This window comes from Phoca vitulina, unplaced genomic scaffold (genome assembly GCF_004348235.1).
Source record: "Phoca vitulina isolate PV1807 unplaced genomic scaffold, GSC_HSeal_1.0 scaffold6, whole genome shotgun sequence".
NCBI lineage: Eukaryota > Metazoa > Chordata > Mammalia > Carnivora > Phocidae > Phoca > Phoca vitulina.
In genome coordinates, this window is record NW_022589709.1 from 56,585,046 (window position 1) to 56,729,224 (window position 144,179).

General features: G+C 42.0%; 1 protein-coding gene across 5 annotated transcripts; it reads right to left on the reverse strand.

Moving 5' to 3' along the window:
* Nucleotides 1–31,891: 31,891 nt before the first annotated feature.
* On the reverse strand, nt 31,892–112,613 carry PIK3R1 (phosphoinositide-3-kinase regulatory subunit 1). Of its 5 annotated transcripts, XM_032404288.1 has the most exons (17): nt 112,403–112,613; nt 105,236–105,340; nt 101,685–102,407; nt 56,402–56,494; nt 55,906–55,980; nt 50,498–50,629; nt 49,486–49,687; nt 49,204–49,283; nt 38,004–38,106; nt 37,229–37,327; nt 36,947–37,127; nt 36,652–36,777; nt 35,786–35,928; nt 35,370–35,546; nt 35,209–35,277; nt 34,446–34,616; nt 31,892–33,382 (listed from the first exon to the last, which is right to left on the reverse strand). In XM_032404288.1, exons 3-17 carry the CDS (start codon nt 102,019–102,021, stop codon nt 33,193–33,195), a joined length of 2,178 nt encoding a protein of 725 aa, XP_032260179.1. In that variant the 5' UTR covers nt 102,022–102,407; nt 105,236–105,340; nt 112,403–112,613; the 3' UTR covers nt 31,892–33,192. The 5 variants fall into 5 exon arrangements, with proteins under 5 accessions (XP_032260179.1, XP_032260178.1, XP_032260180.1 ...); XM_032404287.1 differs by lacking the exon at nt 105,236–105,340; XM_032404289.1 differs by lacking the exons at nt 105,236–105,340; nt 112,403–112,613 and adding an exon at nt 102,517–102,617.
* Nucleotides 112,614–144,179: the final 31,566 nt, after the last annotated feature.

Genomic DNA, 144,179 nt, shown 5'->3' on the forward strand with positions numbered 1-144,179 from the left:
TGTGTCATGCTCAGACTCTGTAAGGGGTTGGCCATCATGGAAATGGTCAGCAAAAGTGGCCAGATCGAAAAATGTTAGGCTCAGCAAACTCCCTTCTCTTCTGTGCATTGCATTTTTCCCCCCATGGTGGTGAAATACAATCAAATCTTGACAGAATTTCTCAAAGGTTTTCTTTTACTTTTTGTGTCTCAGTCAAAATCTTAAAAAATAAAATGTCAAAAAAGAACATTTCTTATATGCAGAGGTATGTCTTTTATACTTAATAAATTCAATCTTACAGGTGTTTGTACAATACCAATGATGTGTCCCAGGACTTTGTGAGAGTGGGGAGGGCACAGTGAAGAGAGAATTAAAATCACTCTGTCTTCAAAAAACTTAACTGTCTGTATGGGGATAGAGGATTAAAGAAAAGAGCTGAGAGGGACTACAATGCCACAATGGCAGACACCATTGACTGGCTGATTCAGGAGCCATTCCAGTACTTTCTCCTTGCCCACCTTCCGCTATAGATGCAGAAGTAAGGTACTTGCTTTCCTGGCCTCACTGGAAGTTAGGGGTGGTCACATAACCTATTCCTGGCCAAGGAGATATAAAGTCTGCTAGAAGCATTTGGGAAAGTTTCCTTTTCCTTATAAAAGGAACAGTTGTAAGAAGAGGGCTCGTTCCTTCCTCTCCTTCTTGCCCTGATTGTGGATATGATGGCTGAAACAGGGCAGTTACCGTGTGATCCTGAAGCAAGAAAGATGAGGCCCAAAAATCTCTATGCAGAGCGAAGCATGAAAGGAACCTCGGTCATGGATGGCATTGTTGTGCTACCAATTGCCTGCCTCTAGATTTCCAGTAATATTTATTGAAGCCACTTTTAGATGGCTTTTCTCTTGCTTGAAGATTATTCCTAACTGACATGGAAGATTGGTCATTAAGACCAAATGAGAGTATTAGAATGTCCATATACTGAAAGATCAGTGAGAAATGAATTCCCTGGGAGTGGAGAGGCAAGGGAGGGCTGGTTAGAGGAGTCAGAGTCAATGGGGAGTGCTTGGATAGATGGAAATGTAGCACATGGGTGAAGAGTGGCATTCTAGAGTGGATGCACCGAGAATCTGTTTATTGTTGCCACCAAATCTGTACCTCTAAAGACAAGGTTGTGTGGGTCCCTGTTCCCTAAGATGTGACACATGGCTAAAGACATTTTATATAATTGGAGATCGTATAGGCTTCTGTGTCTGAACAAAGGTTCTGGCATTAGAGAGAACTGGGTTTGGGTACTAGGTCCATCACAAACTAGCTGCATGATTTTTGAACATTCCGTGTAACCTTATTAAATCTTCAGCTTCCTCATTTGTAAACTCAGGGCAAAAAAAATAATGAAATAAGATAACATATATAAGGCACACAGCTCAGTACAAAGCATTCAATAAAGTGGGTGCTAATTATTATCACCATGACTATGATCAGATATTAATTATGTTGTCCCTCTTTACATGCCAACATAGGGATGCTTTCTTAACCCTCTAGAACCCAAATGTTCCATCTATCAAATAGGAATGTCATCTCTCAAAGGTATATTAAATATTAATGGAAGTCCCTGTGAAATTGTTTTTCTTTGAAGCAAATTTGCCTATAAAGAACATACGCACTTTTGTTTTATTTTATTTTATTTTGAAGCCCTGTAAATAGACTTGTGAGCTAAAAATCACTATGTGATTTTTCTTCCCTAGCAGAAGATATAAGAATTAGGCAAGAAGACAAAGATCAGAACTTTAAACAGTGACCTTTAGTTTCAGTGTAGGTTTCAGGGTTGCTATAGTCTGGAGTAAACTGTCTTAGATTTTAACAGTTTCTAAAGAAGTGTGGACCTTGAGGCATGCTCTGGAAAATTCAGGGTCATGAAGCAGTCTCTTGTAGTAAGATTTTCTTGTACCATACATGGTCTTTACCGTTAACAAAAGATGAAGGATATATAAGCAGGTTGGGAGTAGGACAATGTTAAGAAGAAACTTGGAAGCTGCCGTCTGAATATGCTTTTGAATTCTTGAGAACTCTCCTGCGGTTATCCAGACGGTGTTTCCTCAGGTAAGTGATTGAGCCCTCTGGGTATTAACATGAGCAAACGCATGCACACATACTTTCTCTCACCTCCACACGTTTCTTCCTGCTTCAAACTGCATGCCTTTCAGAACTTTCCTCTCCTTGATTCACAGTATTTCTTACACGCCTTTATGACACTCCCAATCGAAATGTGCTACTTTTGCTCTCCCTTAGGTATTTGCTTTTTAACATTTCAAAATTCCACAGGTATTCCAAGCTCAATGAGGAAATATAGATTAAAAAGATAGAGACACAACACCAAAGACAAGCTCTGTTTTCCTTTAATTATTGGAACTTTCCTTACACAGGATTTGTTTTTATTTTTAATAACTTCTCCCTTTCCCTCTTCCTTCACTACTTGTTTTGTGTCTATTTTATGTTGGTCTTCTTTTAAATTTTGTTATACTTATGTTCAATAAAATGTTATACAATATTTTTTTCAGAATAATTACGTTTTAAAATTCCACAGGCATTCCAAGCTCGCTGAGGAAAAATAGATTAAAAAAGACAAGAGACCCAACACCAAAGACAATTTGATTTCATTAAAATTAAAATAAAAAGATAAGCCACAGACTGGGAGAAAATATTTACAAAAGACATATTTGACAAAAGATTATTATCCAAAATATACAAAGAACTCTTAAAACCCCATAGTAAGAAAACAACCCAACTAAGAATTAAGCCAGACATCTCACCTTATTGACATCTCACTGAAGGAGATATACAGATGGCAAATAAGCACGTGAAAAGATGTTCCACATTATATGTCATCTGGGAAATGCAAATTATGACAACAATGAGATGCTACTATGTATCTCTTAGAAAGGCTCTTTCCTACTGCCAGGGGTATGCTGGATCTGACTCAAAAATCAACTGGCTGTATTTTCAGTTATTTTGCAAGCTGGTTGTTATACACAGCTATTATTAAAAATTAAATGATACCAACTTAAAATCAAATAAATTTTAATCATAGGTATGATTAAAAATTAAATTATATGAACTTATAATCAAATAAATATCCCCAACTCATCACTTCCCCAATTGTTTTACTGTGTATTATTGTATGTGCTCTTGGGGGTATCTTTCATGTAGTGTATCTGGATGTGTGCTACTGTGCTGTCTTCCCTACTCCACATTCATTGACATGCGGGAGAGCTGATGGTTGAACTTTCCATCATACCCCTGCTGGCCCTCCCTTACCTCTAGACTCAGTTTCTCTGAAGTGGGGGGAGGAGGGGAATCTGTTGTGGAGTTCTGCTGAGGTTTGATAGTCACTTCCCAGAGACACCTTTCTTTCTAATGTCTTTAATAATAGGCTGGTCAGAACCTCCTTCCCTCCTATCCTGTCCTCACAAATTTTTGCAGAAATTTCTCAAAACTTCTGTGTATTGATGGCAATTCTTCCTCCCTCCCCCACTACCCACAGGAAAAGGCCAGAATCCTTGGCCTTCCAAAGATTCATGAGAGTTATTTAGCTAAAATGCATCACTGACATCTATCTTTGAGAGATGAAGTTAAAAAAAAAAGTGACATTAGAAATGAACTGGAACTAGGGGTGCCTGGGTGGCTCAGTCGTTAAGCATCTGCCTTCAGCTCAGGTCATGATCCCAGGGTCCTGGGATCGAGCCCCGTATCAGGCTCCCTGCTTGGTGAGCCTGCTTCTCCCTCTCCCTCTGCTGCTCCCCCTGCTTGTACTCTCTCTCTCTGTCAAATAAATAAATAAAATCTTTAAAAAAAAAAAAAGAAATGACCTGGAACTAGGAAATCCCACAGAAGAATGACGAACAATGTAGTGGCACGTGAAGGTGGGCTCCAAACCAGACCAAGCTGATGTCTAGATAAGACAATGCAGTGTCTGGTTCCCCATAGCTTTGAGATTTGGCCCTGCCAGCGAGGTCACAAGGACCTCTTGAAAAGTTGCATTAACTTTTATTACCCACATGCCAAAAGTAATGTTAAGTGGCAAAACAGATTTTCCACTAAGATTCTGGCCTGGAACAGTCTAGCATATGAGCTGCAATTTTGTTGGCTTTCCTCTTGAAGAACGTGCAGATCAGTTCTTTCAGGCATGTTGAAGTGATGCTGCACAAAGAGTGCTAGAAAATGGACAAGTACCATGAGCAGGGTTTTAGAGCCAAGCCACAGAATCTCCTTTCTAGATCAGTACTCGGCTTCTGCCACAGTATGAATGAGAAAGCACTATATGGAATATTCTGAGACATTTTAAAATCAAGAACATTGTGTAAGAGCTAGTATTGGTTACAAGGACTCCTTAGGCAGATTCCTCTCAAGTATCTGGACATGGGAAATGCTTAACTCACAATGAACTACAAGGTCCTCCTATTGCAGCATTAAGACTATGAAACCAATGTGTAGTGCTTTTTTATTTTTTATTTATTTATGTTTTTTGCCTCGCAGATAGGAAACTCTGTTTTCCTTTAATCACTGGAACTTTCCTTAGACAGGATTTGTTTTTATTTTTAGTAACTTCTCCCTTCCCCTCCTCCTTCACTACTTGTTTTCAATGTCTATGTTATGTTGGTCTTTTTTTAATTGTTATACTTATGTTTAATAAAATGTTATACAATATTTTTTCCAGAATAATTGCATAATAGAACAGTCAATTAATCCGTGATTTTGGTGTGTTGGACTGTGAGTAATCCAATGTTGTGTACATAAAATCCAATAAAAGTAAAACAAAAACATATTTTTGGAAGTCAGTAAAGGTGTAAATAAATACTTCAGAAGTTGAGTTAATACATTTTGAATGGTCTACCATATGTCCAGCCCTATGTGCTAAGAATGACAGTAAATCAAAAGTTGAAGATACAGTTTATTGAGAACCTAATCTTACTGGATGGGGAAGATTTACCAACAGCCATAATTAATAGCTTCCATTTATTAGACGCCAGCTATGTTCCAGGTGCATTTTAAACACTATTTTATTTAATCTCGCCCTCTCCCCCCAACACTCTAATTCAGTGGGTTGGGTTTCCTATTAAATCGCTACCCAGGTGATTCTTTTTTTTTTTTCTTTTTTTAAATTTTTTTATTGTTATGTTAATCCCCATACATTACATCATTAGTTTTAGATATAGTGTTCCATGATTCATTGTTTGTGCATAACACCCAGTGCTCCATGCAGAACGTGCCCTCCTCAATACCCATCACCAGGCTAACCCATCCTCCCAACCCCCCTCCCCTCTAGAACCCTCAGTTTGTTTTTCAGAGTCCATCGTCTCTCATGGTTCTTCTCCCCCTCCGATTTCCCCCCCTTCATTCTTCCCCTCCTGCTACATTCTTCTTCTTCTTTTTTTCTTTCTTAACATATATTGCATTATTTGTTTCAGAGGTACAGATCTGAGATTCAACAGTCTTGCACAATTCACAGCGCTTACCAGAACACATACCCTCCCCAGTGTCCATCACCCAGTCACCCCATCCCTCCCACCCCACCCCCCACTCCAGCAACCCTCAGTTTGTTTCCTGAGATTAAGAATTCCTCATATCAGTGAGGTCATATGATACATGTCTTTCTCTGTTTGACTTATTTCGCTCAGCATAATACCCTCCAGTTCCATCCACGTCGTTGCAAATGGCAAGATCTTATTCCTTTTGATGGCTGCATAATATTCCATTGTATATATATACCACATCTTCTTTATCCATTCATCTGTTGATGGACATCTTGGCTCTTTCCACAGTTTGGCTATTGTGGACATTGCTGCTATAAACATCGGGGTGCACGTACCCTTTCGGGTCCCTACTTTTGTATCTTTGGGGTAAATACCCAGGAGTGCAATTGCTGGATCATATGGTAGCTCTATTTTCAACTTTTTGAGGAACCTCCATACTGTTTTCCAGAGTGGCTGCACCAGCTTGCATTCCCACCAACAGTGTAGGACGGTTCCCCTTTCTCCGCAGCCCCGCCAACATCTGTCATTTCCTGACTTGTTAATTTTAGCCATTCTGACTGGTGTGAGGTGGTATCTCATTGAGGTTTTGATTTGGATTTCCCTGATGCCGAGCGATATTGAACACTTTTTCATGTGTCTGTTGGCCGTTTGGATGTCTTCTTTGGAAAAATGTCTGTTCATGTCTTCTGCCCATTTCTTGATTGGATTCTTTGTTCTTTTGGTGTTGAGTTTGATGAGTTCTTTATAGATTTTGGATACTAGCCCTTTATCTGATATGTCATTTGCAAATATCTTCTCCCATTCTGTCAGTTGTCTTTTGGTTTTGTTGACTGTTTCCTTTGCTTTGCAAAAGCTTTTTATCTTGATGAAGTCCCAATAGTTCATTTTTGCCCTTGCTTCCCTTGCCTTTGGCGATGTTTCTAGGAAGAAGTTGCTGCGGCTGAGGTCGAAGAGGTTGCTGCCTGTGTTCTCCTTTAGGATTTTGATGGACTCCTGTCTCACATTGAGGTCTTTCAACCATTTGGAGTCTATTTTTGTGTGTGGTGTAAGGAAATGGTCCAGTTTCATTCTTCTGCATGTGGCTGTCCAATTTTCCCAACACCATTTGTTGAAGAGACTGTCTTTTTTCCATTGGACATTCTTTCCTGCTTTGTCAAAGATTAGTTGACCATACTACCCAGGTGATTCTAACCTGAAGGCGGGGTTGAGAGTTTCTAATCCAGAATAAGAGAACAGGTGTAACTGCATGCAGCTCACATCCGATGCCAAGCAGAGGCACGTGACACGCTCACACTCTCTCCATGCATGGGGGACAGCAGCCTGCCTGGAGCGAGGGTATGAGGTCAGCCGATGGAACCACAGACGGGGACATTCAATTCTGGAGGAGAACGTGTAATGAAGATAATGCCTATGACAGTACTTAAAGAAAAAACAAAACCACTTCGCTTGAAAAGTGATTGTATTAAGAGACGCAATGGCTTTGCCACAAAAATACTGGCTCTCATGAAGGCGGGGGAGGAGTGTTAGGGCCTAAATGTTTGTTTTCCCTCCAATTCATATGCTGAAACCCCAGCCCCCAATGTGATGTTTGGAGATGGGACCTTTGGGAGGTAATTAGGGTCAGGTGAAGTAAGGACACACTCAGCTGTTCCTCATACAAAGAGACACCTGAGTGTTCCCTGCAAGCACGCAGACACGCATGCGCCCACCTAAGCACGTACCCAGACGCAAACAAGAGGTCATGTGAGCTCATACCAGCAGCTGCCTACAAGCCAAGAGAAGAGGCTTCGGAGGGAACCTGCTTTGCCAACACGTTGATCTTGATTTCCCGGCCTCTGGAACAGTAAGAAATACTTTTTTCTCTTATTTACAAGCTACCCTGTTAAGGATGTTTTGTGATGGCAGCCAGAACTAAGATGAGGAGCGACCAAGAGTAGAGCCCATTTTTCTAAACTAGGTAACATTTTAAGGTATTTCCTCTCTGAACCTTTGCCCATCTCCTCTCGCTGGCCTTTTCAAACTTACTCTTCATTCCTCTTGACTATATCTTCACCGCCGACTGAGAACTTTGAAGGCAGCCACCTGTCTTCTTTATGATTAGTCTTCCAGAGGGGAGCACAATGTCCTGCACATAATAGGTACTCCATACAGTTTGTCAAATGAATCAGTAAACTACTGTTAGACCTCTCAGCCTCACTGGTCCAAGGAAACAGACCATCACAACTGTCAGCAAACCTATTGAAAGCTCCAGGCCATGTGTTTTGGGGCCTCTCATAAGATGGCAGTAAATAGGAGGTAAAGTGACCGGCACATTTTCTCCATTGAAGTTATCCATATTTTTTTGGTTTGGAAAGGCATGGACTATAAATCATTGAACTCTGGAGAAAGCTCATAAATAAATTGATTCCAGTAGGTTAGTCATGGAATGTATGGTATATTTTCCAGTCAGAACCATAATTCTAATAAGCAGTCTTGGTGAAGAATGGAACTGTCTTGTAAGTTTGCTCGTAAGGTGATGAGTGAAGGTAGTTGGAGGTTGACTGTCCTGTTCTTGTACTATGGGCCAAACCTTTACATGTGTCAAGCCAGGTATAACTTTAGAATTTTTTATTTAACTAAACAAGCTAAGCCTGAGGTCATGCTTCAGACAGTTGTAATTGAGTGCTACAGAGAGCAGAGAATTTCTAAATTTCCTTTTGGAAAGCAAATGCAGATAAATATGCTGGTGATGACTCATTTCCCCAGCACCCCAGCCCCCAAAGCATCTGAGCAGTTTTCTGTTGAGCTGATTTAGGACATCAGTATCAAGCTGGAGATAACAGAGTGCTGTCACTTTTGATCTTAAGTTTAAAGGTTAACAATCAATTTTATCTGTTTACACTTAAGATACCACAACAGAATTCTTTTTTGGTTTTGTTTTATTGAGATATAATTGACATATGGCACTGCATAAGTTTAAGATACATAGCATAATGTTTTGACTTACATATATTGTGAAATGATGGCCACAGTCAGTTTAGTTAACAAGCAGTATCTCACAAAAATACAAAAAAAAAAATTATTTTTCCTTGTGATTTACTCTTAGGATTTATTCTTAGGATTTATTCTTTTAATGACTTTGAAATATACTGTACAGTGTTAACTCTAGCCATCATGTTGTACGTTACATTCCTAGTCCTCGTTTGTCTTTTAGAAGTTTGTGACTTTTGACCACCTCATCCAATTATCCCTCCCCTTCTGTAATGACCATTCCAACAGGTGTGAGGTGATTTTGTGGTTTTGATTTACATTTCCCTAATGACTAGAAATGTTGAACATATTTGCATGTACCTGTTAGCCATTCGTATATCTATTTTGGAAAAGTGTCTGTTTGGATCTTTTGCACGTTTTCAATTGGATTATTGTTATTGTTATTTTGCTGTTGAGTTGTGTGAGTTCTTTATATATTTGGATATTAACTGCTTATCACATACATAGTTTGTAAATATTTTTTCCATTTTGTACCTTATTTTTTCATTTGTTGACTTTCTTTTGCTCTGCAGAAGCTTTTTAGTTTGATACAGTTCACTTGTTTACTTTTGATTTTGTTGCTTATGCTTTGGGTGTCATATGCAAAAATTATGGCCAAGATCACATCAAGGAGTTTTTTTTCCCCCATTTTCTTCTAGGATTATGATGGTTTAAATGGATTAAATTGATTTAATAGTAATGGATTTAAATGGATTAAATCTTTAATCCATCTTGAGTTAATTTTTTTGAGTGCTGTAAGATAGGGGTCTAGTTTCATTCTTTTACGTGTGAATAGCCAATTTTCCCTACACCATTTATTGAAGAGACTGTCTCTTCACCATTGAGTGTCCTTGGCTCCCTTGGGGTTATATCTGGGCTTTCAGTTCTGTTCTATTGATCTACGTGTTTTTGTGCCAGTACCATACTATTTTGATTACTATAGCTTTATAGCATAGCTTGAAATTAGGAAGTGCAACACCTCCCACTTTGTTCTTCTTTTCCAGGAGTACTTTGGCTATTCAAGGTCTTTTGTGGTTTCATGTAAATTTTAGGATTGTTTTTGTTTTTCCTATTCCTATGAAAATACCTTTGGAATCTTGATGAGAATTGCATTGAATCTATATATGGCTTTTTGTAGCATTCTTTCAACCCATGAACACTGATACCTTTGCATTTATTTTTGTCTTCTTTGATTCTTTCTTCAGTGACTTGTAGTTTTCAGAGATTATTAACCTCCTTGGTTAAGTTTATTCCTAAGTAGTTTGTTGTTTTTTGATACTATTGTAAATAGAATTGCTTTCTTTAATTCTTTTAAAGACCATCTGTTGTCAGTATATAGAAAAACTACTGACTTTTGTATGTTAATTTTGTTTCCTACTATTTTGTTGAATTCATTGAATAGATACAACAGTTTTTTTTTGGTGAAGTCTTTAGGATTTTCTACATATAAAATCATGTCATCTGCAAATATAGACCATTGTACTTCTTTTCCAATTCGGATGCTTTTTATTTTTTACCTGATTTCTCTGGCAAGAACTTCTAGTACTATATAGACCGGAAGTGGCGAGACTGGGCATCCTTGTTTTGTTCCTGATCTTAAAGGAAAAGCTTTCAACATTTCATCATTGAATATGCTGTTAGCTGTGGGTTTATCATTTATGGTCTTTATGTTGAGGGCTATTCCTTCTATACCTGCTTTGTGAAGAGTTGTTGATCATGAATGGATGTTGAATTTGGTCCAGTGCTTTTTCTGTGTCTGTTGAGATGATAAGATTTTTTTTTCATTCTGTTAATATGTGCTTCACATTGATTGATGTGTACGTTGAACTATCCTTGCATCCTAGTTATAAATCCCACATGATCATGGTGAATGATCCTTTTAATTGCTGCTGAATTTGGTTTACTAGGTTTTTTTTTTTTTTTTTTGAGAATTTTTGTGTCTATATTTATCTGGGATATTGAGCTGTAGTTTTCTTTCTTGGTAGTGCACTTTCTAGCTTTGGTATAGGCTAATGGTGGCTTTATAAAATGACTTTGGGAGCTTCTGGTTTTTGGGAGAGTTTGAGGATTGGTGTTAATTCTTTAAATATTTGTAATATTCACCAGTGGAATCATCTGAACCTGGGCTTTTCTTTGTTGAGAGATACTGACTCAATTTCCTTATTAGTAATTTGGTTTATGCAGACTTCCTATTTCTTCCTGATTCAATCTAGGTAGTTTGTATGTTTCTAAGAATTTTTCCATTTCTTCTAAGTTGTCCAGTTTGTTGGCATGTAATTGCCATTTCTTCTAAGTTGTCCAGTTTGTTGGCATGTAATTGTTAATAGGAGCCTCTTAGGATCCTTTGTATTTTTATGATATCAGTTGTAATGTCTCCTTTTTTATTTATAATTTTGTTGATTTGGGTCCTCTTTTTTTTTTTACTTGGTTAGTGTAGCTAAAGGTTTGTCAGTTTGTTTTATCTTTTGAAAGAACCAATTATTAGTTTGGCTAATCTTTTCTATTGTTGTTCTGATCTCTATTTTATTTATTTCTCCTCTCATCTTTTTAATTTTTTTTCCTTTTTCTAACTTTGGGCTCATTTCTTTTTCTTGTTCCTTAGGGCATAGAGTTACTTTGTTTATTGGGCATCTTTCTTGCTTCTAAATATAGGGTTTTATTGCTAGGATGTCATTCTTAAACTGCTTTTGCTGGATCCTGTTAGTTTTAGCATGTTGTGTTTCTATTTTCTTTTTTTAATTTTTAAAAATTTTATCCAATATTTTTATTTAAAGTATGGTTGACATACAGTATTATATTAGTTTCAGGTGTACAACATAGTGATCAGACACCCAAAAACATAACAAAATGATCACCATAAGTGTAGTTGCTACCTATTATACGAAGTTATTATAATTCCTGTAACTTATTTGTTTTATGAATGGAAGTTTATACCTTTTAATCCCCTTTTTTCCCCCATTTCTCCAGCTCCCTTCCCTCTGGCAGCCACGAGTTTCTCCTCTGTATTTATGAGCCAGTATCTGTTTTGGTGGTTCATTTGTTTTTTTAGATTCCACATATAAGTGAAATCGTATGGTATTTGTGTTTATGACTTACCTCAGTTAGTATAAACCCTCTAGGATTATCCATGTTGTTGCTAATGGTAAGATTTCAGTCTTTTATGACTGAGCAATATTCCAGTGTGTGTTTGTGTGTGTATATATCACTTGTTTATCCATTCATCTATTGATGGACACTTAGGTTGCTTCCATATCCTAGCTATTGTAAGTAATGCTGCAGTGAACATAGGGATGCACATGTCTTTTTGAATTAATCTTTTTGTTTTCTTCAGATCAATACCCAGAAGTGGAATGGCTGGATCATATGGTTCTTCTATTTTTAATTTTTGGGGAATCTTCATACGGTTTTCCATAGTGGCTGCATCAATTTATATTCCTCCCAACAATGCGTGAGGGTTTACTTCCTCCACATCCTCATTAGCACTTGTTATTTCTTGTGTTTTTGATACTAGCCATTCTGACAAGTGTGAGGTAATATCTCATTGTGGTTTTAATTTGCATTCCCTGATGATGAATGATGTTGAGCATGTTTTCATGTGTCCTGGCCATCTGTATGTCTTCTTTGGAAAAATGTCTGTTGAGGTCCTCTGCACATTTTTTAATCCGTTGTTTGTGTTTTTTTGTGCTGGGTTGTATGAGTTCTTTAGATATTTTAGATACTAACTCCTTATCAGATAGATCATTTGCAAATATCTTCTCCCATTCAGGAGGTTGCCTTTCCATTTAGTAGATTATTTACTTTAATGTTCAGAAGCTTTTTAATTTGATGGAGTCCCAGTAGTTTATTTTCACTTTTGTTTCCCTTGCCTGAGCAGGCAGATGCAAAAAAAAAAAAAATATTGCTAAGACCAATGAGCAAGAGTTTGCTGCCTATGTTTTAGGAGTTTTAAGGTTTAAAAGTCTTAAATTTAAGGTCTTTAATTCATTTTAAACTTTTTTTTTTTTATATAGTGTAAGAAGGTGGTCTAGTTTCATTCTTTGCATTTAGTTGTCCATTTTCCCCAACACCATTGCTTAAAGAGCCTGTCTTTTCCCCCTTCTGTATTCTTACCTCCTTTGTTGTAGATTAATTGACCATATAAGGGTGGGTTTGTATCTTAGCTCTGGTTCCATTCATCTCTGTGTCTGTTTTGGTGCCAGTACCATCCTATTTTTATGGCTGTAGCTCTCTAGTATAGTTTGAAATCTGTAAATGTAATGCCTCCAGCTTTGTTCTTAAGATTGCTTTGGTATTTGGGGTCTTTTGTGGTTCCACACAAATAACAGTGTTGTTTGATTTTGCTGTGTGAAAATACTACTGATATTTGATAGGGATTGTGATGAATCTGTAGAAAGCATTGGGTAGTATGGAAAATTTAACAATATTAACTCTTCCAATTGATGAGCATGGTGTATCTTTCCATTTATTTGTGTTCTGTTCAGTTGCTTTCATCAATGTCTTACAGTGTTCCAAGTACAGGTCTTTTATCTCCTTGGTTAATTTTTTTTCTAAGTATTTTATTCTTTTTAATGTGATAATGAATGGGATTGTTTTCTTAAATTTCTTTTTCTGCTACTTTGTTATCACTCTATAGAAATGGAACAGATTTGGGTATTTTAGGTTTGTATCCTGCCACTTGGCCAAATTCTTCAAATAGTTGTAATTTTTTGGTGGAGTATTTAGGATTTTCTATTTATAGTATCATCTCATCTACATACAGTTATTTATTTGGGTCCTCTCTCTTTTCTTCTGAGTGAGTCTGGCAAAAAGTTTATCAATTTTGTTTATCTTTTCAATGAACCAGCTCTTGGTTTCATTGATTTTATTTTATTTTTTTAGTCTTTTTCATTTATTTCTGCTCTGATCTTTTTTCTCCCCTTGCTTCTATGAACTTTGGACTCTTTTTGTTCTTTTTATGGCTTTTAGAGGTGGTTTTTTGTTTGTTTCTGGTTACCATGACTTTCATATATAACATCCTAAGTACATAGCGGTGTGTATTAAGTTGATGATCATTTAAGAAGATGAAACACATTTTTAAAAAACTTCATTTTTACTCCCCCTTTCTCCATGTTTTATGTATATGTTGTCATATTTATTTTCTTTATTTTGTGAGTCCCCTTAACTAATTTTTAAGATACAGTTTATTTTACTACTTTGGTCTTTTAATTTTCATACTAGCTTTATAAGTGATTGCTATACTACCTTTCCTGTATGTTTGCTTTTACTCATGAAATTGTTTTCTTTCATAGTTTTCTTCTAATTATGACCTTTTCTTTTCCACTTTAAGTTTCTTTAGTATTTCTTGTAAGGCTCGCTTAGCAGTGATGAACTCCTTTAACATTTGTTTGTTTGGAAACTCCATCTCATCTTCAAATCTGAATGATAACCTTGCCAAGTAGAATATTACTGGTTGTCAGATATTTCCTTTCAGCACCTTGTCTATATCATGCCACTCCCTTCTGGCCTGCAAAGTTTCTGCTAAAAAATTAGCTGATAACTTTACATGGTTTATAACCTTATGTGGTTTCCCTTGTACATAACTAGTTGCTTCTCTCCTGCGGCTTTTAAAATTCTCTATCTTTAAATTTTGACATTTGAATTAATATATGTCATGGTGTGGACCTCCTTGGGTCATCGTGTTTGGAATGCTCTGTACTTTCTGAACCCGGATGTCTTTTTCCTTTCCCAACTTGGAGAAGTTTGTAGCTGTTATTTCTTCAAATAAGTTTTCTTTCCTTTTTAGTTCTCTTTTCCTTCTGGGATGCCTGTAATGCAAGTATTTGTTTGCTTGATATTATCCAAGAGATCCTATAACCCATTCTCATTAACTTTTTTTTCTTTCTATTCAGCTTGGGTGCTTTCCTTTACTATCTTCAAGGTTGTTGATCCATTTTTCTGCGTCTTCTAATCTATTGATTCCCTCTAGTGTAGTTTCCGTTTCAGTTATTGTGGTCTTCAACTCTGATTCTTTTAAATATTTTCTATGTCTTTCTTGAAGTTCTCACAGAGTTCATTCACTCTTCTCTCCATGCCAGTGAGCATCTTTATGACCATTGCTTTGAACTCTTTGTCAGGTAAATTGGTTATCTCCATTTCATTTAGTTCTTTTTCTGAGGGGTGTGTGTGTGTGTGTGTGTGTGTGTGTGTGTGTGTGTGTGTTTCATTTGGAGTGTATTCCTCTTTCTACTCATTTTGTTTGACTTTCTGTGTTAGTTTCAATGAATTAGGTGAAGTAGCTACTTCTTTTATACTTGAATAGTCTTGTGTATGATTATCCCTGTATAGACTGTGTGTACCTGGTGACTTTGATTGGATGGCTGGAGCTGTGGTTGGCAGGGACTGGGGGTCCCAGTGCACTTTGTGCTGGTGCTGCCCTAATGATATGGCTGGAGCATAAATTAGCATGGGCCAAGGCAGTCCCAGGGCTCTCTGCTTGGAGGACACCCTGGCAAGACAGCTGAAGCTTACGTGGGTACAAGCTAGGGGTCCCAGGGCTCTCTGTGCAGAGGGTGCCGTGGCAGGACAGCTGAAGCTTAAGTGGATGTAAGCTGGGGGATCCTGGGGTTGTCACTGCAGAGGACACCTGGCAGGACAGGTGAAGCTTAAGTGGGCACAGATGGGGGATTCTGGGGCACTCTACTTGGAGGCACCCTGGCAGAGCAGCTGGAGCCAAAGTGGGCACAGGCCAGAGGTTCCCAGGTGCTTTGTGAGGGTGATGCCCTGGTGGATCAGCTGCAGGTGAATCGGGCATGGGCTGTGGGGTCCTGGGGTGCTGTATGCTGGGAGTGCCTTGGCAAGTTGTCTGGAGCTGAAGTGGTAGAGGCCTGGAGTGTTCCCGTATGCTTTGAGCCTGTGTTACCTTGGCAAGATGGCTGGAGCTGTAGTGAGCGCTGACTGTGGGTGTCCTGATGTGCACCACCCTGGGGCCACCTGGTGGGGCAGCTGGGTCTGGTATGGGCTAGGAGCCCAGGACTCCTTGAGAAAGTAGGCTGGCTAGGGTGCCTGAACCTTGCATCTGTGTGTGCTGTTAAGGGGGAAAGGGAGCATAAACCAGCCCCACTGACCCAGAGAGAGTTTCAGCAGCTCCCCCGCTGTTTGGCAGAGTTTTAAGGCTGGATCTTTTATATTCTAATTGCTCTTTTAAACTACAGCTTTTTTGCTGTGCCCCCAGGCATCCAGGGCTGGTGTAGACTAGGGGTCCGGTGCTTGCTGGGGGGGGGGCAGACCATCTATGACACCCAGATCTTGCTCCCATGAGCACTATTAAGTTGGAGGGGGAATATAAACCATGGAACTCACTAGTCCCTCCAAGCCAGAGGAAGTGCGAGCAGTTACCTCTCCTTTTGGTGCAGTTCTAGGCCTGGTTCCTTTATACTTTTGTTGCCACTTTAAACAGCGGCTTTTATTCTGTACCCTGGGGTAGACATATCTGCTCACAGTCTCTTAGTACTATCCCTCACCATTGCAGTTCACAGTGTCATGGGTGAAGATCCCTTCATTACTGTGCCTCTGTCTCTCTTGCCATTCTTTTGGTGGTCTACCTTTCAGTGAGCAGAGACTGTTCAGTCATCCCTCAGTTCTTCTTCAGGAGGAATTGCTCTATATAAATCAGTGTAGATTTGGTGTGTCTGTGGAGGAGGTGAGTTCACGGTCTTCGTACCTCACCATCTTTGACTTGAACTCTCCCTTTACCATTTCTTGTCAGGCTGGTTTAGGGTGATGAACTCCTTTAACTTTTGTTTGTCTGGAAATCTCTATCTCCCCTTCAATTCTGTATGATAATCTTGCCAAGTAGAGTATTCATGGTTGTAGTTTGTTTTCCTTTTAGCACTTTGTGTATATCTTGCCACTTTCTCTGGCCTGCAGAATTTCTGATGAATCAGCTCATAGCTTGATGGGCATTTCCTTGTATGCAACTAATAGCTTTTTTCTTGCTGCTTTTAAGATTTCCTCTTTATCTCTAATTTTTGTTTTATTTTCATCTTGCTTGGGGCTCTCTGGGCTTCCTCGATCTGGATGTCTTTCTCCTTCCCCAGGTCAGAGATGTTTTCAGCTCTTTCTTCAAATAAGAATATGAGCTGAGAGTGAAGGGATAAAAATACCTATTTCAAGCGACCCTGGCTTTTTGTTGCTTACCATTTGCTTGAAATACCTATTTTTATTCTGTCATTGTCAGTTTATGTGTGTCTTAAGGCTAAAAATGTCTCTTGTAGGCAGCATATTACTGGATCTATTTTTTTTTTAATTTGTTCACCTATTCCATGTGTTTTTATTGGTCAATTTAATCCTCTTATGTTCAGTTGTTGATAAGTAGGGACTTATTATTGGCATTTTGTTAATTGTTTTATAGATCCAATTTTTCTTGTTTCTTATCCAGCTGTCCTTTTTTGTTTTGATGTCATGTGTTACTCAACATAGTCCTTTTTAAAAAAAATTGTTAATTTTAAAAAAATTTAGTCCCAGTATAGTTAATATACAATGTTATATTATTTCAGGTGTATGATATAGTGATTCAGCGGTCAGTTCTATACAGTGCTCATCATGATAAGTGTACTCTTAAACCCCTTCACCTATTTCACCCATCCTCCCTCCCACCTCCTTCCCTTTGGTAAACATCAATTTTTTCTGTGTAGTTGAGTCTGTTTTTTGGTTAGTCTTTTTTCCCCTTTGCTTGTTTTGTTTCTTAAATTCCACATATGAGTGAAACCATACAGTATTTATCTTTCTCTGACTGACTCATTCCACTTAGCATTGTGCTGTATGTATCTATCCATCTTGTCACAAATGGTTAAGATTTCATTCTTTTTTCTGGCTAATATTTCATTGTATCTATATATGTTATAAAACATTTTGTTTGTCCATCTCTCTAGCTATGGACACTTGGGCGACTCCCATAATTTGGCTATTGTAAATAATGCGGCAATAAACAGAGGGGTGCATATGTTTTTGAATTAGTGTTTTTGCCTTCTTTGAGTACATATCAATTACTGGAATTGCTGAACATATAGTAATTCTATTTTTAATTTTTTGAGGAACCTCCATACCGTGTTCCACAGTGGTTGCACCAATTTGTATTCCCACCAACAGTGTAAGAGGTGGTGCCTTTTTCTCCACATTCTTGCCAACACTTCTTGTTCTTGCATTTTTATTTTAACCATTCTGATAGGTGTGTGGTAATATCTCATTATAGTTTTGATTTGCACTTCCCTGATGCTGAGTGAGTTGAACATCTTTTCATGTATCTGTTGGCCATCTGTATGTCTTCTTTGGAGGCATGGTCTTCTAATTTTTAATTGGATTATTTGTTTTTTTGGTGTTGTGTTGAATAAGTTCTTTATATATTTCGGATGCTAATCCCTTATTTAAATATATCATTTGCAAATACCTTCCTTCCTTTCTGTAGGTTTTGTTGTTGTTTCCTTTGCTGTGCAGAAGGTTTTAATTTCATGTAGTCCCAATAGTTTATTTTTGCTTTTGTTTCCCTTGCCTCAGGAGACATACCTAGAAAAATGTTATGACCTATGCCAGAGAAATTACTGCCTGTGCTCTCTTCTAGGATTTTTATGGTTTCAGGTCTCATATTTAGGTCGCTAATCCGTTTTGAAATTGTATTTGTGTATGGTATAAGAAAGTAGTCCAGTTTCATTCTTTTGCATGTAGCTATCCACTTCTCCCAACTCCACTGTTGAAGAAGCTGTCTTGTTCCATCTTGACTTCTTTGTCAAAGATTAATTGATCTTATTATTGTGGGTTTACTTCTGGGCTCTCTATTCTGTTCGATTGATCACTGTGTCTCTTTTTGTGCCAGTACCAAACTGTTTTGATTACTACAGGTTTGTAGTATATCTTGAAATCGGATATCGTGATATCTCCAGTTTTGTTCTTGTTTTTCAAGGTCGCTTTTTTATGTGGGGTCTTTTATGGTTCTGTAACAATGTTAGGATTGTTTGTTCTAGTTCTGTGATAAACGCTGTTGGTATTTTGGTAGGGATTGCATTAAATCTGTAGAGTGCTTTGGGTAGTGTGGACATTTTAACAATATTCAGTTTGTGTGCATGTAACATCTTTCTGTTTATGTTATCTTCAATTCCTTTCATCAGTGTTTTACAGTTTTCATAGCAGTGATCTTTTACCTCCTTGGTTAAGTTAATTTATTAGTATTTTATTCTTTCTTGTGCAGTTGTAAATGGGATGTCTTCTTAATTTCTTTATCTGCTTTATTATTAGTTTATAGGAATGCAATGGATTTCTGTTACTGATTTTGTATCCTGTGATCTTACTGAATTCATTTATCAGTCCTAATAGTTTTCGGTGGAGTCTTTAGGGTTTTCTATGTATATAGTATCATGTTAGCTGCAAAGAGTGAAAGTTGTACTTCTTCCTTACCAATTTGGATGCCTTTTCTTTTTCTTGTCAGATTGCTGTAGCTAGGAGTTCCAGTACTATGTTGAATAAAAGTGATGAGAGTGGACATCCTTACCTTGTTCCTGACCTTAGGGGAAAAGCTTTCGGTTTTTCCACCATTGAGTATCTTGTTAGCTGTGGGTTTTTCATATATGGCCTTTATTATGTTGAGGTATGTTCCTTCTAAGCCTCTTTTGTTGAGGATTTTTATCATGAATGGGTGTTGTACCTTGTCAAATGCTTTCTCTGCATCTATTGAAATGAGTATATGGTTTTTATCCTTTCTCCTCTTGATGTGATGTATCACGATGATTGATTTGTGAATATCCAACCACCCTTGAATCCTGGGAATAAATCCCACTTGATCATGGTGAATGATTTTTTTAATGTATTGTTGGATTTGGTTTGCTAATATTTTGTTGAGGATTTTTGCATCTATGTTCATCAGAGATATTGGCCTCTAGTACTCTTTTTCTATGGTGTCTTTATCTCGTTTTGGTATCAGGGTAATAACTAGCCTCATAGAATGAATTTGGAAACTTTCCTTCCTCTTCTCTATTTTTTAGAATAGTTTGAGAAGAATAGGTATTTACTCTTCTCTAAGTATTTGGTAGAATTTACTTGTGAAGACTTCTGGTCCTGGACTTGTGTCTGTTGGGAGTTTTTGGATGACTAATTCAATTTTGTTGCTGGTAATCAGTCTGTTCAAATTTTCTCTTTCTTCCTGCTTCAGTTTTGGTAGGTTGTATGTCCCTAGGAATTTATCCATTTCTTCTAGGTTGTTGGCATATAATTTTTCATAATCTCTTAGAATCCTTTGTATTTCTGTGGTGTCAGTTGTATTTCTCTTTCATTCCTGACTTTGAGTACTCTTTTTTTTTTTTTTAATGAGTCTGGATAAAGGTTTATCAGTTTTGTTGATCTTTTCAAAGAACCAGTCCTGGTTTCATTCATCTATTCTATTGTTTTTTGTCTTTAGTTTCTATTTTGTTACCTCTTTTTTTTTCTTTTTTCCTTTTTTTTAAATGATTTTATTTATTTATTTATTTATTTATTTGACAGAGAGACAGCGAGAGAGGGAACACTAGCAGGGGGAGTGGGAGAGGGAGAAGCAGGCTTCCCGCGGAGCAGGGAGCCTGATGCAGGGCTCAATCACAGGACCCTGGGATCACAACCTGAGCCGGAGGCAGACGCTTAATGACTGAGCCACCCAGGCGCCCCACTATTTTATTTTTGCTCTAATTTTATTATTTCCTTCTACTGGTTTTGAGTTTTATTTGTTGTTCTCTTCTAGCTCTTTAGGTGTAAGGTTAGGTTGTTTGAGATTTTTCTTCTTGAGGTAGGCCTGTATTGCTATAAATTGCCATCTTAGAACAGCTTTTAGTGCATCCCCCAAATTGTGAACCATTGTGTTTTCAGTTTCATTTGTCTCCATGTATTTTTTGAGGTCTTCTATGATTTCTTGATTGACCGATTTAGGGTTTGGTAGCATGTTATTTAAACCTCTATGTATTTGTGTTCTTTCCAGATTTCTTCTTGTGGTTGATTTCTAACTTCATGGCTTTGTGGTCAGAACAGATGCATGGTCTGACTTTCTTCTTCTTCTTTTTTTTTTTTTAAGTTTCAGAGGTAGAATTTAGTGATTTATCAGTTTCATATAACACCTAGCACTCATTATATCAGGTACCCTCCTTAATGCCCATCACCCAGTTATCCTTTCATCTCACCCCTCCCCCCGCCCCTTCAGCAACCCTTAGTTTGTTTCCTATTTCAGAGTCTCTTATGGTTTGACTTCTTCTCAGTTTTCATCTTATTTTATTTTTCCTTCTCTTCCCCTTTGTTCATCTGTTTTGTTTCTTAAATTCCACCTAAGACTTTATCCTTTTTGATTTTGTTGAGGTTTGAAATTTGTAATCTATTCTGGAGAATGTTCTGTGTGTACTTGAAAAGATTGTGTATTCTGCTGTTTTAGGATGGAATGTTCTGAATATCTGTTAGGTCAATCTGGTCCAATGTGTCACTCAAAGTCACCATTTCCTTATTGATCTTCTGATTGGATAATCTATCCGTTGATGTAAGTGAAGTGTTAATATCTCCTACTATTACTGTGTCACCATCAATTACTTCCTTTATGATTATTATTAACTGCTTTATGTATTTGGATACTCCCGTGTTGGTTGCATAAATACTTACAATTGTTAAATTTTCTTGCTGACCTATTCCCTTTATGATATATAGTGTCCTCCTTTGTCTCTTCTGACCTGCAGAGTTTCTGCTGAAAAATCCACTGGCTAGCCTTATGGAATTTCCCTTCTATGTAACTATTTTCTTTTACCGTGCTCTTTAAAAATTCTCTTTTTGCCATTTTAATTACTGTGCATTTTGGTGTGCACTTCTCTGGGTTGATTTTGTTATGGGTTCTCTATGCTCCTAGATCCATATTTCTGTTTCCTTCTCCAAATTTGGAAAGTTTTCAGCTATTATTTCTTCAGATAATTTTTCTGCTCCCTTTTGTCTCTCTTCTTTTGGGATCCCTATAATGAGAATGTTATTACACTTGATGGTGTTGCTGAGTTCCCTTAGTCTATTTTCATTTTTTATTATTTTTTTTTCTGCCCTGTTCAGGTTGATGGCTCTCCATTACTGTGTCCTCCAGGTCACTGGTCCATTCTTCTGCTTTCTCTGGTCTACTACTTATTCCACCTGGTGTATTTTTAATTTTAGTTTCAGTTGTTGCATTCTTCATCTCTGATTGGTTCTTTATGTTTTCTGTGTCTTTGTTGAGGGTCTCACTGAGGTTCTCCATTCTATATTCTCAAGTCCAGTGAGTATCTTTATGACCACTGTTATAAATTCTCCATCAGGCATATTACTTATCTCTCTTTCATTTAGCTCGTGTGCTGTGATTTTGTCCTGTTCTTTCATGTGGGAGATACTCCTCTGTCTCCTCATTTTGTCTAAACTGCTTTTGAAAGTAGTGGTCTTATTAAGAAGAGTTCCTATAGTGCCTGGCATTACAGTGTCTCTGTTCACCAGAACCTGGTGCTTCAGGGATGTCTACTGTGTGTGTTGCATGTGCCCTATTGTTGTGGCCAAGCCACTTTTTCCTTCATCTGCAATGGCTCACTTTGTCTGTTGTGGGCAGGGTTTGGTTCCTGTGTTATTAGTGGGCTAGTCTGGGGCCACACTAGACTTGAGTTGTGTCAGATCGGGCATTTTGCCAGAGATGGAATAGCATGGAACTGCAGGGCATTTTCCCTGTGTTCGCCCTTGAGATGCTTTCATTGGTGGGCAGGCCCTGTGGTTAGATCAGATGCCTGCCGCCAGTCCACTCTTGGGGCTGCATTTGGACTGGTGTGTGTGTGGATATCTTCCCCTCTCCCCAGGGTAGGAGTCACTTTGTAGTGGTGCTCGCCCCTGTTGGGGCTGCTTGCACTGCCAGGCTTATGGCATTGGTTTGAATGGGCTCCTGCTAAGGGTGCATTGGAGGGGTCAAGTTTGCAGGAAAACTCAGGAGCAGGGTGGCAGTGTTACCAAGGTATTCACAGGTCTGCTGTGGGAGGGGACCTGGACCAAAGGCCTGGCTGCAGGGGTCATATCTGCAGGAGAATGCAGGGGCAGGGCACTGTTACAGCAAGCTAGGTGGAAAGTGTTGGTGCTGCACTCATTCATCTAGGTGTCCATGTATCTAGTCTAGGAAGTGTGGGAGAAAAAGCACTATTGTTCTTAGAAAAGTGTCCCAACAATTCCTGCCCCCCAACCCCAGCACATGCTCTGAGAGCTGTTGCTTCTATGTTGTATTTCAGCAGGGCTGTTTGTCGTGCTGTCTCTTGAAGGGCAGGGACTCAGTTTCCTCTCACCCTTTGGGTCTCCAAGAGCCAAGACTGCAGATTTTTAAAGTTCTAGGTGTTAAGCTTGCTGATTGTAAGAACTCCTGAATTTTGGCCCCTCTGGTTTTCAAAGCTTCAAATATCTCTGAGGTTTGTCTTCCCTGTGCACGTTCCCCATGCCTAGGGTGCCTGGTGTGAGGGTCTGTTTCATTCACCTTCCTGTGCCTGTCATGTCCTTCCCTCCTGTGGACAGTCCTGTGAATCTCTTTAGCTCCTGATGGTGTCTCTGCCCTTCCTACCCACTTCGATGTGGCCTCTTCTCTACGTTTAGCTGTGGAGAATCCGTTCTGCCAGTCTTTGCTGTTTTTTCTAGGTTATTTACAATGATGTGGATGTTATCTAGTTGAATCCTTGGGAAAAGGTGAGCATAGGATCTTCCTACTCCGCCATCTTCCCTGAGAGTTTCTTGTGAAATTACTTCAGGTTTTTCCCAAGTTACCATGAGTTTTACATAAAACATCTTAAAACTACAGTGCCTAATTTTAAACTAATAACTTCAGTAGCATTCCTAAGCTTTACACTAGTACTTCTTCTCCTCAGGTTTTAGATTACTGGTGTTACAGTTTATATATTTTTTTATTCTGTGTAACTAATAACATAGCTGTACTTGGATTATTTTATTGTATTTTTTAACTTTTAAACTAGAATTGTAAGTGAATTACAACCATTACCATATTATGGAATCCAACTTTGACTGTGGTTTTACCATTACTAGTGAGTTTTACAGTCCCTTCTTAGGTTTTTATGATGTTAAATAGTGTCCTTTTGTTTTCACTCAAAAAACTCCCTTCAACATTTCTTGTAAGGAAAATCTAGTGGTGATGAATTCCCCCAGACTTTGTTTGTTTAGGAAAGTCTTTATCCCTCCTCCGTTTCTGAAGGACAGCTTTGCTAGGTATAGTGTTCTTGGTTGACAGGTTTTTTTTCTCTCAATATTTTGGATATATCATCATGTTATCTCCTGGCCTGGAAACTTTCTGTTTAGAAAACTGCTGATAAACTTACAGGGGTTCACTTGTAGTTAATTTCTTTTCTCTTGCTGCTTTTAAAATTCTTTGTCTTTGACTTTTATAATTTAATTATAATGTATCTTAATGTAGCCCTATTTGGCTTCAGCCTGTTTGTGGTCCTTTTGCCTCTTGGATCTGAATGTTTATTTCTCTCTCCATTTTGAGGAAGTTTTCAGTCATTATTCCTTTAAATATCCCTTTTGTCCTTTCCCTTGTCTTGTCCCTTTGGGAGTCCCATAATAAGAGTAATGCTTCTTTGTGTTTTATAAATTTTGTAGGCTTTCTTCACTCTTTTTGGTTCTTCTTTCTCTTTGCTTCTCTGACTGAGCAATTTGAAATGTAAGACATTTGAAATTAATCCTTCTTTTTTCATGGTTGAGTCTGCTTTTGAAGCTCCTTATTGAATACTTCACTTAAGTTATTATATTTTTCTGCTGTAGGATTTCTCTTTGGGGTGGGGTTTTTTTTTTTTTTTGATGGTTTCTCTGTTGAATTTCTCATTTTGTTCATGCTTTATTTTCCTAATTTCATTTAGTTGTACATTCTTGTAATTCATTAAAATTCTTTAAGAGGATTATTTTGAATTTTTTGTCTGACACTACTTAGATCTCCATTTTTTTTTTTTTTTTTTTTTTAAGATTTTGTTTATTTATTTGATAGAAGGAGAGAGAGCACAAGCAGGGGAAGCAGCAGGCAGAGGGAGAAGCAGGCTCCCCGCTGAGCAGGGAGCCCGACGTGGGGCTCAAACCCAGGACCCTGAGATCATGACCTGAGCCAAAGGCAGACGCTTAACCGACTGAGCCACCCAAGTGCCTCAAGGTTAAGTGTCAAGATCTCCATTTCTTTAGGGTCAGTTATTAGAGTTTTATTAGTTCCCTTTGGTGGGGTCATATTTACCTGATTTTTCATGATCTTTGACTTCTTACACTGGTATCTGCACGTTTGAGTGATTGGTTTCCTCTTCCAGACTTCAATGGTTAGCTTTGGCAGAGACAGGTTTTCATTAGTCAGTTCAGCTCGGGTTTTGGGACATGTCTGCTGGTAATGTTCTTGGGCAGATGGGGCCTGGTATTAGCGTCTATTTTGGGGTGAGGCAACTGTTCAAGCTCCGAGGTCATCAGGAGGAGTGGGAGGGATGGTATGACACTGACTGAGAACAGCTGGATAGGACTGCTGTTGTGATTCCCTGGCCAAGTGAGGCTGTAGGATGGGCTCCGCAGTTGCCTGGATTTTCTGGTCAGGCTTACTAGACAGTCGGATTGGGTCCTATACTCAGCAGTACGTGGGGCTGTGAATTAGTTTCCCTGACCTGGCAGGGCAACTGGATGGGTCCCAGGGCCTGCTTGGCTCATTGTTTGGGGACCCAAATTAGGGAAGTGTGTACACTGACTATCCTGGTCAGGCGAGGCCACTGGTTTTATTCTGCAGACAGGGAAAGCCATGACCTGTGCCCTTCTATGCAAGTCCACCTGTAAGCAAGGCTATTGGATGGGCTCTGCCACTTCCTATGTGTTTTGATAAGGTTCCCTGGTCAGGCGGGCTGAAGATTGTATTCAGCAGTAAGATGATTGAAACTAATATGAATTAGTTTCTCTGCCTAATGCAGTGAGAGAAGTAGCTCCAAGGCCACTAGGCTTTTTGTGGTCTTGACTTAAGCAGACCTGTGCCCCGGGTTCTCTGGCCAGACAGAGCCACTGACTTTGCTCTGAGGGTGATCATCTTGGCCTGCCTGTCCTCTGGCTTGAATGATGCGGTTTACACAGCCGCTAGGTGTTCGCAGCCCTTCCTGTCAGATGGGCTTGCGGCCCATGCTCTGCAGTGAATGGGACTATGACTCGGCCTTTCTGCATGGGCAGGGGCAGACCAGACTTCAGGGCTGGCGAAGCCTTTTGTTTGAGGGCCCTAATAATCAGGTATCCCTTCACCCTGCCAAGTACCCTGGTCAGAGAACCCTCCTGACATGGTACTGCAGATGAGCAAAACTGCTGCTTGGGAGCTACTACTTGGGCTCTACAGGTAGGAGTTTGGTCTGCCAACATCCAAGTGTTGGTTAACGGAAACCCCAACTGCCTTCTGTGTTACAATTCCATTGCCAGTGGTTGAGTCCTATGGAATCCCTGGTGATCTCTGTGAGACAGAACCAGAAGAGAGGCTCTCAGGAACGGACCCCCCCCCCCCCATGCTGTGAGGGCTGGGTGTCACCCCTGGCCTCTCTTTTTCTGCTGGAGGAATTGCAGGCTCAGGGGAGATCTCCTGGCACGGTGTTGCCCTGGCCTGGAGGAGGGGCAACGCGATCAGTATGTAGCTGTTCCTCTCACCCCTGCAGGGCAGTCTGTCCTGTTCCCTGTGGTGCACTGGGTACTTCAGCCCCACTCCCTGTTCTAAGATTCTTCCAGTGGTGTTTTGTTCATGAATGGTTGTTAGGTAATTCTTTCCCCTCACAAGAACAACCATGTCCCAGTCTTGGTTATGTCACTTGCTATTAATAACCATTCTAACAGGTGTGAAGTGCTATCTCGTGGTTTTGACTTGTATTTCCCTAGTGATTATTGACATAGGCCACCTTTTCATGTACCTTCAGCCATTCATTTATTTTCCAAGGAAAATTTTCTGTTCAGGTCCTCTGCCTATTTTTAACCTGGATTCTTTGGGTTCTTTTTGCCATTGAGTGTAATGAGTTCTGTATGTATTTTGGACATTAACCCCTTATCTGATATATAGTCTGCAAATATTTTCTCCCATTCATAGATTGCCTTTTCATTTTGTTGATAGTTTCCTTTGCTGTGAAGAAGCTCTTCAGTTTGATGTAGTCCCACGTTTATTATTTACTTTGTTGCTTGTGCTTTAGGGGTCATAGCCAAAAAACGATCACCAAGACCCATGTCCGAGAGCTTTTTTCCTATGTTTTCTTCTAGTCTTACATTTAAGTCTTTACAAAATTCTTATTTTTAGTTAGACTTTTTAAGGGGGAAGTTGAGAAAAAAATTTTTAGTGGGTTGATATAGTACCTGTTCTTAACATATCATACTTGCTTGCCCCTGCCATGCCCCACAGGATTTTGTAGGCCATGTCCTCTGACTCAGGGCCTCATGCTTTAGATAGATAGACAAAATGTCATTTCCAAGTATACTCTTCTTCACATTATCAAGAACTTGACTTCCCATTTTGACTCACCTCAAGTGTAGCTTTAAGACATTAGCTAGCAAAATGGGCCTTAATTCTGCTAATGCATTCTTGGCCATGGTCGCTGACGACACAAGGGGCCAGTTCTTAATCAGTTGCAGTGATCTGCAGTCACCAGTTATGTTGTGGGTTACAACTGTGGCCACATTGTAAACGGAAAACCAGGGGATTGAGTAGTCTCATTCATTCCACTAAATCACATCACAGTGTCTGCAACTATTTAGACTCACAACTTTATTTTTACAGATAGGTGGTTAGAGGCCTAGATAGGTGAATTGAGTTGGCCAAGTTCCCACAGTGGGCTAAAAACAGAGCTAAGACCAGCCTAGGCCTCCTAACCTGAAAATCAGTCTATTTTCTATATAGACTCAATGCTGTGAATATAAATTGTATCATAAAGTAAAATATATTTCTATCACTCCTTAATGGTGGTGGCTTTTAATTAAAATACTGGCAGTACTATTTCAATAATCAGGTGATCTTAAGTGTAGTGATCCTCAAACTATAGTATGCATTAAAATCAGAGAGCTTGCTGAAAGAGATTGCTGGGTCCTACTCTCAGAGTGAGAGGACCTTGGATTTGTACTTGTGACAGGTTTCCAAATAGTGCTGGTGCTAATGCTATTAGTCAGGAACCCGCTGGTCTAAAGCCAACCTATGCCATTTCCTGCCATTCGTTATTGGCCACTTGTGTGCTGCCTGCCAGTGGAGAACCACTTAGATCCCCATCAGGAAGTGTAACCAGTGAACCTTCCTCTGAACCCCCCCTAGCATTTCCCACTGGAAGGCTGTTACAGTGGCGGGGTGAAGAGCTTTGGCTTGAGTCAGACCACTTAGGTGTTGGACTCTGTGCTCTAATTGTTGCATGATCTGAGGAAATCATTTAACGTCCAATGGGGATATTGTCTTTAAACTCAAAATTGTGTTAAGGATTAAATGAGATAATGCACGGGAAGTGTTGAATGGATACTTACATGGCTTATTGATCAGAGATCAGCCAGGAAAAAAAAGATTCTAGCTCGTACAGAAGGGAATGAATAAATCAAGAGAATTGGTTACTCATGTGATGGAAGGGCTCCGAAACCAAACAGGTGCTGGTGAGGGAATGCAGAGGATTAGTAGCAGCAGAAAGCTGCTACCAGCCCTTGGGCTAGACTAAATACAGGAGCAGGCACTGATGTATAGCTCAGAAACCAGAGGCTTCTACTGAGCGGCAGAGCATCGGGGGGCTGCTGAAACCTTGGAGAGAGGGTTTGTCGGGCAAGAGTTGGTGCCACGGCAAGACTCAGGACCTAGAAACCAGAGGGCAAAAGACCCTGGGGATAAGTATAGTTCTCTGGAGACAGAACTGAGCGGGGAGGGGCGGGGGGGAGCAGGAAGTGCATTTGTTATTGCCACACTCTGTTAGTCCTTGCCGCCATGACTGTATTTCTGCGCCCCTCTCATTTCCATGACTGGACCACGCCTTCCTGTCTGGGACCCTTGCTGTGCCTCCGTGGTAAATGAGTGCCGTGTCCATGCAAAATAGCATCACTGTAAATTTGCTCAGCAATAAAAACAAATGGCAAGTTATTTCACATTAAGAATGGTTTGTACATATTAACTAGATGCTACAATGAGAAACCTCGATGTGGAGTGTAGTTTAGCTCCCTCCCTGAGCCGCATGTCACACCCCGTGTCACACTTCGCCCTGTTGAACACCGCCTCATGCTGTCCCTGTACCGTGGGCGTTCAGTACGTGCTGACTAGAGACTAGAGACAAAAACCGCTCCCTTAACAAAACATAGTTTGTCGAGAACAATTCTGAAGGTTTGGGGATGGATGGTGGACAAGGGAAAGGACGGATGGACAGTGGCCATTATAGCAAGAACGTGATTTGAAATGATATCACCTAGAGGTATTTGTTTTCGTCATTAAGGAGGTAGTGGAATTTTGCCAACAACACTAACCTGTCATTCTTGTGACTACGTAGTGTCTTTCTCACTTCACAAAAATGAGCTAATGTGATGACAGGATGAAAACAGGTAGGTGGGAGACTGGGGGAACAGCAGCAGCATTTGTTAACTGGAAGAGGAAGAGAGCAGGTTCAGGTTCAGTGTTTCTTACGTGATAATGGAAATTTCGAACCGTAACTTAAGTTTCAAAACAACCTTTATTCTGTTTGAAGACCTAATACAATGCATCGAAGCAACTGAAATCAACAAGACATAGCTCCACTGAATCCATAGCTTGAACAAAGTGTCAAGGAGGCACACTCCCCCCACCCCCAACCCAGTTGCCTTGTAAAGGCAGAATTACAACTGACCATGACATCCTCCCTCTCGTCAAAAGACCAACTTTATTTTAACAATGTCATATAAACAGATTTGTAAAAACATTGAACAGACCGTAGCTTTAAAAAATACACACATATAAATGAGTTTGTTTGTTTTGCCTTTTTTTTTTTTTTTTTTAATAGCAGCATCCTGGGCAGCTAATGCTATCTCATGGTGACAAGTTTAATGTTAAGTTGGATAGTGTTTCCAATGAACCCAATTCTGTTCCCTTGCTACTCATAGTATTAGTATTTTATACAACTGGATTTTGTAAAAAAATAAGAATTTGGCATTTTCGAACTTTGTCCCATGTGAGGCATTGTGCTTTAAACTGCCCCTTTCTTAAAAGAGCCTGAACTCAGATTTCAGGGTCTGCTTTCCGACTACTTGGATACCATGCATAGCAAAAGCACAGGTGTTAAAACCAGCAGAATTTTTCTCCCATTAAGGAACATCAGTAGGACTCCCAAACACGTTACTAGTTCATAACCAGCTATATGACAAAGCACTTAGTTCCCCACAGTGACAGCTCACATAAACACATTTTGACTCGACACACTGAAAATGAGGATTTCCAAGTTAAGCGAGTCATCCAGACCAGCTCACCGAAAGGAGAAACTTTACAAAGCAGAGAAAAGCCAAAGAATTATGAACTTCTCACTTCACTTGCCAACAATTTTCACCTTTAGAAGACAAAACAAAGCCACTTCAAAGGAAAAAAAAAAAACCCATACACATACACAAGAGTTGTACTAGACATGTGCTTGTTATGTACTTGAACTCAACGACTGTGGATCTGTTTTGGCTGAAAGGTGTACTGGAAACAGTCCATGCACATATACATATATACATATATCAAGGGCCGTGAACTTGTCAGATGTTGCAAACACATGCTTTTTGCCTTCTCACAGGGTTAGGATTTTTCTCTTGTGGGTAGCATCGGGTCCCCGTGCTCCCACTGTCCAGCCCCCTCACAGCCTCGCTGCAGCTAGCTTAGCCTCTGGATGCTGCAGTGCATGGGGAAAAAATCACTGCGTGCATGAAAGCATGTTCTCAGGAGTGCCTCTGCTGTATCCATTCATACTCATGAGCCACTCAGTGTTATTAGGAGATGACCAATGGAACCCCAAGAGCTCTTCTGGTCAAGCATGTAGTTTAGCTTGACGAATGTGGTGGGCACGCTACACGCAATCCAGAAGGCACTTGGCAGAGGCGTGACCTCATGGCTGCAGTGTAACTCACTATAAACAGGGAATGATGAAGCCTGCCTTGGCTGCTCAGAGAGAGCCCTACTGCACTTACGTCTGTGAGATGCAAAACTAAGGCAGGTGCCTAGAGACCGAGCCATCTTGGGAGAGTGGTGAACCAAAAACGTTAACAAAACTATCTTTTAACGAAACATTCCATCTCAGATCTTGTATTTTAAATGTGAAATGAAAATTTTACTTAACAGCATCCATGGATGTGCTACCAAAAAAGACCCCACCAGGATGCTAGTTTATAAACCACTCTTAAAGCAGCGGCGGGCTTGCGTGGGAAGTGGAAGGACAGTTTTCAAGGCGACACTTACAAGCAGGGCAGTCCTCGGTCGTGTGGCGATGAGAGGGAGATGGTCTGGTCAGTGCAGTCAGGTCTCAGGGCTGACAGTCTGGCCGTAAGACCGACATTCTGCAGTTGAAGTCAGCTGCTGGACCAGTTACTTCAAAAGAGTTTTTAAAAGGAATTACCATTGCAAACCACAACAAAAAGCCCTCCCCGGAGTAGCTGAAATAAAGCCGTGGCTGAAGCGATCCTGGCAAAGGAAAACTGCACTTGTGAGACTCCACTGGTAACTACCAGGGTCGGGACTGTCACACCGATCCTTTGGCCCTCCCCACACACGGACGCTTGCTGCCACACAGAATGGACTGAGCATGTCTAAGTCCGGGACAGACTCTCCCTCTGGCCCCAAGTTGGAAAGGATGCTCTAAGACCCCTGCCTTTCCCCCACGCTGAAGTGGAAACCGTACGCTGACTTGGATGAACCAGAAGGACTGTCGGGAATCCCTGCAGTGGCCTTTACTGAGCTCTCCAGAGCCCAGCACAGGAGCGGCTCGGAGCATGGGTATTGGCCTTGTGGTCTCAGTTGAATGGGAAGGTAGGAAAATAACAAATGTGCAGATAAAAATCTTTTTTCAGGTCATGGCTTTTTCTGAAATGAATGTTTATTAGTTGTAATGGGTAATCTCATGTTAAAAAGAGACACATACTCTAAATGCAGCGATTATACCCTGCAGTCAGTGTTCCAAATAAAGGTGAACACCGCCCCAGGAGGCTGACTTTCTTCCTACGAACTACATTATCTGACCCGCCGCCACACCGTTAGAGTCCCAGTCGGTCTGTACTTGTCATTAATGTATAGTAACTAGCAAATGAGAGTGGGAAAAGACTGAAGTATAAGTTCCTCACTTCTCCGTAATCATGAGAAAGTGCATACCATCTTGCCACCCCCCCCCCCCCCCCCCCCTTTACCCCCTTTTCTACCCCCCCCCCCCCCCCGATTCAAGAAGTTCACAATTCTTTATGAAACAAACATTACCAGGTACCGTATTTTAAGAGTCTCGAAACATTGTTGAACTCAGCGATACTTTGTCATATTTATATATCTTTCTCTTTTTTTTTATTGAATAAAGCAGCTTTGAAGCTTATCAGGCACTGCCCAACAAAACATTTAGTCCAAAAAATCTGTTATGAACTTTTTAACCTTGGGCTAATAGCCAAGTACTCTGTACAAGAAAAACTAAAATATTTCATAGTTTTAATTCTGAAGCTTTTTTTTTCTTTTTTTTACTGGCATCCTGTACATTTCTTTTTTTAAAAAAAGGAAAAGAATCACAAACGAATATTAACAAAAAAATCAGGGACAATATTTTCAAGCAACAGAAATGGGCGGGGGAAGCTTATTCTGAAGGTACATTTAAAATTGAGATAACAATGACAATTAAGAATTGCATAGCACTTTGTATTTAGCCTTCAGCAAAACAAAACAGAAGCTATTTGGTATTGATACAAATCTATCTATCTGATAGTTAGTCATCCATTGTTATGTACATATTTTATATAATGAATGTCATTTAAAGTCCTGTTTTCCAAGCTCCGTTTTTTCCACTGGTGGGGTCGTTTTTTTTGTTTTTCAAAGTCTAAACAAAACACTTTCTGGCACTCTGCTACAACAGAATTTCCTCTGAACGTACGTGAGCCGATGGTCTCCCAGAATGTCTCTTGTGAGCCGAAGTGCCTTTCTGCTACATATCGTTCATCTGTTAGAAAAGGAAATAATCCACAGTGCCACGTGTCCGGGTCCACCGTGCACAGCAAGGCCCAGGCCCAGCCAGCCTGGCGCGAGCACTCGCAGGCCGGGGCTCTGGAGCCTGTCCACCCTCTGGTCTCCGAGGTCCCCACTTTGAGCTGGTAAAGCTTCAGAAAGCATGAACAAGCACCATGGTTAAAGGCCTCTTTGTCCCTGCACGCAGAGATTTTTGCATGTCTTTTTCTCCTTGTGTCGTGTGTTGTTGTGGCTTAAATTAAACCAAAAAAAAAAAAACCCCAAAAATGAAACCAACAAACAAAAAAACCCCCAAAAAACAAAAGGTAGGACAAGCGCTCCAGATTAGAGACGTAGGGTCACCGCACGGTGCTAGGCTGCGTGTCTTCCCCTCTACTCTTTTGTCCCATCTGAAGGCAGATGGCTTCGTTTCCGCAGCTCAATGACAGGTCAAGGCCGGAGAGGAGCCCTGTGCTGTCCAGAGGCCTCAGGGTGGCTGAAGGTCAGGAGCAGGATCCGAGGCCAAGCGCTTCATCGTCTCTGCTGTGCGTATACGGGGTAGGCCAGTGTGACGTTGAGCGAGTCATTGTGCTGCACGAGGGACGTGTGCTGGTAATGAAGCACCAGTTCTTTCAGAGAGCTGTACAGGTTATAGGGCTCGGCAAAGCCGTAGCCAGTGGCCGTTTTGTTGATGACACAGTGCTTGACTTCGCCGTCCACCCTGCAGAGGAGAGAGAGAACACGCCTTTTGAGCCAGTCCTAGACAATTCTCGACTCCACGAGGCGTTGCTCATGAAGTCGTCGTCATGCGAAAGTGCACTCTGCAGGCCATTCTCCAGGAGGGGGCGCCTCCCGGGCTAGCCGTCAACTCGTGGCTCTGTCACTTACTGGCAGAGTGCTGTGGGCTGGCGACAGCCTCACTGAGCCACTGTATTTGCGATTTTAAAATGGTACATATTGTACCACGGTGGCTTTGAGAAGTGCGATCACGCATACGAAGGACCTGACAGAAGGGCCGGGGCGCGGGAAGTGCAGAAGCTTCCCGCCACTCGGAGCGGGGCTGGCGTCAGGACGGGGGCTCTCCCATTACCAGTATTCGTCGGATTCTTGCAGGCTAGCCTTTCACTCTGCATTCACCCTATATGCTCCTATTCTCCTGGCCTTAGCTCAAAGTTCTTACTTCCTCTTTCTTGTAGGTTTTTTTCTCTGCTTAAATGGAAGGAGATCATGAAGATGTTGTATTTTTAGAACCTTTCCTTCCTAGAGGACACTCCCTTTTCTGAAGTGATAGGAGGGAATAGTATGAAAAGTAAAAGGAAAATATGCCCTCTGACGGAAATGTCTTCTCTTGGGTGCCCTGCTCTCACAGGGCAGTGACATTTCTCTTGCTGTTCTGACCTGTTCCTGCTGTGGACCTGCCCTGTGGGGGGAGCTCTCGTGGGAATTACCTCACATTCTAATGCTATTAGCCTTGGGAGGTTAAAAGGGGGTGGGGGGCAAGTATTGCTAGTTCCACTGTAAAGATGAAAAGATTTGGACTTGGGACTAAGTAGCTGGTGAAACAGGACCCAAACCCCAGTCTGACCTCCATGGCAGGTTTCTGTGCTTCTGCCTAGACTTGAAAAACAGCCTGTCTTCTTTCCTATTCTGCACCACTGCACTGTGAGGTTCTTCCAGATGGGAACTTTTTCAAATCCCTGCCCCAAGCTCGGTGGCTGAAGGAACGGAAGCAAGCGACCCGTCAGGACCGGTGTGACAGGCCAAACACGGCTGCAGCTACGTACACTACGGAGCAGGCGTAGCAGCCCTGTTTGCTGCTCTCCCGGACCAGGAAGGTGCCGTCTCGTTTCCCTCGGAGTAGGTTCTCAGCTTTGTTTCTGTTGCTGCTGCCCACATTCCAGGTCTTCTCGTCGTGGTGCGGCAAATCCTCATCATCTTCCACCAGCGAATATTGGCTAGAGAGGAAGGAGAGAAAGGGTCTCTGTGGAGCAGCGGGGACGGCCTGGCCGGCCTTTTCTCATCCAGCCTAGCCTTCAGTGTGACCTCCCTGGACCAAGAACACCAGTAAGTGAAACTCTTGCTCTTTTCGAGTCAGGAACTACATTGAGGTACCTGGGCAGAGAGGAGGGTATCAACCAATCCTGTTTGTCCAGTTCAGATCAGGAAATGTATTGACTAGGAGGACTGCCAGTTTTCAAATAATTCAAACAAAACATCTACTTAAGCTTTGGAGATACACTGAAAAGAATTGTGTCTGTTTTTTTCCCCCCTCCCGATTGTTTCAGAAACACATGGGGAGTTTTCAGGTGTCCAGGGCCTTTGTTATGGACACAGGGTCGTTTTACAGCAGCGTCGGGGGGGAAAACTAGATCACCATCCCCCTTCCCTGAACTTTCCTTTTTTAACATTCTGGATAAAGAGATGTAGCTTGTAGAGGATGTTCCAAATGTGGTGAAATTGCTCACTTTTCTGCAAACAAAGCAAGTCATGCGTTTCCCTAAAACGAAAAACCTCCTTTGCTGCCTCCCACCTGCAGGCAGTACTTACTCTTCCGTATTTTCATTGCCCAACCACTCATTCAGCTTCTTCTGCCGAACACCTTTCTGAGTCAACCACCTGGAAAACAGAAAAGCAAAACGCATTAATAATGTATCCTTAACTTTTGCAACTATCAGTTGTTGGCTTCCAGGGTTCGGCTTTCCACTTACATCAAGTATTGGTCTCTTGTCTTTCTCAGCTGAATGAGGTCTGGTTTAATGCTGTTCATGCGTTTGTCAATCTCCCGGTACTCAGCTGCCTGCTTCTTCAAGTCTTCCTCCAGTCTTCTTCGACTGTCCACAATTTCACTGATTCGGGACTTTAACTTCTCATAATTATGCATAATCCTAGAGGCAGGAGAAAGGCATGGGTCACTACCTGCTTCATCATGACGGTTTCCCAAAGCTTAGGCAAAGATTCAGTATGGTTTCCCAGGACTTTTCCTCAGGTAAAGAATGCTTTCTAGGGCTGTCGTGGTGGTTCTTTTTTTTGATTATTCAAAGAACAGAAAGCAAGATCATCTTTCAACAGTTCTAGAGGATTTTGATTATCTTTAACACAAGGACAACCCTCATGATTCACCCACCTTTGTATTTCTTTCTCATTGCCTTCACGTTTAAATTTTTCTATGTATTCTTTGCTGTACCGTTCTTGACTTTGGCACTGTTCTTCAAATATTTTTATGGTTTCATTAAAGGCTTCAATAGCTGTTCTTTTCATTTGGATTTCCTACAACACAGTGTTTAATAAGACAATGTCATACCTTTCATAGAACAGGTACTGTGTTACTGTGAGACACTGTCAGGGCGTTTGAGGCTCTTACTTACTGAGCGTGTAAGTACTCGGTTAGCAGGCAAGGCCTCTCATTCATAAAACCCATTAAAATAATAGCACAGAGGCACACATTTCCCTGGGGAATTTTCCCAGGCTGTGAAAGAATACTGTCTGACAACTTCTTATAGTTTTCATCGTTTTAAAAGTCCTTCCCCTTTATCAGCAATTTAAGGAATCCACGTTGCCTTCTACTCCCTCTGGTGGTCCTAGCTACATCTCGGCCTAGAGAAGATTAAGCCTCTAGGAAAATGGAGCCTCTACTTTTTGATGACAGGGTATGTAATAGTTAAATCCCCATTTTGGAGGTTACACAAGTTTGTGTGGGGGGGAGGGACTTGCTCAATCAGGAATTATGTCAAATCCACTTAAAACTCACAGCAACCTCTTCAATTATCATGATTACTTACATCATGATTACTTACTATTCTAAAATCTGTAAGAGCTTCATTGGAAAGCTTATAGAGATACCATGGTCTAGAGATAATGATGAATAATAGTGTTTCCCCCCACCTGAGTAGCAGAAGGTCAACTTTCTTTTTCCCAAACTGAAAGGACACATCTTAGATTCTAGTAACTAAAAGTTCTGAGACTATCATGCGACTTTCGCAGAAAACTCACCTGGGAAGTACGGGTATAATCTTCATATAATCTATCATATTCCCGACTTTTTTCTTGAAATTGAGTGTTATATTCATGTAACTTTTTTCCTACAGCTTCAATATTATCTTCTTTGACAACCTGATCCTGGAAGAATTAGAGAGAACTTCAGTTGACGAGGTATTTATAGTCATTGTTTTGGCCATTATCAAACTAAAACCTCACTACATGCACTTCGTCTGCTTCACCATGCTTTCTAAACATTTGAAAGTATCTTGTCTAAATACTGTAACATGAGTATTTCAGTTTTGATTACCTGTTGGTATTTGGATACTGGATAAAGTAACTTTACGTCCAGTTTGGGATTATACTGAGCTAGAGACTCATTCCGGTAGTGGTTTATTAGTTCAACCACAGAGTTGAAGGTCAGTGGGTCAGAGAAGCCGTATTTCCCATCTTGGTGAAATATTTTGATTAATTTGTTATTTCCTCCTTTCCTGTAGATACAATAAAAGTAATGGCATTACAATCTTCTCTAAAGAAATATGTTTTAATGTCTGCTTCCACACCTCAATCTTGGCTACGTTCCCTGACTCACCTTAGTGTAAGAGTATAATCACCATGCATTTTAGTAGATGCGTCTCGTACCAAAAAGGTCCCGTCAGCTGTATCTCGAAGTTTTTCATTCACTTCTTCCCTGAAATCAAAGCTCACTTTGAGTATTCACTGTTTTCATTTTTAAAACAGCCTTTGTTTTTTAGAGTTTTAACTGCACAGCAAAACTAAGCACAAAGTAGGTAGAGAGCGCCTCTCTACCCCTCCTCCGCCCCCTACAGATCGCATGTATTGTTTATATAGAAATGTTATAAATTTCATCTCATTACAAACTGGGAGCTAAACAAAACAAAACAAATATACCCACTTTCAGTACTGGTATAGCTGTGGTACAAAATTTTAATTTATTCTTTCACCAAACACACTGACAAATGAGCACAAAAAGACACGATCCCCCCAAAGGGACTCCTTACTCCCCCTTCAAAAAAAAGCGATGAATGAAGATGCCCTTGTAAATAACACGAACCCTGACAGTTTTCCCTAATGGAAAGTGACTAGGCAGTGCCACTCCACCCTGGTGCTTTCCTGACATTTCTGTCAATAATGAAACTTGTCGAGTATTTAATTTCCCGTGGCATCCAGCACCCACAGTCCCCCGGCGCTCAGGGACTTCTCTGGTCTTCTTTGGAAGACAACCAACTATGCTCCATGCTTATGTTGGAGGCTATCCTAAAAATGGAACTTAGCACGCTGGTGCGTTTCTTTCTCTAAAACTAGGACTCTCTCTAGTGAAAACTCAAGAGTGCTTACAGCCTTACCTTGAGATATCTCCCCAGTACCATTCAGCATCTTGTAAGGACATATTGTTATTCATACCGTTGTTGGCTACAGTAGTGGGTTTTGGTGGTTTAGGAGGCAATGCTGCAGGAGAAAGAGAAAAAGCTGTTGGCAATCCCAACTACAGTTGAAATGCTTAGGTCTAATTTAAGTTTCTTTAGAATACTGTGAGGTACAGCAATAATGCACAGTTTGATGAAACAGCATCATTTTGTTGAAAAGAAAAGGAAGTGGAAAAGAGAGAACAGCTTACAGGTTAACAAATAAACCGGGCTGGCCCTGTGAATGAATTTCAGAGTGAATCCAGAGTCCCGGCTTTTTCTACTTCTAGGCTCTAGTTATATTAAAGTTTCAGGCCTGATCAAATCCATCTAAAATAGGAAACTGTGAACATATGAGCAGGAAGAATCACATGGGTTGGCTTTAATTTCCTCCTCTTATTTAATTATAAAAGACAAATTTGGTTTCTATCCTCCACAAATGCTGTTGCTGTAATAAAACTCATCCACAGCAATATGTTTTAAGAGGAGGAACTGGGTTTCTCTAATCTTAGTATTTCAGGCACTATTCTGCCAAAAACCACTTTAAGAAACTCATCTGTGACCTAAATCTCTTTAGTATTCACGTTAATATTCTTTTGGATAAATTGTGCTCTATATGCCAAGATTGAGGAAAAACCATAGCCCTCTTCCTCAATGTCAAATCAGAATTCATATACCAATTGGTGACAAATAAAAGACTGCAGCGCTTCTGAATTTCTTAATTGGGAGCAGGGCTAATATTGGAATAGAATTTAGGAAGCAAAATAAGGCTAGCGTTTGTAACTGAATTCTAAAAGTCACAAGTTTTAAATTAAAGGATTAGTATTTTATGCAAAAATTTCAGGAGTCTATCAATATTTTATAAAGGCTAGGACTAAATAAATATTAGGAAGCCAACTCCTTTTCTCAGTACAGTATCTTAATATAAGAACAGGCAAAGTCTCAGCGTTTGATTTAGAATAGTTTCAGGTCACCTAGGACTGAGTTGCAATCACTGCTAGGTTTTACATGCTTTCTAAAAGTACCAAGTGTTATCACTGCAAAGTACCACACTGTCCTCATCCACTGTCAAAAGAGAAAAGCAGCACAAAGGACGCATCCTTTTAATTAAAGGAACAGTATGAACGATATACAACACTATAACCCAAATAGCAAAAAGACCTCAATTAACAAAAGACACCAGTGAAAAACTGGAATTCAATTCCTATCTGTTCAAGTAAGAAAAAGCATTCACCACATACAGCCTGATCTGCTTGTTTCCACAGGCAAACAATTTCATGTCCAAGCTATGATCAAGCAAATTTTTATTAAATTACAAGTTAATAAATAGAAATCTAAAGAGGATCACTTACAGTAGTTGTCAAAAAAAAAAAAAAAAAACACAAAATTAACTAGCTTTCTAAAAGAATACTGCAGTATTACCTGGTGGATCCATTTCTATATAAAACATCAAGTCTGTGCCACAATTTCTATCTGTCTTAGCATATTCTAAATCCAGGTCTTCCATATTCCAAACAGTGTTGTACATTTGTGCGAGAGTTTCCCTTGGCTGAGCTCAGTTATAAGAAAAGAGTCCGGCTTTCTTTGTAATGGTGTCTTGGAATTCATTTTAAAACCTATAAGGGGCTGCACTGTAACCTATTACATCACACACCCCAGCCAATCAAGTCAGAAAAATGTCACCAGACCACTCCTGCTTCATCATTTCTCTTCGACATCCAGCCCCAACACAATCCCAACCTCGCTGAGAACCTACATTTACTAGACCGGCAATGTATACATGCTCATCGTTTCAAAAAGGTGTTTAATTTGACTGTTCTCCTCCGCCAGTGAGTTTTCTAATTCCTTTTTTATTACTCCTTGCAGCATGGTACGCTCCGCTGTTGGCAGGTTGACAAAAGCTGATATGCTGCAGCACGTAGCTCCCCCCCCCCCCCCCCGCATCTGGGTTTATGGAGAGCCTGATCATGCCTTGGTTTAAAAATCTTACAAATGCATCAAAATGGTATATTTAAGGTATATTTTACAGCCCTTAAATACCTCCTGTATATATTAAAAGCAGAAGGGATTAAGAACTCTGGATATTTCATTTCATTCCTACAGAATTCACTGACAACTCAGACCTTAAACACTGTTACAAATGTACCACATGAGAAAGCACAATTAAAAGAAAAATCTCCTTCTACCAAACATAGTAAAGTTAAAACTAGACCTTAGGGAATAACAATGAAAAATCTTAATAGGAATGAAGACGTGTGTATTACTGGCAGAAATTTAATGTTATTAACAAGAGTAGTCAAGGTAAGTTATATCTTCCAAAAAGAAAGAGGCCATATATCAGAATGCAGAGTAGAGGTAGCATGATGTTTGCAAACTAAACTATTTCTCACCGGTAGCACCAGAAGTCTGAAGATGGGCTTAGTACTGCTGGAGGGGGGAGAGTGATGTAATCACTTTGGGGATTTAATGCCTCACACTCTGGGGACTATTAATCCTGGTTAGCAATATTTAATGTAAGGAAATCAATTCCCCTATAGATCTATTAATTTTAGTTCTTTAAAGCCATTCTGCATATAATCCGGCCACCCTTACTAGAGCCAAATGTACATTCCCACTGTAAACCATCTGTCTACGTTTACAATATAAATCATAGGAAATAGTGGAGCAAAGGCAAGGCGTTCTCTGAGCACTGTTCACTTGTACCTTGTCTACCTGAATTCATTTCCCCATTAATGAGGAAGGCAGACTCAACCCATACCCTGCAGCCGGCTCCCAGGGACACTCTTCTATTCCTCAACTCAAAATCACACACGGTCAAAGTGGGGGGTGGGATATGTCCTCAGATCAGGTTCAGAAAAAAATTTTTCTGTTTCATACAAATGTGTTTCCTCTCCCAAAAGGAGTCCCGCCAGCAGCTGTGGACAGGCTAACAGCCCAGAGAGCCAGCCCATGCCATTGGGAGCACTTGGTGCAAACCAGTCCTGCTGCTGGATCCCCTGTGGCAAACCGACCCAGGGAGGAGGGGAGGGAGACGGGATTTTCCACCTCTCTCCAAGGCCTGGCCCTGCACCAACTTCCAGCCAAGCACTTTGTAATTACCTCCTTCCCCATTTCTAACCTAAACCCCATCTTTTCCTCCCACTGTGTCCCTCGAGGAAAGGGAAGGGGGGAGTGTCTCCGCTAATCTCTTATCTGCCCTCCCCAGACAGCACTTAATCAGTCTCACTCGCACACTCACACTCACACACACCCGCAAAGACAAACTACAGAAGGGAACCTTTCACGGAAGTACAAAAAGCAGAGCAGGGAAGCAGCGAGGGGGGCACAAGTGAAAGGCAACTTACTTTGCAGGTTATGCATGTCTGCAGTTTGCCGCGGCAAGGCCAGGATCCGACAGTGCAAACAATGCCCCCGGCTAGTCCCGCGGCCCCCGCGGCCCCCGCTCCGTGGCGGTGCTCGCGCCCGCAGAGCGCAGGGGCAGGGGCGGCGGCGGCGCGGGACCCTCGGGCTCGCGCGGCGCGACACGGACGCCGGGCCGGGACCGCTGCAGCAGCGCCGCTCACCGCCCGCTCGCCATGGAGAGAGCCACTGGATGCTGGTGCTGTCCGCGGGAGGGAAAAAGCCCCGGCGCTCGCGCGGCTCGCAGATAAAGATCACGGCTTCATGATTAACTTGGGCAGGTTCAAATATTTGCTGAGCTAGGGATTTCGGGTGGGGGAGGGGAGCCCAAGTCAAAGTCAAAGTTGTCATCGGCTAACAAGTGGCCACTGCCAGCCCGACTAGCTCATTTTCGCCGAGGAAATGAGAAGGCCATTGTGAAGGGACCTAAAATAGTCTAACTGGCTGCAGCAGCGCGCGGGGCTCAAGTGGCCACAGTGAAGCGAGGCACTATGCACGGCCCAACACAGGAAGTGGCTGAGCTAGTTCAGCAAAAATAGAATCAAAGCCTTGCTTGTAAAGGCCTGAGCCTCTCCGAACGGCCCAGAACACCGAGCCTTGCTCGAGTCCACCTCGCCCCGCAGGTGTACCAGGAGAGCCCCACGGAGGGGCTCGGCAGGGGACAGGTTTGCAAGAGGTCTGCTCGTGGGAGGAGAGGATCCCAGGGAAGACTACTTAAGTCTGCATGGATACTACCCTCCACGACCACGTGAAGACTGGCAGAAAAAACCCACTATGCAGCTACTTTTATGGAGCCGACTTCAACCCAGTTTAATTGGCCGTAGGGTTGCCTAATAATTAAAAGGTGTGTCTGCATGAAGTTCACGTGACTGCTAAATGGCGCAAAGGATAGGGCCAGGAGAATGGTATGCCCTCCCAGAGGACTTCTGTCCTCTGAGAAAGTTGCAATGAACCAGACTAAAATTTGACCTAAGAAAATTTTCACTGGCATCCGCGTAAGATGGACGGCTTTACTGATATCCCCAGCACCGTAACAAGGTAAAGTCACAGAATCACTAACTCTAAAACCAGAAAGTAATTCTAAAGAGCACTTCAAGAAATCCCTCAGGCTACACACACATAACCCTGAACCAGAGGGCAGAGGGGTGAAGCGGTCTGCCACGGGATCAAGGCCCGAGCACCACAACCTAGCCTTCAGACTTTTGGTCCTAAACTCCTTTTTCTCCACCCACTGGCCCTGGTCTTCACTTCCTTCTGCCAGAGAAAGTTAAAATTAACAAGTGAAACTGAAGTTAATTTCTTTTAGGCCACGTGTGAAAAATTTCACACATATAACAAAACTCACTTTTTCTGTTTTCTATTTCTAGCTTATTTACTTAAAAAAGACCTTCTAATTATCTGTGAAGAAGCACGGTTCTGTCTATAGTATTTACCCTCAGACTCTGCATAGGAAGGTGACTCCATGGTCCCATGCAGAGCTAAAGGAAGATCTAGGGGCTGACATAAAAGTGCACGCAGGCAGGCCCCAGCTTGAGGATCACCTGCAGTATCTGGAAGTGTGCTAACCTCACGATACAAGTGACTTCAACAAACTTTCCTTTGGTGCAACTGAGAGAGCACGAAAAACCTACTTTCCAATGGAAAGAAAAAAGTCTTTAAGAGAATCTTCCAGCTCCTGCCTGCTGATCACAGGGACATATGGTTAGTTCTAAGAACACCCTTGCATCCTCAGCTGCAGAATCTTGCCCTACTTTTAAAAATAGTCTTTCTAAAGCTAGAAAGCTTGGAAACATCAGTCTCCTCAGCATACCTGTCTGATTTTACATGATGTTCCATGTCAAAACCTTCCAAGATGATGATGATGTTTTCTAGCCCAACAGTGTATTTTCCATCTCAGAAGAAAACTGTCCACTGTCCAAGAAAGCAGTACACCCCCAACTTAGAGCAAGTCTTAGATTTGAGAACTTTGCGTCAAGTTTCTCACAACATGTACAATCCTCTACCATAGAGGTTCTATTACATTACTGGAAGTGTGAGCTGAGTCTTTTCTCATTCAGTTTTCGGCTTTGAAAAGTGATGGGCAAGGCGCTCGCTGCTCTTCATTAGCTTAAAAAGGGAGCCCTCTGCTGGTAGAACAGAATCAGTAACTTCTCCTTGGGAGAAGATGTTCAACTTTCTGCGTTGTTTCATTCATCTCCCACTATGTCCAAAACTTCACACGAATTAAACAGAGGATTCATTTGCAAATAACTCATAAATCAAATATACAGATGTCATATCAACTTAGGAAGTGTTGCTCATGTGGCTGCTAAGCTCTTAAAAAAAAAAAAATTGGCATTTTAATTTCAGCATGTATCCGAGACCCCAAAAGACTCAGCCAGACTAGAGAACTTACACATATATTTGAAAACTAACTTTACCTTCTGGATTCCTCAAAACAATATGTCTTACTACTTTTCCTTTCCTCAAAGTTTTGTAAAACTCATTTCAGAGGCAAAAAAAAAGCCACATTTCATTTCTCAGCAGGCGTGATATAGTCAGGAAAATATCGTGAAAGTAAGCTTGAAAGGTACGGACAGAACACTATCCCACACGTGCAAATCACCATCAGATAGCGTTCCCCAACCAGCTTCCATCCTGCACAGCTTCTTTAAAAAAAATGCAGTGCTCAGAAAAAAATAAGTGAACCAAAATCTTCAAGGGTTAAATGAATGCCTCCCTTCATAATTTTAACAAGACAAATGAGGACCGAAGGGCCTTTCAGGAAGATGCAAATTCTTTACCCCACATCCAGTGCTCTTACTGACGCTGCACTAAGGAGAATGTCCATTTGAATTTATAAATAAGCCCAGATTTACATAGGATACATTCTACAAAATACATGAAAAGGTGTGACCATTGCTTGGCAGAATGAAGCACTCCTTCCCTCTCGAATGCTGCCCCGAGAGAGAAGGAGTCTGCGAGATGAAAACAAAAGTTGCCCGATACTCCACTGATACACGCACCCCTGAAATACGCTTCTTTTTCAGAGCACAAATAAAACTTCCGATGTTTCGTTATAACCTAGTATGGCCTGCCTCTCTGTTTATTCCGACCCATCTAAATATATGCCTTTTTTTCAAGGTTTCATTTCTCACCTTTGAAACAACCCTCTAATGTCAGACCACATTTTAAACCCAATAAAAAATAAATCAGAGAAAAGTAAAACTCTTTGAAAGTCATTTCCCTCTACCTTAGTGCTTGCTTTAGTCTTGGTTGAAAACCAAGCCCAGAGCATTTAAAACAAGATTTATGAATCAGGCTCTTCAGGATGAATGTTTTGCAATGCGCCAGTGGTTAAACATTAACTCTGACAGGTGTAGAAGGGCAGAAGGGAGAAAGAGTCATTTATTTTCCACTCTGGGCTTGAGGGTGCAATATTAGACTTCAATTATGCTGCATTAATATTTCTGAATATATCCATGAAATCTGAAATATGTAAATACACTTATAATGGGTTTCATTCAGAGCTGCCCTGTGTTAAATGGTCCTGTTTGTACCTTAGTTGCCCTATAGAAATCTGCTTTAGCTATACCTAAGTATCAGTAGGGTAAACATAGCCCATAATGAGTCAAGAAAACCTGCTGTTCAGCTTTAGGTACTTTCAAGACTTTTAGGAACAAAGGGAACAGCAGACTATCCAAGTTCTGAGAACTCAGCGACTCTAACCTCTCAAACCTTAGTTTCCCTCCAAATAGGGGAGATGCTTGCTTCACAGGTTTGCCGGATGCACTACATGAGCGGGTATGCCAAAGTTCTTCGAAAGTTGGTTAGTCTGTCAAAGAATTTTTAAAAATTCATGCGGATGATTGTTATCCTTTGCTTAGCTCTATGCTAGGAGGAGCTCAACAGGAGAAGAAGGCTTTGTCCTTGAGGAATGTAACTGAGCAGAGGAAAGTAACAGGAAGAACTACGGAATAGTTAAGTTGAAGAGGACAAGGTCTTAAGGGCATAAGCCTATGGAATGGGTTGATCACTGCACATCAAACAGGGAGAAGACCTTCCTGTGAAATGAAGTAGATGGCACTGTTTGGGGCTGCTGTGTACAGTTGTGCATTTTGTCCACTGCACAGAGGCACATGGCACGGGGAGGTGCTACTGAAATCCAGGCCCCTCCACTCACCAAGCTGCACACACGGGAAGGGGCATGATACTAAGTAAGGTACCTTCCTCCCTCCAAGCAGTGCACCCACAGAGCAGGACCTGCCCAGTGAATGTATCATCTGCAGATTAGCAGGGAAGCCCGTGCAGGCATCTAGAGGCCTGGCTCCGCTGGCTGGCAGTGTGGGCTCGGGGGGAAGGGCCTGACGGGAATGAGGAGCTGGAGCTGAAGGGGCCCCCCTTCAGTAGGTCCTTAAAAACTAGAGCTGAGCAATGGTAGAGACAGGCTATAGGGTCATGACTTTCAGTACTTGTCACCTCATTTAAATCTCACAACAACCCCAGGAGAGAGGCATTATTCCCATTTCGCAGACTAGAAAACAGTTTGGAAAGGCTGAGTTACTTGCTATGAACTCAGCAAATAAGCAGCCAAGAGCTGATTCAAACCCAGATCTATTTGAGACTCACTGTTCTTACCAGCGCACGATGGATGGAGTGACTCTGAGTTTTATACCACAGCTATAAAAACTGCACTGGGGCTCTTTACTATAGGTGATCCATACTGGAAACGTCAGAGGACTTAAAAGCAGCCCCATTCCTCATGAAGGTTCCCCAAACCCAGGAAGCAGGTGCAGCGCTGAGCCCCAGGCTGGAGTCCCTCCCGCAGGTGACCTCCTCCAGGTGACCTAGTTCTGGCATACACAGTTTGGTTAGCACCACATGACCTCTCAACCTCTGGGGGTGAAGCAGAGAAGAGCTAGGCAATGCTTTCAACTCTACAATGATGCTTTTTATGATACTGTCATTTAAAACATTTACTACTTCTTAAAGTCTACTGTATCAAGCCATTCTTTTTGTATTTTGCAATTTATTTTGACTAAACCTTTGAAACTCGAGTTCCTCTTCCCCTTTTCAAACTGTACCAATTCTTCAAAGCCCATTTCAGTCCCATTTTTTTTCTCTAAGCCTTTTCTGTCTTCTCAATTACCCTACAACCCATCACCATCTCTAAAATTCTTTTCATATTTAGAGTAAGCGCCCTCCCACCTAGTACTTAGATACTGTGTGCTAATGGTCTTATTTGAATTGACACATTGCCTCTAACATCATCAGTTTTGCCTATCATTTCAAGCTCTACCAGGTAAAAACTATGAAAGATATCTATCCCATAATAGCCTTGCTTCCCTGTCTCCCCCCCAAATCATTCAAGTACTCATTTCTATTCACAACAATAAAGTCATTGCAAATGAATGATTTATGACTGTTCACCGGAGACGCACCGGTGTTGTGCTTCCAGAGCCCTCTGGTAATAGCACATGCTGGGGCAATGATGGAGGAGTCTAGGAAAATGTCGGATTCCGACCAGGCCTAAGAAATCATTTCTCTAACCAAGAGTGCCCTGCCAATCATTTCACGAAGCCGTTCCTGAATACAAAGGTGTTCAGGATGAGGACCTTCTTCCTGAGGTAGTTAGTACGTTTCCACAAGTCCGACACACTGAAGCATTTATTTTATTCCAAAGGGCCTATACATTCTTCAGAGTAGCTAAGAGATACCACACAAAGGGAAGAATGGCTCAAACTAGCATTTAGAGATGACTTAGATTCAATTTTCTTGAAGAGGCCGCATGAATCTTGGGATGGTCTAGGAAATGGTCAGTGCGCTGTTTACCATTCAACATGGCTGACAGGACTGACCCACCTTTGAAAGTGGCACACCAGTTTCTCAGAGGAAGAAACAGGGTCTATGACCTAGCAGGCAGTCTTAAGTGCGCACAGTGAAAATGGATGAACGTGAGTTTTTTTTTTTTTGATGGAATTAGGCTGAAACTGATAAGGACATTTAACCAGTTTACACCAGTCAGACAAATTAAACTCCAACACAGATTCTCCTTGGTGTGTAGGAGAAATTCTCAAAAACTCCATGATAAATTCGTTGGTTATCTATCAAACCCTGTCTGGTTTTTAAGCTTCCATGTCTCCCTGTCTCCAGAAGGGTGGGTACTGAGAAGACAGGAACCACCCTCAGCCCTTTACTGCAAGCAGGGCTCAGCTGTCCCTAGTCTCTGAGACAGACCTCCACACCACAAGGAAGTGGGAGGCAGGGCTCCGCCCTTTGGCCCAGGAGCCTATTTTGTTGTTACTAGTCTTCCTTCCCCACCCACGTGTTTAGTCTAGGGTGGGGGGCAGTCAACAAAGGGCTCAAGTGTGATGTTTCACACCTGCCGCCCTCCCACCCCGTCCCCTCGTCACAGGGTACTTTTAACCTACCATTGGATCTTTTCTATTGAGCCCAAAGGTAGCCTCTGAACACCAACACAGAGTTCCCAAATCCATTAACAAATGCACCGAGCAGTCACATGAGATGAAACCTTTTGGCCGCCCCCTGGACTAAAGTCCTAGGCCACTGTTGACAGACTTCTCTGATGCCATTCTCCTACAATTCGGAGTGTCCCCACTGAACATCCTGCCTACTGTGATTTGGAACATTTAGAACATACCACTCTTGCTTTATGTACTTGTTTCTGCTGCCTCTCTTACCTTTGGATACCATATTCTGGGCCTGTCCATATGAGCCCTTCCAAATACCTGCACCGTGAGTGGTTGGTTACCTATCCCATCCTGCAACCCGCACAGGTAGGTTTGAAGCCTAAGCCCTGCCTCTCTCAGTCTGCCCCATCCAGCTGCACACCACACCTGGCTGTGTAACACCTACAAAAGCATGATGTAATTCCCCGTTGCTGAACACAGGGGGTCCCCATGCCTGTTTATACACAGATAAACCAGGTAGTCTGCATGAGTTACCAATAATAAAGAGTAAATTCATCCTGTTTTATTTTAATTCTAGACGAAATTAAGACTATAAGCAACATCTCTACTGGTCCTGAAACTTCACTGACTGGACCCTAATCTTTATTCTCAATGACCAGCTTCTATTAGCTAACTTTTAACAAGTGTATAGGCAAAGTAGGGTTGTTTAGACTTTCCACAGTAGAAGAAAAATACATCAGTTTAAATTAAATCCACTGCTAACGTGGTCGACATTTCCTGCTTTGTTAAATGGCTAATTGAATGCCAGCCTGCTTTCAAAGAAGTGTCTGGCTTGCTCTAACTTGCTGCAGTGAACACCCTAGTTTCATACTGCTTGCATTCTTGAAAATGTTTATTTGGACAGACATTTCTCAGCAGACCTGCTTCCAAAACACACATTCCAAAATACTTCAAATTATATAGTAATTATAAATCCCCTACTTTTAAGTATTAGAAAGAAAAACAAGAATGTCAACAACTAAAATGAGCTCCATAATTTATGCAACAACTGGAAGCATCAAAGTTGAGGGGAAGGGAGAGCTCCCACAACCCTCATCTAAAACCAAGATCATCCACAGATACTGAAATCCAGAGATACTGAAAAATCCACATATACTGAAATCCAGATAATATTTACCATATACACTACCACTCAGCCATTCTTTAAGTCCCAAGGTAACATGTTATGGATTGCGATTCTACCAGAAACTGATGTTCCTTCAGAGAAGGTCTAAAGCCACCATTCTAAAAAACGAACCAGGAGAGAATTTTAAAAGTTCAAAAAGCATTACCTGGTGCAGGCTGTCGTTCATTCCACTCAGTTGAGATTAAAATTTCTATAACTTTTATGAGGTGTTCAGTATTCTCAGAGCTACAAAAAAAGAGAGTTTTATTAGAAACCTTTTTTTCAAAACAACAAACTCATGTTCACTTATACAAGTTCAAGTCAATGTGTCTGGTACAAAGGTGCACATGCATCTGTGAGCGAGCATCTTCAGAGTAAGTTGAATGATCCATCAGTTTAGGACTACCGACATCACCCCAAAACACATGCTTCTCTCCTTTCACCTTACCTGGCTGCCGGGAATCTGAAAAGCAGAGGGCTGAAAAGTTCAGAGAGTACTCTTGCACTCAGAAGATTCTTGCTGGAGATTTGAGAGAGCTTGAAGAAATGTTTTAGCAAATACTGAAGCGTAAGCCAATACTGATGAGGTATGTTAGGTGCCCTAATGAGCTTCTTCAACAGCTGGATATATTCTTCAGGGCTCTGTACTTCTACAGAGTTTAAAAAGAAAAAAAAAGAAAGAAGAGTTGTTTCTAGATATCAGTGACTAAACACCTAGAACATTTCTGTTCTTCTAGCTACAGAAGAACGAGTCCTTTTAAACAAAGTCATCAGAAGCAGTGACAGAACATTTGTTCTCCTTGTTAGAAAATACATTGTGAGAAAGTAGAAATCTCAAGTTAAATGGAAATGCAAGAAACTCTTGGTGTAAAAAACCACAAGAGGATCAGGGTGTGCTGGCAGAGATATGCCCTCTACTAAGCAGCTTCGAGTGTGATTGGCTAATTTGGAGGAGCATCAGATAAGTATCACACGTTTTAACTCTGAAGGTTACGAACCACAGTTTCCTGTCCCCAAAGCACTTTAACTGAGCATTAGCTACTAAGCCTGACAGTCCTCTTCCCTCAACACATTTTGTAATGGCCACTCGAGGAAAATGACAAGAACATCCCCAGTCAATGGGTCCTGGTCCCAGGTTCCCTGCATCCAAAGATGGCCCTTGGAACACTGTGGCCTTCAGTGACATAGTGAACTTTGTTAATGCTGATAAAAGGTTAACAATTAGCCATTTCAGCATGTGGACAGTCTTCCTAAGCAAATGAGAATCTGGGTCTTCTATTGGATGCCCCGGTAAGGGAGGGAATTGGGGCTAATGGGGAGGGAGGGTGTCGGGGAGGGTGCAGATTCCTACCAATATTTTCTAAAACACCGCTCTTTATATGCAGCATTTAATAGAGTTTACATGCACCTGCACATCTCAATATATGCGGTCATTGAGGTTTTCAAAACAGAAAACAAACCTTGGGCTAAATAAATCATTTCATTGTAAATGGCTACTGGAATGACAGGATTCGGTAAGTCCACAAGATAGCGTTTAAAAGCGTCTCCTAAAACTTGCACATCGATCATTTCCAAGTCCATGGAGGCGGCATCTGTGACAGAAACATTTTAAAAAGTATTTCAGACATTGTATGTATCGGTTGGGCCCATTTTTCTGAATATTTGACTTAAATGTGACACAAGAAGGGAGGCAACAGGAGGGCAAATATAAAATTCTTGAGTGTTTCTTAGCAGTGTTTCTCAAAAGGGTTGCCCCTGGCATTGCAGATGGAACACTTTTTCTTTGTGGAAGTCTGTCCCCTGCGTTCTAAGCATTTCCCATGATGGCTTCTGCCCATGATGCCAGGGGCACGTTCCCGGACGGTGGGGCAACAACAATAAAAAATCACACCCCTGTTATAAGCTGAATTGCGTCCCCCACAAGTCACAGGTTGAAGCCCTAACTCCCACTGTCTCAGAAGGTGAACGTATTTTGAGAGAGGGCCTTAAGGAGGTGGTTTAGCTAAAATGAGGCCATTAGGGTCGGGCCCTGATCCAACTTGGCTGGTATCCTTCTAAGAAGAGGAAATGTGGACACATAAAGAGACACCAGGAGCACAAGCACGGAGGAAATGCCTCGTGAGGACTCAGTGGGGAGGTTGCCATCTGTAAGCCAAGGAGAGAGGCCTCACAGGAAACCAAACCTGCCTTGACCTGGGACTTCTAGTCTCAAGAACAGTGAGAAAATAGGTTTGTGTTTGAAGCCACCCAGTCTGTGGAATTTTGTTATGTCAGCCCTAGCACACTAAAGTAGCCCCCCGAATATACCTTCTGGAGGGTGGTTCTGCTCTGACTGAGAAACGCTCGGTCTAGGGATGGCTAATCATTTAGTAAATGCTTCCTAAAACCTCAAAAGGAAAACATGAAATGCAAATCCAGATATTGCCTAAATTTTGAGTTGCTGAATACTGCATCTCAGAATTCATACAAATTTAGCTCAAGAGAGTGACTGAACAAACAGTAAGATATACAGAATTTTAACAGTCGGTCTCAAAAATAGCCATAAAAATACTTTTAACATTTTTAGAATGTTTCCCCCTGATTCTGACAGGGTATTCTAATTAGGATACAACTAGTCTAACCTGTGGGCACTGAACTAGCTCCTAAGAAAGAGGAGCACATCTGTCTAGTAAATCCTTCAGCCAGAAAAGAGGTCAGGCAATTCAATAACAGGGTGATACTAATCCAAACCACGCTGAGGACTCAGGGTAGAAAAAGTCACAGTGTCTGGCAGAAAGAGGGGCTGCTGGGGCGGGAAGGGCCAGGGGCATCTACATACAGAAGCGGCATTTGGCCGCTGCTGAAGGACGCGCACCAGTGACATGAAGGCCAACCTGAAGGTTATCTGGAGCCTTGTGTACTCAGTGGAGACGAGGTGAGCTGATGGATGAAATGCTATAGTTTTCAACAGCTTTATTCTTTTTAGTGTTAAAAATTAGCTGGAAAAGAGCGCTGCTGGCAGTGAAGGGGACACTTCTGGTAATTCGAACTGCAGTGTTAGAGATGGGTGAGGCATTATCAAGAACTGACGTAATGCGGGGACTGACTGGATCGGGTGGGGGCCTGGGAGAGGAGGAACCTGTGTCCTCCAAGGTGTGGGAGCCGGAGGAGGAAAAGGTGGCGTCCTGGACGGCCACAGAGCGAGTGTGATACTATCAATCACTGCGGGTTCAACGTGAAGTTACAAGAGTTCCTGGGACACATCGTTGTCATAAACCAAACCTGCCCCGCTAACGAGGCAGACCTTACGAAAGAATCCCACAACACCAATAAAGCTCAGGAAAGTTCATCTGGTAGATAATGTGCATAGGTGAGCTGGAGGAGAAGAATTACTAAACTCCGTCAGTGGAGGGGCACACGGTTGTGCCCCAGAGAGTGAACGGCACACGCCACATCTCCAACAGGGCTGGGAGAGGCAGTGCCCGATCTGGGCACAAAGGACCCACGTGAGAAGTAAGGCAACTACCAGTGTGCCTGTCAACGAAACCTGTGTGTGCACCACGCGAGCAACACGCCACAGCCACTGACCGCCTGACAAGCTGCTGCCCCCCTCCCCCGCCCACGGACCCTTCATGCCCGGTATGCTTCGTTTACTAGGTCTCTTTGCCCCGGGAATTAATATTACCTAATTTGTTCATCGTAAAGAAATTGATAAACCATTTGGTGATTGGTAAAAAAACATTAAGATGCTCAATATTCCACAGGCCCCTCCCTCGGGCAGGGTTTCTACTGCCTTCCCTGTGCAAGAGCAGTGCTGATGGGCCACGTCTCTATCAGGACACTTCCCAGACAGTATGGTAATTAGGTGTCTCTCTACTAGACTGAGAGTACCTCAAGGGCACGGACTGTGGCTCTTTCCTGCTCTTCCCGCTTCCCTCAGTGCCCAGCACACAGGAAGTGCTTGCGAAATGTTTGTGGACTGAGCCATAGCCATGTCCTCAGAGTAATGTCAATTCACCCAGGCCCTTCTCTTAACACATGAGGTGTGTTCCCAAGAGCCTTAAGCCTTTGAACAAAATCATCTTATTTCAAGCCTTGGGATTAGCCTTTGGATAAGCTCACTTTATGTCAAATCCATTAGTGCTGATGACATAGTATATTGTTTTTTTTAAAGTAGCTTCTAAAGCTCCTTGGAGCTCCTGACTTTTGTTCTGTAAGTCTCCTTTTCTGCATTCAAACTATCCTAATGAGCTCTTCCAAGAGCTAAGGACATCTGTCGTGTGATGACTTCTGAGGTTAGCTAGGCAAGAACTCCACAATCTTTAGGTCTAGGATGGAGGAGTTTATGCCCTCTACACCCCAACTTTTCACTGAGTCTTCTCAAGACAGGTAAACTAGTAAGCTCTCCAGCATGTCACCCTTCCTCCCAAAGGGATGGAGTCTCCTCCCCAGCTCATCTCTACCTAAGTTAGTAGTTCTCAGTCAGGGTTTTCCATTTTATTGCCTCCCTCCTACCCCAGCCCCCACTCCCAGAAGACATCTGGCAATGTCTGGGGACATTTTTGATTTGTTACAATTTGGGGACCACGCTACTGGCATCTAGTGAGTAAAGGACAGGTGTGCTGATGCTGCTAAAGCCTCAGTTTTTAAAGTGAGGTGTAACTGACATGTAACCCTATCTATCATTGTAACAACAGGATTTGAGATTTGTTTATGTTACAAATGATCACCACAGTCGGTCCAGTTAATCTATCACCAGGTTACAGAATTTCTCTTTCTTGTAATGAGAACTTTTAAAGAAAAGGCCTGCTTCGGGTTAAGAGAAACCAAAAAAAATCAGGAGAAAATTCAAATGAGAACAACAAAGATTAATTCACTTTAGGTCAATACAGCAGGAGAAAAAGGAGTAAGACTAATTTGGGTGCAAGTCCCAGCTTTGCCTCTAGCAGTGATGGATACTGCTATCCCAGGGGTACTGTGGAGATGAAACTAACTAACTTAGGAGGGTGCTAATAAAACTGGGATGTTGTCTTCCACATCCATCCTTTTCAGACATTGGTAATTCACAGGGTTGGTTAAAAGCTATGAATTCTTTTCTCTTTTTTATTTTTTATTTTTTAAGCGTGAGTGACTTATCTCTGAGCTTCCTCCAAGGTATTACAATATTTTTATGGACTGAGAAATCCTCAAGCTATGAAAAGTCCTGGAGGACCCACTCCTAAATTTAGATGTTTACTCTTTTTCTTCTCACAAAATGCACTTTTATCACACAGAATCCACATGAAACCAGTCTTCTACGTGTGTGTTTTGATCGCAAGTGGCGAAGAAAAGCTGTCTATCAAAATACATTGCTGACGTTATTTTTGGTTAGTTATTCCATCTCAGAGGTGATGTGAAGATTTTTTTTCTAAAGCTAAAGTGCATCATTTGTATTCAGTCACATTTAAAAGCTTAACCACTATTTCTCAAATAACTCTCATCTCATCGGTCTCTGATGCCTAAACATTTCCTGTGACTGTTGTTCAGTTTGACCAATATTCTGACCAAAACATGTATCTCAATTTCAACTGGCTAAGGACAAAACCCAGTTTCCTTACCACTCTGGTCAGGCTGTGAGAAATAAAGGACAAGTGTTTCCCCGTGAGTTTTCTGCCAGTCAGCTCCTACTGACCTACTCTGGGGGTAAGGCAGCCACCAGGGCACAAGCCCTGCACATGTGGGAGGCTGGCTTCCACGCACAAAATAAAAATGAAAGTTTGAAAAATTTTTTTTTCAAACTTCAAACATTTGGGTGGTGCATTTCAGGTGCAACTATTTACTGATACAGAATCTTTTCTTCCCAGAAACATCTTTTCTAGAAATTGTCATGAGCTGCCTCAACTTCACATTTTCATTTACTACATTCTTTGCACAAGTAACCTGTCTAAAAGAGCTTCTTCCCAAACTAGGTTTCGTTCTTTTGGTTTCAGATGTCCAAATTCAATTACAAGAATGTGAGGCAGAGAATTATTTTTCTAAAAGAAAAATTCTGAGAGGGAATGAAGAATCTGAGAGATTTCTACAAGGGGCTACGGAAGATGACTTGCTGGAATGATGGCCAGTACATTTATTCACATTTGTAGTTTTATTCCATTTGGCAAACTGAGTTGAATTGATGTCATCTAACCAATGGTGTGCTGCAGGTGGCCCGCTCCAAAGGGCCACCTGCGCTCAGTTCTTTCCAAGTTGGGAGTTCAGTGATAACACGTTGGCAGCCTGAAACTGACCACGGCGGGCATACTGACACCGTGGAAATGGGCAAATGTTACAAACCAGGCTTCCTCCGCCTCCCTGAGAGTTGGGTTTACCAGCACGCCACTGAATATAACAGTATCATGATGTTACTTAATATAAACATGGCATGAAAAAGCAAATAAGCATGAAAGAAAGGAAGAAAGACTGAAAAAAATAAAGGAAAATGGGAAAGGTCAGAAGAGACATTTGTTAAATGACATAGACTTATAAATATTTTTTAAGCTGATCCAGATGAATCAGATGTTGCCAACTGCACGGTCAGAGAAAGAGGGTCGATATGCAGAGCCAGAAAAATCCCAAGGGGGTGTTTCTCTCCTCTGCAACTCCCGCAGGACCCAGAGGCTCTTGGCTGTGAGGACAGACCATATGCCTGCAGGCCCGCATGCACATACACCCCAACTCAAGAGACAAACATCAAAGGTCAGCGCGGGTTTGCACTGTTACCATAATAGGGCAGCGGGAACTGTGTGTGATTTCTGAGCTTCCTTCAAACTTAGAACACTGCACGGTTAAGTTCCGGTTTTTGGTGCTTTACCTGAGACCGAAAGGTACGAACCATGTTTCCCATTTGTCTTTCTAGCTCTATGACACTCACCACAATCAAGAAGCTGTCGTAATTCTGCTGGGTTGCTGGAGCTCTGTGTTCTGTATAGAGTTGAACATTCCAGACCTAAGACACAAAACAGACTGAGCATGCAAAACACAGTTCTCTGGAGAACCTGTGAGCTTGCTGCCAGAAAGACATTCCAGTTTCCATCCCGTATCTATTCTAGATGTGTACCAAATATTCTTGGAAGTGAACTCCTACTATTAATCTTAGCTGGCATGTCAGTAATTTTGGCAAAGTCATCTGGCCACTACAGAGTGAGTTAATTATATTTATTAAATTATGGAGAATTTAATAGTTTCCATACAGTAAGTACATGTTAATAGTTAGAAATCAAACCAAGGTTATTTCCCCACTACACGGCAACAAAGAGCTTATGTGTCTAGCACAAGTAGCAAGAAGCGTATTTAATGAATGCCCAACAGACAACACCCATGAAATAAGAATATAACAAGGTAACGGAGCCCCTCTACTGGTTGATTACCTTTCTTTTCAATGGCTTCCACTAGCTTCACGAGAAGAGGCGGGGCAATGTCAGGAGGGGCAAACTGCTCGGCGAGATCTGGAAGGGCCAAAGCTGCAAATAAACAAAATCCTACGATTATGTTTAATTGGGGTAATCAAATGCATGAGACAACAAGAGAATTTAAATATAAAACAATGTAGTTCTATGGGACACTGGCAAACTCGGGCCTGAGCAAGACCGAGCCCCGTGCTGGGCTCTGCCCTTCAGAAGGCTCCTCTCTGGCCCTCTTCCAGCTGTGCCTCTTCCTGTACCTGAAGGTTTGGGGGCCCAGCAGACAGGCCTGCTTCTCCCCTGGGACACACTCTGAATACTTAGCTAGAATCCAGGAATTCCCTGCCCAACTGGCCTCTCGGGGCCTCTTACCCAGGTCTATCCTCCCCAGAGCAGATCTCCCTTGCGGGGTGCCCCTGGGCCTGGGGCTGGGTGGGCAGGGCTCAGGGGAGGAGGACAGGGCAGAGCCCCTGCAGGGCAAAGCCAGGATGGGTGCATGGTCCACCCTCCCCACATCACCACACTCTGGGCCAGAACCTGGAACCCAAGAAACCTAAATTCAACTCATTACGAAAGAAAAACTGTCCAGGTAGGAGGATGGGACAGATTTTACTCAACTGTTCATTAACATGATCTATAACTTTAAGATATTTAGACACAGGGCACTTGCAAATGATCACTGGCCCCGTGACATTCATTTTAAACCCCTGTGTACCTGCCACCCAAGCCTTCGTTTGCCGACATGCATTTTGGTCAATTAATATCTTAAGAAATGTGATGCTTTCACCAACGGTATTTCCATGCTTTCTCTCCGTGTTTTAACAACTGCAGTGATACAAGAAGAGACTAATTGGATGACACACAAATAATGGCCTTCAGCAGTACATTTATAACTGTAGTCTCACTCCAAAAATACACGAAACCATTTTAAGTAAAAATATTCATCTCATAATACACCAGAAGAGGGAGCTAAATATATTCACCTCACTTTTCTCAAACTGCAAAATACACTTAAAGGGTAGTCTATATGAAAATATGTACAGGTGCAACCTTTTCATTAGCCACCAACACAGAACTTTTTCCCATTTAAGGTTTGTTACTGTGCACTCTTATCTAGGACTAGACAGTTTATATAATTTAAGGAAGATTCAATATTTATACTTTTGTTTCAGTGAGATTTTAGTGGTATGATTCAAGGCATGTATTATGTTAGGCAGATTTCTGACGAAGCCCACCTTCCTAATACTAAGAGTCACCACAGAAGAAGAAATTCACGATATAAAAGTCAACCTCAGAGAATGAAGTATGATTTATGTCACTTTACAAGCCCTAAACCCCATGGTCTAAGAGCCTTTTAGACTGCAGTATGCCCTGGGAGAGACGGACACATGGGATCTTGCCACCTAACCCAACTGGCCATTCAGGTCCCCAGGATAAAAGGAGAAGAGCTAGGTGAGTGAAGAAAATCGCACAGCAGCACTGTCCACTAGAACTTTGTGTGATGATGGAAATGCTCTATTAGCTGTGCTATCCAAGAAAAGTGGTGACTGGCCAACTAGCCACATGTGGCTACAGAGCAGGAGAAATGCAGCCACTGCAGCTGAGGAAAGGAATTGTCTTTTACTGATTTAAACTGAAACAGCGGTATGTGCTAGTGGCCACGGTATTAGAGCACACAGTCCCACAGCCTGGGCGAGGATGGATTTTGTCAAGAGCAAACAGCAGATTCCTGAGTTGGCTCTGTGCTAGTAAGACCTCACCATAAAGCCATCCCTGGGGACAGAGCTTCTGGACATCGGGTTCATCAACATCTGAGCTCAGGGCATGAAAAGTCTGTCACAGCTTCCCAGGTGACTCTGTCCAACTGCAACATCACCGGAGCACGTTATGGACTTCATAAAGGAAGCACAGACATGCCATTGACTTTCCAGACAGTCACGACGCAGAGAGCTGAGTGGGAACTCCATGTCCCCTGTGTTCCCCGTACCTGCCCGAGCCTGTGGAGCACCTGGACACCTTGCTAGGAAGACAGATTCCCAGGTACGACCACAAATCCCCGGAATCAGAAAATCCAGGAATGGAGCTGATCATCTATTTTGGGTTAGTACTAAGTTTTAGGACATGCTATGATGATAAGCAAAGTCAGGTGGGTAACCCCCTGAAAAAAAAAAAAACAGCAACGACATCCCCCAAATCTCTAAATGTCATAACGTGAGTATATCTGAAAAGCACTGAAAATAAAAATGTCTTGCAAGTTTCATGTAGTCTTTTTCATTAAAAGCATTGTAAAATAAAAAAGGATAAAGTATAAAATGAAAGGGCATACCATTTCATTTCCTCTGATAAACAATAAACTACTTCCTTTTGCCTCAGAAGATTATCAGCTCAGAAAAATGTCCTCCCCTATAAATGCCTTCTACACTGAACAAGCTGACATGTATCATCCCATCAGCATATGTAACAGAGCAAAACAAAGGTAGAGAAACGGTGTAGAGAAATATTAATTAGAATTCACTGCAGTGTTTCTCCTTAGCCTTCTCAAACTTACAGGTCTTACTTAGCACATGCCAAGATACAAAAAGCTAAAGATTAACTAGTAAATACGCAATCCCACATGGCAACGCTCGTCCAACTAACATGCCCTGTTCCTCTGTGCCCGCCCTCAGAAATTACTCAGGCCTTTTTTTTTTTTTAAATTAAAAAAAATCTTTAAAGTTGGCAACTGTAAATGGAATTACTTAATAAAGGTTTATCTCTTTCCAGAATCTTATCAACACCATCATTTCTGCAGGCAAATTTGAAAGTTAAATTAACTGATAATTAAAGATTTCACCTAATTGCGATTGAAATATGCACCCAGCAGTTGTTTTATGACTGGGTTGGCAAATACTACATAGAAAAGGGTTTCCATCTCTCTATTTGTTCCCTTTGGCTTGAAGAAGAAAAAAGAAAAAAAGTAAAACCTTCTTTCTTTAGTCCTTTCAATGTTTGTGGCAAAAAATGGTAGTTTACCTTCAGTATCCTGAGCTACAATATATCATGTGTTTCACTCAAAAAACGGTTACATCAAGGGGCACCTGGGTGGCTCAGTTGGTTAAGTGTCCAACTCTTGATCTCAGGGCTGTGAGATCGAGCCCCACCTCAGGCTCTGCACTGGGCGTGGAGCCTACTTGGGATTCATATTCTCTCTCTCTCTCCCTCTGTGCACCCCCCACCCTGTTCTCTCTAAAAAAATAAAAAATAAAAAAATAAACTGTTACATCGAGTGTTGGAAAAGCACTGTGACAGCCATCAGGAACCTACAGCAATGCTGAACTTTTCTCAGAGCACGCCAGAATACAAAGAAGAAAGCTAGATGTACATCGAGAGGGTAAAGGTACTCTTCCTGTAATAGGTCTAGTGAATTTCCCACTAAGTTTTTAATATTGATAAAAGCTGTATTACTCAAATGTCTGAATCATTACAGCTGATTAAGGTTTTGACATGGGAGTTTTTTAAAAGAGAAATTTTATAAGGAGAAACCTTATTTTTTAAATAACAATTCAGGGAGTTCCTATTCTCTAGTACAAAATCTGTGATTCAATTCATTTCCCCTTTCAAATATTTAAACATAGGGAATATGAAGCCCTACCCAAGAAGTCTTTTTTTTTTTTTTAAAGATTTTATTTATTCATTTGACAGAGAGAGAGACGGTGAAAGAGGGAATACAAGCAGGGGGAGGGGGAGAGGGAGAAGCAGGCTTCCGGCTGAGCAGGGAGCCCGATGTGGGGCTCGATCCCAGGACCCTGGGATCATGACCTGAGCTGAAGGCAGATGCTTAATGACTGAGCCACCCAGGCGCCCCCCCCCCCCCACAAGAAGTCTTTAAAGTTCACATTTTCTACTTCAGGCAACAGGATCAACCGACACCAAAAATCTAAAAAGTATTCTAAAGCAAAATATTAATTATTTCAACAATCCTAAAATCAACTATTCCTCTAATTTTATTAAGTATACAGGCCAATATTTCCTTTTCCATTACATCCCATTTCAAGAAATTCCAACAGGAAATTGCGATTGCTAGGCACTACCACATTTGGCAAGTTGCTCTCTGAAAGGTCCATGATAAAGCACCCGTATCATATACTTCAATAAACCAGAACAGTGGAAGTAACAAAAAATACAGGACATACAGATCGCACATGATGGCTATCAAAGAGAACACAAAATGACACAGCATGTCCCTAATGAAGTTTATATATAAATTCTTACTGGGGTTTCATCTTCCAGACAAATTTTTATACCTGAACGAGGAACGCTTTTTGGCTTTGAAGGCTGCTGTAGCCAGGGTGTCTGTCTGGAGAGCCAAGTCCACTCTTAAGAACTTGGACGAATACACAGATCTGCTGACTATGGTCCCAACACCAATTTTGGTTATTTTTTAAAAAATTTATTTATTTTTTTAGGGAGAGAGAGGAGGGACAGAGGGAGAGGGAGAAGGAGAGAAGCAGACTCCCCACTAAGCCCAGAGCCCGACATGGGGCTCCACCCAAGGCCTGGTCCCACGACCCTGAGATCATGACCTGAGCTGAAATCAAGAGTTGGACACTTAACCGACTGAGCCACCCGGGTGCCCCAGTCCAACACCAGTTTTTGACTTAGTGGGATCAGTTTTCATCAAAAGAAATCAGAATTACTTAGGGAGAAAGAAGACAAGAAGGGTCTAGAAGTGGTGAAGCCAAGACATATGTTGCTTCAAAAGAGGAACCAGTCTTCAACACTGATAGGAACACCAATGAATTAGGTGTCCCTGGTTGCAGAAAGGATTTTTGATGACACATCAGATGCTGCGTTTTCCATGAATTCTACTTTTCTACCTTAACCCTGGTGACAAGCAATCACATGGGACAGGAGAGAGCCTTCTCTCCAAACTCAGACCCTTCCCAAACCACGAACACGGACAGGCCTGAACAGTCCCTGGGCACCAGTGGTGTGTGGGAGACAGTGGGATTCCTCACATTAAACCGTGCCAACACCATTACAAAGTGCAAGATGAAACCAGCACACAGCTGCACCTTTTGGAGGCGGGCTCCATAAAAAAAGATATTTCAGAGTCAGTGCCTGGCAGGGACGAATGGAAAGTTTAAGCTGAAATTCTGGGACTCCAGAGACGGCCAAAGCCAAGTATTTCATTACTGATGGAAGTAGCTTGGAAGTACATGAAAAACTGCCACTTACCTTTTAAAATGTCATACAAATACACAGAAAAGAAAGTGTATATGCCAGCCGTGGGTCAATATTAAATCAAGATGTTTGTTGATTAGCTGTTGCTGAATCAAAACTTTTATTTCTGTCTGAAACAACCCCTCTCATTATTTCAAATGAAAAATGTACATTCCGGTGGGCAGAAATCTAACAAATCCCAGTAACTGTCTGAAATAAACTGTATAAGCAGATTCTTACCTATGTCCATAATGGTTAATTATCCTGACATTTAAACGTCTTAAGCTCTCCTGGCAAAACCCCAACAAATGCTGGCTAAGACGGTATAGCTAAAAAACTAAAACAAAGCCAAAAACCAGGATGGGTTCCTTCACTTTGGAACACACCTGTTCAATCAGCAGTAGTGCAATTACTAAAAGCACACGTTTAAAGCCAAAGAGACCTGGGATTTAATCTTGGTTTTGCTACTTACTGAGTGTATTCTTGGACATGTTAATTAACTTGAACCTCAGTTTCTCCATCTGTAAAATGGGAATAATTATGAATGCAATAAGGATTAAGTGAATAATACAGATAAACATGGTAGGCATGGTGCCCAGTATGGAGAATGCACAAACTAATGGGTAACTGTTATGAATTTACAATTATTTATGTAATCTTTTTCACTATTATAGATTTTTAATTGTAATGGCAAATTTTAAGACCAGAAAGTATTATAATGGAGACAGAAAGAATTTTCAATACTTTATTTTTTAGACCTTATTTATTTATTTGAGAGAGAACATGAGCCGGCGGGGGGGTGGGGAGAAACAGAGGGAGAGGGAGAAGCAGATTCCCCACCAAGCAGGGAACCCAATGCCAGGCTGTATCCCAGGACGCTGGAATCATGACCTGAGCCAAAGGCAGATGCTTAACCGACTGAGCCACCCAGGCGCCCCTCAATACATTTTTTAAGCTGGTACGCCAGAAGCATTTTGAGAGGGCACACATTTCCATCTTGCCTTTCATTGTAACATATAAACACAATTATCTTTTCAGAAGTCACACCTAAAATATAAAGGTATATTTATAAGACTAATCTATTTATTTACTTCAGTTTTCTGAACGTGAAAGAAAAATGAAATTGGAATGATACTGAAACTTGGTGGAAACAAGGACTTTTTTTTGAGAAGGGAGGAGAAAAAAGTATGGGCAAAAAAAAAAAAAAAGGAGTAGAGTCCATGTGGAAATAAATCTTCAGCTGTAACTACATGATTTCCAGAGATAACTAGTCAGAGGGAGTTAAAAGACCTGTCAACAGACTTAGCTAGGAAGTTTGCAAATCTTTTCAGACACCCTAAGCTAATTAGTCTTTAATATCTTTATCTTCTCCCACTTATCCCTTCTGCTCCACAGCTTAAACACAACTGAAAGGGATCTGAGATCTCTGCCCATTTAGTTTTATTTCTAGACCGCAGCCTAGTATAGGAAACAAACAGCAGGCAAAGATCTTATGAAACATACGCAGACATTACAGCTTTGCTCTGGATGGCCTTAGCTAGAACCTCAGAGTTGAAAGATCACTGACGTGAGAGATTATACTTAATCTTCGACAGGCTAGCCTAATTAATTGTGATTGTTACCATCCAAACTGGAGTCCGATCTAAAGATTACAATTTACAGCATACAGCAAAAAAAATTAAAATGCTGGGCAGGAGGTAAGTGAATAAGAAAGAGACTCCCCTTTTGCACCCCAGGAAATAATGTATAGGTGAGTCCCTGGGACCCCGGGAGCTAACAATTTTTAAGGGAAGTGGGTCTTTGGGTCTGTTGGCTTAGAAAGATTTCATACGAAGTATGACTGAAAAGCCCCAAAAGGGAAGGAGAGAAGAGAAAAATCACGGGACACACCACAGTGGGGGCCTGACCATTTGTTGAATGAATATTGCTGAACATCCACCAGGAGCCACAACCCCACACGAAGACATGCTTTCATTTTTTATTCCTAGCAGTCCAAAGACTTACCGTCCTTATTATCCTGACTCAAAAGGCGAGAAAGTCGAGCCTTACAGAAATTAAGTCATTTGGTCAAGGTCGCAAGGCTTATAAACAGTGCCCTGAAGTTGGGCTTGTACCTGTTTTTCTCCCCCTGAGCCGACAAGTTAAGTCCCAGTAAGGAAAGAAACCTGTGAGAAGTTTGCCAGAATTTCCTGCCACGTCTCCCTAATTTAAAGGGGAATGATGACAATGGTGTTGCATAACACACAGATATTTGAGGCTTGATCCCACCAGTGAGCAGCCACAGTACTTTCTGGCATGCTCACGTGAAGTTACCTTGATAACACTCGTTTCTGCATTTCCCCCAAATAAGCAAGGCAGCACCAAGTTCCTCACGATCAAATCTTTTCTCATGCAGATCATTAACACCATAAAGAGAAAGCAAGGGGAGCCCCTCCGTAGGAGAGTGAGGCAGGGGCTCCAGGTGAACCCCCCCAGAGGCACTCGCTCTCTCCCATTGCTCTCTGATAATAGATTTCACAGTCAAACATATAAAAATAACACATTAAAAATGTTTCAGAGTAATAAAGCAGGATCTTCCCATGTAACCCGAGAAGCCCGTCTCTCAAGAATTAAAGATCCACTGATCAGGAGGGCAGAGAAGTGAGAGAGAAACTGGAAAGACATTACTGGTGCAATGAGAGAGACCTGGAAGAAACATCTTGATCTCAGCTGGACCCTCACTACCCGCGCGACAGCAGGACACTGGTGGACCCAGAGCAAGTGCCAGGATTGGAAGGAACTGCCAAAGAGGCAGATTCGCCCAGCTGGGCGGGCCCAGCTTCTTCACAAAGCCTGGATGGAAATCAGAGAACAGAACCCCCAGATTCCATTCTAATAAGTACAGAGAGGGCAGGGCTGTTTCGCTGACATTTTAAAACATACCCACAAGTTGAAGGAATTGTACAGTGAATGCCCAAACATTCTCATCCTAGATTCTACAAGCAACGTTTACCTGTTTCATTACCTATGGATCTATCAATCCATCTTACTTTTGGTGATGCATTTCAAAGTAGGCTGCAGAAATCGGTTGCTGCAGACCCAACTGCTTCGCGCACCCTCTCCCCCCCATCCCTAAGATGAAGCTTAAACTACACCATTATGACAGTATTTGGAGACAGATTTTTGAAGGTAACTACGTTTAACTGAGGTCATGCAGGTGGGGCCATCTCAGTCCTTCTCAGACTCTAGAAACCTTCCCCTTTCTCTCTCTGCCACACGAGCGCAGGAAGAGAGGGCACCTGTGTGTAAGGCAGGAAACAGCCCTCACTAGAACCCAACCACGCTGGCTCCCGGACCCCGGACGCCCAGCCACCTGAACTGGGATGAATAAATGTCTGCTGTTTAAGCCACTCAGCCTATGGTATGGCGTCATAGCAGCCCAAGGTGACCAAAACATCAATACACTCCACTCAAAGAAAGCAAAGGAACTGCAAGTCTAGAACAAAAATCAATGTCAAATACAACTCTACAGGGATTTAGTAAACACCTTCTGTGTGTCAGAATATTCACAAGGGCAGTGCTTTCTAAATTTTACTGTGCATATTAATAACCCTATTGGGATCTGGGGGGGGCTACAGGATTCTGCCATTTCCAACAAGCTCCCAGGGGAGGCCCATGCTGTTGGTCCTCGGAACACACTCTGAGTAGCACGGGCTGAGGATGAGCCCACCGGTCCCAGAAAGAAAATCCGGATCACTGTGGGAGAGAGAATCCCAATGGTTAACCAGCATACTTTGTACTTGTTGCTGAAATGCCCTGAGCTCCAAGGGCTCGTCTTACACCAGATCCCAGGAGCCCAGCATTTAAACATGTGTCCTGCAGATGACGGGACTGACTCGGAGGGTCAGGCTATCAAATCTAATCAGCTCTGATATCATGCCTAGCTAGAAATCGAAACACTGAGCTCACGGGTAGAGGCTCTGTGGCCCCGTGCACCTGTGTACTGCTGCGTGTGGGGAGAGGGGTCCCCTGGGTCACAGCTCGTTAACGTCCCACAGTTAAGTTGAGGCTGACGACTAGCGCCCAGTCCCCCTGACATCCACAACAAAGCTTTTCCCAACTGGCCACATTCAAGAGGACACAGCTGTTGACATTGTGCTAGGAGGAGAGGAACAGAAAATATTACTACTACCCTACTGCGAGGACCACCACCACTCCCACCGGCACGAAGCTGCTACTTCTGCTGCAGTCCTCACATGCTAAACACTTAGCGCTGGGAACCGTGCTCAGTGCTTCGTGTGCCTGATCTCCATTCATCTGGGCAGCCTTGTGACAGATCCCAATTGTCCCCATTTTACAGATAAGGAAACTGAGGCTAAGAAGGGTTAAGCACATTAGCCAAAGTCGTGCCAGCAGTAAGTGGGAAAGGAATGATTGTATAGAACAGACCAACTTCAAAGCCAGCAGTAACCGCTCCGTGAACCTCGGGTGCCTCCTCAGACAGATGCATCGCAGGACTCCACCCCGGGCGGGGGGCCCCGGGGGGGGCTTACAAAAGCCATGAGACAGGATAAAGATGGAAAAGCATGCGGCAAGAAGAGACGCCCCCAGTGACAACCCTTAGTGACAAGAGGTGCTTTTGTTCAATGTGAGCTCGGGCTGGCAGGCCAGCTTCTCGCCGTCACCTCTGCTTTATCAGGACTGAACCCCTTGCCAGTACACTCAGCCAGGCTAAATATTTTGAGGACAGCATTTATTAAATATTTTCTCATAAGGCTAAACTAAGCACATTCTTCCCCAAGGATGTAATGGGTTTTATTCAGCTAAATATAGTTGGCTAGCTTATCACTTTCAGCAAGGTACAGATGGACTATTCTAGTTAATCATCAGGTGGGGAAAGAGCCCAGCCAATAATTGACAAATGCATATATGTTGTAACTTCTATTACAAAGGATCCCAGAATGAAATCTTAATAAGATACACTTAATAGGTATATGAAAAGAGTTAAAGTGCTCATGATCAGAGAGGGAGAGAAAAGGAAAAGGATGACCTCTCTACGGGATTGGGAAGAAAAAGAAAATAAAGCAAAAAAAGACAAGGGGCCAGAAAATAATGAACAGAAAATTCCCCATCAGCGACTGCAGAAAAATTACATTAAAAAATGGGTAGTCAGATTTTTTCAACAAAAAACTTTTTAAAAAAATCACTGATATATGAAACTAAACTATCCATTTACAATAAAGCAATTGTTAGCAATTGCTAGCAATTTTAAGATAAAAGTACACACAACCCTTAATAATTGTGTGAGGAATCAGAATAAAAAAATAAAAATGAAGCAATATGCTTTCACTACCTCAGACAAATGTGATTAATTCTGGGGGACTATTAAGTTTCCCTATTTCACAATATACTATGATCACTGGTGAAATGAGCAAAAGATTATTCACCTCTCAGCTATAGAAATTCATAGACTTATACCGGTTGCAATTTTCCTTTTAAGGATACCAATTTTAGAAGGGTCAATTTGGGCAGCAGTTGGACCCTATCATTAAATTCTCAAAAAAGCCAGGGTAATACATAGTACTATGCCATAGACACTTACTTTTGCCAGACCCATCTACCTTGTTTTAAATATACAGGACGCTCTACAGATAGAACAAAAAGCAAAATATAAAACACATGTCAATTACAGAAAGAAGCCTGACTGTGTTCCCACAAAGATTCTCAGAAATAAGCTAAAAAAAAACACCATATAGATGGGTGATATCTGAGGAGTGGGTGTATTTTATAATTGCTTAAAAGTCAGCAGGGGAAATGTGGCTACGTCAAATAAGCTAGAGCAAAGCGGTCAAAGAAGAGGAGTGAAGTCAAAAATTAAGCTGGACCCAGAAACGGAACTATTCAATCAGTAATTGCAACCAACATTTGAGATTCTTGGTAGACAATACTCTACCAGTTTGCAGATTTCACACTGCTAAAACTTCCCCAGCGTAAGTGGGGATGGTCAGGACAGTGTGGGTCGCCTATCATGGAATCGACTGTGATGCTGTTCATGAGAAAGTGTCCCTGGGGGACGCCTCAGAGGTGGGAAGCCATCGCTGACCACTGCGTGTGTGCCTCCTCACATTCTGGTCTCAGAGCCACCTCGGCCCTAGCAACGGGGACAGCCTGCGCTCTGTCTCTCTCCCCTGCACCACTCCGGCCTTCAGGTGAAAGGGAAGTGATAGGGCCTGAACCACGGGAGGGACTTTTGTACATTTTGTTCTATCAGATTAGGCCTCAGTAACTTCATGAATTATGAGCTGTCAACTTCTTTTTCATCTGCTATAGAATATGCTTCTTAGAAACTGGGGCTATAAATAAAACAACAGATGTTTTTTGCTGGCTTCAACAGGAGCTTGGGTCATTTTTTTTTTAAAAGGGGCTAGAAGTTAAGTGAATTAATCCAAGAAGATGTACTAGGTTTCCCCCTGTTGGTCACTTTTTGCATTATTCCACTGAAGTCACAGATTCGTTTTACTCCATAAAATACCTTTTGGGGCCACTGTACGTAACCTACTGAAGAAACTAGAAAGGACTTTATAAACACACTGCATCCTTTCTGTGACTTCTATTTAAAAAAACAAAAACAACAACAACAAACTATTAAATGCCTTACGTATGCTTGTTACTGGGTGACACCAAAAACAACTGAAAAGCCACTCTAGGGGCGCCTGGGTGGCTCAGTTGTTAAGCGTCTGCCTTCAGCTCAGGTCATGATCCCAGGGTCCTGGGATTGAGCCCCGCATAGGGCTCCCTGCTCAGTGGGGAGCCTGCTCCTCCCTCTCCCTCTGCCCTCAACTTGTGCTCTCTCACTCTCTCTCTCATGCTGTCTCAAATAAATAAATAAAATCTTAAAAGAAAGAAAGAAAGAGAAAGAAAGAAAGAAAGAAAAAGAAAGAAAGAAAGAAAGAAGCCACTGTAGGGTGGCAGACAAGAGGTGAGGACATGAGTTCTAGTTGGCTCTGTCAGTGACAGGTTGGGAACTTTGAGGAAAACAGTACCTCTGGGCCTTCACCTGACTATCAGTGATATGATAAGGTTTAGCTAAATAATTCTAAAATAACTTTTAGTTCTTAAAATCTGTAATTGGAAGATAAAAGTCAAGGAAATCACAGGGCCAACATAAAACCACTGAATTACATTTCAACATGAATTACTTTAAAAATAACTCTATTCTCTTTAGCCATTATGTTGTTGCACTGCATAGCTGACAAAAATGACAGGAAGGCACCCAGGAGAGGGCTGGCAAAAAAAGTTACTTCAAATAACGGAGGGGTGGGTGGGAAAGAATCAATTAAATGAATTAAAAGAAAGCAAAAATGGCAAAATTTAATTATATTTCATTGGCCTTACCTTAACCTATAATTTCTGAGGAGGGGTGGGGAAGCTTTTTTGAGGTCAGTTTTTCGAGATATGAACTTTCACTTTGTCGGCAGGAACACATTCAAAAGAACTAAAACATTTCTCCAATTTCTGTCTGTATGCGGATCTAACAGAAGACAACTTACTGTATGTTCTTAAATGTATTCCGAAGTCATGACTGCTACAAATCAGAGAATGTAATTTCTACTCAGTTTCTATAGATCACGATTTGGAGGAATGGGGGTGGAGACCAAGAAATTGAGAGCAACATAAAAGTCAGGCCAAGGGAAGGAAGGAGGGAGAGTGAAAGGTGAGTAGTCCCTGGCCTAGATACCGCTCGAGTCACTTGGCTTACTTCCATGAGTCACGCTAAGAGCCTTGTAAAGGACATCAGTCTTATTTTGTGTGTGGGAAAGACTGAGAGGTTAGGTGACTACAACAAGATCACTTGATCAATGTCTGGCAGAGCAGACACCAACAACCCACGTCCATCTGAGTCTAAGGGCCTGCTCTTTCCACTTCACCTTTGATCTCTCCTAGTAGTTATTTCTCCTGCTCTCCTTCTCCTGAGTTTCCGAATTAAGTTGCTTGTAAATGCAGCCCCTTTTAGCATTTTGATATTTCTGACCAACACATGCTGGGCTCTAAGAGATAGGAGGGAGGGTCTGTGCAAAAGTGGCTCACGATCCACGCAGTCAGTGAGTACAAATGTCTGTGATTAAACAGGTAAAGGGGTTAGTAAGAAGTAATGATACTCAGAGGAAAGGGCTCTGTTCCCCCAAACCTAGATCTTTGTAAGTTTATCCGTTTCTTTCTGAGGGGACTTGGCCTTCAGTCATTCGGAAAATGATACCTTCTCAAACATATAGTATGATTAAACAATCCCAAATCAAACAAGATCGAAAGTAATATGCCAAGGGCTGCCCTTCACCTCTGAGGCTCTTGTTACCAAGATGCTAATAATAATGGCTAACACTTATGATGCATTTACTATGTGCCAGGTACTGTGCTAAGTTGCTTTACTGAAATTATCCCCTTATGGGGCAGGTTCTATCATCATCTCCATTTTACAGAGGGGAACTGAGGCTCAGAGATGGTAAGGGATTTGTCCAGGCTCACACAGCTGTACCAGTCAGAGCCAGGATCTAGTTTAGACATAAAGGTTGCTCCCCTCCAAGGGATCCTTATTTACTAATGGAGTATTATCTCACCGAGTTCCTTTAGGGCACATAGTTTCCTTAAAGACTTCATCTGTTTTTGATACAGCCCAGTCCACTACCCCGGCAGCTGGGACCGCCTAGAGCCAGACAACAAAGTTAAAAAGAGAAGAGTTCTCTCTAGGTCAAGAACAGATGTGGAAAGTCGAGAGCTCAAGAACAGCCACTCTGCTCCCTGACTGGCCCATTTCTCTAGTTGATGTCTTTTTCCAATTCTGTGACGTTCTACAAGATGTTGAGCGTATCTGGTCTATGCCTGCTAAGTGAGGGCAGAACTTGCCAGTCATGGTTACAACCCACCCTCTCAAAAATCTTTGAAAACCACAGTGTGATACCAACCATTTCCACGGTCCTGTGTTCTACCAGATGATCATTCACTTTGGAAGAAATGACACAGATACACATGAATAAGAAACCCACCAGAGTTGATGGAAACAGTCGCCAAGTAGAATGTATACCAGAATTTCAGAGATAGAATGACTTTTAATACTCTGTAATGATGGGGTCCGAATATAACCCATACATATAATTTAAAATTTTCTAGTAGCCACATTTGGGTAAAAATAAACAGGAGAAAATTTAATCTTTAATTTAACTCTATTTATCCAAAATACAACCATTTCAACATATAATCAATACAGAAGTTATCAATGGGATAGTTTACATTCTTTATTTCCTCTTTTACCCTCCCAGCACATCTCCATTCGGACGAGCCACATTTCAACGGCGCAGTGTGACTGTGACATGTGACTGGGGGATCTGTACTGGGCAGCGCAGACCCAGGAGGCACGGCCTTCAGTTCTGCTCAGCGTGCACAGTCTGCTGACCGCAGCTGACAAAAGCGCCATTATCAGGAAAGGCCGCTACAGTGCAGCTGGTGAGTGAGACAATCTACGGTCTGCTTAGGTTCACATCTTGACAGTACGAGCCTCAATGTCATTTATACGATTAGTGATCATTAACATGTCCAATACTGGCTACAAGACAAATGACCATAAAAGGGGTGGAGGGGTAGTGACGTCTACTGAGTCTTCTAGAGGCGGAAGGAGCTTGGAGCCTGACGATGCTTTCTTTCTGCTAAGATGGTCCATGGCTGTGTATTTTTAAAGCCCCACACCTTCAAATTCAAGGTCTTGAATATGCCCCTCTTTCCAAAACATGCCATTTATGAATCCATTCTTATGAAAACTTGGACACTCTTTTTGCTCAACTGTGTTGGTAACAATATTAAGTGCATTTTGGGCTTCAAACTCCTGCTACAAAGGCAACATGACAAAGGGCTGTAGACAAGGTTGCAGCAATGTCAGTGATATCTCGTTCGTTAAATACTATCTCTCTCCTAACAGGTGCCCGTGCTCCTTCTCCCAGTCCTAAAACTTGACTCTTTCCCAGTACATGAAATATGAAGCTTAAACCCAGCTCCTAATTGATGTTTCTGTGGGGAAAAAAAAAAAAAAAAGCTTCACAGCTCAAATTTCTGCTTCCATTTTGGACCCAGAAGAAAAACTCTTTCCTTTAATAAGTCAAAGCTGATACCGTTTTCCCCAAATGTAAAATGTTTTACAAGTGGTAGAAACTGGAAGCGGGAAGCAGCTCCTAGCTCAGATCATAGGATAAAATTAGGAAAAGCTCAAAGGTACTGAATCAAATATTATTACTTCGGCAAGGCACCAAGAATGTAGACTTACAGCGTGCTCCTCAGACCTCTGGGCCCTTTCTGGGAGAAGGCCTGAGTCTGAAGGCAGTGGGGGTCACCGTGCCTGAATTTCAAAGGAGATGTTTAGAAGAGCCTGCACTTACCAGACACTTGGCATCTTGAGAGAGTTTATCAAGTTAACATGGCTTTCAACGTGTCAATTTTAATGGTTTTAGCACTTCCCACAAACCTTGGCGTAAGGTGCTACTTGATGATGATACCCAGGAAGCTGGCTCTAAGGAGGAAGTATATGGTCTGTATAGTGTGTCCACACTGCACTGAACAGCTAAAGAAAGACGAATTTCAGATGTAAACCAGCGTTTCAAGAAGGGGGCTCAAGATCACCAAGAGAACGTAAGCTCTGGAAGGTCCCTCACAGAACGTGTCCCAAACCCACCTTACCAGGATACAGAGGATGTGATCAATGAATATATGGTGACTGAATGCCCTGATAAACGAGTCCATTTCTCCCAAATTGTTCAAGAATTCTTGGTCTAGGCGAACAACTTGAAGATGAGATTTATGACAGACTATGACCCATGTGAGATTCTTAATTAAGAGATCTTAATTAAGTTTAATGAAAATGAAAGAACAATCACTTTAGAAGTACTGTGACCTGGGTTCAAATGATACTTCCACTTCTTCTCCCCTCAGCGGTGAAGCGTCCCCAGAGCAGGCATCGAGAGCGGGGTGTTCACTACTGCACCTGGTGCTTTGTGCAGTGCCTCACACAGGGAAGTTTCTTCATGAACAGTGGCTGGACCTTTGTTTTCTTGGACATAAGCTACATGGACTGGGTTATCATTTCTAAGACCTCTTCAAGTGCTCTACGAATATTATGAATTGAACCTGCTGTCTGCAAATAATTGAGTGAAGGGGCACCGGGGTGGCTCAGTTGGTTAGGCAACAGACTCGACCTGGCTGAGGTCATCATCTCAGGGTCGTGAGACTGAGCCCCAAGTCAGGCTCCGCACCAGAGCCGTCACAGGATTCTCTCTCTCTCCCTCTGTCCCTCCCCTTGCAACCCCCTCTGTCGCGCCTGCGCACTCTGAAATTCTGGTATATACTCTACTTGGCGACTGTTTCCACCAAATCTGATGGGTTTCTTATTCACGTATATCTGTGTCATCTGTGTCAAATTAAAAAAAAAAAAAAATTGCGCAATTGTGTTAGTATTTCTGCTAATAATACTGAACATAAGCCCTGAGAAAATGTATCATCAAGATTTTAACACCCAAAAAGAGTAGCCCTTCCCTTGCCCAGTACTTGAATATATGAATACTTCAGAGATTATTGATCAACAAAAAAATAAAAAACCAAAACAGACAAAACCCCAAATAACAGACTATATACAGTCAATGTTTGGAAAGGTTAATTAATCTGTCCCACAAAGGAAGAAGAACGCTGTTTTGCAGGACCCATGAAAAAGTATCAGCAGAACAGAGTAACTTCAAATGTAGTAGGCACCTTTCTCCCCACCCTCACTGACTGTCATGACTGTATTACTCCCTCTGGAGACGTTCAACAGACAGTAAGCCGCAAGCACACAGGGACCCTGTAGCACTGCTGAAGGTTTTAGCCCTGTGTTCATGAGGGTTACGCCTTCACGGCTGCATCGGCCTTTCACCAGGCTCTTCGGTAGACAGGAGGAGGTGAAATTTGTGGGTAGAGGGAACTTTGTGGCTCCTCTTAATGAAGAGGCAGCTTCTATCATCCATCTGTCTATATTTCATTGAGTTAGGAAATCTCTTTACCTGTTCATATAATTCAAAATGCTGAAGCAGTAAAGTAACAGGAAGTGGAGGTGAGCTAGGCCTGGCCAGGCAATGTAGCTTCACCTCTTCTGGTTCTCCCACCTCACACTGTGGCCCATGTAGCACCCTACATCCATGGTGGTATGTCTCACATTAGTGGCCAAAGAGGCCCCCATCAGGCATGCTGCCACTCCCTTGTATGCCCAGGCCCTGAGGAGGAGGCTTTCAACCACAGGACACGTAGGAGGGGCACAGCTACCCTGGCTGGCAGGTCACCAACCTACAGCTGGCCGGGTGAATGCAATGACCTTCATCAAAAGAGCCAGGCCTAGGCTGAAGTGAGAAACACAACACTTATCTTGAGCATCTCCATCTTCCTTTCCCAAACCTTTCCCCCAATTTGGTGATATTCTTCTTTCTCTATCATCTCACTCTCTTGTTAATCCTCCTCCCTGATCCATGAGATAGTTCAGTGCCTCATGGTCTCTCTGGTCTCCCACAGGCTCAAAAACCAGCCTCTCACAGAAGGATCTGATCAATGATCACAGTGAAATGGGAACGACTGGCGAAGTTGCATGTGTTATCAGAGAGAAGTACAGGGTTGATTTTAAAAGGATCTCCAGCCCCATTCTTCTAATTAGAGAATTCCAGGCATAATCCCCTCTGAAGACACACCCCCACATATGTACGGCTCTTTAGTACTTTGCTATGAGTGAGTCATTTCAATGCGTCTCACTAAGATCATTAGAATGCTCTGGTCAATAGTAGATTTTGCAAAGCTGAGACCAGATGATCATTTAGGACACCAACCATGTTCCCCGTTTGTACTTCAACAACAATCAACTTCATACCACAACAGTAAAATTAACAAATATTACAATAATACCTTAAATTTCTGTAGCACTTAGAAGACGACAAATGCTTTTATACCTTTCCTTTTTTTTTTTTTTTGAGGCTCAAACTAGAAAGAAAGAGAGAGAGAGAAAACTAAAGAGAAAAGGAAGAAAAGGAGGTGGGGTCAAGGCAGAGAAAGACACAGGTTAATAAATAAATTCAGGCTGTTTACATTAAAGAACAGGAAAACATGTAGTTGGGGTCATCAATGTTGCTTTGAACGATATGCTATTTTGAATAAACAGATACTCGGTTTTAAAGATTTCTGTGAATATGCCCTTATGAATTCTATGTCCCTCCCACTTGCAAGCAGGTGCTTCAGAAACAAAAGAATAAAACCACACCAGAAAGGCACTTGGTTATCAAGCCTGCAAAGCCCATGTCTTTGTGGTTTTTAAAGATGTTATCAGCAATTTTAAATGTGAAATGTCTTGCAGACTAAAGTTCCAAACAATCACCACTTTTTGGGAATTGTGCAAAGCATAAATAATGTTCCACATGACAAAGGAACATTTATGAATGTGCATATTATAATCTATTACAAGAGCAATTAAAGACAAGAGATACCAATTCTAGAGAGAGTCGCTGTTTCACACTGACAGCCAGTGGGTTTACTTCTACCCTCTGATTCCCTCCCAAGAAGAGCAGTGAGAGCTGGGATCTTAAAACGATACTATGAAAGCAGTGAAGCCGCCAATCAAAATAAAGATGCAGCTCACTTCCAAGCAAGCTTAGGCGCTTTCCCCAAACCGCCCCCCTCCCCTCCGTTCTTCATAAAATTACTAACCCATTTCCCCCAAGGACTTTTTCACAGAGCATGGCTTCAAACGAATGCTTGGTCCATGAGGCTCCTGAAGAAGTAGCTAACAAGCGACATTTATTTACCACCCCCCTTGCTGAAGCAGATGATGTGGCGGAATCAGAGGCTAACCAGATAAAGATGCTATTCGCATATAGCTTGGTCAAGAATGAATATTGCCAAAGACCCCGGAGAAGCCCTGAATTCACCATTTGTTCCTGTACAACACTAACTTTCCTTTATCAGCAAGAGTAGGTTATTTCTTCCACATCCGTAGCATGGAAAAATCTTTATCTGACAAAAATCCCACAAGGACTAAAGAATGAGTTTTTTGCATATTAGGGGATGAACGATTCTCCTTAGGTCATTTTAGAAAGTTAGATGCTGTTAAATTTTATCACTCATTTAAAAATTTCAGAAGTTAAAGCTCTAAGAAGCTTCTGGAGCAACTGAGTGACTAACACTGCAAGCCACTCCAGAGTTATTTCCCTGGAATGATTTCTCTCCCCAGCAAGTTTAGCCACAGAGTAGCATCAGATCCATTTGTGGCACGAACTGTGGCCTGATACGTGTCAATTAGGGACAAAGGCAAGAGAAGGATTTCGAGGTTACCCAGTGGAAAATTTAGGAATAAGATTCCGGAACCTCAGGAAACCTTGATTTAATTTAAGACACTACTTAATTTGCCTCGTTGAAAAAACAAAAAAATAAAAAAAGCAAGACTGTGTTCATGCAATCTACTCCCCTGTATTATGTAAAGTTTTAAGACCTACAAGAAACATAATTATGGATACGAACCATAGCTAAGCACTTCCAAGAGTGGCTTCTCTTAAATCACATTAAAGTTGTAAAAAATAAGTTACAATTGGCGACTGACGAAAACACTTAACGGTCCATTCAGGCCAGCTCCAAGAGAAGGGACTTGACTGTATAAACCAATGAAACATCTACACAGTTCACTTTTAGATCTAGGATGCAGAATCATTCTTCTTGCCAGCAACAAATCTCTCCTGGTCTAGCTTTCAATTTGCTGACAGCACCAGAAGAACAGGGAGCTCACAGAGCTATCTTCAGAAGTTTGCTCAAACACAGACTGGTCAACTGATTCGTATAATACTGAAGCATGCAGGCTCACATTTATTTCCCACATTTATGACCAAAATGGCAAATACTTACAAATCACTCAAGACTCTGGAAAGGTTGTAAAAATACAAAAACCAAAAAAAAAAAAGGGGGGGGGGATTCATGGGAAGATACAATGTAGATATTTAATAGCTCCTGGAATGGATATAGATGGGTTTACAGTTCATTGTTTTCAGTAATCCCTCTGACTAAATCAACTTTCCACCTGCTTAGTCAAGTGCTGAGAGAACAGGACAACACTGAAGTATGTACGAAGCATGCATGTCATTTACCATAAAGAACTTTAATAAGGCAAATGCATGCAGCTGGAACTAACTTGTACCACATTTCGCCAATCTCCCATCTCATGGTAGATATTTGCAAACACCTCGCTAAGTCCCAGCTGTTTTCAGTTCATAGCTGATGTGGAGAGCATCTTGCTTAACTTTCTGGACTATCATTTAATAAAAAGGATTCTGAATCCCCCCTTTTTTTTGATAAGGACTAGATCCATTTATTTTCAAGTCAAATATATGACCCCAAGATAAATTTAAGTTTAGCTCTTTTAAAAACAGTAATATTTCACATTGAATGTGCTCCTGAGGCCAGAGGAAATGTTCTTTCCTTTCCTAAAATTTCTAGCCAAGTCCTAACAAACCCAGTTTCTTCCCAAGAATATTTGTTTTCTATTTCTCCGAGTCTAGTTTAAAAGGGCTGGAACCTTTCACAAGACAGAATTATTCCATTTGCTGGCTGGCTCTTTCTCCGAGTCCAGCTCCAATCCTATGGGACACATAAATCCTCATCTGAAATGTAGGGTAAGTGTCAAGAAACACACTTGGAAACTGGGAAACCACAGTTCAAAGCATAAACACGAAGACAGAAGTGAAGACCCACTTTAAATTAAAGCTCTAACAAGCAGAAATACCACTAACCATGAATTCTTTAGTCAAAAAAATAAAAAAAAACATTCAAGGAAAAACCATACATATTATTACTAATTTAGGGGGAAACTGTCCTGAAGATAATAATTCGTACTGCCAGGAAGCAGGGACAGGTCAATAAATTCACATTTACCCTGAATGACTTAAGCCAGACATATAGTTCATTTCTCTCATCAAACGCTGTGTCACACAGTATCTGGGAAAAAAACAACACCAGAAGCAGCAAAAAGGTGGAAGCTCAGGCACAGAAAGCAGGAGGCAGGTTTCAGAGGCACTCTGCTGCATAGACAACTGCCACTGGATGGCAGCCTGGTGTCAGGCAGGTAAGCTGCTCAGCGCAGGATGCTCGCACCGCACTCACTCGGCGTCCTGCCCCACCAACTCGGTGCTTGGCGGAAATAAAAAGTAGCTCCTCTCCACAAAAAAGGCCAGGCACCTCTGGCCTAGGAATGTGCAAACACGCATTCTGATCATCACCCAGCGCCTTTATCAGAGGATGGAAATGGGGACTGAGACAAATTAAACCTTCTAACTAACTTCTAGGATTCTGAAATTCAGAGAAAACACACACACACACACACATACACACACTCCCTCCCCTTTACTATTGAAACATTATCATCCCAAGCCCAGGACAGCAAATTGAAACCACATTTTATTCTACTTTTTCTTGTTAACTTGATGGCTTCACCACACTTAAATGCTACACACTCTCCTCCCTCTCCCTTGGCATTTGATGCCTTTTTTTTGGTGAAATCAGTAATCTCACCAGTGACAAGCTTTTTTTCAGTAAGTGTATCTGCCAACTTAAACAGCATCTCCTCAGGCAACGGAATAATGAAAGACACATGTAGGTACTTGCCCATCATTAGACACAAACTCCTCAAGTCGGCCTGAAATTGGGCCCGTAATTCTGCTGATCCCTGGGTTTGAGACAATGGTCCAGAGTGGTCTCGGATGGTCTAGGTCTTAGTCTCAAGAGCAGATGAGAGATGCTAGCGGCCGACCTTTCTCATCCGCGCTGGACTCACCGTGAGACGAGACACAGCTCTTCAGTTCAATGGGGGAGATGTGAAGGATTGCTCAATACTTGGCAAATGGTAAGGTCTCAAGACATCAAATCGTGAATTCTGCCTCATTCCTGCTAGTGAACTTGAGGCAGTGCTTTCCAAGCCCAAACTCATGATCCAAGCGGAGCATCTCCAAGGCCAGCCATTCCTTCTGCACACAGCCACGGCTCCACCAACTCCCCACCGAGGTGGGGCCTACAGAACTGACCTGAGGCCTTCTGTGGATGACACACAGTTCACTCCTTTCTCCCTCTCTCCACACTGTCAACCGGGGACTTTCCTCTGTGGACACAGATAGATTCTAAAACCTATAAAGTCTGAAGAATGGACTAACAAAAAGTCTGGCAGATTTGAAAGAAAGACAGGAGCTGTGGTTCCAGCTCACAAGAAAAGATTCCTCCTTTCTGCAGCTGGGTCTACCAGTAGAAGTCAGTGCCTGATTAATCCAGCCCTACAGGAACTCCCCCTTTCTGCACAACCCAACCCCAACCTGGAGACGGACTTCAGCATGTTTTTATGCACTTCCTGTGAGTGTGAGTCAATGGCTCACAAAGGTCCAGCCCCCTTACTTCTGCCCAACAAGTAAAAACCTGGAGGACCATTAGGCCTCGTAAAGACTGCTCATTATTAAAATTATTACCTTTTTTAATATAACAGAGTACATTGAAAAACCAACCCAGAAACAGTTGACACCTTTCATCTTGTGAACCAAGAATCTGAGTCATCTTATGCACACCATGGAATCAGATGTGTTGCAAAGGTTTTATCAAAAATACATTTCCACTATACATTATTAAATAGCTATTTTAAAATCAGATCTAGAATCCAGGAATCCTAACTTCCTTAATGACAAAGGCAATGTTAGCCAACAGAATCACTGTTATTACCTACCACCTTAAAGAAGCTCCCTGCCCCCCTCCCCCCCAAAAAATCCTAGAGTAGTTTAAACGGAATCCTTATCTGAAAGCAATAGCAGTAACCCACTGTATGCTGATAGGTTTTGAAGATAAATCTTTAATAGCTAAAAGTTGATTATTGTGTCAGGAAATGAATCATTTCCCCCCACTTCCCTTCTCCCTTGGGGAGTCACAAGGCAACAAGTTGTTGGAGCACAGGGTTAATTTTAGTAATATGCATATAAGGTAAACACATACTCTAGATTTTAAAAAGACCTTTTAGGATATGAATTAGGTTTCCTTTAGCTCAGTGGCTCTGGTAAGCAGGTTTTGAAAATGAATGAGCAAACTTCAAGAACTCCAGGAGAGTCCATTCAAAATCCCCAAGCAGCACAAAAGTTTGGGGACATCTAAGAGCTAACAAAGCTTTGCTAGCACAGCTACATATCAATGCAAGAAGTCTCAAACTTACATAGGGAGAGGTTTTCAAAGCTCATTTCTAAGTTGGTTGTGCAAAACTCAGAACACATTCTCCCCCAGAGATGTTATAAAGGGTGGTCAGGTCCCCAGATTTGATCACCAAAGTCTCTTTCACCTGAGTTATTCTGAATAACTACATAGGTGATGGCCGCACGTGGACATATTTCAGTGACGTTATGGATAATAAAAATTTTAGTATATAACTATGGAAACCTTACGCACTTGATGATAATTTCTATATCCAAGTATGTCAAGACCAGTGGGAATAATCCAATCCACTTCCCTTTGCAAATGACGTCAGAGGCAAGGGTGCGGACAGAGCAGTGGGAATTACAAGGGGTGGGAGGAAGGAGACAGAGGAGGTCTGGCAATGCAGAGAGCAACACTGGCGGGGTGGGCTGGGGGGGTCTTACTGTCTCGCTATCCTCTGCCGGGGCCTGTCACTGAGATCTCAGACCCTGTTCCTGCTCTGACGATCTGAGGAGGGGGCATTGCAGCCCCAGCCACCCGAGAAAGGGCAGTGACACAAGAGTGAAGGAAGGTACCTCCTCCTGTTCCCAGGTACACTACTGCTCACAGCTCATACACCCTGCTTCCCTCCACCAGGTTTTGAGCTTCACAGGAAGCAGTGAAGATACCTTATTGATGATGGTGACCCCAGCATCCAGTCTAGTGCTTGGCATACAGTAAGCACGTATTAAATAACTGTGAACAGGGGAACCCAAGGAATCACCTCCGGATCTCCAGGGAAATAACTTTAAGGTCACTGGCATGACATGGATATGCACCCATTTATTCACTTACTCAGCAGATAGTCTATCATCTGCCTTCTGTGTGCAATGTTCAAATAGTGGCCCAATTGAGAAAGTATCCGTGTTAACCCTTTTTCCCAGCAGCTCCCATTCAGAGAGGACTTGAAATGCCTGGTAAGTGCTGCCTATAAACACCTATTAAAATGCAGCTCTATGGGAAGTTCAGTCGTGACGGTGGAGCACAGCCACAGAAGCGGTCTGGGCTAGCAGTGCCCTGCAGCGGCCTGCTGAACTAACCAATGTCAACTGGAGAAAGAACCATGTCGTTACCAAGTCCAACTGCTCAATACAATATTCTAGAACATCACATTTGAACTTAAATCGTTTGATCACATGTGTTTAAGTACAGGATTTTGCGGCAAGACCACCTAAGTGCTAGAGTAGATAATCTGGGCAGCACTGAAAAAGCCCAGTGTATCTGCGTTTATAGAAACACACTATAAAAAGACCAAGGAGAGATACCACTATACACACGTGAAGGTTGAAAGAGGAGAACTTAAAAGGGGATACAAGATGGATGGTTGAAAAAAAGCAGAAACTGAAGAGATCCAAGTTTCACATGTACCTAATTCTACTCTTCGTTAATGTTAAGAATAAAACCAACCAGAACAGGAAAATGACTCTGGATTTTAAATAGTGAGTAAGCATATATTCCTTTTCCTAAAGGAAGGGACAAAAATAGAAGAGAAAGAAGGTATCATTACTGGTAAATGGGCAGGTCTTTACAGAAGGAAATTACACAGACTGATTGTAACAATGCACTCTGACTTTCCTACATAAAATGCTCATGTCTTAAATACCCTGACAGTGTTCACAAAGCTATCTTTTCCCCTCTCCCTCAACTTTTCAAATTATACAGCAACACCAGGTATGAGCCTACTGCTGACAGCCACAGGAAGCTGCTGGAAAATATAAATATATTTTACTTTCTTCAGGAAACGTTTCTTGATTTATTATGGACTCCCTCCAACCACTCTTCAGTTTGGTTTTTGCTTTTATTGAGCCTACTCATTTAAATTCACCAATATGTTGCTTTATGACAGTTTAGATATATATTTTCACACATATATAGGTGTACTATATAAAAATTAAAGCAAATAACATATGGTTCTCCCAATTTCCCAGGACTAAGTTCCCAATGCAAAGTGGAGTGAGGGTTGGTGGTAAATAAACTTTGCCAAAAAAATTAACTGAAGATGCAAGGCCACCAAAGGGTATCAAATTATTATTTCGGAAGTACCTAACATCAAAAGGCTTAAAATTACAAATATGAACAGACATGTGAGCAAAAAATAAGGATACAATATAGGAAGAGTGGTGGCTTTATTCCTAAGTTTCTTAGGATCTATACCAACACATATATATACATACACATACCATCGCAGATAAAACAGTAATTTATGTAGGTTTTAATTTTCTCAAGATTTCAAAGGTGTTTAGATATTGGGGACATGGAGGAGAGGTGGATTTAAATGATCAGCATTAATAATAAAAAAAACTGCTACACCACTGTTTTATATTTAAATCCAAGTATTCTTAATAATTGAATTTATGTAACCATCCTAACGTTGTGGAAAGAATTATTATGAAGAACATTTTCCAAGTTTGTAGGCACCTGAGACTTTTCAACAAAAACAATGCATTTTTTTTTTTTTTTTGATTATCAATGTACCTTGATGTTCAATGACTATGGGGAGATGATATCACTCAGGGCAGTGCTCTCTGTAGAGTGCTCATGATCTGGAAAAACAGATTCTGGAATCAAGAGGCACGGAAGGCCAATGGGACCAAGCTCATCCCATTTTGGTTGGACAGGAAATGCTGGATTTCAAAGCTTGGAGTGAAGGAAAGCCCAAACTAACAATAAAGTTAGAAAAATGTTTTCAAAATCAGGTCTCCAACATTTGCCTAATTAAAAGTACATGTATCCAACTTAATATTCCATTAAAACGGAATTCTGACAGTCTCAAAAATATGCTTTTAAAAGGAACCATGAGAGCAGCACACCTCCTCTCCTTCAATATTTGCTATGAGTTCATGAGACTGGCTATGAAAATGGGAAAGCACAGAATGAGGGTTCCTCATCAAATCACGCATTTTCAAATACCGCGGCTAAGAGCACCACCTAAATAATCCTGTTTTGATCACACCCACTACCTGTTTGGCAAACATCTTTCAGTTTTACTTCTTTTTTTAACCAATAGGTGGCAATCTTTATCGCCAAGACTGTTTAAGCCAAACAGTTTAGAAAGACTGTTTTTCCTCCCTCCTGTCAAGACTCAGAATCTCTTTTACTAATGAGCTACTGGATAAATGATTATTAATCATAAAATCAAAAGAGTTGTGATTACGCTACTGTAATTTTGGCTTTGTAAGAAAAAAAGACCTGACAATCTCCTCAATAAGAAACACACCCAAGGGACAAAGCAAAATTAGTCTTTTTTTTCCCCCCCAGCATGGCTTTGATGGTGTTCTTACTACAAAGGAAGGCAGAGAATAAATATGGAATATACTCAAATGGCATATTAAAGACCGTGGAATGGCTCCCCACCAAATGGTATAGGGAATGAAGACATACAATGTAAAAAGAATAGAGGAGTTGACCAGACTACATCTTCCAGGAGACAGGACTTTTAAGTGCAAATGGAGAAACGATCTTAAGCAACAAAGCACAATGCCAGTGGTCTTTTGTTGGAGGGCAACTCGTACACAGGTGTTTTGTGAATTCACTGCCCCTTTGGTTGGTAAAGACAAGATTCAAGAATGTGTCTCAGAAAACAGGTCAATGTCACTGCCAGCTCTAACTTCGGTAATTTAATTAACCTCATTTCTTCTTGGGAGAGCCGCAAAGAAAATATAAAAGAATTCGTTATTATTCTCCATAAAATACCGTTGCATACAATTTTCAGATGTTTACATCGGCTCTAGGTCTTTATTTCCTGTGGCTAAACAATTTCAATCCCTTTCATTTCCTTCAGACCTAAACATATCAATTAAGTTCAAGAACTTCTTTGGTGTGTGTGCCAAACGTGTTTTTAAAATTTTTGAATGGTATCAACGAGTTGTTGGTTTTCTCCAAACACCTGGTTTTTAGTACTCTAAGTATCTTTTTAGGGGCTTATGACCATGATGCCTCACCGAAATCCTCGGCTTGGTAGAGTGTCATTAAATTCTATTTTACAGATGAGAAAACCAAAGTGAAGTATGTTACCGTCTTTTAGGACACATGGCAAATTAGTCACGGTAATTAGGACTAACGGTTGGACAAGGGCATTGTTCAAAGCCCAGCCTGTTCACAAGTGTTCCAACGTAAGTGAGAACAATGAAAAAGGACGTTGAACCAAAGTGCAATGGTTGCTTTGGTGATCCTACATCAGTAACAAACCCCATCTCCTATATCGCTTCCAAATGCCCTCAAACGCCCAAACTTAGCATATTCAAAACGCAACCAGCTTGAAACCAACGAAGAAAGAAAGCGTATTTATCAGAATTCCTCAACTTTCCAACAGGTGCAATGACTGTTAAATAAATCCATTTACAGTGCAATAAATAATTATGAGATATAGTAAGAATTTGCTCATGTCCGAAAGTATTTCAAAGTCTTCCTCAAACCACGAGGCTCTTTTGAAGAGGAAAAAAAAAGAGTAAGACCCATCACATATTGTGCGCTATGTTCTTTTAGGATGCTGAAATGTATTTCTTTCTTTTGAAGACAGCAGCTGAGTCTCAGAGAACCGACCCGAAGCAGAATGACTTGGATGCCTGATTTAATCCGGCAATTAACTGTGAGTCACTTCACCCCTGGTTTGTCCCTTCAATAACAAAAATAATTCCTTGGGCCAAAGGGATGCAGGGAGGTTGATCAAACTGCACACTCCTTTGGACTTCTGTAGAAACTGTCTATTAAACCCATGGGATGTGTTATTCAATAAAATATTACAGAAGTTTAGGTGATGTTCAGTTGAAGCTATTATTTCTTACCTCTACTCCCACTGACTGCCACATGAGATCTGAGTTCAAAGAAGTGCATTTTTCAAAAGCCTACACTGTCTTACAATGATTATTAGAAAACAAAGGAAGAAAACTTACAATTACCATGGATCTGACCAGTCAACTATTCAGTCAACGGCAGCATTAATACATTCAGCATGAGCTACAGTTATGGTTACAGCAAATACTCTTCATCGTACCATGAAATTTAACTTCTTACTTGATATAAAATATGCAGTTAGAAGACAAGTTTTCACAAGGACCACTGAGTGAGCTTAATAATCTAATTAAAAGCAGTACATCCTAAAGTCTTTAATTAAGACCCATTTAGGTAAGAAACTTTGAACACATGCTGCTAAATCCCGCTGAGTGAAAGAACAGAATTTTCCACCACTCAGTCCTGCACCCATGCAAATACACTACTCACAACTGTATTTCATGTTCAGATTCTTTTGTTTTCCTTGTACCTAACTAGAAGAAAAAAGAAATCAAGTCAAATTATTTCCGTTTTAAAGGGTTTTTACGTATAAATAAAAGATCACCAAGGATGAGTGATTCACAGAACTTTGGTTTGCTCCTGATAAGCCATACTGTGGCTTATATGCCTCTGTCAAATCCATGGGCATGTAATCTTAGTCAAGATATAATTAATGCAGCCACAGAACACTCCAAATTAATGCTTTAATTTAAACTACAGCTGTTTAATCTTCTTATTGTAAGAGACCAGAATACCTAATGCTTGATTCTAGAAGAACAGGAAGTAAACAAGAGGAAGAGAGGAAACTGAAGTTACTCAATTGTCCATGAAGCTTAAGGAACCATTTTATGTAGTCTCAATTAGATAGTCCCTTGTCACTCTGGTCCACGTGATTGTTTAACGGAAGATTATTCAGAATCCGAATCCCAAAGCTAACTCTCATTTCTAACCCCGAGCCACCAAAGTTAACTGAGCACTTGCTTTATGCTTCAAGCGCTGGGCTGAGAGCCCGTCCCCATGCAGCTTCTTTCTAACAAACTGAACCACCTCTACAGCCAGAGAAAGGCTGCCACTGGATGCGTGTGTCTGTCACAGTTGGTTTATACGGATTTTCTTCAGTGAACATTCTGAGGAGGAAAGAAAGGTAGGACTATTGATACAAACTCCCAGTGGGGCCCAGGTTACCTCTCTCCTCCACTGTGAAGGGACATGAGTGACTTCTGCAGAAAAGTCTGTGACCAACTACGGGACTGCCCACAATCCGGGCTGAAATGGGTTTTTTCAGCTATAGCTGTGGTAAAACAGAACTCTGAGCTTCCTAACTCCACCCTCTTTTAATTCACTGAAATGTCCCTTCAAAAATGTTCTAGGTTATGACCTTGACATAGATGGTTCTTCCCAGAGATGAATTTTCTCTGAGGAAAATCCTCTCATCTAGTCAGAGTTCGTAAGAGAGGACACTTTTTTTTAAAACAGGAAACTCAACATCAAAACCTTTCAAAGTTTTATGTGTCTCATCATAGCAGCAAACAAATCTTTTCTTAATCAAAATTATACTTTAACAGTTAGAGAGCCCAGGTCTTACATGCCTATGAGAGGTTCAAAAATAACAATTCTTCTGATAACCAAGAACAGAAACACAAGCATGTTTCACATAACACAGAGTTTGCAAAGGCCTCAAAATGGGCCTTCTTTCATCACGGCCTTTTGTAAAAACTGCGACAGTGGACCAGTGGGAATTCTGGCAGGAAAAAAGTCCCATCAGAGACTGGCTTTTTGTTTAAAAAAAAAAAAAAAAAGCCATGCTTGTGCAGAAAATTCTTGCTTTTTCCATTATGTGGTGTCTGGGGGAGGGTGGGAAGAGGAAGGCTTCTTTCTATATCTGTAGAGCACTGTAATTTAAAATGAGTCACGTAAAACATAAATGAAAATGTTAACCTCTGAGACAGGGGTCAGCAAATTTTATTAGTGCTTAGATCCATTTTTCTCTGGCAAGCTTGACTAATCCCAAACCAGGGGCTTTCCCTACAGACACACTCCAACTTACCCAGAAACTGAGGGTTAAGTCTGAAAAATGGCCAGCTTGAGAAGGAGGCCTCAAGGCTCAAGGGTTGAGAAACCCTTGGCCACAGCTCAGCCGCGGGCTAACCCTAGGCTATCCCATCGGCCCAGCAGACCTCCCATTTCACAGCAGTGAATTTTCCCAAACACGAATACAGAGGATACCCCGACTCCAAAGAGGGGTGAAATCATTTGTCTTCGGGTCAACTAGTGCAATATGGTTTACCTCTATCTCCCAGGTCAGGCCCGGGAAAGCATCTGCATGCTTGTCTACCCTTGGAAGACCTCTCTTTCTGGGTGCCCCCACTGCCTTAAATCCATCTTGATGGTTTAACGGAATCTCCTAGCGTAAAGGACTTTTCTTCTGCCTTCATCCGTCATGAGAATGACAGGAACTGAAGTGTGACTGCTGTGCTCTCTGAGCAAGACTCAACATGGGGTCACATGGAGACGTTCTGATGTCTGATCCATATCCAGCCTCACCTGCTCTCCATCGGGGCCGATCTCTTCTCTAAGATTAAACCTTTACTAAACCAAGACATTCTTCTAGATTGCAATTGCTATAAATGGGTCCAACTCTAGGTTCAAACACTGATAATGTTCTAATACTTTCAATGTTCTAATACTTTCAAACACTGATAATGTTCTAATACTTTCACCTGGATGGAATGAGGTCATTGCTTTAACTTAGATTATTTCATACAGTCTTCCCTCTTTATTTTGAAGAAAACTTTTACAGACATGATGATTTGGTACAAACTGTCTCACCTAAGTCTCTGGTTTGATGTACGGTTCAAGTACATAATCTTGACAGAAACAAGATACTGGCCAATCGAGCATTTTTAATACCTAGATCTTTAAGATTTTTAAATTAGTATGAGGGTAACTGAATATGGCCAAAGATTATAGAGATGTGAGACTCTATTTAAAAGTCTATGACGTATAGGCCACTTCTTCCTAATATTTACTGAATATTTGCCTCCAGCATCAGTGATTGGTCTAACATGACATGACCTCTGGGGAAGTTCATTCTGCTAGAGGTTCCTTTTCTTCCCCGTTTCAGTTTGAGGGTAAGACACAGCGTGATGCTGGAAAGCACACACCCTGAAGTCAGAGTCTGTATGCAAATCCCAGGTCTCTACCCTTTATTAGTATTGGCTTCTGGGCAGGTTTCTCGCTCTGTGCCCCAACCTGAAAACAGCAATGAGTGAAATGATGCAAGCAGTGCACACGGCACAGTGCCTGGTACAAAGCAAATGCTCAATGCGTGCCAAGCAAACCTTAAGAATCATGAGGAAAACATTTCAAACTTTTCATCCCAGACGTAAAACACTTCATCCTACACGTATTTAAGAAAAAGGTAGCAACCAGATGCAATGAACTAAAAAGGGTAATATTAAAAAAAAATGCAAAAGCAACCTTTTTAGCAAATAAAAAATTCATGTAATCATTCAGTGACATGCTTATAAGTGAAAGGCCCAGAATAAGGCGACGAAATTAATCAGAGCCTACACCGCCTTTGCCTAAAACATCAAATATCAACTCTGCAAGATGGATTTCAGGGAAAAGGCTAAACCCATCAGTCATGGTCTCTTCTTTTCAACTCCTATAAGCAAAGTATTTTTGGCTTCATTTTAAGCTGTGATTACTAGAACTATTAATTCCCGGCCTTCTTCATTTCCTTCTCTCGGCATATTATACTCTAAATGTGAGATAACATAATTTGGAGATTACTAACTACATTTGCTAGGATAGAGAATTTTAAAAATTTCAGAATGTGAACTCCACATAGCACCTGATGCTGGCAAAAAATGGTCCTTTAGCAATTCATTGAATCAAGAGATTCTTAAGCAAAAGCCTCAGTTGTTATTTCAAATGTGTTTTAGAAAACGGATTGCGTGGGGGTTGACTGAGAGGTGGCAGGGACCGTGGTTTTGTATTCTGGGTAAAAAGACCATTGTAAAACTGTCCCCATCTTTCTCTTTCAGAGTATACGAAAGGCAACTAGTCTCATAGCCAAACTATAACACTCCCCTCCCCCACCAAAAAAATTTTTTTTCCCACCCTTATAGCTAAATAATACTCAAAATACTAAATACTAAAAGGATGTAACAGCTAGGCTGGAATTCACCAACAGCAGTTAAGGGAATAAAATAGTTACGTGATTAGACAAATTCCCTTATTTGACCGCACTGCCATCAGACAGGCAGAGGGCTCAGGGTCCGCTGCACAGACTCCGGAAGCCGGCAAAGACAAGAGTAAACACTGGGTGCATCTTGTGAAACTTGTCCTGAGTGCAGGCACAGCTAGACGATTCCAATCACATAAGAGCTGGATAAATGTGGTCTGACAGGAAACGGAGTTTGAACCTAAACAACTGTGAATTTTATGCGCCAATGTTTAAACTTCCTCTAAATGTTAAAGCTGACCAGGTTTCTCAAGTTTCCCTTATGGGGAAGATTAGACCACAAATGACAGTTACAATATAACCGTACAAGTAACTACAAGCATCTGATGCCCAGTGGAGTAGCAAGTTACAACTAGCTTTCAATCCTTTAGAGCTGATTTTAGTGAAATTAGCAAACTCAATTACAAAGGTACATTTGTGTCACTAAATCAACAATGACTCGTCTATATTGCTTTATATACTGTGCTATCACACGTTTATATACAACATATGTATGAATGCTATTTTATATATTCAGAGGTTATGCCATCTTATAAAGATATAATGTCGCATCTATATGTACATAACATTTTGAGAAGTGCTAGTCCAGTGAGCGCTAACTTGAAGGTTGGTATTTTCATCACTTATGCCCCAGAGATTCCAACACGACTTTAAATCACCTCTTCTCAGCCTATTGTTCTGATGAGGTCCTTCTGCCGCAAAGGAGTAACTCACACAACTGCTTCATTCTCTTTAGTTTTTCTCAGGTCTATTTCCTGAAAGTGGAAAAGCCTTGTTGCTGAACTCACTGACTAGTATCAGGCCACGTCACAGGTCACTGACAAGCCAGGGGATCATCTGCCTTTGGCTCAGGGCTGCCTTCCTGGCCGATGGGCTGTCTGGGAATATCGTGTCGTCACAGGGCGAGGACACTCCCGCCCGAGGCCCACGCTGTATGGCACAGACACTTAACCACACTGGGGGGACAGGCGATCTGGGGTCAATCCCAACTCCTCCACTAGCTGTGTGAGCCTGGGCTATCATTTAACTAAACTTTAACTTCTTTTCCTTTACAACAGGTATAATAATAAGGCCAATGTCATAGAATTCTTACAAAAAGTAACAAGTTCATGTAGTACCATGTCAGCACAGCACCTGACAGAGAACTAGCATTTGCTGAACACACAAATATAGGCAGGTATAAAGCCACACTTCTGTATTCGTGTACGTATAGACACCTACACGTGGATATTCATACATGTATTTGCGTAAAATTTTCATACAAGGCAAGGATTTTCCCCATGTCCTAATACTGTCACGCTTTCTCTGTAGTCTGTGTTTTGGAAGACGCATTTTATTTTTAGGTGTTTGGAAAATACATACCTTAGAGTTTTATTCTTCAAGGTAATCAACCTCTGCCTTTCTCATTGCAAAGTTTAAATGAAAAGCAATGTTTAAGTTTTCCCATGTGACGTGGGAAGTTTAGTGTATCTTTCTGAGCTCTTGCTGATATTATCAGAGATTGTCTCTCGACTGCCTTTCCATGTGAAATATAAGGAAGCCGGACCCTAAGCTCTCAAGTCACCATCTTCTCTCCTCAAAACTCTACTACTATCGTTTGGCATTTACAGCTACAAAGGAGAAGGAAGCCTGAATTTTGTTCCTTGGTACTTACATAGGTATGGTGACTAGATGCTTTAATGATTTTTTTATACTTAAAACTTTTTTTTTTTTGCCAACACGCACCTAGAGGTGGCTTTCCATTGATTTCCTATGAACGAGGTGGTGGAGGACACATTCAAATGTGCACACATGCATGCAAGGTTATTTTTATTATGTTGCTCTCTTTCACTTGATACGGTTTCCTGTTTATCAGCACTTAAAATTCTCAGGTTAGATTTTCAGTCCATGTATCTATCATCTTTCGCCCTCACTTTTCTTTTTCTTTGCATTCTGGAAGAACTTTATCTACATTTCTTGTTCACAACGCTAATTTAATTTTCAGCTGCATCAATTCTACTCCTTACTGTATCTCACATGGATTTTAAGGTGCTATTGCAATTTTAATTTCTTTACAATCACTCTTTTTTTTTATGGTTTCACTCCCATTTCATCCTATCCTATCATTTTTTCAACTCATAAACATTTAACTGCTTTCTGTCCCTCTTTCATTAGGGCCATGTCATTTTGAAATAATAAACCATTGGCGGAAGTCTGTTCTTTCTTCGAATCTTCTATTTGATCTCCCCTTTCCCTTTATGGAGCAACACTGTTCAGCAGGCTCAGCTCTACTTTTCCTGATCAGTGACCACTAAGCAAGGAGAAATCTACCCAGACCTGGCATTTGCTCTGAGCTACCCCTGATCCATTGGGTGCTGGCTTCAGATCTAGAGTTGGCTGGCCAGTTAGGATGAATAGTTCCCAGCCCAATTCTCACTGTGGTTTTCATTCCAGTTTAGTTTCCCTAGCCTGAAAGAAAACCTTCCTCTGCGTTCACTGGCTTTCTGAGGCTCTGAATGATGGAGAACTCAATCAGTACCCAAACCCTCAGTCAATGGAGGTCTTTCTAATCCTTCCCCACCTCCAACACTTTCCTTTTGTGGAGGAAGATTCTCAGGACGTAACAGTAATACCCCCGCGGTCCCACCACCCCAGCCCTGCTCGGTTATTTTCTGAGTTATGATCTTCCACGGAATAAAAACACACCACTGGGGGAGATTAGAAAGAGGAAGGGAAGGGCATTCTGGGGACAGCTGCCTAGGCTCTTTCTGAATTACGGGCAGAGAGTCGGGGAGGACACAGCTCTGCCTCCCTATTTATAGGTGGTCAGAACTTACTCTGCCTATGTTTTTAAACCTGGCTCCATTTAGTTTACAGTAGACATTTTCCCTGCTAGTTCTTGCTTTTATAACTCTTGAGAATGCAAGTGTTTTTCTCCACCTTCTTGGGGACTCTAGTGAGAAGTCTCAAGAGGCTATGTCAGGACCACCAGGCAGAGACCTTTTTAAATGAGGAAACTTTCAGATGTTTCAAGGGAAAAAAACATGAGCAAAAATAAAAGCATCCAAGAAGGTTTTGCTGGCACTCATCGCCTTTGAGAGACTATCTCTGTGCAATGTCACATTGTCCTTTTAAACACCCAGAAATAAAATTCACCTGTGCCTTTCATGTGCCCTCATCCACCCTCCTGTCCTTGGAATTCTGGAAACAGAAACACAATGTTTATGTTATAAACTTGGCAGTGACTGACTTTCCTGAGAAATAAAGTTTGACATTCAAAGGAATTTAGCCATTTAGCCAGTCTTTAAAATGGCGTTTACTGCTAACTCTGACGGAACTCAGGCTTAGGTTTAAGACTTCAGATTCATTTGAGTCAGCTTGGGATTTCTTGTATTTATGGATTTCAAGCAGCCACTATCTACATGCCAAAACACATAATTCTTATGCTGGACATACTCATCTGGCTTTTAAACAGGTAATAACCAGCCTGCGCTCCATTTCAATCAAAGTGATATAAGACAGAAAGAAGAAAATTAGAAATTCAGGGAAACATCTGAAACAGACAGTAACATCTTCCAAAATAACTGACATGGAGGGAAAATCATTAATCAATGGTACGTCACTTCTGAAGATCTGATCAAGGTTTATTTCTTCTTAAGAAAAACCACATACACACACGTACCCAAAACTTTGTCTTAGTTTCATGGCCTCGTCAGTCTCTTTGTAACTCAAACCTTTAATATATTTAACAGACATGAGAAAATGCTGTGAGTCGTATGTAAAACAAAGGTAATTTGTTGTGTGGTTGTATGAATGTAACAGCCAATGAAACCTAAAAGATAAAACAAACATAATTAAAGACCACCCAAAAAGCTGAAACTATCTGGTTTCTTCAGTTACTGATAACTTCACAAAGGACTGCTTAAGAAGATCCACACAGCTGCGTGCTGAATGTCCCTTCTATGAAGCCCCCTTCTTTTTAAATATTTACAAAATCATTTGAGCTTTAGCTTCTTAATCTGGAAAATGATTTAACAATGCAATCTTTGCAGGGTGGATAGAACAATCAAATGAAAAACGTCTATAAAATGCCTATCAGAATGCCTGGCAAATAGTAAGTCTGCAAATTTTATGGTCTTTTTTTTTTTTTTATTTTAAAGCCTCGGTGACATTTATTTTGTTAGTTTAAGGTACATTTTGAAAAAGGCATTTTCAACATTTAAATACATCCATGGGCAAGTGTGGTATAATGACTACACTGTATACTTCTGATATATCCTAGCCAAATTCATTAAATCTCATTTCTTGGTACTCAGTAGATGATCAATATTATTTAGCAATTAAGTCATCTTGCTCTAACCTTTCTGAATCAATCTTTCTCCTTCAACAATGGGAAATTTACTTTTTGGCTACCTAAAAAAGCAAGTTAGCAATGTTGTGAAATACTTCCAAATTATAAAGCAATGATACAAACATTCAACTATGTTTCTACAATTAGGAGACGGATAGAAAGATATATTTCAAACCAACCATTCACTGATAAAGAAGCAACATTCTTAAAGATTAAAAATTATTTTTAAAAAAATGGGATAAAAATAAACCCAGCGGTGTTTAATGCGGATTCACAGTTGATTATCTTATTTACAACCCGAAGTAATTTTGAAAACTGAATTTTTCAAGACCCAGCAACAAGCTGGAGCCGACTTTTTCTAACAGTGTCAATGGTACTATGTGCCAAGAGTGAGGGCACTGTGGTAGGTTCCTTCCTCGGGGTAAAGCTTGGAGGATGAGGATGACTACCCCAACTATCTGGCTGACTTTACTACAAAGCAGCCTTGCCCAATGCCTATGCTAATATGTTACCTCTTGGGCACATACTCTAATACCTCCACCACACAAATTTGAAGAGCTCTGAATAAACAAATCTTTATAACCTGAAGAGACAAATGTTATAACCATCACCCTGTCTACCTGCCTTGGAGAATTTAACAAAAAACTCACAACACAAATCCTTAGGCACTCTGAGCTCCTATCATGTCAACAAATTTAGTCACACCACAGAGACGCAGTACAAGGAAGACATTCCATGAATATCTAATTCACTCGTGAACTGCGGTGTGTCAAACTGGAAGTCACAAACCCATTTAGATGTCAGCAATTCCTGAGAGGCCACCAACACAGGGAAAGCATAAGTTCTCATACTGGTGAAATGTATCTTAAGATCATACAGTATGCAGTTTTGCAAAACTTGCTACCAATTTGGCACCTTCATTAGCAACAATCTCATCTGATCTCACAGCCCAAGCTCCATATCAGATCTGGCAACGAGGTCACGCGAGCACATCTGCCCAACCATCCTAGCTTGTTTTTCTAGTCCCTTCACCTTCTGTTTCTCAACAATTCTTTGAGTAGGAATACGTAAATGTTTACTGGCCAAGTGTCAGCAAGGTTAAAACAAAAATACAGTCAAAAGTCAGAAGAGACAGTATCTATTTCTTATTTTACAACTAGAGAACGCTGGGATTAGAAGGATTAAGGAATTTAAAAAAAAGGGGGGGGTTAAGGAATTTAGAGGAAGCAAAGCAGAGTGGAATTTTTGACTCAAATAATGTATCACAGAGATTTCTATTTCACTTATACCAACATCTTTACTGTCTTGGATATCAAATTTGATCACCAAATTACAGTCTCCTACAATACAGTGTAATAAATTCACAGTCAGAACTTCAATATGCATCAAACTGTGACAGGATAGAAGAATCTATAGGCACCACATAATACATGCTACCAAATGGAAACAGATGAGCAGATGAATGCCAACACCTCCAAGCAAGACAGTGTCCAGGAAAGGTATTCCTGAAAATGACAGCCATACGTTAGATGGCATGAAGCCACTGGGACAAAGTTCTGCATACATAATTAAACAGAAAGATCTGCTGCTTGTTTTTATTTTCAACTGCACAGTTCTACTTTATCAGATCATTTTAACAATGTATAGTGCATGGGATTATCATGGTAAAAACAAAATACTGTGGTCGCTTATAGAAATTAGTAAGAGTAACACACTTATAAAGTATTCTGACAGTATTGTGTTAAACTTGACATTTTAGGGAAATATACCCAAGGAATTAAAATAAAGCCAACTTCCAGTACACTCTGACCTCCTCTATTTAGAGTAGTTTCAGTGAAAGCCTAAGAACTGTTTTGGTACTGAATGCAACAAAATCAACCAAGACCTCAAAACATTAGATATAATCCATCATGCAATTATGCTTCTCATTTCTAGCTATCACACCAAGTTATTTTCTCCCACTTTAGCCTTCAAACCAATTTTATGTCATTCCTCATGGAAATGTGTTCGCAACAAAGACACACATACATGCAACAGCCAGCTCTACTGCTAACGTGTTCTCTTTTACTAAGAAAAACATGGATATGTAAATGGCATCACATATCTGGTATTCTGTTCTGCCAGAGGTACAAAATTCTCCCCTTTTTGGATGCTACTTAGCAGATGTAAGGCACCATTTGTTGTTGAATTTAAGAATTTGAATTATTTTCTCAAACTCTGACTTACTGGAGAAGTGCTTATTAATCAGAATTTCTCCTGTTTTCGACAAAGATGCATTCACCTAGGAACCAGAGAAGACGGACGTCAAAGTTATCACAGAATCTACTGACAACTAAACTAAAAAAGAAACATTTTTGAATATAGAGTTCTACTTTTATGACAAGGAAAATTTCATTAGAACATCATCATTAGCTTGGTTGCTAGGAGACAAAATAGGCTCACTCCACTCCACTCCTGTTCAAATCAGAGGGGTGAAGGCTTTATTTAAGTAGTACAGATATGGACTTTGGACCCTTTACCCATTTTGGGAAAAAAAAGAGCAGAGTGAAATGTCTAAAGCCAGAAGCCTTAATGAAATCATCTGAACATATATCTCACCTAAGAAAATACAACCTGCACACCATAGCTCTGTGTTTCTAAATGACACGCATCATGGTAACATGGCAGAAATCTTTTCCTCAAGGAATGTCTTATCTGTAACCTTGAACTTAACTGTCACCACAGTTCCAGGAAAGAAAAAGTCAAGTCCTTCTGGTCAAATACAGACTGGAGGAAGGAGGGAGGAACGTCTCCCTCTCTGTTTGGGAGTACCAAGAGGAACTCTCTACTCATCCCCCCTTAGGCTTTGCTTTTGATTCCTAATATGACCAGCCAGGTCGGGGCAGAACTTTTCTGCTAAAAAGCAGGAAAGATGTGAAAATCTTTTCTCTGTTTGTCAATTTCCTTCTCAACTAACCATGGATATGCAAACTATTAATTAGGGTTACTTGCCTTTCTCTTCACATTTCTGGGGAGACAAAATAATTGAATTTAAAATTCACAGGAAAAATGTCTTAAAAATCAAGACTTTAGTAAAAAGATTCGAAACAGAAAAAAAAAAAAAAGAATAGAAATGCTGGCACTCGAGCAGGAGAACTTATTATAACATGTCACTTAATACATGAGTAATTCCTTCTGGGATCTTAAGAGAAGTGGCTAAGCTCATCTGATTTTAGCAAAAATAATTATCACACTTGTTTTCTCCAGACCTACTCTTTAATCAGTTATATTGATGATATCTTTTGGAAATGTGTTTCATTTCGTATTTAAACACAGAGGTCAAAATCTCTAGTGTTCTGATTAATTTTTCCAGTGGGTCGTTAGAGGCAGGGTTCTAAGGCCTTTATCTTCGAATACCCTCTAACCAGGCCTGCTTTCTCACAATAGCAGCACGGTCAACGCGGAATGGGCAGTCAGCACCACAAGTCCGACGTCTCAGCCCACCATTCAGAGGAGCTCAACAGGACGAGCCTCTAACTTCATAGTGAAGTCTCACTTAAGTAGGAGAAAAGGCGAAGAAAGTTCTGACAAGGCATCATCTCGACGGAAACAGAACTCATAAAGGCAGGAATTTGAGAAGCAAAGCAAATTACTTTCACAGGTACTCTCTGGGTGAGCAACAGCAGTGTGTTATGACCATGAGGCTCAGCAAAGGTGTGTGATTTGGGATCAGGCCACTATCTTCTGTGACCTCTGTACAGTGTAGTCAATTTGTGTGATTTATGACAGCCTTGCTTTCTAGACGATGAAGGACAACTATGGAGGGGCACTCAAATGCTGAGTGTGAGAAATGTAAAAATAACTTGGCCGAGGAAACCTTGAAAGCAAAGACAAGTTATAAGCTTTTTCCTTTTTCTGCTTAGAGAGAATTTTGATCAAAATTTAAACTTTTTTTTTTTTTTTTTTTAAAGATTTTATTTATTTATTTGACAGAGAGAGTCACAGCGAGAGAGGGAACACAAGCAGGGGGAGTGGCAGAGGGAGAAGCAGGCTCCCCGCGGAGCAGGGAGCCCGATGCGGGGCTCGATCCCAGGACCCTGGGATCATGACCTGAGCCGAAGGCAGACGCTTAACGACTGAGCCACCCAGGCGCCCCTTGATCAAAATTTAAAATAGGCCTCGCCAAATGTGTGCTTTGTGTTTTGTTTTTTTTTTAATTTTATTTATTTATTTGAGAGAGAGAGACACAGCGAGAGAGGGAACACAAGCAGGGTGAGTGGGAGAGGGAGAAGCAGACTTCCCACCGAGCAGGGAGCCTGATGTGGGGCTCCATCCCGGGACCCTGGGATCATGACCTGAGCCAAAGGCAGACGCTTAACGACTGAGCCACCCAGGCGCCCCTGTGCTTTGTGTTCTATATGTGGAACCAGCTGGGGCCTGGGACTCACTGTCAGGGTCCGAAGTGGGAGCCGGTAAGGGGTGTGGATGGGGGACGGAGGTGGGTATGAACTCAGATCCATAAGTGGTCTCTCAAGTTAGCAGATTCCAATGTTCGATACAAACTAACATGGTCACTAGGTCTATACAATAAACTAGATTCTAGTTTGTTACTAACTAGAATCTCACCAGTCTAAATATTGTGCATTAGCATGACTTTAAAGAATCGCAAAACACTGTCTCAAGAAATAGCCCCACGGGACAGCTTATTTATGAAAGAAAGGAAAACATTTTCATTGCCCTATCCCTACATCTCCACCTCCGTCATTTCCCTGTGTACAGAGGAACTAGGGACCGTGGTTGAACGGGGTTGTGTGTTTGGGAATGGAATGCCAGTGTCTGAAGAGCCTAATGCAGAAAGAGCTGGAGCACTGTCTTTCAACAGCACGGCCCCCCTAAGGACCATGGGACACCCATTTTGCACACCCTCCACCTGTGCGAAACACTGAAGAGGTTCTCTCCAAAGTAGGTCACAGAGGGCTTCACAAAATGGTCGGAAAGTGAAATGTGACACTCCTCTCAGCAATTTTAGCCCCCAAGCAAAGGGAAGGAGATGAAAGGAGGGGAGAGGAAATAAAACCTGAGGACCCTTGCTGATCTTGACACACGTTCTAATCACTTTGCTGAAGTGGCTGACAGAACCCTCTATCAGCTTAACACACTTTCCCGCTAGCAGAACTACCTCTCCTAAGCACTGGAGTAGAAAATAACAGTTTTGGAGAACAAAGTATGCAACGGTCAAGGTCCAGGCTGCAAGATTCCTCAGATGGGAATGATGTGCAAACAAATCAGCTGTGATTTCCAACCGCAGAATGGGCTGTCGCAGCCTCCTGTGCCTGCCTGTGACATACGGAGTGCAGGGCTCTCAAGCCGCCTGGGAGGTGAACATTTACGAAGAACCTCAAAAGCAAGCCTTTACCCACTGAGAACCTACTGCACTGTTCTAGATACTTGGGATCATGGAGGAACAACCAAGATTCCTGCCGTCATGGAGCCTACAATCTGGCAGAGGGAAGAGATGATAAACATCCACATGGGAAGTAAATTCTATAGCAGGTTAGATAATAAATGGTTTGCAAAAGCAGAGGGGCAGGTCACCATGTGAAACAGGGTGAGCAGAGCCAGCCTCCATGAGAAGATGTGAGCAGAGGGGAGAGTAGGTCGCCCAAGGGATGTGCGAGGAAGAGCCGACCAAGCGGAGGGAAGGAAGCAGAGCCCTGAGGTGGGAGGGGAAAGGACACGGTATCTGAAGCCATGCTATTTCTCTCTCTCGAATCTTGACTTCATTTGTCATCGCTACTTCCCAGTACAAAATAGGGATGCAGTTCATGTTTACTGAATGACTTCGAAGCCAGTAAGTACAACAATGGACCAATGAACAAATTCAATTCCATCGACAGACTGGGCTTCCTAAGAGACTACATGCAAAATGTAGCAGTGGAAGGTTTAGCAGATTTTCAAATGAGTTTCAAAAGCTCAACTTTACAGCTTTATTTCCAGGAACATTCCAGGAAAAGTGGAAAAGTGGGTTCTATTATGTAAGGAGGAATCCCTCACACAGCGTACTTCTGGCCAGAGTCCAATCACAACTTTCTTTTAAGGAGAGAGAAGGCTCCAAGAGCAGGAGACAAGAACCACACAATTAGCAGGCAGGCAGGCATGAGCATCCTCTGTCTAACCCCTGCCCATTACAGGGGGAGTGCCAACTCTCCCTAGGACACTATCTCAACAGGAGACCTACATGTGATCTCAGGCCTCGAGGGTAACCTTCTAAGTAAAATAAAGAAAGTCAAACACAAAACACAGGCTAAATCAAGTGGGGGGAGTAAAAAGAAAAAAAGTGCTAAGGAATTCAATTACAGTAAGAAAAGAACTATCCTCTCCTGCTGCCCCACAATTTGTCACTGCAAAGTCTTCCAAACCAGAATCCCATAGTTCCAACATACATGTTTGTCCTTACAACTACTTTCCCTTTCAATGTGACAGGCAACTAGTAGGAGCTACTGAATTCCCATTTCAGGCAAATTCTATATAAATGAGAAGAGAAGACTAACACTTCTGGAAAATCTAATGTTTAGTACTACACTCCCCATACTGCCTCTTCAACCTTTCAGTAACTCTTAATTTCTCGTTGTATTTGGGCCCACTCTTTCTAATACCCGAATGCACATTATCATGGGTTTCTTTCCTAAATTCTGCTAAAAATTTTCAATTACTCTACCTTTTCATGTGTTACAAAATCTCCATTGTCACCACATCACATGAGAAAGAAAGCATTGCAAAATAGTTTAGGACCTAAAAAGAGAAAATCATTTTGCTTATAATGAAAGTTACACCTAATAGCAGTTATCAAATGCAATTTTGCTTAGAAATTATTTTTACAAAATCTGGGTCACTAATTTGACAAGATGCCCCTTTTCCCACCTTTCAAATAATCTTCTCTAATCCAACACAGATACTTGGAGGATTCTGTCATCTTTTATATTCTGGGACAAATTAAATAGTTTTTCCTTTTGAATCAGCCTACTTTAAGTTTTTTTTTTAACTTAAAAAATTAACAGCCGTATTAAAAATACGTAGTTTGGTGGGGAAAAAAAAAAAAACAATAATGTATACACCTTCTATCTGCTCAATGAAATGCAATAGTTGACAAAACTGTATCTACATATGCAGTCAAGGTTTTCTGACTTACCTGCAAAGAAAAATTAACTTTTGCTTTTCAACTGTATAGTAAAAGACATTATTTGGACATTATTTATAAAGTACAGTATCATGTTCATCAAACAAGTATCTCTTCTGGGTGAGGCAGGGGAGGAAAAGGCACATCCCTTCAGGTATCTCTAGGCAGGAATGCTTGACTTCTACAAAATGTTCCCTGTCATATTATGACTCAGTGCTAAAAGGCAGCTCTTTATCCTTGCATTCTGCTCCTTTATTCCCGTGTTACCTCATTCCTATGTGCCAGAATAAGCCAACGTTAAAGAAGGCACAAGAGAATAAGAATCCCTCCCAGAAATACACAGTAATGCCACACGCCATTGGACTTAACATGCAACCGCTGCGGTAGGGTCCACCTGTTTTAAACCTACCTTTCCAAACCTTCCTCTGTCTGAGAAAAAAAGAAACAATTATGGGAAGAAAAAAAAAAGCTTGAAATTTACTGAGGAAATGAGTATTTAACAAAGGCCATAAGGGCAAAGCTGAGCAAAGGGCTTATCTCTGTGTGACACTGAACACAGAAAAACCTTAAATGACCAGCTGTGCACAAAGCTCGAGTGTGGACCATCTCCAATAATAAACAAGGAGTGGGTTTTGAATCAAGGTGGTTTCCATTTAAGAAAAGCATTCAGTAATTTTTTTTTTTCTTGTGACGGCCAAGCACACTAGAAGCAATAATGCTATGAATGACCCTGCCCGTGAAGGAAGAGAACTCCCTCTCCATCTATTCTGAGTAAGGGATTAGGCGTCAGCTTCAGCCACAGTGCTTCTGGAGAGGAAACCAAGAGGGAGATAACCAGGTTATAAAAACAATGCTTTCTTCTCTGCTTTCTGTGGTCACTTTATTGCTCTCGACATTTTTCCATATACATCAAATTAATGTTAAATATACTGACTTACCCTCTACTTTCCCCAAATGATTATTTAAATATATTAATACCAATTACAAGAGGAAGAGTGCAGTAGTGTTTAATTCCACGGCAACTGTAATAACAGGGTTTAAAGATGCTCACGAAACAGGTTCTCATACACCATCTCCTTCTTTTTCCAACTCTCTACCCCACAAACACAAATTTCTAGTCTTGCAGTAATTGACCAAGCTTTTATATACCATACATAAATTCAGATAAAGTTGCCAAAATGAGTTCTTCTCCGAGGGCGATAGCCCAACACAACTCTCAGGCTTTTCCTAAAAAAAAAAAAAAAAAAAAGCCACGAAGCAATCACTCATGAATACTGACCTTGCTGTTGCTCACTGTCTGCTTCAGCTTTCGAAGAACCTGGTGCAACAGGAAGGGGTCGAGGTGGTCGGGGCTTTGGTGTGGGAGGCGAGATTTTTTTCCTTCCAATATATTCAACATAAGTTCCCGGAAAGTCCCCTCTTTCCCCCGTGGTTTCATTATAACCATTTAACCAGCCGATTTCTTCAGGCCTGGCTTCCTGTCCGTCACTGAATCCAAGAGCTACTAAGGACCCTTTATTCACAGTCAAGACATCACCCAAGTGCAAGTCAATATCTTCATCTCGTTCCTTCTTGTAATCATACAGCGCTCGGTACTGATAGCCCTCGGCACTCATGTTGGTGAGTCTGTGACCATGCAACAGAGGAGTCTGGTGACACGCTGCAGTCTGATCTTACGTTTCTATGGAAAGCGAATTCAGAGAGTAAGTTAAGATTCCTAATATGTGTCCAGCAGAGGACAAAGGACAACTCTCCAAAGGTTTAAGAGGAGAGGTGACCGGATGTCCAGCTATCCATCTGTCCTCCATCAATGGTATGACTGAAGACAGGGTGCTACTTCCTCTGCGGCCCACAGTCCTCCCACTGGCTTCCTTTTCAGCAGCTCGTCAACACTTGGCCTCCAGGCTGATTCTCGCAGCGCGGCCCAATCCTTTCTGACACTCTTGTCACACTGTCCATCTGGCGTCTGATTAGACTGTGTCACTCCACACGCGAGCTTCACCTAGCAAAGGAAAAACAAGACTTATGAATGAACATCACACTTTGCCATCTGTGTGAATTTGAATTTCTATTTCCATTCAACAAGTATTTAATCAATTTGGCATACACACACGGGCCAGCGTGCTACTGCTCCACATGATATATACAACAAAGATTAGTAAGACAGTCCACCTTCCAAGAACACTAGGCAGGGGTGGGAGGTGCGCCGGTATGTGGCAATGTCTCTCAGATAAGAACGGTACACAAGGAACCATAACACTAGGTAAATAGCGGAAGACAGGCAGAGACTGAAGGCTGTCGGGTTCCAATGAGGGAGAGACCACGTCTAACTGCAGGGATCTGAAGACAGAAAGGAATGTGTGGCACGATCTCAGGTACAGATGTGACTAAGCAAATGCCGTATTCTGGGAAGAGCTAGAACAGGCAGTCCAAAGCGTCGGAAGCCTAAGAGGGAGCACTGGAACTGGATTAGAAAGACGGGGAGGGGTTATAGGACACGATGCACGCCTGCACTGAGCTTGGGAGTACTATGGTCTAATTTCGGGAGCCACCAAAAACGCATGGAGGAAGGGGAGCAACAACATGAGAGATGCACTTGAAGAATCTCGGTCTAACTACGGTGAATGGGACGGACGGGCATAGGGATGGACAGGTGAGGATGAAAGCTATACCACAGTGGTGTGGGTGAAAGGCCCTGAGGGCAAGAACCAAGGCGGCAGCAGAAGGTATGGAGGGGAGGAATGAAGCAACAGACACTGCAGAGAAAGCATGAGTGGATGTGGTGATGCTTGAATCAGAGTGAATACAGAACAGGAGCAGAAGGCCTACCCAGAGTTAACTCCGGTGGGCTTTAGGGGATGCTGGGCGTACAACTGCTAGTGTAGGGGGCAGGGGCAAACCTAGCCTGTGATTCAAGAGAGGGAACCCGCTACAGACTTGATCAGCTGCAAATAAGGCAAGGCTGAACTCAATAGAATGGAGGAACTCCCAAAGAAAAGCTATCGAAGGTTAAAAAATCATCCAAGAATCAAACACTGGGGTTCACTGAATGCAACCTTAAAAGCAAAGTCCAAGTTTGGAGACACACTATATCTGGGAAACAATGGATAAGACGATTTGGGTGGGAAAAGGTGATCCCTAAGACCAAATCCTGCAGGGGCCTCCAGCAAGGGGAAAGTGAGGCAAGGCTAGGAGACTCGGGGCTCTGCCCATCACCATATCATCACTGACTTTTGAGAAAGCAGACTCCAGTCTAGAGACACTGAGGATAGTCGCTAGAATTGAAGGAGTTAAGGAACTGAAGAGGAAGTAGAAATGGTTGCTGGAGATTACCCTGGACAGATAGCCCTGGTGTAGGGGGAAACCAAGTAGTGCAAGTTTTTGCTTTTTTTTCTTGTAACATAGTGGAGGCAGAGGAATTAAAGACTCTCTAGAGAGAAAGTCAGCACGTGGCCTGCCAACAGCACAGGGCGTTCATGTACACACTTTGCACTCCGGTCATTTCTCAGCACTATCTTCATTATAAAGAGTAAAAGCAACTTAAAGGTTTCAGTTAAGCTGGCCGAGCAGCAAAGCAATAAACGAGAGCCACACAACATCAGCGTGCTATATCAAAGAGAGCTCCGTGTGTTTTAACGAGGGGGCCACTTGAGAAGTTTAGTATTATAGGAACTCGTCCGTATATGCATCTTAATATGCAGAATCTAATCAACAGCCCGTGATGTTGGCATGCAGAAGCGTCAAGTATTCAACTTCACGTGGTTAGAGCCTCTTAGTGGTAGTACAATAACACTCTTAGAGTTAATATTAAAAGAAGCAAAAACAAACACTGGAAACCTTTGAGTAGTTAGAATATTAATTTGAGATAGTATTCTAACTTTGTATTTCAGTCATCAGATAAAAAAGAAAACTAAAGCAACCAGCAGGGTGTATTAGAAAAATAAACTGTATTATGTTTGAAGACAACCTCTCCTTTTGATGGATCCAGAATCAAATTAAATATTCACTGCAGAAATTCGCACAAAAATGTAGGACTAGCAAATCTCATTTTTAGTACTAATGTACTCTGTACAAATGAGACACAGAACTCTAAAGAACATGAAAATTTACATATCCCTAAATGCCTGGAAACCAGGCAACATGCCTAAGAATAATTTAATTCCTCCAAATCTGCCTTGAAATTTTTGTTAGCTTTTCCTGGCAATGTAGGTCTTTTTGGGAAAAAAAAAAATCCTCAACTAGTACGTTGGATAGATCTTTCCACCAGCTGCTGCCTATGGCTTGTTCTATTTCAACAACCCAGTGGGCCAGTTTGGTGAGATTCTTATCAGAATGGGGAATATTGTATCTACCCACTCGTTCCCCCCCTCCCCCTCCCTCCCTGTCTGTCTGTCTCTCTTCATCACTCTCTCCCCTACACAGCCCTCAGCCACCACCAGGCCCCTGATCACAGCACACCCATGCAGATATGCATGTTCCTAAACAGGGGACACCACACTAAGAGGCCCCATGTCTGGTCAGGGTTTTACTAACCTAAAAACTGTGCTTATGTTACCTGAGGCTAAATCTGTGCAAAGAGAAAAAGAACCCTGAGGAACCTGATGACTGAGAGTAGCAATCCCCAACCCAGACGCCAAAGACTTATTAGATTTCTCTACTAATTCCCATCCCTCGCTGTTTTTAAAAGGAGAACCTTAACTTTTTTAAAAGGAGAAGAATCCTGTGCAGAATTCTGGGCCTTCATCTGATTCAAAAAACAAAACAAAACAAAAAAACCCCAAATCAACAAAAACCCTCATCTTCTACGATGCTAGGATTATAAGAACACACCATTCCTGTCTTCTGGGACTCCACAACGTCAAGGCCAGGAAGATCAATCCAAACAATTCAAGGTTGGCTGAAAGTCAGCGCCAACTAAGAGGTTGGAGAGCAACCCTGTAAGAGAAGAGGGAACGCTGACTAGTCATCTGGGCAGCAACTGGATAGCGTCCTGCGGCAAAGTGCACAGCGGCCTTGGCCAGGGAGAAGGGGCAGGTGCCTCGACCACGCTGCATACTTTCTCCTAACAGCCACACCCATTTCGAGGACTGTCACCGTCATCTTGGTCATCATGGGCATCATCCAACACTTACTGGGAGCTGGATGTGTATTAACTCACTCAACCATTGCCATCTAATGTTCATTAGGAACTGTATGTGTATCAACATGTTCACTCTTCAGCATAACCCCGAGGCAGCACTTATCAATATTCTCACTTTGCAGAGGAGGAAACTGAGGTACAGAGAATTGAGTACCTTGGCCATGGTAACACTCAGCAACCGGGAGCTAGAATCCCATTCAAGCAGTCTGGCTCCAGGGCCACAACTTTTGACACCACTAGAACCTACTGCCCAAGTTCAACGTGCTTTGATGACCGAGGACAGCCCAGGTATGTCCACAGGGTCAATGATGCAGATTCTTTGCCGGCACATTCTGACCCCTCAGATTTAACCCTGAACGTCTGCTTTTTTTTTTTTAAAGATTTTATTTATTTATTTGACAGAGAGATAGAGAGAGAGCACAAGTAGGCAGAGCGGCAGACAGAGGGAGAGGGAGAAGCAGACTCTCCACTGAGCAGGGAGCCCGACGCGGGGCTCGATCCCAGGACCCTGGGATCACGACCCGAGCCGAAGGCAGCTGCTTAACCGACTGAGCCACCCAGGTGCCCCTGAACGTCTGCTTTTTATTTACTCTCTGTGACAGTGGCCTCACTGATAGTGTTTGTGGCTCTTTTACAAACACACCTGCCCAAAAAAGCCACTACAACTTGGCAGCCGTTCCATCAAGTTCAGGACCCAGTATCTTGGACAAGGCAAATTTTCTTTCAAAGAGACTTCAGTAAAATGCATCCTTGCCAAAGAAGTCTATAAGCTAGTGAATGAGAGAATACTGGGCACATCACGTCTGGAAGGCTGCCCACTTCTGGAATCCTGCCCACTTATGCTCTACGAGCTCAAGCTTCTGCCATCTGTATCCCCCGTGGCCTTTATGCCCCCTACCAATAGCCCAGGCCCGTGACTACACAGTTTCTAACAACTCAGGTCCTCCCTAGGGGAGTATGTGGAGTATTAATCCATAGTCACAAGAACTATCATACCTAGATAACTGGCAAGTTCTTTTTTCTCTTACCCTCACATTCTCCCCAGGACCGCAGAAGACTCAGTGGCCTGAGACATTGGCAGCACCTGTGTAATGTAACCCTTCTAGGATCAATTTGGAGCCCAAACTACCCACATCGACAGGATATATGTTGCCCAGATTCACAAGATTATGTCTCCAATCTCTTTGGCTACATTCACCGGTCCAATGAACTATTTCCACCTAGCTCCGAAATAATTGTTAACACAGTAAAGGCTTTATAGGTGGGTTATACCCACCCATCCATAATTCAATGTTTTCAAATAAGCAATGCAATTTCATGATCTAGGCTCCAAGCTAGTGCATACATAAGTTATAGTAACAAAAGATACAAAGGAATTTTATAAACAAATAACTTATTCTTACATAATATTGCATGCAACAGTTTGAAATTTTTTTAATGGTAATTACTGTGTTCCAGTCTTTCAATCCTTTTAAAGACTGCCTGCCTGCAACACCATTAATCAATGTGTATTTTCTCTCTTTGCTATGATTTTGTTCCTCAAAATAAAATCGTGTCTGATGCCTGACAATCAGGAACCCATGACTTCTTAATGTAGAAAGGCCTGAATGTACACTTTCAGTTTAACCCTCTAACCCGCAGGCATTCTGGCAAAGAACCAAACAAAATTCTCTGAAAAGTCCTCTGACTTTGCTGACTTACTCATTCCCCTTTTACAAAGGACAAGGATTTAGCAAACTTGGTGGGGAGACAGGAACATAGGATATTTTTAAATCACTTGAAGTAAAGCAGGAATATGCTCCAATCCTATGATACTGTCCTGTGATTCAATGAGCAGTTTGGCACTGGGTCCCAGCACACAGTGGGTCTTCACTTTGGCTGCAAAGGCGATGGAGGGTTCCTGGGCCCACAGCCCATACTTCCCTACATCCCATCTCTCCATCCTCCCTGGGCTAGCTGTGAGTCTAGGGCAAGCTCCCAACCTAAATTCGCTGTCTTTTAAAAAGACAAATCATCATTTAAAAATCTCTTCACCCGTCCAATACAATGGCCTGGAAATCATAAAAATCAAAGTTAGAGCAAAGTTAGATTAAGCCTAAAGTAACAGTCACCAGATATCCTCATTCATTTTCAAACCGACCAGAATGTGTCGCCGGCTGCGATGCTCAGGGCTGAGTCCAAAACGTGGGCAAGCAGCGTGTCTAGGGCAAGACTCCTGCCTGCAGCCCTTCTGGGGCTGGAGGAGCAGTGGGGCTGGGCGGGGTACAAGACGAGCCCAGGTGAAACAACAAGGAGGCAGGACTCTCCTGAAGGCAAAGTGATGACACAGAACTGGAACGCTTTAGGAGGGGCAGCGAAGAGAGGCCCAGGTCCAGCTGGAGTCCTCCCAAGGAGGCTGGCAGAAAGATGCTGGTGCTCCTGCTGTGGGTCCTGAGGGGCCTGAGAAACATATCCCACCACCCAGGCAAGGCCGCGGGGTTGACCGTTCCGGTCCCCTGCACCATCACGGGGAAGAGACCTGAGGAAATGGCCGTGGAACGAGAGAACTGGAGATGATTTGAACCCCCTCCTCTCGTGAAAATACAATGGTATTTTGCAAAAGTGTTAACGAGAAGATTAGTATAAGCACTGAGCTTCAGACACAGGCAGCTGTCCCCAACACTGTCTGGATTTTTAACCTTGGGCAAGTTACTCAGATCTCTCTGTGGCACAATTTTATCATCTGTGAGACAGATACAATAAGCAAACTTAGACCTCCCGGGGTTACTATGAGGATTAAATGAAATTACATATATAAAGTGCTTAGCTCCATGCTTGATAATTAGAACTTAATATAATTAACACCAACATAGAGTTTACTACGGGCCAGGCACAGCATTTAGAGTTTTGCATAGATCAACTCACTGAACCCTTACAACCGTCCTAGATACAATTACTTATCCCCATTTTACAGATGAGAAAACAAGCACAGAAGAGTTAAATGATTTGCTTGATGTTACATAGCTAGTAAACTGCAGCTATGTTATTACTGGTACCATTACTACTATTATGACTACTAGCATTCAACACCCCTTACTGCCATTTATACAAGTCTTATTTGAAACAGGAATATTTGCTAGGAGTTTTTGTTTGCCCCGCCTCTAAAGGCTTACGAACTCTCTGCTGTCCCTTCAACTGCTTTTCAGAGTAAGTAGACACAAAAAGGCTACATGTGGACTTTGCCCACCTAATTCTCTCCCTGCCTGAGGGAGAGGGGTGGCTTTGGAGGTCTGGGCAAAGGTCTCGAGACCTGGGAGGGGCCAAGACTCCTCTCCAACAGGGTTTGGTGGTGGCTCCCTAGCTGCCCTCAAAGAGAAAAGAGTCCTCCAGAGACTAAAGGTAGCTTTGTTCTGAGGTTTCAGCCATAGCTCCTCTGGGGGACCAGTCCAGGGTCTGGACCACTGGGGTCCAGCCAGGAAGAGGAGGGGCAAGGCACGCCTGACCAGGCACCTCGCTTTATTAACTCACTCTTGCACACCGGTGGAGTCTCTTCACACTTTGGCACTCTCTGGGGTGATCCTTCACCTGAAAACTATTTTGACTACAGGTGCCTGTGGGTATGTATTCGATTTACTTTAAGGAAAACAATGCTGGGAAGATACAATCTCCAAAGATATTTTTACAGCACGATTTTTTTTTTTCAGCAGAAACTATGCTATGCTCATTATACACTTGGGGGAAAAAAAAAAACCAACCAACATAAGCCAAAGAAACAAGTTTATGAGTAATTACGTAGTCTATTTTTCAGCTCATTTGGCATAATGCACGTGAAATGGCCTTTAATCGCCATTCTTTTAGGCAAGTAATTCCAATAAGAGAGTTGGCAGAAGCGTAGCAAGAAATCACATTAGGACAGAGAAAAAAAGCAATAAATAACATGAATATTTTAAAAATTACTTACAACCTAAGTTTTTGATTAAAAACGGTTATAGCATTTATATTGTGCCTTCTAAGGTAAAAAACTAAATTGATAAGCCGTTTCTTCCACTGGTAAGTAACCTCATTTTCTGAGAGCTTCACTAAGAGACTCCATTCTCTTGAGTTCACTGGCAAATCCCTGTGCCCTCCAAAACAGATCTGCGGGGAGCCTGTCTAAAATGGACAACATACAGAAAGAAGCATTTCCCATTTTCTTCTGCGTGGTGTATCCCGCATAGGTGAGAGAATTAAAAGCCAAACCCCAAATGCAGCCATTATCTCAGCTTTTCATCATCTACCTGACCATAAAATCATTTTCTTTAAATCTGCTCATTCACCATCATCTCCTTATTCAATAAAACGCAGTTTGGAAATCACAAAATGCAAACACAACAAAAGATGAACTGAAATTGTCCCTGTTTTCATGAGCAAGAGGACAATCTTTCAGAGTGGATGCCTTTTTAGAACTACCTAAGAAAAAAAGGAAATTCTGACCAACACCCTACCTTAAAAATTACAAGGCACTCATGGAAAAAATTAATACGTATGGTCACTTTTAACAACACAAGATTCGGGTAGGTGGTGTATGTTTGCATTTAAGATACAAAACCCTTCAAAAATCGGCTGAGGTACAAGTGGCAATTCCAGAAGATAAATGCATGTGACCAGCACCACTACCAACAACCAAAACATGTATTAACTATAACTTATTGTGCCACTTCTGTTCCCCAAAACTAACTTTTTATGCTGTGGGGATTTTCTGATCTTAATAAATATAAATTTCAAAAAATAGCTAAGAAAAGACAATATAATTAATTGATGGGAAGTGAAGTGCTTTTTCACACCATCAGCATCACACATGTGAAAGGACACAGTGATAACATCATTTTACAAAGCAGATAAAACAGCAGATAGACATGTGTACACTAGAGTTCTGTTATGCAACTGACAAGAACAGGTCCCATATCAAGATGGAAGTTAAAAAGCAAAAGCACATCACACTTTGAAAGCCAATATGAGATACACAGATCTTCCTCCCAGTCACAAAAACCTATACACTGTTATGAAAAAAAGTATGATTACTACCTACCTATCTACAACACGGATATAAAAGCTGAAGAGGCCAGCAATGACAGAACCCAACAATTCTGCAAGGCAGATAAGGTAGTCTCCTCCACTGACCTTTCCAGTTTAAAGCTTGATTCTGAACCAAACACACTTTCTCAAACTTTAGAGGGACACTGCCACCCCAAACTACTTTTAGGGTATTTTCTTTGTAACAACCCAAACACCTGCTTCCCAAAATTTAAGCAACTTCTGTTTCTAAGAAATTACCTTCTGTTGGTTTGAACTGTTTATTTCAAGGACAATGTGATCTATCAAAAACCTGTATTGGGGGGGGGGTTCTTTTTTAAAGATAAAAGCTATTTGTGGTCTTCTCCGCAGAACTCACCAAATGCCCCATGATTTGCACCTTGAAGATCCATTACTCTAATAGCGTGCCTCAGAAATGAACCTGTCTTCTCCGATCTTTTCTAGCTAATAACTACCCATCTTTAAAGTTGCGAAACGCAACCCAAACTAATGAAACATTAAAATACAATTCAACATAAATGCCTGGGTCAGTAAGCTCTGTGAATATCCCGCCTAACAACTAAAACTTGAACCTCACTACACTGAAATGACAATCTTATGCTGCATTCAAAACCCGGAACTGCTTTATCCAGCCGTACTTCGCACTGAATGACAAAGAGAAAAGAACAGAAGAGAAAAAGAAAAAAAGAAAAAAAGTGTAGCTTCCAAAGTCATAAAAGCCCTAAATACAAAGTAAACTCATACTCGGATACCACAGTGCTGCAGCTCCACCAGGGATTAACGGTGGAAGTGAGCCCTTTTCGGTATTAATAGCACTCAGGGAAGCATAAGAAATTCCCCAAATCCAGTTCCCAGGCGCTCTGCATTCAACATGTAACAGCCACTCCACTCACACCCTTCTATTTCATGCTCGAATTCTGGTTATCGAAATATGTATTTGTACAGGAGTGGCTGGCCTGAGCTCTTCAGTTCTCTTTGTCTTGTGATCTGCGGGGCAGTTTCTGCTCTTGGGAAGTGAGTGTTAGAGCTGTGGTTGCCAGACAATTCCCCACGATATTTTAGCTCGGGCTTGCCACACTCCCGCTCTCCCTAGCCGGCTCCATATTGCTGGGCAGGTCCCTCCAGTCTCGCCCCGCGCTACAAAAAGCTGGATTTCCGGACTGTTCGAAGACCCCATTAAATATGCCTCCAACAACCTGTCCAGGCCCAGCCGGCACTAGACGCCTTTAGGGCCCCAGCGACCAGCCGCCCCGAGGCGCACTTCCCCCACCCCGGAAGAGGAGGAAGGCAAACTTCGGAGGGCGGGGGCTCGTCGCGAGCTCCGGGGACCACCGCCGCCCCACCCGCTCGGGGGAACGGCCCGAGCAGCGACCCTGGTTGCAGCTGGAGGACGCGAGAGGAGGCTCCGCTCCTTCCCGCTAACTCAAAGACAACGGTCTGGGCTCTCTCCTCCGGTGAAGGACCCCGGAAAACTGCAGCAGGGCGACAGTAAGGACCCTCAGAAGTGTGCGGTAACGAAGGGGTGGGGACAAGCCCGAGATCGCCTGCAACTCGGGGGACGAATGAGTCCGGCGGCGCGCAGAGCCAGTTCGTTAGAGGACCGGGGAAACGGGAGCTCGGAAGCTGCCGGAGCACGCAGAACGCTGGCCGAGAACCGGCGATGCCGGCTGCCGGCCCGCTCTCCCCCGGTTCAGCTCTGCAGAAGCGGCTGCTGGTGACAGGAAGAGAACGGCGGCAGCCGCGCGCGCACGCACAGCCTCCCCCTCCCGGGCACACACACACCCGGACCCGTTGCCGCCGCCTACCTCCCCCGCCGGCCGGCTTCCTTCCTCTGCGGGGCCCAGGCTGCAGCGGCGGCCTCCGACGCGCCTCTGACCCGGCCCCGACTCGCCCGCCGTTCCCGATCCGAGTTCGGCGGCTCCAACCCGCTAGCCCGCTGCCCTCGTCGCCGCCGCCGCTCCCTCCAACTCCGCTCCAGCTGCTCGCGACTCCTCTCCGTCAGCCCGCAACGCCAGTGCCCGGCCCCGGCCCCGCCTCCGGCCCGGCCCAGCGCGCCCCGCCCCCGAGCCCGCGCCAACCAGCGCGCGCGTCTCCGCCCCTCTCCGCTGGCGCCGCGCCCTCCGCCGCTGCCACTCACTGTGCCGGCCTGCGAGCCGGGCGGTGGGAGAGGCGGAGCTCCGGCTCTGCGGACCCTTCCTGCCGCCGGGCTGGCCTTCCGCCCCCGGCCGCGGGGATGCCCCGGGCTGCCGGGCCGCGCGCTACCTCCGCGGTGGAGCGCTCTGGGTCTGCGCGCGCGCGCCCACCCGCGGCACAGCCAGCTGCCGGTGTCTCCGGGACCGGAGGCGGTGGGGCTGGGAGAGGTGGAGGACGAGTTCAGACTTAGAGGCTGCGTCTCTAATCACAGTGTCTGGAGACGAACCCCAGCCTCCTTCGAGTCCCCCGCGCCCCAGCGGAGTGCCAGGGCCGGGGAGGACTCAGATTCCAGGGCTCGCCAAGGCGGGGAGGCCCTGCAATTCCGGGCTTCGCCAGCACGGCCTCGGGAGTGGGCGGAAAAACCACGCCACCCGCGTGGCGCCCGGGGGTGAACGGAGGGTGAAAGGGTGAGGCGGAGGGGCTAGTGCCCGCAGGCTGCCGCGAGCTCCAGCAGCCTGGCACCGCCGCCACCGGGAGCCAGGCGGGACCGCGAAAAGGGAAGAGAGTTTGATGAGGAGGGCGCACGCTGACTGATCCTTACCAGCCTTTGCCTCGCGTAGCAAATGTAGGTCGCTCAGGCGGACCACGGCCCCTGTCCTTGCTCGGGGTGTCGGGAGTGGAAGCTCACGTGAATTATACTGTCCCGTAAATTCGTTTTCCAATGCAGATTCTCCCACTAAGAATCATTACTAAGTTGCTCAAAAAAAATCTGATATTGGTTCAGACCTTCCAATGACGGGTAAGATGGAATGCGAGCAACCTGTGTTCTGCCTGCCCTGTACCATTAAGGCCTGTAAGAGTCTGCTTTTTAAACCTCTAGTCCCAGATTCCTCTTTCAGCAGTTTTGAGATCTGCACCCGCCCAGCCTGCTTGCCCTAGAGCACTTTCTATAGCTCTTTCCCCATTTCCTTGCAAGGATATTCCTTTAAAAACAAACAAAAACAAGCATTTAAAATTCTGTCAGACTTTGAATTTGGTGCTTTATTCCCGTGGGTGTTGGAGGTAAAGAACATCCTGAAATGTCTTGAGTATCCTCAGACAATAAAATCATTTTTAAAGGTGACTCACACTCCTAACAGAAAAGTAAGTTCCACTTCAGGTATCAGGTATTGGCCTTTCTATTATTTCAACACGTCTCTTGAAGTGGAGAAAGAGAGAGAGCTACCTACATGTTTAAGAATCCACTTAATCTAAAAGTTTACCCAAGCGACGTCCTTTCCACCTACTCTATGAAATGAAGGGCCTCATCTATTGTTTGCCTGAGCTTTGTAACTGAAATGAGGTGTCTCACCCTGTGGTAGAATTACTTTGACCCAATCCAATAAGCTGAGCTGTAAGTGGTGTGATGTTTAGGGTGTTTCCTTTAGGCTTGGGTCTGAAGAAACCTTACCAGCCGTCTCTTCCTTTTGTACATGAGTTCCTGGAAAGGGACTTACGTATTGTTATGATGGGGTTCTATTCCCCCCCAAACCTAAAAACGCATGAAATCTTTAATGAAGCTTTCTTTTTTTAGATGGTCTTCAGCAATTTATGTTGTATCTTCTTTCATCTTTTCCATCATACTGGACCACAGAGCGTAAGTCCAAAGAGTATCCCATGGGAGGACAATAGGGCTCTTTTTTGATAAACTGAGTAAGTTCAGTCTTTGGTTCATCTGTATTGATACTTGCCCCCCCATATCACTAACATTAGCTTTTTTAAATTTCCATTTTCCATTGATTTCTATAAAATAATAAAAAGCAACAGAACAGCAGTACTCAGACTTTAAACCTTTTTCCTAAATAAAACCTTATCTGGACTCGTAAAAAGTAACTGTTATAAGAAGCCACATGGTGAGGCCAAGGGGAACCTCTAGGTCTTTGGGCAAGCCTCCTTATTCTCTCCTGGGGATGTGTTGGAAATGTAAATTCTCTGTCCTTACTGAATCAGAAATGCTGGGGCTGGAGCCTAGCAATCTTTTTAAATAAGCCTTCCAAGTAGTCTCACACAAGAGAAGGTTTGAGAGCCTTTGCTCTAGGTCTAGGGCATCTGGGAACACAGACTGAAAACCACTGCAAGGAAATGCTCAAATGGGCACAGAAACACCACCGTCCCATCAGTAGCAGCCAAACTGCTGGCTGGCAGGTGGTGCCACCACCAAGGAGCTCAAAATGTCAGAGAATGTACAATTTCCCAAAGGAAGATAGGGATGTCATGTACAGTTGGTGACAGTGAAGGTGGTTTGGAAGTCAGACCCAACAGAGACAAGGACCCCCAGCACCCTGAAAGGCTTTCAGCCGCCACAGCAAGCTAAGTGTCCTCCCCAAAGACGACTGGGCAGGATATTCTCATTTGCCACCATCACTCCAGCTACTGTAATAATGTGAGTGCTAGAACACAATTCCTTTAGACTCAAAACCCAAGTATGTAGTTTAGGGTTCAAAAAACTAAAACAAATAGAACAAATGCCTTAGAGCTTTACTTCTCAAAGAGAAGTCCATACACCAGCAGCACTGGCACCATCTAGGAGCCTGTTAGAGATGCAGCATCCCAGGCACTATCCCAGATCTACTGAATCACAATCTGCATTTTAACAAAATCCCCAGGTGACTGATGTGCAATTTAAAGTTTGCAATGCTCTCTCTCAGCAGGGGTCCTCAATTCTGGCTACAGCGCTTATAATTGCCTGGGGAGTTTATACAAATCCCAATGCCTGGTCTGCACCCCAGAGAGATTATATCAAAACCTCTGTGGGCAGAACATGGGCATCCGTGGCCATTATAGATCCTCACCTGATTCCAATGTGAAGCCAGGACTAAGAACCACTGCCCTGGAGGACCCAGGTAGGAAAGGTGCCATCAGGAAAGCCAGCTGGGAGAGATGGAGCCCAAATGGCTGGTCTTACAGGAAGCAGCTGGTACTAGCGTTCAACTGATTGTTACCACACAGGACTGTGAGCCCAGATTTGCCAGACCTTCCAATTTTCACAGAGAAGCTGGAAACCCAGATTTTTATGGGCAATTTCTCAACTACTAAATGCTGGCAATTAATGCAACATTTTTTGAAACCTAGGTTAGGCCACATAAGTGCGATGACCACCAGTTTAGGGTTTTACGATGCCTTACATTATAAAATTAAGTGGACCTCAACAAAAAAAGGACACCCAAGAGGACAACTAGCTTGTTGGAATGTCAAACTGCTGGTCTACAGACCCACGTATTTTCAGTCTTCTGTTCTCTATGGCACCAAACATTGCAGGCACTCAACAGCTGAGAGAAGGTAGCAGTGAGATCCCTGCGTGAGCCATGCTGGGGCCCAACACTAAGGAATTTGGCCTAATATTTTTATTTTTCCTCTCTCCTGCCTTGATAGCTGAAATGCTTGGCGGGGGGTGGGGAGTCAATCCTTGTATTACTTAGCTTAAGATCTTACACTATTGTGAGTTAACTAGGTTAAATACATATTAAGAGAAACATGAAAAAAAAATGGCTGGAATGCTTCCAAGCAGATTGAGAACTCAAAAGGCCACTACCCATTCTGTTGTTTCTGAGCTTGAACAAGCTGTTAACCATGGTGAAGTACTAGAAAGAGTTGCAACTTCCTGACTGGACCCCAGAGAACATGTCAGGTCATAATCACCTGTACCCCAAGTTCTCTGATCACCATCTGTTCTCTGGGCATCCCTGTCTAATATTTTAGTGTCCGAATCCTCATAAACTGTTGGGGAGAAGACTCAACAAATCAACCAGTATGAGATGCAGCTGAAAGAGCCACCTTCGGGTAGTTTCAGTTACATTTTACTCCATATCTGCTCTCAAAATCCCTTGAAATAAGAAGCTGGCCTTAAAAAAAAAAAAAGTTACAATACAGTAATCTCAGTAGAGTTGATAAAATGTGAAACATAGAAACAAATTTCTGAGCAGTTATTTTCTTGAATGCAAGGGCCACCTTTTACTTTTGTGTAACTCCAGCAGCTAACAGACTTCTTGGTACATAGCGGGCACTCAGCAAGGGAGAAAGGCCTGGAAAGCTCAAGGAAACACAATGCCAATTCCTGTATTTGTGACTGTTAAAACACTAGTATGCAAGTGTGACTCAGAAAGAACCTCTGAGGGTCCAAGTAAGTCAGAGCCAGATTTGGGGACAGAGCAGCAGGGTCCCCCGGCTATCAGTATACAAGTGGTACTAAAACATCAGGAGGCATGGAGCAACTAGAAAACCACATACAAGGAAAAGTGAACTTCAGTACTGATGTCCCACCAAATAAAAAATTGACTGGAAATGGATCATAGACCTAAAAATTTCAGAGACTACAAAACTCCTAAAAGAAAGTATACATTTAGAAAAGATTTCTTAAAAATTAGGACACAGAAAGCATCAACTATGAAAGAAAAAAATCGATAAACTGAACTTCATCAAAATTGAAGTGTTTTGGGGTGCCTCAATCAGTTGGGTGTCCGACTCTTGGTTTCAGCTCAGGTCATGATCTCAGGGTCGTGAGATGGAGCCCCGTGTTGGGTTCAACGCTCAGTGTGGAGTCTGATTGAGATTCTTTCTCTCCCTCTGCCCCTGCCCCCACTCGTGTTCTCTCTCTCTCTCTCAAATAAAATCTTAAAAAAAATTAAAATGTTGTGCTCTTCCAATGACACTGTTATGAAAGTAAAAAGTCACATCTTCGGAGAAAATATTTGTAAAATGTGTATCCAACAAAGGACTTGTATTAAGAGTACATTAGGAAATATCACAGCACAATAATGAAAAAGCAAACACATTTTTTCAAGATGGACAAAAGATTTAAACACTTTACCAAAGAAGATATATGGATGGCAAATAAACTCGTGTAGAAGCTACACATCTTTAGTTATTAGAGAAATGCAAATTAAAACCACAAGAAGAGACAAAAAAAAAAAAAAACTTGTATGCCAATGTTCATAACAGAATTATTCACAATTGCCAAAAACTGGAAACAACCGAAGTGTCCATCAACTGATTGATGGACAAATGTGGTATATCCACACAATAAACTAGTATTTGGCCATAAAAAAAGGAATGGAGCTCTGATCCACATCACAATGTGGATGAGCCTTGGAAGCATTCAGTGTAAACCGAGAGATACTTCCTCCTGGCTTTGGAAAGCCTTCTTGAAATGTCCCAGGCACCCAGTGGAGTATACCTCCCTAGTAAACAGCATGCTTGTATCTCCCACCTCAGGAACATTCCCCTTGGTGCTGTCTCCCTCTTACTTTCCGACATTCCTTTGTACGGGCTCTGTGAAGCTACCTCACTTTGTTTAAAAATCTTTTACAAAACTTACAGGACACTTAGTCAGTTTTCAGCTTTCTGAACTAACATCACACTCCAGGCTTGCCTCTTAGAAACTAAAACACACTTGGTGGATACAAGATTTTCTTCATCACTATTTACAGACTCTCTCTGTCACACACACAAGAGACACACACACACACACACAATGCTACATCATGTGTTGTTAACACAGATTTCTTTCTCAGACTGCCACTTTTTCCCAACCTTCTGGAGCCACCTTACTCCAACACAAGCAACCCACTTAGATCCATAAGCATGTGTCAGTTGAGCTAAGAAAGCAATTCTGAAACATTCTACTATTTTTCTTATTTGAAAATGAGCTTGCATTTGAAAAGTGACAAGTGTAAATACAATGAGAAGCAAGCAAATAAATCGTATTTTTTGGCGATTCAAATGACTGGAAATTTAACCCATAGTTGATTATATTCCACACCCAAGCTCTGAGTGTTGGCACAAATTGTGAGGGCGCTGTTACAGCTGTCTGGGTAGGAGGATTTGCTTAAATATGCTCATGTTGGCCCTGCCAGCATAAAAATTAAGGGCAAAGTCATACCGATAGATAATGAGCCCTTTATCAAGGAGACTGTGTCGGACAATCTCAGTGCTCAGAAAGAATTTTTCAAAAGAAACTCCAGCCTTTGTTCCCTCCGCTGGAGGAGATCCAGAACTGTCAGTGCTTCTGACAGAACCTAGCCCAAGTATTCAGACAGCCTCGCAGAATAAAGGAAACACATTACCATCACCCTCCCCAATCCAGCTCCGAGCACACAGCCTTTTCTCTGGGTCCTGCCAAGCTGTGTATGCAAAGAAAACACTTTAGATCAGGTAAGGCTGTATTCTGACAGTAGCAATTTTTCTAAAACTGGTTAGAGTCTTTTATTTTAACACTCAGAATCCTTGCTGCGTGGATATATCATAATGTTAACAAGGGTTTCCTTTCTTCAGTTATGAATATGATCCATCTTGAAGGAATGACCGACTACTCATAATTTAGGATGTTTTGTAGGTTATCAGTTTCTTTACCCACTAATGTCTTCTGTTTTCTGTTTTAAGAAGGGAGTTGTGATTATGATGGCTTTTGTGCTGGATTTCAATGTTTAAAGAGGACTTTCACGTGAATTGTTTTATGTGATGCACCCCGGCCCTGGGTTGCAGGCAGGGCATGCATTGTGATTTCTATTTTACAGATGAAGAAACAGACTCAGAAAGGCTGTGTGATTTGGCCCAGGTCCCACGGATGGTAAGCAGCAGAAGCAGACCTCCACTTGGGCCCTCTGCCTTGAGGACGGTAGTCCCTGCTGCCTCATTGTTCAGTGATACCTCCCCCTTTCTGGTTAATGTGCTCCTTATCCAGAATTTGTGATAGGCAGCTTTCTGCCTAACCATTGTGATTATCAACTCATCTATCATCACCACCAATCAAGGAGAAACTCTGAAAGGGATCCCAAAGGATTTGGGCCCATCAACATAGAATTTCAGACCTCTGGGACCACCTGGTCTCTCTCCTTGGGTAATCCTGAATTATGGAGCTGCCAAGTGCCTTCAGCCTCTAGCTTACCTCTCTCATTTTCAGATAAGGAAACAGAGTCCTGGAGAAGTTAGGTAACTATCTCTGTGCTATAAATTTAGTTGATGCTCCAAGCCACCAGCTCCTGAGTGATAGCATCATGACAAGGACCTGAGTTTCCCTGACTCGGGCATTTGCCTTACTGGTACCATTCCGGTTCAGCTAGTGCCTGGTAAATACTGGCCAAATAGAAAAGGCGCTGTTGAGTTATTAAAGAAAAGATTTATGATTCTTATGCATGTTTGCAGGCCTGTCAACAATGCCCTTGTAAAGATTACTAATCTTGTGCATAACTTAGGCACTGTGCCACTTGAAAAACAGAAGAAACTATGCAGGCTGATGATGCAATCTAAGGCAGAACTTCTTTAAACCTGAAATGCTATAAAATATTTGACCACACAGTTCTCTGGCAAAGGACCTGGCAATTCCTGCTATTTTTTAAATCACTGAATTCGAAGAGGAAAAAAAAGAATACACGTCTGTTCCCAAGCCATTTACCTGACCATGAATGACGGCACACACACACCCCCATGCCCACCAATACCTCCTTGCCAAAGTCCATGGTGGAGCCCATTAAAACCGTATCCCAGGATCCCCCTCATTCAGGGAATGTTCCCTCACCCATCCCTGGGCAGTACTAAAAACCTAGTGTTACTAGGTCTGAAAAGCTCACTCTTCTCCCTAACATGAGGCTCTGTACTTGGACAGAGGGTTCTGCCCCCCTTTTCCCTATTTGTTCTTTCTCGGAAGGGCGCTCCGAAGCTGGCTCACCAGCAGGCTACCGCGCAAAAGGCTGCAAGACCATTTGCCTAGACTCAAAGCAGTATCACACAAGTGAGTGCTAGAGCTGCTGGTGGGCAGAGGGCCGAGTTCACGCGCTTCTGCTCTGGGAAGAAGCTTTAAATCTACCTATGGCTTTCCACCGGTAGAAAGTTCACGAATAGAGAAGTTTCCTTACAAGGATAGTCTTTCTTCACCCGATGGGTGAGCGGCTCTTGCCCTCTTACCACCTCCCTCCCTGCAGAAGAGGTTGTTGGGCCAGGCTCAGCAACAGAAAAATACAGAAACACAAAATGAAGCTGAAAAGAGGAAGAAGAGTTAACGGCACTTATTATAAATTGAGCACGGGTCCAAGTGCTTTACACAGATGAATTCATGGACTCCCCACAGCCTCCCTAGGAGGGACGTCTACACCACCTCTCTCACTGTTTACGGATCAGGCACCTGGGTGTGGAAAGGTTAGGCAGCTGGAGCGCTGAGCTGTGAACTCAAGCAACTTGGTTCCAGACACCAAATTCTAAACTAGGGGTCTGAAAACTATACCTTGCAGGCCAATTCCAGCCACACCTAGTTTTGTAAACAGGTCCTGCTGTCTGTAGCTGCTTCCACATCCACCATAGTAGAGTTCCTAGTTGCAACAGGGACTACACGGCCCACAGAGCCTAAAATATGTCCTCTCTGGCTCTTTACAGAAAAGTGGGCTGACGCTGCCTCTGAATTACACTGGGGGAAGGAGGAGGACTGTCCATCTCACACCTTTTAAAGATACAAACACATCTGAAGGCTGTTGTTATATAGGCTAACAATACAATATCTGGAAGACAGCTTAGCATCGATCTAATTCTTCCCTGTCTGATTTAAAGATGAGAAAATGGAGGTCTGGGACAGAAAAAGAATTAGCCCTAGATGACAATGAGTGATAACAGTAGAGCCAGGTCCAGAATCTGAATCCCCACAGCACAGTTCTGCTGCATTTGAGATAACACCTCAATTACCAATTAACACCTTAGCAGCGATTAGTTGAAAATGAGTTGAGAACAGGACTGGAGGAAATTATGGGTACCATCCAGTAGATGGAAGTTAAAGGTAAGTATGGAGAGTCCAAAAGGGAGCAAACAGAGTCCTTGCTGATCAAGGGAGCAAGGGCACCCGAGGCAAACTGCACCTGCCCCACAGCCTGGTCAAAGGCAGTCTTGGCAGGGCCACTCGAGCCTGCCTGTGCTCCTAGCCCCTGGCTTCTCGCTCAGCTAACGGAGATGGTCTACGGGACACTCAAGACTAGATGAGTTTATAAATGTTATTAACCATATTATTTGTTTAGTCCTATTTCTTGAGGGAAATTCTAAAGGTCATGAACGCATGAAGTGGAGAGTCTGCAAAGAGGGCCATACCCTAGGAGGTCCGAATGGACATACTGGCCTGGTTATTTCCCAGTGGTTTGTCATACCCATTCATAAGTAAGCTCATGGAAGATCTTTACTTATGATCATTTTCATCACCAGTAATTGGCACAGCCCTCATTTCATCTGGGAGCTTCAAAAGAATACACTGTCCAAACCAACTTCTTCATGACTTTTCATCTAGCATGTTCTGCTTTATTTCTTAGGGAACAAAGTACATACTTTTCCCCAATGCAACTGAAATCTCCACTTCTGTTTAGGCTTTGGGGAGTCTCAGTGTTAAGCAGATACTAATGAGAATCAAAAGAGCTAGGATTTGTTACATAATTTCCCATCTACAGAAATGCAAATGATAGTTAAAAATCAGTATCATTTCAGTGCTTGAGCACTGCTTTGTTGAATCAGCTCAAAACTTCATAATCCAAATACTATACAAATGCAAGTCTCCTGACATTAATCACTACCTAATATAAAGTTTTAGAAAGCTTGGAAACTTCAGATGTCATAACAGCGGTCTAGAGAGATGAAGTATTTTGTAAAATTATCAACCTGCTTGGAATTGTTTTCAGTTAGATCTTGCAGTTTGCTTCTGTTAATTTCCTCGATTGGGATATGATGGCAAACCTGTACTATTCCCTGAGCCCCTGCTTTTCCAGTACTTGCCACCCCAGTCCTACCACAGCTCTCGAGGACTATCACAGGAGCATCCATTTCAGCCACAGTTCAGCAGGGTCAATGAACCAAAGGTGGGCTGAGCCCAACCTTTCCCTCAGGTCACACTTCCTTACCGGCCATAGGTGATGGGGCCAGAGGAGGACACCTGACTCAATTGAGCCAGTGAGTTCCTTCCTCAGGACTCTGGAGTTTGTGATCAGAGTCAGGTTCGCTTCCCTGAAGTCTGAGCTCTAAAACTTAAGCCTCAGAAGCTATCAGTTGCCAGTTCTATTATATTTGACAAAACAAGTGATGGAATCTGGTTTGTGAGGAGAGAGAAAGAAGGACAAAGCAGATGTGCAGGTTGGAAGAACTGATGGGAGATACCAACAAGTCATGAGTTTGTGACTTGAGTTTTTCTTGGAACCTAGCTGCAAATTCATCTTTGTCTTCTGTGAGAGACTTCTATAGCCTTACGATAAGGTGTTCCTTTTATTTAAGCTTATTAGAGTGAGGTTTCTGTCATTTGGCACTTAACATCTAAAGGAGTACACAACATGAAAAACTTTAAGAAACGGCAACAACTTTTACTAGGAAAAGATGTGTATTTACTAGGAAGGCTCATTTAATCGTCAGTAAGCTGCTTCAAGTTACAATCCAAGGCAGATCAATCAAACCAATGACTTGAATTTAGTATTTAGTAGTTTCCTGGTGTTGTTGCTATTGTTTGTTTTAATGCATAATAAATAGCAAGGATTGGTGAGTGCCACGTTGAAGGCCTAGAGAAAAAGAGAAGTAAGGCACAAGATGAAATGAAAACAGACTCCACCTGCCAAAACTGAAGCCCCGCCATCCCTCTGACCACGTCTGGTTCTAGTTCTTGCTGCTATCCCAACAAATAGCCCAGTTATCCAGCCCGCCGTGTATGCAAAACCCAGCTAAGCCTCCTCTTTTCCCCTAGTCCATAATGTCATCATTCCACCGAGTCCATAACGTCATCATTCCACCGGTCCCAGAGGTGTGAGCAAACAGAAATCTCTCCGATTTACCCATCTCTTTTCATCTCCATTGCTGCTACCCCAACCCAAAGTTGCACCATTCAGCAGCCACTGAATCGGTCTCCTTTCTGAGGGCAGACCTAGTTTTCCTAACTCCAGGGTCCTAGCCATGGGATGCTTTCTGAATGTAAATCTGATGATGACATTCATCTCCCCCTCAATACACTTGGTACACCTATTCCCTTTTAAACATTGTGTGGTTACCCCCAGCTGGAGGGTCATGATTTCCAATAAAATCACCTGGAAGCTTTAAAAACAAAAAAACAAACAAAAACTAGGCTCGGGTCTCACTTCCAGGAGTTCGGACTTAATTTTCTGGAATGAGATTCTTACCAGTATTTCTAAAATGCTCCCCCAGTGATTCTGAAGAGCAGCTGGAGTCGCACAAAGTGCTTTATGCGTGGGGCCAACATCCTTAACACGGGCTGTGCAGCCTCACCCCTGCTTGCTGCTCTTCGCTCTTCCTCTATCACATCCCCATCCTTTGTTCTCCAGCCACGCCGGCCGTCTTTCAGTTCCTCAAAGTCACCACACTCTTTCCTGCCTGCGTACAGGGCCTCTGAGCAGGTTCATCCTGACACAGTCTCCCTTTTCCCCAGATCTGCACTTGGTACCACCACCTTAGGGAAGGCTTCCTTGGCCTCCCTGATGAGGTCAACTCCCCACTCTGGGCTCAGCAAACTTCCTTTATAGCACTAGTCAAAGGGCAGCTTTCTAGGATGTGTGAATGCTCTGTGAATAATGTCTGTCTTCCCCAGTAGACTATAAACTCTGTGTGGGCAGGGACCGTGTCTGCTTTGCTCACCACCCCATCACCAGTCCCCGGCCTACACCTGTAAGAGAAGGCCCTCGATATATGGATGAGGACCAAGTAAGAGAAGGGTGATGTTTACTGGGGACAGGCCACCTGGCTGTGGAAATTAAAATTCTACACAAAGATTTTTTTGTGACCAAAGTAGCAAAAACTTCAAAGGGTAACCCAAGTCTGGAGTGCAATGCACAGTACAATATTCCAAGGGGCATGTGGTTGACGGCGGGTTGCATGATGGAGGGGATGGGGTATAAAAAAAAAAAAAATCTCAGGGCAGGTGAAAGGTCTGGAAGAGGAGCCTCTGACCCTTCCAAGTCTGCTCTCTCATTTTATCCCCCGAGACATCTGCCTCTGGCTTAAGCAGCATGGCCCGAAAGCAGAGAAGTAGAGCACTTGCCCAGCAGCCCTGTGCAGGGTCAGCGGTGGGGACTGCGGGTTTGTTTGGGTGGTAAAGGGAGAAATCACCCAACTGGACACTTAGTTTGGTAGTCAGACGTGAAGCCAGACTCCGCAGTTTCAAATGCCTGCAGGTAGCTGTGTGACCTTAGAACAAGTTACTTATGTTCTCCAGGCTTGTGTTTCTGGGCTGTAGCATAGGGACGATAACAAAACCTACCTCACAGCAGGTATGTAAGATTATATCATCTCTTTCCTGGCAATGACAGATATAATGCATTCTAGCTAATACAAGCACAAATGCTAACGAACACAAGCCTTCTTCAGCCATTGTTTTTATAATTTTATGCCTGCTCTAAGAACTCTACAAGGTTCCCCATTTTTGCTTCTGTGTGGGTAGACCTGCAGTTGGAGCCCTGGTAGTTTCAAGTTCTTAACCATGGCAGCAGCACACAGCCTCCATGCGGCAAGCCAAACTGTCTACCATCAAATGAGAATAAGCTACTGGTTTCTGAATGAGATCAAAGTGCAGCACACTGACAATTTCTGAATTTTAGATAAATCACAATTGCGCAGATGATCTGCTTCCCAACTGTGTGCACTGAAATGTCACCTCTGAGAACAGCCGTGAAGCTGGGCTAACATCCCCATGACCTGTAATACCCCTAAAGGCATTACAGGTTACTGCCTTTAATGTCACCTTCTGGAGTGAAGACAGAAAGCTTTCACCAACATCCCTTCCTTAGAGTGTCACAGAGGCCACCATGCAACACAGAACATCCTCCTCCTTCTGACCCCCCATTATCACTGCAAATGTGTTCCCAGGAACACAGAGAAGGGGGTTTCCCATTTATTCACATGCTCTGGAATGATAAGTTCTAAGCACACAGTAACAGGGCAGCCTTTGAGGACAGCCACTGCCCAAAGCACTGCCACCTGCCCACGCGGAGCGCTTCCTGAATTCCCCGCCCACAAGACTAGGAGCAGAACTAAGTGGTGGTTGTAGCTACTGGTTTAGGGGTTATGCAGCAATAGCACCCAGAACAGTATCTTCGCCAAAATTACTGTTGAGATAATTAATCCAGAATCACAGTTACCACAGAAACATTTTTATTACCCTCTTCCAGTGGGTATACAGTCCCTGCTTAAGGAGAGAAACAAGGTACAGGTGACCCAAAACCTTCACAAATGGAATCATGCAATGCTCTAAAATACCTTTATTCCCCGCCCCCCCTTTTTAAAGTATAGCCTTGAAAAGTAGTCTTTGCTCAAACTAGAAACATATCCATGGAACATAATATTTAAAAAAACAAAAATTTAAGAAAATTGAAACCGAGATGACCCTTTGTTTTATTTTTATTTTATTTTTATTTTTTTTGTGAAACCAAGATGACCCTTTAAATAACAACTACAGTTGTACTATTTCACATTATCAGTGCTCCTCAGGACAACTGAATTTTTCGGTTTTGTTTAAAAAAAAAAAAAAGTCATCCTGAGTCTTTATTTACTCTAACCACAGGGAAACACATTCTGGCCTGGTGATCAGAGGAAAAATACAGGAAGATAAGAATAGACTCCCTGCCTCCCACCCTTTCAGCTAGATTTCATGACATGCAATCCTCCCATCATAAATGCATGGATATTTTCAACACCATCGAGATTCAAGTGCTTCAAATGAAGTGGCGAGCAGAGCATGAGCCATCTCCTAAAAATGACAGCTTCATGACTCGGTGGACCTAAAGCTTACTGATGATGCAGCTTCCAGTCACTACAAAAAAACAGCTCCATTTCAACAGGTAACAATTTAAGAGTTCACCTGGCAGAGCAGCTACCAGGTGACTTCACCTCTTCATTTTGGATTCTCTATTTGCAAAGTTGTAATTATATTCCTGACCTACCTTAACAGTCACTATGTCAGTTGGGGGAGGCTACAGACAAGCTAAAAAAAATTCTGAGAATTAAGAACACTGAATCAGCTTTGCAAATATGATAGTTTTCAAAATAAACTAAACTTTATTTTTAAGCTCATGTTTAAAATTTTGCATTCACCCTGGCCATGTTTGCTGGTGCTCCTGCCTCCCTTTTGTCATCTGATTTTTAATATTCAACATACGGGTACGGTAAGTGCATGTGTGTGGATGGGGGGAAGGTGTCAGCAAATAAACGTAAAATTCAAGGTCCTTTTGTGCTTGGAACTAATGAATGGAACAAGTAGGGAGACATCTGTTTACGTGGTTGCACTAACCATAGATGGTATGTAAAGTCCTATATGAAAAAAAAAAACAGAAAATAAGAGGTTATCTAAACAAATACACAGCAAGGCTCCCTTAAATAGCAAGTGCCATTATTTATTTGAAATATACTTAGAAATACCAAAGTCTGTCCTGTGTAAAACTTTTCAGGAATACTTCTTTTACAAAAAAAAAAAAGAGAGAGAGAAGCCTGTATTAAATAATTTTGGGTCCTAAGCCCATGAGGAAAAAGATTTTAAAATACAGTTGCTTTTCTTTGCTAATCCAACTGTGCAAAGTTCCCCAGTTATTTCTCCTTATCTCCTATGTTTGTGAGGTCTCATTCTCAACTTGGTTCCAAAGTTGCTTTCTCTCTGAGACCTTCTGATCTTCTTCTGTGAAACTTCTTCTCTCTTTTGCTGGGCTCCCACTGGACTTCATTCATTTCTCTCGATATGCAATTTCAAAGCTGAGCTAAAATGGCTTGCTTATATCCCATGTCCTCCCTTAGACTGTGGCTGCTGCATCCGCCTTCATATCCAGTGTATGGCTTGGTGTGCAGCAGGTGCTCAGTCGATGCTGACGGACCTGTCCGAGCGTCTGTCTGCCATCACTTTGTTTCCTCTGCATTTCTAGTACCTAATCTTTCTTTTCCTCTTAATATTTGTGATTTTCACTGAATTCTTTTGAGTTTTGTTTCTACAGTTCTTAATTAAAAGACAAGATCACATCTGCTGGTGCAAGGCCCGCAGAACTTGGGTGTGTGCGAGAGCTGCGTCACCACCTCCCATTTCTGCCTTTACTCTTCACATCCACACCCCACCGCCCTTGTGCTCTATTTTCATTCCTTCTTCTCATTTCCCTTTTGGAGCACATCTGAAGGTGAAAAAAACGGCATCTTACTATTCTGTTTGTACTTGCCAAATACTATGCTGAATCCGGCCACAATTCTTCAATTATTCTGAAGAAGGGGGTCTATCTACTGCAAAATAAGTTTCCTTATAATCTCTGGTTGTAACAATCCTTTTCTATTTTGTTCAAGTACGGCAGGGTATATGTAAAACTCTGTTCCATATTTTTTCTGGCACCAAGAAACATAGGGTGAAAATATTCCAAAGGCATCACAAGTCATTTTTGGAAGAACATCCAGTGGTGTGGGGAATGGTCACCAGAGAGGAAAAAGGCATGGTTTAACGGAGAACTGGATTCCCTTTAAGTATATTGAAAACTTCTCTTTATCTGTGTATGTGTGCATATATAAAGATAGAAAGGAAATCCATAAAAAATCAATGCTAATTCAAGGACATGGGACTTACACTTTCTTGATTATACTTCTTTTCTGCATTTCTCAATTTACCACAGTTATAATATACTTTTTCTCTATAACCAGAAAAAAACCCAAATTCTGACATGTTAAAGAAAGGTAACTGAAAAAATTAGAATAAAGTGGACATTTAAAAGAAAACCCGTGTTTTGCATTGTAGCCTGAGAGAAGGGGAGACTGAAGGGGCTTTTTATTGCAGTATTTTTTTAATGCACTCAGTTTTTAAATTCTCAAGAGTGGACAACAGCATACACAGTAAGGTCCCAGGTACCCATCACTCACTCGGCTTAACCCACTAACCACACTGCATGGTTCCTTCCTCTACTTTCCCATCCCTGCTTTTTCTTCAAAGCAGTTTTTTTTAGGGATTCCAGTTGTCTTTTCACTTGTTTGGATCTGTTTTATTTTGTATAGCTTGGGTTTTCTTTTTTGGGATCGCGTACAAAGCCCCAAAGCTTCTGGAGGCCCACTCATGTGAGACAGCATCTTGATTCTCCAAGTTTGCGCCCTTCAACCCCACCCTGAGACGAATCCTACTGAGGGCCCTGCGAGCAAACAATCTAGCAAAAGCAAAGCGATATGGTATTTACTCAACTTTACTTCTGTCCGGTGGGTCAGAGAATAGACTCCAGGGTCCAGGATAAAGCCAGGACTTGCCGGGTCTTGGCAGCTCAAGCCGCTCCATTGTGATTCCAGATTCGGGGTGTAAACACATGCAGTGTTTAACCATCGCCAGTTTGCTTTGAATGTTTGATAGCCGTGACTGGGGCTCAGGAAGAACACAGTAGTGACTTCTTCGCTGGAACTGGAGCTGAGGCTTTATTTAGTATTTGGGCAAGCGGCGCTGGCAGCTGCAAACCCTCAATGGGTGCTTTCTAGTCGCAGAGCGGGCGGTGTTGCCGGGAGCCGAGGGTCCGGGGCGGCCAGGGAGCCCGCTAGGGGAGGAGGAAGCAGGACGGCCCAGCCTGGGCCATCCCGGACCCCGACAGGTGCTGAGGATCGAGGAGGAGGGGCCCTTCCCCACCCACTCCCAAGCCTGGGCTTGGTGTCCGACATTAACTGTCGGTTTTATTGCGTTTTTGTTTTAAGAATACAGGCCCTTGGCAGGAAGAGATGTACCGGAGCCCCCCCCCCCCCCCCCCCCCCCCCCCGTGGCTTGGGCTTTCTCTGCTCGGCCAGTGGGGATGAAAACGATAACAAAGACCCTGACTTTGTTTAATGACCACGACTCACTCAGATAACAAACCAACACAGGGGCTGGCAGAGAGCCTTCCAGATCCTTGATTAGAGTGGGCAGGGGAGCTGCATGGAAAGAGCTTGAAGCTGTATTTCGGTGCAACCAAAGGAGATTATCTTCTCCCGATCTGGACCCATGACCACGTGTATTAGTAACTATCATTTATTGAGAACTTTTATGTGTTAAGTACTGAATTAGGTACTTTGTGCGCATTGTCTTGCTCACTACAACCCTGCAAGGGTTTGTTGTTTTTCTTTTTTTAACGAAAGGGAAAACTGTGTGTCGGAAAGGTTAAGTAATTTGTTCAATATTATTACACAGTTTATAAATGGTACAGCCAGAAATCCAATCTTGGTGTGACTATAAAATAACCTTTCCTCTTTCTTGGGGAAACACATAGCTTATGCCTTGTAAATTTTCAATTCAAGGTGCCAGGGGACTGTGGCCTAGAACAGGTGAGTTGGCCATGGGAGTACAGAGTAAGTCAATTACTTATATACACAACAGTATGTACTCTTCATTACAGAGAATTACAGAAAAATTCAGATGAGGTAGAATCATTTTCCAAAAAAACCACAAAGGGCAACTGACTCTACGATGATGATAAAGAGGAAGACAAAGATGATGAAGGAGGAAAGAAGTTTGATATGGAGTATCATTTCTTCACTGCCCATTACATTTCTACACTGTACATACACAACATTTCCTTGGATGTCTACAGTATTTATAAAATAAAAATAAATAACCTCAGGTGTAAGCACAACTATTATCTAACAAAACCCTTCAAATTTTAATCACCTCTGTCTCTGGACTAATGAGGACACTTCTTCGGTTACTTCTATCTTGTTTAAGTATCTTATAGTATATTTTTGTAAATAAAAAAATTGCAACAACTTTGTTACTATGTTAGAAATGTCACTATAAACTGTCTGATAGTCAGCTTACTTTAGTGGGAAAAAAATGAACAAAGTCAGTGGTGTGCTTTTGACCTTGAACCGTGATTTAACTAGCAATCTGAGGATCAAGCTTTTTAACATCTTATCAAGGTCCTAGAGATTAGTGTATCTTTCCTGTAGGTCACATTTGCCTATTTTTTTTTTTTTTTAAATGGGGAAGATTCAGACTGCAGAGTTCAATTTGACCCAAAAGAATCTGCCTCCGAATCTATATAAGGAGAAAGATGGATTAGGTAAGATGGGTTAGGTGAATTCACCCCAGGGAAAAACAGACAGGATTCTCCTCAGTGGAAATACACTGAGGGATATTTTAAAAGAAGTTTTTAACAGACATATTTATTTTATCCAATGTTCCAAACAGGACACAAACTCGATACTCTTTGATGGTGGAGGTGGTAAGCAAAGGGATCGTATTCATAAACCTATGTATGACTGAAGCCCATGGCAGTGGTCATAAAAAGGCAATGATATAGCCCAATGTTTTGAATCTTTTCAAGAACAAGAATCTCTTTTGAAAGTAAAAAAAATTTCATGGCTCCCCATATGATAGTAGTATTCACTGACAAAATAAAGAATTATAAATTAGGGATGATCTTAATCACTTGACCACAGTATAGCTTCCACATACATTTGGAAATGCAGTGGCATATACGTGTGAAACGTGTATCTATTAAGTCTGTGGATAGCGCATAAAGCCTTATAATAACCTCTGGGCCCCTCAACAGGAAGACATGAACTACTTCTGCTCCCTCACCCTTCCTTCCTTCCATGCCATCACTAGGTTCCTGACCTAGGTCTTCTAGCAGAGAAGAGAAGCTATTACACCTAAACTTCCAGTTTCTATGGATCCACTTCCTCCTCCTATCTCCAGACAACTGTGTGAGAAGGAAGTAGAGAGAGAACTCCCTGTGAGCTGTTGTGTTGACCTGGCTGTGGTTCTGATGTTCTTGCAGAGTCCAAGCAACTCTTGGTCACACTGGCCAACACATCTCCCAACTCCCACCCCCAACTCTTTGGAAGGTGTACCAACTCTAAAAGTACCAGGAGTGTGGAATAAAGAGTGTTTGTGTCTTGGTGTCTTGGATTTGTGCCCCATAGCGCAGACCAAGCTCAAGTAAAAGAAGGGCGTGAGCTCTGGGTTCAGACTCTCTCCTAAGGTCACTCATGGGTCACTCTGTCCTACTGTGGCATCTTAGATATGAAGCATGCTTTTTTGTTCTCAGTAAAGTCTTTGCTTCTTGGTAGATCTGCCTTCCACCTCAACCCCTTGGTTCCCTGGAAGGCAATTCTGATTTTCCACCCCAGCTGGGCTGCCTCAGGAAGTCTTAGGGAAAATCCAACACTTCTTTCCCACCTGCTCACCTAGTTAGCTCCTTCCCCGCCTGGGGTGTGGAAGCTGGATTCTTAAGAAAGACAGGGGCTTCCTCCCTTTCTGAGTCCCTCATCTCACACTAGCAAAACAAAATGAAAATGCAAACCTGTCCCACTCTTGACTGATACTAAAACCATAACATTGCAGATCTTTTGGGTTAGGCTTTAACTTTTGGTAAAAGTACAAAATGCAACTAAGAGCAGAGGTCACTGGTTAAGCCTTATCAGCAAGTTGCCACTGAATGAGCTTATCAGATCCTTTTCCTGGTGGCAAATCTCAATAGTGAGAGGGTAGAAAGAGGAGAGCACTGAACCTTGCTCCTTCAACATCTACCAACAGTCACGAAAAGCAAAAAGAGAAAACTAAAGGTTAGATAAATTAAGAGTAAAATTAGGGTCTCTCTTGTCTAATACCAGTCAGCAGAAATCCTTTTCTAGGGCAGATATAGATAGATGGTTGAAATACTGTGATTTATTTCACACTGGACGTAACCAGAGTGTAAGACTCCTGAGAGGTGCTCAAGATTGGGCCAGGATGGGCAAAGAATCAATGCCATTGGAGCAGTGAGTTGTGAGCTGGTCATTGTAGGAAGGACGTAGCCCTCAAGACATTTCTGATGCTGTTTTATGTGATTTATATCCAAGAGATAGATGCTATTATTATGCCCCCATTTAACAAATGGGGAAATCAAGGCCCAGAAAGATTAACTTGCCCTACCCACTTCGTAAGTGGCAGGCCAAGCACTGAACCCAGGCCGTGTGGTTCCCAAAATCAGAACTCTCCAACAACACTATGCTATGGATCAGAGACGTGGAGGCAAAAGCACACTCTGGTTCTAGTTTAAGCACTGCCTTTAGCTATAGGACTTCGGGGAAAGTCATTTCAGCTCCCTGGCCTCAGTTCTATCAACAATAATAAAAAAAAAAATAGATGACACATGGTTCTCCCACTGCTCCAACATTCAGTGATTCTACATGGAACACATAGGGCCAGAAGATCGGACAGCCTATGCAACTAATAAATGTACGCTGAGGGTACATATTATTCCCCAACTCCCATCCCCAGGGATTTATGTGCCCAGAGGTGCTTTCACGCCTTCCCTTCCTTACCCTCACTAATAATGGTGGATGATGGCAATGATAACAGAACACTTATGAGAGGGTGCTTCTGGAATCAGTCAAAGGAGAAGAGGGGAGAAGCATCGGTGGCAGATGGAAAACCTGCTTTGTGCTTACTAACATGATCTTGCCCAAGTTAATTATCTTCTCTGAGACTCAGCTTCCACAACTGCTGTGGTAAAAGTAGCTACACAAAGGGTTTTTGTGGCGATTCAGTAAAATATGTAAAGAACCAAGGTCAGCACCTAGCACATAGTAGGTGGTCAGTTAAGCTTTAGTTCCAGGCACTTTCGCTATCATTCTCCCTTCCCAACAAGTAACATGCAGAATCCAGAGTGCAGTGGCAACAGGGATGCCATGTAACTTCATGTCCCCTTCTATTATCCCAAACTTTTATGTTCCAAGACAGCTCTGGATCTAGGTGAAAGGCAGTTACATCCCTTTTTGTGGACATCTTGGAGGTATCTGCCTAGCTCAGGGGTAATTCAGTGAAGGTGCTTAATAGGTATAAACTTCCAGTTACAGGATAAATGTTAGGAATATGATGTACAGCAGAGTGAGTGTATTTAACAATACTGTATTGTGAATTTGAAAGTTGCTAAGATAATAGATCTTAAAAGTTCTCATGACAAGGAAAAAAGCTGTAACTATCGGAGGTGATGGACTTTTATTGTGATAATCATTTTGCAAGTTTTACATATATCAAATCAGTATTTTATAAGCCTTAAACTTATACAATGTTGTATGTCAACTATATCTCAATAACTGGAAAAACAAGTAACAACAAAATAGGTTCATAGGGACAGTCCAGATTCAATGTGGGCCTACATAAGGTCACAAATACTAGGAGACATGGTTCATTGTGGGCCATCTCTGGACACTAGTTACTGCAACTGGACAATGAGTATTCTTCTAGTAATTTCCATTTTCATTCCTTTGAATAAAACAGAGTCAGGCTCTGCTGCTTAAAACAAAAATCTCCTTAATTAATAGATCCCTAATCAACCCTAAATATAAAGGGTTTAATCAGCAAAAGAGAAAAATATGAGTGAGGTTAACAGAAGTCAGTTATGAAAAAATCGACTGTCTGTTTGTGTGTGTGCATGCATACAAGGGCACATGCTCATCTTCAAACACCTCAACATTTTTGACAAAATCAAATTTTATTATTTAAGTTTTTTAAAAGACATATTACTCCATTTACCAACATGTCTAGATGTATTGCTAGGATATAATCTTTTTAAAAATCCATCATATCACTAACACCCTTAAAAATTAATAATTCTTTAATATCAGATCAACATTCAGGTTTCCCTGTCTAATAAAGGACTTTAATTTTACATTTTTAAAACCTCTGATAGCTAAGAATAAGGTGGGTGAGAGGGTCCAGACTATATAATATACTCAAAAACTATATACTCAATCAAAATATTTTTTAGGGGAGTGGGTACCCAAAGGGGGCATAGTCCATGAACTCAAGGAATAAAACAAAACAGATGCATGTAAGCCTAAGAGCCTGGCCTTTCTCTACCTGTCGCACTCCTAGTCATTCTTCCTGATCAGCTCAAACTTGACCTCTTCTCTTACCCTAACTCTATCCATTCCACTAGGCAGACTTACTTGCCTCTGGCTTCTCATAGCTCATTGCCAGGATCTTCCAGATATCATTTACTCTGGCAGATGTAACTTTTTGTTGCATGGGGCAGACAGAATTCTACAATGTCCCCTAATGAGCCCCTTATATTATTCCCTCCCATTGTGTGTGAGCAGGACCTGTGAGTGTGAGGAGGTATTACTCCCATGACTATGTAACACAATATGGCAAAAGGGATTTTACAGATGTCCAAATGGTTTAACCTTAAAATAGTATGATTACCCTTTCTTTGGCCAGACTGACCTATCTGATCAGGTCAACTTTGCAAAGAGAGGAGGCTCTTCAAAAGACACAGAGTGTGAGAGGGATTTGAGGCAAGGGAGATTGCTAGCCTGGTGACGGAGGGGGCCACATGACAAGGAATGCAAGCAGTCTTTAGGATCCGAGACCAGCCCCTGGCTGAAGGCCTATAAGGAACTTCAGTCCTGTAACCTCAAGTAAATGAATTCTGTCACAAGCACATGAGCTTGGAGTAAGATCCCAGCTCCAGATGAGAATGCAGCCCACATGAACCCATGATTTTAGCCCAGAGAACCCATCTGTGCTGTAATGAGACTTCTGACCAATAGTACTATAAGCTAATAAGAGGGTACTGTTCCAAGCTGCTAAATTTGTGATCTGTTATATAGCAATTGAAACTGATACATTACACATCTGTACTCTCCACTGAATTGTGATCTCTTGGAAGGCAGGGTCCATGTCTTAATTATTAATATAGGCCCCCCTGAGCAAAGTGTCTGACTTGGAGCAGTGGTATAATAAATGTTTACAGAACAAAATTATAAATTAATCATAAGTGTTGCATTCTGCAGCATTGTATAGGCATTTAGAAACAAGGATGCATTGTACTGAATTTATTTCGTTAAGTGTCTTTCAAATGCCCACTAGGTGCTTAGCACCATACCAAAGTCAAGTTCCTCTCAGGTGTTATCCCTGATTCTCTTGGTCTTCCAAGGAGCCTTATTATATAATGCTGGGTTTTGAAACATTACTGATGCAGACATAATTAATCATGGTTATCATAATAGTAGAGGTAAGAACTGATGGGGAAATGAAAATAAGAGGTAGGAAAAGTTTCAAAACTTATTTTGAGGAATAGCTTTATTATGTTGCCCTGAAAGAACTTCTGATTAATGCCACTCTTGATTAAAACTCAGGGCACTGCATTTATCTCTGAGTTTCAGTTTTCCTAATAAAGAAGTAGATTATACCATGTCCACTCCCAGCCATGAGATTCTATGTAGTCTATGAATTTTGTGTGTTCTTTCCATCCATGCTCACTCTCTGTGTATCGAGACATCCACATTGTGACTTGTAGGCTCAAGAAATGGTGAGGCCACAACCATCTACAGATTAACTGCATTATTTTCGGCCCATGGGTCAAAAGGCGCATCTCAGAAGCCTCAAGAAACAAGAAGAAAATGGGCTCGTCTTCTTAAAAATCTCCCAACATCTTAGCCTAAATGTTAAAAAAAAAAAAAACAAAACAAAAAAACAGCAAAAAGCTTTTTACTCTGAAAAAGTTGAGGCATTATAGTGTAACTGGAAGAATTCCAGTCTGAAAGTCTTGACATTTGACTATCTGGGCAGCAACAGAGCATGCACTCAAAATGAGAAGACAATGACATGATGCTTCAACTATGCTTTAAAGTGCCCCCTGCCACCCACTGCGGTGGGGTGGGGGCAGGGGAGCTTAAATGATGTAAGAAAGAGCATCTCAAGTGTGGATGAAGACGCTAAAAGTGAACAATATCCAGAAGCTTCCCATCAGCCAGCCTCTTTTAACCCAGAAAAATAAATAAAATACATTGGTAATTTTGGTCCCCTCTACAAATGGAAAAATCCTCAGAGAAAGGGAATTTTTATTCATTTAGCAATCAACTACATGTTAGGTACTGCTCTATATGATAAGAATACAGCTGTGAACCCGCCTGTGGAGCCCACAATTTTAAGTATATTAAGTAGTGGTCCCTGTGGCCAGGGAATTCAGTTCTACAAGTGTCCACTATGTGCCAAGCATGGAGTGTAGAAGTGGCTTCTTCTTTTTTTTTTTTTAAAGATTTATATATGCATGAGAGGGAGCTCGAGTGTGCGCATGCTCTTGTGGGGGGAGGGGCAGAGGGAGAGACTCTCCAGCAGACTCCCCTCTGAGCATGGAGCCCAATGTGGGACTTGATTCCATGACCCTGAGATCATGACCTCAGCCGAAACCAAGGGATACCAAACCGACTGAGCCACCCAGTAGCCCCTAGAGGTGGATGCTTAGTAAAACTGATGAACTTTGAGCTTCATAGTTGCTTACTTTCATGGGCCCCTTCTAAAGTATAGGTGTCTTCCTCAGAAATCTGGGGCTCACCTGTATGCTCGGCATGCTGCCCCAGAAAGGGGTTGCCCTCTGCATCCTGGGTCTCTAGGTGAAGTCAATGGGCTGCCAGAAACCTGACCATTTTTGCTGGTCCCCCCGTATTGACATCCTGTACTATGTGGGGCCTCTGCAAGTATCTGGAACCCAACCTTGGCACCAAGGAGAAGGTTCTGACGAAGATGCCTCTCCACTCTCCGTGTAGCGCTCTCCGGACTCAGGCTGCACCAGGAGCACCTTGTACTCTGCAATCTCCCTTCCCCTGCCCAGGGCCACTAACACGATGCTGGACCTGGCTGAGCTGGACCAGCTCCTGAGGCAATGGTCCAGCGACATCAAAGATCTGAAGCCTCTAAGGGTTTTTCCTAGGACGGCAGGCACCTCCAGAGCAAGAAATTGTTTCAGCTGTGGCATGACCAACAAGTTTCGAAGCTGAAAGAATCTTTTCTAAACCACCAATAACGAAAAACATATTTCTGTCTACTATGCCGGAAGACAAAATTGTCTTTCTCTGTACATGAAATGGTATTATAAAACTTTTACCATGTGAAGAAGGATCAAAGAGTATAAAGCCAAAAAAAGTAGGGAAAAGATTTATTATATGGGTGGGGTCAAGCAGTGAAGGTGTAATAGTAACAATCATCATTAACTAATACTAATTATAATGCTATTTTCTGGATGCTTCCTAAAATTTGTAATTCGTTACGGTTTCTTTTTTCCATTTGAAATAGATATGTACTTTTGAACCTAATTTCATATTCTCGTTCATAAAAAGGGCTCCATATTTGATAAACTTCAGGACTCATAAGAATCTGGATCTAGCCTGACAGCTCCTTTTCCTGAAGAAGTGAGGAGAAAGAGCATACAAAAATCACTAATACCATGAGGAATGTGGGAATTGTCCCGCAGCTTTTCTTTACTCCATTAAATCCTTGCCCTCTCATACCTGGTCTTGAATCTATCAAAAAAGCCTGGAAGATTCAAAGGTCAGTAAGGACCGTTTAAAATATCTAAATACAAAAGACCTGCCTGAACGGACCTCAGGGAAAACACGTGGCTCCAACTCTGTCTTCCTACTCTGGAAAAAGGCACATTTGGGTATGTGGGTTTGGGGAAAGTGACTGCTTTAGAAATACGGAGTTCCAGAAAATGAGAAGTGTATCACTTCTTGAGAATGTTTCTTTTAAAATTAGTTATTGATACAGAGGCACTCACTCTTGAGCATCTTTGTAATGACACATCAACCGCTATTTTCCATCAATTCAGGAGGGAACAGCAAGGCTGAGAGCCAAGGGAGGGAGAAGAAATGACAGCCCATTCTGTGGCAAAAAACCAAAGGGGGCTTGATTTATCAGTACACTTGGCACGCTCTTTTTGGGGGGTGGAGGGGTGATCGGGAGTTGGAAATAGAGGGTTGTCCATTTTCTAAAGGCAAGCCCTCTAAAGTAGGCCAATTGGTCAGCTGCGAACTTGGCAGGCATGATGAAGCATGTGTGCTGGGGCAGATTCAGAACACGATGTTCTGGTTCACTCTGAGAGCAAAGGAAAGTGGAAGAAGGGCTCAGCCCAGGACAGACAGGGCGCAGCACAGACATGCAGGGGGCCAAGACACAAAGCCAGCACCAAGGAATAAATGCAACTTGCTTACCCTGCTGGCCACAGAATTCAGAGGGAGAGAACAAGAAAGACAGAGAAGGCAAGAAAAAACTATTAAAGCCCCCAAGAGAGGTGCTGTGGTTCTGGTGTTTACTTGAACTCAATTCTGGAAAATTCGGAGCTGTTGTGTGATTAATGATAAAGAGTAATCACTGAATGTTTTATGTAACAGTCATGATGAAATTCTGCAAAAGTGCTTGGAAATCATACTGAGCATATAAACTCTGAGACATAAAGATGTGTGGCATGAAGAGAAAAAGGATATTTAAAAAAAAAGTGGCTTGAAGCATAGACTCTTAGGTCCAAATTTAATAAGGACCTTCTAGAGGTTATTTTTTTTTTTTTTTAAGATTTTATATATTTATTTGACAAAGAGAGAGACAGCGAGAGAGGGAACACAAGCAGGGGGAGTGGGAGAGGGAAAAGCAGACTTCCCGCTGAGCGGGGAGCCCGATGTGGGGCTTATTGTGGGGCTCCATCCCAGGACCCCGAGGATCATGACCTGAGCAGAAGGCAGGCGCTTAATGACTGAGCCACCCAGGCGCCCCTAAGGGCTTTTTTTGAACCTGTATTTACTTTCATATGGTTTCAATGATTACTTAGCTGATAATGAATAAAATAGTCATGTATAATATATAAAAATAACTTAAAATATTTGCCATCTTTGAGTATGCAGGCTTCTCAGATATTTTCCAAATGATTTAAGAAAGTAAACTTAATAAAGTTCAAATAAGATGAAATAATATTAAAAGCTCAAGAAAAACAAGGAACCAATAGTAAATTATATTTTAATTCACAAAACATTTTGCGGATGGGTACTGATTGCCCATAATCTTGAGATTTTTCTTTTTATTCAAACGATTTTGAATTGTGCTAAGGTTTTATTCCATTAGATGGAATCATTTACAACTAGTAACATGCAATGAGTAAGTTCACATATGTTTTTCTTCAAATGTCCAGTACTGTCAGAAGCTTGAAAGGACAGAGATTAAGCTAGTGATAATTGCTTAATTCCAAATGTACAGTATCATTTAAAAATTTTAAGTTGAAAATAATTTCTTAAAGAATAGTCTCTATACTTGACTTATTGCACAAAAGAATTCAATTATATATGAAAAAATGGTTTTTACTACTCCTCCACGTAGCAAAAAAAAAAAAAGGCACCTTATTTATCAGTATAAAAAACCAGAGACCAGAGTGGCCAGAAGACTCAGCTGGTCTTTGTAAAGGAGTTTATAGCTTTCAGCTGAAAACTGTTAAGTGCGAATTCCCATTCTCAGCTGCTGGCTCCCTTGAGCTACCCGTGGCCTCTGGCCCCATTTCCATGGAGACAGAGGTGGGCAGGGTAAAATTAAGTTAAGGGGGAAACTTTTATTTTAAGGAAGTGTTTCCAAATCCCTACTCCTCCAATACTTATCAGTGTCCAAGTTAAAACTGACCACACATTAGTTACTGAAATTCACATGCACTTCTTCGAGGTTAAATGACTGAAAATAACATATATGATTGTAAAGGTACGTTTGCATGAATAAAGCAATACCTGCCCTATTTGGTACTATGTAAGCCCAAAATTGAAGCTTGGAATGAAGGTAAAATGCCTGCTGCCATTCAACAGTGGACAGAGAATCCTACTATGTTTCTGGGTCTAACGACTATTTAAAAAAATCCTGCCAGCTTTTTATTGGCTGAGAGCTGCGAATGTCATGTGTCAGGACACTGCAGACCTCTGTTGTATGGGTGGGAGTGTGGGTTGGTGTTAACCCAAATATCAAAAAGTTGGGATCTTCACCAGGGGAATTAAAAAAAAAAAGTGTTGGTTTTCCTCACATATATCAATTAATCCATTGCCTTGCTGTAGGCTTTTGTTCCTGACCATAGTACTGAGGTTAATAAAAGTAAATAGGATGCTCAAACAGCTATTGCTAGAACCATCAGTTTACAGCTCACTACTAGTGGCCATTTATTGAGTGATTACTGCACACCTGCTACTGTCTAATGTATTTGCTCAGTTAATGATTGTCTCTTAGGAAAAACTTTTCATTAGGGAAAACTTCAAACATACACAAAAGAGAACAGTCTGGGGGCGCCTGGGAGGCTCAGTCGGTTAAGCGTCTGCCTTCGGCTCAGGTCATGGTCTCAGGGTCCTGGGATTGAGTCCCGCATCGGGCTCCCTGCTTCTCCTTCTCCCACTCCCTCTGCTTGTGTTCCCTCTCTCGTTGTGTCTCTGTCAAATAAATAAATAAATCTTAAAAAAAAAAAATGCTGATTCTATAGAATATAGAACATATTCTATATTCTATGTATGAACATAACATACACTATATTGGAATTGTATAGAATCATATATTGGAATTGTATAGAATCAGCATGTTGTACACCTGAACATAACATACACTATATTGGAATCAGGGTCAGTGTACTGTTAATCCCCTTCACCTAATTCACCCAGCCCCCAACCCACTTCTTCTCTGATAACTGTCATTTTCTTTGTTCATTTGTTTCTCAATTCCACATAGGACTGAAATTATATGGTATCTGTCTTTCTCTTATTCTGCAGGGCATTATACTCTCTAGATATATCCATGTTGCTGCAAATGGCAAGGTTTCATTGTTTTTATGGATAAGTACAATTCCATTGTGTGTGTGTGTGTGTGTTTATTTCACTACTTATCCAGTCATCAATCAATGAACACTTGGGCTGCTTCCATATCATGGCTACTGTGAATAATGCTGCTATAAACAGAGGGGTGCATATATCTTTTCATATTAGTGTTTTAATATTCTTTGGGTAAATACCTAGTAACAGAATTACTGGATTATAGGGTGGTTCTATTTAATTTTTTGAGGAACCTCCATACTATTTTCCACAGGGGCTCCACCACTTTGCATTCCCACCAACAGGGCATGAGGGTTGCTTTTTCTCCACATCCTTGCCCACACTTGCTGTTTCTTGTGTTTTTTACTTTAGCCATTCTGACAAGTACGGGTCATATGTCATTGTGGTTTTGATTTGCATTTTCCTGATGATGAGTGATATTGAGCATCTTTTCATGTGTCCATTGGCCATCTGTCTATCTTCTTTGGAGAAATGTCTGTTCATGTCTGCTGTCCGTTCTTAGATTATTTGCTTTTTTGGTAATGAGTTGTATAAGCTCTTTATATATATTGGATACTAACCCTTTATCAGGTAACATTATTTACAAATACCTTCTCTCATTCAGTAGGTAGTCCTTTGGTTTTGTTGACTGTTTCCTTTGATGTGCAATAGCTTTTTATTTTGATGTAGTCCCAATAGTTTATTTTTGCTTTTGTTTCTCTTGCCTCAGGAGATATATCTAGAAAAGTGTAGCTATGGCCGATGACAGAGAAATTACTGCCTGTGTGCTCTTCTAGGATTTTTATAGTTTCAGGTTTCACATTTAGGTCTTTCATCCATTTTGAATTTATTTTTGTGTATGGTATAAGAAAGTGGTCCAGTTTCATTCTTTTGCATGTTGTTGTCCAGTTTCCCCAACACCATTTGTTGAAGAGACTGTTTTTCCAATTGCATAATTTTGCCTTTGTCAAAGACTAATTGCCCATACAATCACAGATTTATTTCTGGGCTCTCTATTCTGTTCCATTGATCTATGTGTCTCTTTTTGTGCCAGTACCATACTGTTTTGATTACTATAGCTTTGTAGTATATCTTGAAATCTCAGATTATGATACCTCCAGTTTGTTCTTCTTTTTCAAGACTGCTTTGGCTATTTAGGGTCTTTTTTGGTTCTATACAAATGTTAGGATTGTTTTAGTTCTGTGAAAAATGCTGTTGGTATTTTGATAGGGATTGCATTAAATCTGTAGATTGCTTTGGGTAGTATGGACATTTTAACAGTATTTTTTTCTTCCAATCCATGAGCATGAAGTCTTTTCATTTTTAAGTGTCATCTTCAATTTCTTTCATCAAGGTTTTATAGTTTTCATAGTACAGGTCTTTCACTTCCTTGGTTAAGTTTAGTCCTAGGTATTTTACTGTTTTTGGTCCAATTCTAGTACTACGTTGAATAAAAGTGATGAGAGTGGACATCTGTGTCTTATTTCTGATCTTACGGGGAAAGCTTATAGTTTCTCACCATTGAGTATAATAGTAGCTGTGGATTTTCCTACATGGCTTTTCTCATATTGACGTATGTTCCCTCTAAACCTATTCTGTTGAGGGTTTTTTTTTTTTTTTAAATCATGAATGGATGCTCTACTTTGTCAAATGCTTTTTTTGCATCTATTGAAATGATCACAAGGTTTTTATCCTTTCTCTTGTAGATTTATCACTTTGTCTTTTTACCTATCTTTAGATCTATCAATCCATGTATCTATAGATCTATTTATGTGAATACATAATTTATTTTCATAGCTCAAAACTCAAAAGGTTCAAAACAGTACTTATGGAAAAATCTCTTTATCACCTTTGTCCAACTCCCATGTCCAGAGGCAACTGATATTTTTGGTTTCCTGACTGTCCTTTCCATAGGGATCTTCTGCACACACAAACAAATGCATATCCTTTCTCTATTTTTACATGGAGGGCAGCATACTATATATACTGTTCTCCACTTATGGGTTATCAGTTAGCATATTTTGGAGCTTTATTATTTTCTTTTACACAGAGCCCACACTATGCCATCCTGCCCATCCACATTGAGACGTAAATCCAGGTCTGAGTTTCTAAGTCTCTAAATCTTAACTTCCACATAGATATTTAATATTGACTCAGAACTTGTATGTTTCCCTCATTCTTACTGAGGCTGTTTAAGCATTCGTTAAAATTCATTCATTCTGGGGACACCTGGGTGGCTCAGTCGGCTAAGCATCTGCCTTCAGCTCAGGCCATGATCCCAGGGTCCTGGGATCAAGTCCCGCACTGGGCTCCCTGCTCAGCGGGAGCCTGCTTCTCCCTCTGAGTGCCACTCCCCCTGTTCCTGTGCTTGCACTCTCTCTTTTTATCTGACAAATAAATAAAATTTAAAAAAATTCATTCTTTTACCACTGCTTTAAGCAATGCCCTGAAACTTACTTTAAGCAAAGAACATTGGATTGTGTTGCCTGAGATACTAGCAGTTTCACTTAAAAATAATCCAATGCTATAATTAACTAGCTTTTAAATGTTCTTCAATTTATTTCTTTCATTTTGTTGCCTCTATTTAAAAGTGTTCTCAAAGAATATAGAAAATGGCTTGCAGGAATAGCACTATCAAATAATGAAGTGAAATAAAAAAATAATAATAAAATGGGAAAAATAATCTAAAATGTCTCCTTGGAGAATTTCTAACCATAGGTTTGAGGCCATAACTGCCTATGTCTTTACAGTGTTTACAAAAATCCCAAATTGATACTGTCCCCAGATGCATGACAGAAGTGAACACAAATACTCTCTAAACCTAGCCTTCAAATGAATTCCTATATGCCAAGTTCCAAGGAACATCAACCATCATCCCCCCACCACACACACACACACACACAGTGAGAGTGA

Excerpts from the sequence above, each read along its gene's own strand:
- PIK3R1 (XM_032404287.1), bottom strand. The coding sequence starts at position 102,021 with ATGAGTGCCGAGGGCTATCAGTACCGAGCGCTGTATGATTACAAGAAG. Across the intron at positions 56,495-101,684 it reads AGACAGTGAGCAACAGCAAG|CTTTGGCCCTTCCAGATCTC; the intron begins GTCAGTATTCAT and ends GTTTATTTGCAG. Across the intron at positions 35,278-35,369 it reads ACAAGAGACCAATACTTGAT|GTGGTTGACTCAGAAAGGTG; the intron begins GTAAGTGGAAAG and ends TCTGTTTTCCAG.